This window comes from Clarias gariepinus, chromosome 8 (genome assembly GCF_024256425.1).
Source record: "Clarias gariepinus isolate MV-2021 ecotype Netherlands chromosome 8, CGAR_prim_01v2, whole genome shotgun sequence".
Taxonomy (NCBI): Eukaryota; Metazoa; Chordata; class Actinopteri; order Siluriformes; family Clariidae; genus Clarias; species Clarias gariepinus.
In genome coordinates, this window is record NC_071107.1 from 11,793,329 (window position 1) to 11,916,710 (window position 123,382).

A 123,382-nucleotide genomic window follows, 5' to 3' on the forward strand; every position below is an offset into this window, starting at 1 on the left:
TTATTTTCATGACAGCAAATAAATCTGAGCAGAAGAGTTCTTACATGGATTAAACTAATGCCCCCTGCCTCATTTTTTATTTTTTAATTTTGGCAGTAAATGGACTCGGTTCTTTGCCTGGGTTAAATACTACTTCAGTAACAGTCACGCTGGATAAAAGCATGTACCAAATAAATCAAATGATCAAAATCAAATGAAATCATTACACTTTAGATATATATAAAAAAATACATGAATATATATTTCATTACTGTCTATCCATTATGCATGTACTATGTATTGTACAAATACAGTACACACATCATAAATAGCTCTGTTATTATGTAGGGGCTTTATATTGTTGACAATTTTTGTATACTGGTCTACATACAGGTCACTGCAAATACAATAAAAATTTAATGTAGTCGCTTTACGAATGACATGAGATATATGCACATCACACAAGTAAGTAAGATTAAATGAAAAGAAGGAAAATGATATAAAATTATATATATTAACACTCAAAAGATCTTAGATTCCTACAGTACAAGTCATAAATGGAAGCTCTTTTTAACTAAATAGTGTTATTAAAGCAGGTTTGTGCTGCTGCCTCACAATATTACCACCAGGGATCCTGTTTCAATCCTAAACTTGGTGCCATGTTCTTCATTGATTGGCTACTAGAAATTACCTCCAGGTGTGATTCAGGGTGTGAGTGCATGGGGTCCACATGCTCTCACACCCTGATTCACACCTGGAATTAATTTCTAGTAGAATTTCTAGTGAATCAGAGTGCGAGTGCATGTGAAGCCCTACAATAGACTGGCAACCCATGCAGACTGTTGGGATATTCAAATGTTCTTAGTATATAGCCTGGATCTAATGACCAGAATAAAACGGTTTACTAAAGATGAATGAATGAATGAATGAATGAATAGCCAGAATAGGAGATTACTGGATAACTGGCCATATGAAATCTCACCATGTCTGAGCTACAGACATGCAGTCACTTGGTAATGATTTAAGATCGTATGTCTCTGTAAACACCACTAGAGCACAAGCTGACCCAACCCTACCTTTCAGGACTAACAGAGCGCTCAACACACACCATCTGTAAGGCTGAGTACTTTATACTCTATATGCTACACAACTTTAGAGCGTACTTCCCATTGGAGTGCAGCCAGCCGGACATCCTGAAACATCGCTTTCCTCTCCAGTGCCCAAGCAGCTTTTACAAGCTCAGTGCAGTGCAGTTTTTACATTGCCAGCGGTTTATCACCAGTACAATTCCAAGAACTAGATAAGAAGGAGGAGGAGGATGAGTTAGGGGTAATGGTGAGCTCATTCAGTAGGCCATCTGCCAGGTTCAAACAGCTTGTGTTGATCAAACTATAAATAGCTGAAGTTTAAAAATGACCAGTGAGGTCTGGATGTGATGAGGTGTGTTCCAAAAAAGGGTAAAGGATTGGGGTTTTTTAATGCATGTGTCATAAGAAACCAAAAATTAGCTTCATACACATAGTAAATCATATAAAATATCAAGGAAGAATGCGTTATACCGCTGATAGAGGCCGCTGCCATAAAGGACTAGTGTTCCTATTAAGAGTGTACTTGGTCTGTAACAATGTTTAAGTAGGCGGTATGTGTCAAAGTAACATCCACATAAATGGACCAAGTGGGAATAAACAGAGGATGATGAGAACTACGTGGTGGAACATTACCAAACACCTTGTGTTTTATAATTTTATGCCATTAATAAAACTAATTTACATGATCTGCCCTGGACCTGTTTTCCTCAGTGGTGAGATGGGTAGAGTCCTGGTTCCTAAAGGTGGGTAAAGGTGGTTGGGTTGAGCCCCAGACACAGTGTTTTGCATGAAACATGACTAAAATAACTTTAAAAAAAAAAGTGTGCACCCCTTATTTCCAGATGTTTCATCTGAAAATTTTTCTAAATACTGTATATGAAACCATTTTCCAAACACTTCCCACAAATAAAGATTTTTTGGCATGTGGGTTAGAGGTTCTCACGGAGCTACTATACACTTCCTCTTAATGAAAGTACGTACAAGAAAATGATTAGCACCGAAACTTTCTGTTCTGCTTAACACTTTAGCTTCTTGCATTGAGTCACTTATTAGGGTGAAGGGCCACCCAGAAGTGAAGCATTAAGTCCACCCAGTAGTGCAGTGGTCAGCATCACAGCTTCTGGGGTGTTTACAGGTCTTACCTTTGCTGGGGTTATGCACAGTACCATGAAGGTTGTTTTTTTTTTTTTTTTGCATAATGCAAATTTAATATTGCACAAAGATAAACCAAATAAAATACAGTTTTAAATTATAATTTTATTTATTAAGGGAAAAAAGCTGTCCAAACCTACCTGGCCCATGTGAAAAAGTAATTGCCCCTAAACCTAATAACTGGTTGTGCTATCCTTGGTGACACTGAAATCATTGTGAACTGCAATTGAGTGTTTCTAGTGTTTCCCACTCTTCTATGCAGAATTGTTTTAATTAAGTCACATTGGAGGGTTTAACCTGTTTAAGGTATTGCCACAGCATCTAAACTGGATTTAAGTGCAGAGTTTGACTAGGCCACTCCAAAACCTTAATTATGTTTTTTTGAGCAATTCAGAGGTGAACTTGCTGGTGTGTATCATTTAATTGGCCTGCTAATCCAAATGTGCTTAAACGTGAGGTCACAAATTGTTCAGGATATTCTGGTGGAGTTCAGAATTAATGGTTTCATCAATTATGGTAAATCATCCAGGTCCTGAAGCTGCAAAGCGGCCTCAGACCATCGCATTATCACCATCATGTTTGACTGTTGGTATGATGTTCCTTTTATGAAATACTCTGTTAGTTTGGAAGGTACACACAGAAGAATTGCTAAAAAAAAGTATTTGGGATAATCAAGATTTTTTTTTTGGCAAATGCGAGATGAGCCTATTCCTTTTGGTCATCAGTGGGGGCTAATACTTTTTCAAAGCACTGTATATGAAGGTTAAATAAGCTCTATAAGCATGAGATCCACAATGTTAGGTGAAGCAGATTGGACCAGAGGGGCTAACCTTTACTCCCCACACTGATCAGTGAGTCTTGGGCACAACTGACCCTTCCGCCAGTTCATCGGTTGTCCTTCCTTGGACCATGTTTCTGCTTCCAATATCAACTTTGGCTGTTCAACTTATGCCTAGTTTATTCCAACCCTTGACAGATGCAGTTTTAATGAATCAATTCAATCAATTAACCAGTTCACCCATTAGTGGTTTTAATATTATGACTGATCACTGTATGTCAAATATTAACCCTACCATGTTATCATGGTAGATTTTGAGACACAATTGGGCTGGAATTTTAGCTTAAACCTGGTTAATGATGTTGGCTCTGTTATGTATATGCATGTATAGCTTGGACACACCTTCTAATTCCATGATCTTACCTGATTTCATTAAAATATGCAAAAATCCTAACAGAACAGTTGATATTGAGATGTGTCTACTACTTATTCTCTGTGAAGCCTTCACAACGGCTCTAATCTGAGGTGCTGGTTGTTAATTGGTGATTTTTGAGGCTGGTAACAGAGAAGTTTTGGTCTTGCTTTCCCCTAATGGTCCTCATGAGAGCCAGTTTTATTATGTTGATGAGAGCTGTCCTTCATCTTCGTCTTAAAATAACAACTGACTGTTGTTCTGTTGTTGTTACTTAATTATAGAATTCCATGTGTTATTTTATAGTTTTGAAATCTCCAGTATTGTTCTATAATGTAGAAAACAAATTGCTAAACAAACAAAAAAAAACATTAAATTAGAATGTGTGTCCCACTAGTGATGGGAAGTTTGGATCATTTTAGTAACTCGGTTCTTTGAATCTCGTTCATCAAAATCTTTTTTAAAATCATTTAGTTCATTTCGTTCTTTTGATCAGAAATAAAATAAAATGTTAAATTTTTAATAAACAGGCCCCCAACACTACAAACACAAATTTTGGCTATAGTTCCAGTAATGAAAATATTACAATGCAGCTAAGGACATATAATAAACAGAATAAGCAGCTCACCTTTTATATCTTCTGGTCCGAATCATTCGTTCTTTTGTAACGTGACTTCCATAAAGGCTCTGCAGTGCATTACACAAGAATCAGAATTGAGCGATTCTTTTTATGAGTCTTCTAGTCCGAGTCGTCGTTCTTTTAAATCTATAGCACTGTATAGCGAACGATTCGAACGACTCGAACGACTCATTTCTGTTTCCTGTACATAACCTTTGGACTCTTTCGAAAAGATCAAATCATTCATGAACGACACATCTGTACTACCCACAGGAGACAACCTACAAAGCTTATTTTGCTTGATAGGTTGTTAAAATTACCTGATATTACATGGTCATTGAGAATACTTGAATGTCTCAAAAGTGTACAATGTTCTTCAATGCAGCCATGTGCAAAAACTTATATTCATGACTCATATTCGTGGTCCTGGAGTAAACCCCCCCTCAGTCCTTCACATTGTCACAGGGAGGGTTACGTTAGTTGATTAGTTCATCTGATGTGCAGGATGGAGTAAGTACGAAAGAGGACTGAGAATCATAGCTGTACAGTATTTGCTCACTAAAAACAATATTCAGAGATATTTCCACTCTCAAAAAGACACGCTTCTGTCCTCTAAAATCTATTATGGATTTGACCTGCTGACAGTTAAAAATGGTATTTTACACTGTTTGCAATTTCATCTCAGTTCCATGGAACTGAGTCGTGTCACATTTTTTTTTATCACTTGTCTTACCATCTGCTCAGTGTATCCGGGCTTCGAGCTGCTTTATTAACCTCTAAAATGATTTGTGGAACACCAGCAGGACTTAATGTGAAATTAATATTACTGATTTGTGCTCAGTCCCACAGAAAAATGAGCCCTTGGAATCAATGGTGTAAATTAGCAAGGCCTTCTGGTCTGATTCAGTTAGATCTACACAGGCACTAAATTAGGCTGTACAGAGAAGTTAGACTGTGTGTACCAGACTGGAGTGACGTTAAAGTAGTTTTTTTTTTCCTGGTCAGGGTCACAGTGAATCCAGAGACTCTACCTGGAACACTGGACAAGATATAAAAAAAAATACATCAAGACACCACAAGTACATCACATATACAATTGTAAGGGCTAGTGCATCCAATATAATGTTTTTTTGGAGGTATCCAGAAACTAGATAATCCAGAGGAGACCCAAGCATACACATAGAGACTATGCAATTAAAGACACAATAGAAGTAAATAATAAAATTACAACCTACATGAGTAAGAACTCCTGCAGTTCTAACCTGACTTGTCAGGAAGTATGATTTTAGGTTTTTCATAGAAAGATGAGTTTGCTATTCTATTGAACTATTCACTCCACTATTCACTAAATTTACCTATGTTAAAAGAAGATTAAGTGAAGTTTGTTTTCTTATGCACAGAAGAAGCGCAGTCAATTAAACCAAACAATCAGTCTCCTTTACGGCATGTTGGATGTATTCACATGTATTATATGCACATTCTGTACAACAACTGATTAAAAATAATTTAAACATTTCTCCATGATACCTGTTTGCAATGAGAAAATAAAACTCCTGGCCTCTCTCAAACATGTACATTTGTGGTAATATCATCTTATAATAGTAACACAAAAAAAAGGTTTGATCCCACAACATATTACAATGTACTGTAATGCAATATAGCTATGCTCACAGCAGCGAAACAGATGTGGAGTTTTTTACCCATTTGGGTGCAATGAGAAGTAGGTGGTGCAAGTGAAAAGATGAGATGAGGCTTAATTTGAGGAGGAAACCATGGGGAACACTAAAAAATAAAGACAGTTGCAAAAAGGGAGGATCCTTGTAAACCCAGCATGTTGAATGGTTGAGCATTTCCCATAGTCCAAGTGGAATAATGGAATCATGAGTCAGCCCTGTTGTAGTCAATACAGCATTTATAATGGACAGCATGTTTTCCCCAAGGTCAAATCAATGGAGAGAGCAAGTACAAGACTGTAAAGCTATGAAAACTAAAAACCTTCTGCACCACATACGCTCAAAAAGAGCTGATACCCAAAACAGCTTTTTGGATGGAATAAAAAAAGGCACAAAGCAAATATCCTTTACAGCTGCTACAAGTCTTCATAATAATAATAATAATAATAATAATAGTAATAACAATAATAATGACACGAATAAACATTCGTGATTGTGTAAAAGACTTCCTGTTTGAAGTTTCTTGTAGAAATTTTCTAAGTTCAAAGAATTACTATGACTTTTAAAATGCTTTTTTCACATGCATGAATATTCACAAGTAATATGGGACTTCACACTTTAACACTGTTATAAAATCAGTCATATTTCTTAAATAAAATAAAAAAAGAGCCATGTCCTCAACACAAGGACTTACAGAACATTGTGTTGAGAAGTAACTGTATATGTCACTGTATGTCCTGAGGCATACTGGGAATCAATAATTTTGAAAATCAAAATCAAAAACAAAAAAAAAAGTCTGCTTGTCCTTAGTGTGTGCAAACAAAGTCAGGGACAAAGCAAGGCACCTGTTCATGTATGTTCTTGCACAGATATCTCCCTCGCTGGCATTTCAGCTGTCCTCTATTTCACCCAAGTATTTCATGATGTTTAGCGACACATCGGAATGTGCCAATGTGGGTCATGAAGCTCAACTCTTGGCCCCACAGTGGAAAATGAAGTGAAGAAACCGGAAGAGAGGGAGAGAGAGAGAGAGAGAGAGAGAGAAAGAGAAAGGGTGCTGGCGCCATTCCAGTCTCTCAGGGACGATGGAACCTGCCAAATCACAGAGGGAGCGGATGCTATTTTAACACAATCACAGTGGGGAGATCGAGCAAAAAGATCAAGCCACATTTTATTGGAAAACAAGACAGATTTCCAAGAAGAAAGCCAATAAGCTGTGCTTAATGAGATTTAGTGAGGAAAGATTTCATATGAAAAAATACAGCTCAAATCATTGTGTAAATCACAGACAAACTAATGTGACATGCCTTGGAGAGTTTAGTAGGTTAAATTTAGCTTAATGTGATCATGAGACACTCCGAGGAGATCAGAAATTCATAATGCCTGTGCACAGTTTTCTGTTTTAAATAATGTGTTAACGTGTTATTTTATGTTCATAAAGCCATGAATCATCACATTGAGTTAAAAAAAAATAAAAAATTGTACCCATGCTCTGATAGATAATCTGTCCAAGCAAACTGGACTAATGTATGGATTTAGTGCAAAGTATAACATCATACAGATAAACTTTAAGAGCTTCAGTTAATGTCCATATTAGACATCTGAATTGAGACAAAAATGCGATGTGATCATAAAGGAATAGCTCGGATTTTCTCCAAGCCTGTCTTAAATAAAAAATTGAGGGTGATGTAAGTACATTACAGTAAGTCTTAATTATTATAAATTTTTTTTGCTCTACACACCAACCATAAAGTTAGTAAAAATTTCTTTCCTCTGAAACAGCCGTACAACTATTTCTTTTTATATAAAGATCTGCTTAAATTGAGCTGTAATTTGCGGTAATGCATTTCCTTAAAGTTTATCATCTCTTGGCTACATCATACCTGCATAATGGAAAAAACAAACAAAAAAAACCCACATATGCTGCTATACACTGACTCACCTGGTAAACTGTTTGCTCTCTACATGAACTTCCATCTCTTTGCTTTTAAACTCGTTAAGCTCCTTGCGTATAGCAGCCTGCAAAAAAAAGGAAGAAAAAAAAAGTCCACAACTCATCCAAAACAACATTGTAGTACGTACCATAGTATGTAGGTTTTCAACTTCATTTAGTCATTTAATAATTTGTTTAAACATCTTATTAGTAAATAGTCCATTTTTAAATTCACATATTGCGAAATGACAATTAGACCCTAAATTATGGCAGATTTTACGATAAATTAATATAAGTATAATATAGTTTATACTAATATAAATACTATTATACTTAAGTGCCCCTATTATGCCATTTTAAAGGTTGCTAATATTGCTTAATGAGTCTCTTAAAACAGGTTTACATGTATGCCAGATCAAAAAACACTTTAGTTCTCTCCAAAAATAGATTTATTTATAAATTATTCGTAAATGACTTGTGTGAAGCAGTTCGAAGATTCAGTCTGTCTAAACCCCTCCTTTTCGTGAGCCCTCACTGCTGTGATTGGTCAGATGGTGCGGTGATTTATGACTGGTCTACCGCTACAGCATGTGTCGGAAAACGAAACGCCCATTACCATAACTGAACGACGGCTCTGGAGACCCGTCAATACATTAAAAAGATGGCGTCGGTTTTACCGTGTAATGACCAGCTAATTTTATATTAACTGTGGCTACAAAAATCGAGAGGTCTTTTATCTTTAATAATTAGTCATTACTACTCATGCATTTTTCCCCTCCGGGCTTGCCATAGAAGGGCATGAAGCATGCGCACTTGCGCAATGGTGGAGAATAAACAGTTAAAAAGGATTTTGTGTGCTCTCGTTTTTATTGTTTTTTTTTTTTATATTACAAAGTGTTTAAGCAAACCCGGCATGAATGCTCGGTCACATTAACAAGAGTGTGGTAACGTTAATTGTAAGATGGCGGGCAAGTTGTTTGTGACGTAGAACGTGGGTGGACATTTTGCAAATATGTTACGGAGTGACGTGGATCCGTAACAGAGTAAAAATAGATTTGCCAACGACTCGTTTATTAGAGCGGATTCTTTTTTTAATAGACAAAAACTTCATTTATCGTGCACTGTCGGCGTCACAGATAGTGTAGATAATTTATGTTCACATACAGCTACATGACACACTGCATGAAAGATAATATTTAAAGAAAGCATAATAGGACCCCTTTAATCAAAAGAATCTGTGAATAAATAATACATTTTAAAAAACAAGAGATATCCTGTTTTGATCAGGAACACCAATTATACTTTTTGACCCATTTCACTTTAACATTTAAGTGCAATGGCCAGTAGGTGGCAGCAAAGACAGAAAATACATGACAATTTGAAAACAACTTGTGGAATAACACAGAAGAAATCATCCTTCAGTATATACAGTAGAATATAAAAATGTCTCACTTTGTCTGCAGGTGTCAGCCTGGTCCAGGGCTTGTCAGCACGCCGATCGTAGTCTTTCGCCTCTGTCACCTCTACATATTCGTTAAACCGCAGGATCCTCCGTGCTACTAATTCAGCCACTGTGGGCCTAACACTCAGCTACATTAAAAAGAACAAATATGTTCTAACACAATCCACAGGGAATATAAACTAGTGACTCAGTAAATAAAATATAGCTAATTTAAGTCTAACTCCTATAGACAGTACGACTTTTAAAAAAGTTCAGCAGCAGCAGGACAAACAACATGCTTAAAATTATAAAACATCTTTACGTCAGAGATTGAAGGCATCTTTTTTTCTAGCAAAAAGCTAAGTCACTTCAGCTCTACACCGTTATGTCATGGGATCTACATCATTTAATATGGATTTTATTTCACAGTAGTGAAACCTCACACTTTGCGTCCACCAGATGGCGCAGTGGACCACAAAATTTCTCTGCACTAGCAGAATAATTCTTTGCTGATAACTTTATAAAGTTTTTAAAACACTTAATTATGGAAGTTAAATCTTAAAGGATTAAAAACTAGTTTTGTGAAATGTATGCTGGAAAGTGTTATGCTGTTCGGTGAGATACCTTCCGAGAAAGCCGTCTCTTAATTTCTTGCTTGGCTTCATGCTCCTCTTCCTCATTCTTCTCTGCAGTGATGAAACATAAAATAATAATAAATGCTATTAAGTCTTGTTCTTATGTTATACTCATGAATGTTATCCCTGTGGATTACAGGATTAAACAGAAATGAAAATTCATAACACAAACACCACATACGCTCAGACAAGATTTCTTCACATAAGACACCGACATAACCAGTATACCGAATGTAAACTGTGACTGTGATGAGCCTTAAATATATTATTACAAACAGATGAAGCTGTGATGTGTCACCTGCACAAGTCTGAGTGCTTCATGATGTATCATTGTAATAAAGTGGCAGTTTGTAACCTCTCAAACCCTGATCGCTGTTTGAAAGACGACACGTCTGAGAGTGCAGCTTTGCCGATAGTAACAAATGAAAATCTGAGTGTCTGAGACAGACTTGATGGCTTGGACAACAGTCCCTGGTCTAAACATACAGCCTGAGTGCACTTCAGTGGTCGGGAGCAAACAGACGCGTGGCTTCTTTCCCATCAATCATGCTGCATTAACTGTCCACCAGCTTGTTCAGTTCCTTTCTGTCTTAACACCAGTGCTTAAAATAAAATGACACTTTGACAATGCTTGCTTCATTATTCTTTCTTCTCGGAGTATAAAATGTGTGAAATTGGGTTGACTCAGACTGCCATGGATGCTCTTTGATGCTGGCTATTGTAGACGCTTGGGCTTTCATGTAGCAGAGGCGTGTAATTACTGTTCTCCTCTAAGAGAAATAGGCACCTGACGGGATTATTCAGTTCTGTGAAATACCTCAGCAGGTTTCATATGTAGTTTCAAGAGCCCTTCATGAAAATAGCCAAAAGCTCTATAACAGACCTGACCAAGTTTAGGGAGAAGGCTCTTACTCGTTTTATACATCTGTAAGCCAATTTTAGTCTTTTGGTACGTTTAAAGTCATGTACTGCATCATATAAAAACATTCACTGTTTAATGCAAGGAAAAAAGGGGGAATTTATTTTTAGTGTCTCGGGTTTACATGTTTTTTTTTTTACCACAACATCTTCATACACAGGGGAGAATTTAAAATGTGTAAAATGTTTTGTTTATTTTGTTTTATGTACAAAATGTCCTCTATATGATGAATAATGGACTTTTATTAACACATCTGGTGTTATGCATGTACTGTAATTTCACTTGCACAAATGCTTTCCTTTAAATGATCTATGTGCTGTATCTCCTCCTGGGACATCATATATTTTACATGTTCTCTCAATCAAGTGGGTCAGATCTAAATCAAGTGGGTTTAGATCTACGGATCTTGAAGGCCACTTTACTGGGTGACCACTCTAAAAAAAACATTATGTTTGGGTTACTGTCTGTACGGTCGTGTTACGGCCTGTTTGTTTTCTTCAGACATCTACATTGTCCCAGGGTGATAATGTGTGTTAAGTGTGTGACCTGAAATGGACAGATGTGCATCTTCATTCCATTATATTTATGACGTCGAACAGACGGCCTTATCCCGAGAGACGTTGGAAAACATGTCTTTAGTCTCCATCAAAACACATCTATATGCTTGTTCACTAAGTCAGGGAGTAATACCAATGTAACAACCCTGTTGGGGAGATTGGTATGGATAAATTACAAACTGGAATGTTTAATTCCTTGGTGTCTTTGATTTTCACCTAAAGACAAAGTGACTAAGTTATTCCCGTCTTACATCTTTCAGTGCTCCTTCAGGTCCACCATGACACTGATCACTTACAGAAGAATGAAGGAATGAACTAGGACCTACAGCAAGTCAATATCTAAAGCCCTATACTGTATGTACATCCCGTCATAAGAGGTAATATTATCTGACATGTCTATCGTTTGTCTTTAGGTCTCCTCCATAACAATTTAATGACCTTTGGAGGAACTAGCCACTACAAATGAGCTAAATGTGGCTATACAGTACATCAATTCTTTCCTCAAAAACTTTTATTTTTCCCACAGTTCTATGTCTGCAAATGAGCATCTTAAAATTTCAGATTCCTAGATTTCCAAGCCCTGTTCTAAAAATGAACAAAACAATACAATCTGGCACTGTTGTCCATGCGGCAGTTCAAAAATCGTATTAAAACTCTTTCTTTAACCCAACTTGGTGTCAGTGTGCTTGTTAAACATCTGGTAAAACCCTTCAGTGACTTTGCATGTCAAATGTGATCATGATCATGTTCTCATTGACATGACCTGGAAAACAAGGGGTAACTCACGTTTGAGGATGTTCCTCTGCTCCAGCTCTTCAGTGGTGGGTCTCTGGCTGAGTCGCCTGCGTTGGGAGGAGTCATGTCAGTCATTGCACTAATAACAGATTACATAGCGAGAGCCAAAACCAGAGCCAAAATTTTTCCAGGCTCAACAGACTCCAAGATTCCAATTTTGGACTAACCAAACTTTTCAGCCCTGAATTACAGGAATTATCTTAGATAATTCAGCAATTCCTGTTAGAGGCATTCAAACCATTCTGTGCTTTCCATCTTTAACTGGAGTGTGTGGATGTTTGACAGTTTGGTACTTAAATACACTAAAACCAAAGTGTTCTGCAGGTGTAGGGTCAACGTCACCTCACTAGTTTACAGCCTATCTGCTGCCGCAGTTCCTGTCTCTCCGTCTCTGACGTCCTTGGAAGGATATTCTTCTCTTCCAGCTCTTTCTTGCTGGGCCGGTTGCCGAGTTTGATGGCAAGCGTGTCTCTGCGGCGGATTTTACTGGCAAGGGAGCCTATGGAAACAAATATTCGTGCTAATCTCTCTCAGGCACTTGGGCTCTGCCACCATTAAATATGCCATAAAATGAGGGTGGAGGTAAAATTAGAAAGGGAAAAAGAACAGAAAAAGAAATGGAAAAAGACAGAGGTAGGAAGGACAGGGGTGTTTAGTAAGAGCTAGATTGCTAGAGGCCTACATGGTATTCCTAACATCTTTATACACAGGGGACAATTAACAATTTAAAATGTGCAAAATATCTTCTACATGATAAATAATGGACTTTTATTAACACGTCTGGTGTTATGCATGTAATTTCGCTTGCACAATTTTTTTTTTTTTAAATGATCACAGCAAACACAATAACTCCAAAAAAAAAAAAAAAAGCACACACACTACATTATTTCCCTCACTAACAAAGACCTGGTGGATTCATGTGCAAAACTCAAGTCTTGGCAATGGAACCAAATGTAATTCTTTGTTTGACTAAGTAACAGGACATGCCAAAGGGCTTAAGCCAAGAAAATAAACCTTCTGAACATGCTTCCAGGGGCTGACAGTGACATTTCCTGAGTCTCGTAATGTTAGCAAGAAAAGGATTAGGTATAGAAAAATAAATAGTAACATAACAACATGAACAAAAAACATTTTGTTGAATTTCTCCACCACACTAAATGACTAATTAGGTTACACAACCAGATAATTGTTCTATTATTCAAAAAAAAGTCTCATGACCAGACGATATTATATAAATATTACGCTAGTTACAATGAACTTTTCTGTGCACGATGATAAACTCACTGTAGGAGTTAATATTTTCTTTAAATGATATACAAATGTTTAGTTATCATTATTTAAACATGACCCTTAAATAATATTAAATGAAGATAAGCAGAACATTAAAAAATTTGACTAGATTAAAATTTTAAAGGGATTTTCCATCATTTTGTATTATTTTTACTATTATTGCTACTACCACTACTCCTCACTCACTGACTCATTGTCTATCCTGGTTAGCCAGTACAGGGTCCCAGGAGTTCTCCCGGGCTCTCTCAGGGAACTCAGGGCATGGAGCAGAGTATACCCTGAACGGTTGCAGACACGTGCAGACTATGGACAATTTTAGGAAACACCAATCATTCTACTCTATCAGGATGATCAGGACTGTGAAAGGGAACTGGAGTATGCGGTGGAAACACACCAAGCATTGGGCGAACATACTAACCCCATGCACTAAAAGGAGGAACTTGAACCCTTGACCCTGGAGGTGTAAAGTCACAGTGCTAACCACTACACCACTGCGCTGCCATTGTTATTGTTATTATTATTTTATTTTTTTATTTGTTATTATTATTATTATTTAGTTACTTAAATGCTCACCTCATTCTACGTAACTTACTCATGTTTACACAGGTGGTAGATTTTTTAAATTTTTTTTATGGAAAGCATGTATTTTGTCCACACAAACTGCATGAGTATGAACAAAAAGGCCACACATTTCCTCTGCAAATGTAAGTTATGTTCAACTCTGCTGAATCTTACTGATATCAGAATTGGTCAAATGAAAAAAGTATTTACCTTGATAATTAAAACATGTCACAATCATGTTTTTAATTACGCTTTAATTAAAGTCAGAAAATATCCATAAAAAACAAAAAGCGAACCAAAAACACCCAGGGAAACACTATTTCATTCTTGCCTATATGGTTCGATTCCTGCCTCTGTGTGTAATTATGTTAATCTGATTTTCCTGAGCACACTGATATGGACTTTTAGAAAAATGAATTCTGAAATACTACACCATAAGAGAAAACGTACTGGAGGTGTATTCATCCTCTTCGTCATCCTCTTCATCATCTTTATAGAGTATGGGCCCGTCTGAGTCTGAGTCGCTAGCTGCTGTCTCTCTAGCGGCGTTAGGGATAACAGTTACTTCTGGACTTTCCACATTGACACTCTGCGGTTTCCTGCTTCCTTCAGTTCTGTAAATGACCAAACACAAAAGAGTCACTCGAATTCAACTCAGCCTCTAGACCACAATTACAATAACAGCCACACCAAGAGTTAACACCTTACAAACCTTCTAAAATTGTTTTACAATTCATAACATAATGCTGCTTTTATGTTTAAAAACTGCTTCTGGCAATTGTTTCAGGGAGTATTTGACAAAAAAAAAAAAGACCCATGCTCATTATGTTCCACAGGTGCGTAAGAGATTTTATTTCAAATACGAGTTTTTCCCCGAGTTACATCATAGGAAATAAAGTCATAGATCTTAGTCAGATGGCAACGTGGGCAATACGACATGAACAGACCCACATTGCCAAGCTGATATGTAAGGAATTACATACTTGTGGGTATTGTAAATAACAAAGCACAAGGTGGTGTCATGTGGCCCACAAAAGAAATAAGAGTTACCGACAGAAGTGTTTTTTTTTTATTTTTATTATAACTGCATTTTATTCCTCTTATACCACAGGTATTTTATAATACTGAATATTTTAAATGAATTCATTTGAATCATTTTATAGTTACACTAAATGATAAGGAACAACTGTGAGAGAAGTTACTTCCTGTTTTCGCTTACATCATAAAAGATATAAACAGTTGTTTCCTAACCCACCTTGTTTTCTCACTCTCGCTCTCTCTATTGTCATGTTGCCAACTTGTCATATTATAGTGAAACTGGAAAGTAAAGCCCTCTGTCCTAAAGACTCTCACCAGCAAAAAACAGACTGACATTGAGACTCTCCTTAAATAAGGGTCACCATATGAACTATTATACTACACTTTACTTTGTTAAGGAGGACCTCATTTGGAAAATTTTGGAAAAAGTTTATTAACTTTTAAACATTCAGATGAGTTTTTTTTTGTATTGGGCAACTCTTAAACCTGCCAAATTAGACACCTCCACCTCCCCAATGTGACCTCATATACTGTAGGATGATACCCTCACTTGGCTTGTTGCTCAGATGGCATATTTCAGATATAACAAAAATACACATACTTTGTGGGAGCTCTAAGATCTATGTTTATGTGTTAAAGAAATAGCAAAATATGTGCCCCTGAAAAATGGCTATTATTAGATTACTGTATGTGAAGCGTTCATTATGTGCAGCCCTTTGAATAAGCTGAAGAGAAATGAGAACATATGCAAATATGTGTATTAACAAAAACCTCGGATCTGAATTATAGCAGGAACTGCTGTCACACCTGCTGTTATCAAAATTGAAATCAACACTGTCTGGCCAATTAGATTTGAGAATTAAACAATGCTGTAGAATAAGCAATAATAAAATTACCAACATTATCATTCCTCAACAGTACATAATAAACATGAAAAAAAAGAACAGCTGTAAAAGTATACAGTGTTTATACTGTATGTACCATAATATCTACTGCAGTAGGAGGAACCACTGACTAGTGGGTTATATCGTACTCACTGTTGTTCTCCATCTGCTCCAGTCCTCGTGTCCTCGGTTCCTGTGCTCTGAATCTCTCCTGGCATGTCTGAGGAAAGCGCACTTTCTGAAAACGCCGTCTCTTCTGTAGCTTTGTTTACATGCGGCTGACTTCTTTCTGGCGCCGAAGATTCCGACTGTTTCTTAGCACCTTCACCAACCTGAGACGTCTCCTTAACAGACTTCCCATCGGCACCGGTGGTCTGACGGCTATTTTTTTGGTCTTTAGCGGAAGAGTTGCCCTCAGCTGTGGTTTCAGACCCGGTCGAAGCTTTGAGACAGGGCTGAGGTGATCTGGCTTTCTTTCCAGTTTTAATTTCTGCTGAAGTCCGTTCAGTGATGCCATCTTTGCCATTCTTGGTTGTCGAAGAGGCCTGAGAGGGAGTCTTAGACGGGCCAGAAGTTTTCTTAGGAGTGGCAGATTTAGCTGTGAGGAAATGGCACAGGGTGAGAACAAAGCTTTGGACGAGTAAAAACACTGACAATAGTAGTGATGACAGAAATAAGAAAAAAGTAACATCTCACAATAAGAGCTATTTCTAGGCTATTTAAAATTTGCATGAGAAAATAACCAAGAATTTACAGCTGACATGGGACATAAGCCCATGTCTAATTCAAGCAAGTTAGTTTTAACGCCCTACAAGTGTGCACAAGGCAATAAGGTAAACTGTGCTCTGCAGATTATGATTCATAAATTTAATATGCTTACATAAAAAAAAATATTCTGCTAAAATGACTTAATTTACATTATTTATACTTCACTCATGTGATGGTAAAACAAACATGAACACAATGAATTGGGCTGTGTTTTGAGGGACAGAAGTTATTTTTCAAGGACTGAAAAGTGAATTGAAAAGACTCATCTCATAGTCTAGGTCTCGTTGCTATATTTAGTGGAGTTACATTGATTTTTTTCCACCTGTCTGGCTATGATGCCAGAAATAATACTTCTTGGAAAAAAATAATGCATTAATAATTAGATTACATCAAATAGATTGTTTCTAAGATTTCAGAAATCGCCACGAAACGAACGCTTATCGGAAACTCTAAACAGAGCAGAATTTGACCTGTACAAATGAAAATTTACAGGAACAAACACAAAGATGAACATTTAACACCTGAAGGCCAAATGTCATGTTCAGAATGATAAAAATAAAACAAAATAAAATAAAATAAATAAATAAATAAAAGTAAATTAAAGAACAGAAAGATGCTGGTGATATCACACACCACAAGCTCCACAGAGCAGCACAGACTACACGGACACTCTTCTGTTACACAGAATGTACGCAAGCAACATGCGTTAAACAAACAACATGCAAAACAAAGCAACTCCGTCATTCTCTGACTTCACACTTCCTGTCAAGTAGAGACGGAACAGAAACACAGGCTGTGACACTATGCAGCTTTTTGTGCACTCACACGAGTATTGCAAGAAGCACTCGCTAGAGTTACCATTTGTGCTCTTGAATAAACCCAAACACAAACACAATACACATACACATATAAAAGCACACAAATGTGACTGGCATGTAGCGTGACTCAAAAGTGAAAATGGAAAAGTTGTGTCAAGTGATGCAGCACACACAATTCAAAAATTCTTTCACAATGTTTTTGCAAGAAAACTAATTCATACATCTAGATTCTTTTGTAACAAGCTGAGATCCACAGTTCAAACCTAGTCAGTCATAATGATTATCGCTACATTAGAGTATCATCTGCTAGCTAAAAACAACAGAGTCTGCACTCTACAGTAAGTTAGCTCACTAGTTAACTTCTCCAATGCTAATTACAGAATAGGCTACTATTTAATAAACCACTGTGAACACAAAATTAAAGATCAGTTGTATTTTTAAATCTTACTTGTTTTTTCACAATGAATAAATACAAGCTAGTTTGCTGAAAAGTAGCTAGCTAACTTGGCTAATGTTGTTGAATAACAAAATCTTGGATGTTAGCCAGCAAAGGATGTTTTCATATATTACTCTTGGCCTACTGGATAATGTTACAAGTAAAATATGAAAAGAATATTTTGTTAACTTGAAATGTTATTATGAATATACCATTTAAAGAACATTAACAGTAGTCTACAGTAATCTACTAATCTACAGTAATAGCAATAGGAATATTCTGTAGACATACAGTAATAACATCCTCTGTAGAGCTAACTGTATCCTACAAATTACGCTAAATTTTGAGGATGCTTTGAAGAGGCCAATGTGCTAATTAGTACAGTATTTGACCATTTTTGCCATGGTTAAGAATATGACAATCAAGAATTAAGCATTCAAATATAAAATGTAAAAAGAATAAAGAAAAAAAAGCCTGACATGCAAGCTACAAGGGGCGTTCAAGTCAAACTTATGAAATTACTGGTAAATGAAGGCATAAAACAATTCAATTTAGATTTTCAGAAGACTTAAAGCACAGTACAGTGATAAGATTCTTAGCCTGAGTGAAACATCGGAATAGTAAAAAACGTCTATGAATCGCGATCCCAGCCAAAATGGCTTGGAGCCCACTACTGTTCTTCCCTTCAATATTTCCGTGAACATTTATTGCACATTCCCTGTATAGTCCAGACCTCGCTCCAAGCCATTTCCAGATGTTTGGGCCATTTAAGGAGTTCCTGGGAGGCAAAATTTCAGACATTTTTACCTTAATGGTCTCCAAGTGGTAGTGAACCACTAGGATAAGTTCATTAGTGTAGCAGGAGTTTATATAGAGAAATAAAGGAAGTTTTTACTTTCTATAACTGTGTTCTGATCAATCAAGTCTTGAACACCCCTCGTAGTTAACTAGCTTTACTGGCATTTCGGGAGAATGAGTTTCCCCATCATTCCTCATATAAATCATTCAACATCATTTATTGTCATAAAGCTTGGCATGCACTTCCTATGCTAAGCTAATGTATTACTTTGCTTAATTCATTGTTTTTATTATTACTATATATATACACACACAAACACACACACGCACTATCTTGACATTTTAAATTTCCATGTTCAGAGGTTCTTTTTTTGTTTATGTTCTATTGTTCTTAAATGTATATTAAAGACTTAATATTTTAAATGCCCTGCGATGGATTGGCACCCTGCCCAGGGTGTACCCCGCCTTGTGCCCTAAGTCTCCAGGGATAGGCTCCAGGCTCCCCACAACCTACTTTACAGGATAAAGCGGTACTGACAATAAATGAGTGAGTGAGTGAGTAAGTGAGTAATATTTTCAAACAAGTGAACTGTAAGGAATAAAATGCTTAATGGTTTTGCTGTCATAGGAAAATAATCAACAGGGTGGTATTAACTAAACTGCGAATAATAAAATGAGTTACATTAATTAAATTGTGGCATGTTGCACTGTACATTTTATCAGTTTATAGTGACATCTCTTTTAAATTTATTAGGATAAAAAGATGCATCTTGTCATGTCACCAAGACACTGCTAAGTCATGAAATGTCTACTTTCCCAAATATTGAATAAACATATACCTACAGAAGGTTTTTTTTAAGTTAAGTTATGTAACATTTTTTTATTTCTTTATTCTTGGTCTTACTTGATAAAAACTATAACTTCATAGAATGAACCTGTGATTTGAATTAAAGCTGCCACTACTAAGTTACTGTTGCAGAAAATTAAGTGAGATCCTCTGTCCAACAAGACTGGAGAATTCAGCAGTGCTATAGTATAAAAGGGAATGACAAACAGGGCTCCTCCATGCACTGCACATGCAAACAAGATGTTCCGTCACTACTTCAAGCCCGGATACTCACCGTTCCCACGAGTTGTGGTTCGTGTATTTTGTTTGGTTGGAGGAGTGGGAGCCTGTTTACTCGTGCCCTTCTGTACCTTTTTAACCCCTGTCTTGGCATCCTTCCTCACCCCTGCACCTGTCGCCCCGCCTGAGGCCTTGCTGGATGCGGCCTGTTGCTTTTTGGCAGCGGGTCTCTGAGCTCCAGAAGCGCTGGCCTGTGGGCTGCACGTGCTTTCTTTCTTTTTTACAGGAGCAGAGATGGGACCAGAGCACTCTGGCATGTCAGAAATAAAAAATGAAATAAAAACTGGCAAAGCCCGAGACAGACAGACCGACAGACTGGCAGGCAGATGGAGAGATGGACAGATGATTACAGAGCTTTGGGAAAACCAATAGTTTCATCCGATTACAAATTCTGAGTCAGTACAGTTAGAAATAAAACATGTAAGCATATAACACAATTAGACAAAGTGGATAAAACCCAATGACATTTTAAACCTCAAAAGGGAAGGAAGTCATTTCTCATTAGCATGGCACTTTCCTGTAAATTCATTCCGAGAACTATTAGAAGTTGATCAGAAGTAATATGTCTTGCCAAATGCTTAAGACAAGCCGAGCCTGGAGAAATACAACTGAAATTAACAAAATGCTGAGCAGTTGTCTTTCTCTGCATTAAAAAAAAAAGTTTCAATTTTACTCATTATGAAAGCACAGTATTGCTAAAAAATGGTTCAGATGGCAAATTTAAAATTTTCTAAACCCAGATGATCTTACTGAAAAAAGAGAAAGAGTAAAGGCTCAAATCTGGACATGCTAAATAGAAAATGGCCTTGATGTATCTTTCAGCTGGTACTATAGCAGTGCCAGGCAACAAACTCTGCTCAGGGAATAGTGCTCGATCAGAACATGGCTAAATGTGACATTTTTAAACTTTGAAGTTTCCCCCTGGGATCAATAAACTGACTGACTGACTGACTGACTGCTACAAAAACTAATGCACAAATATCATGCTCAAGAAGTCATGCTGCTCTCTGAACAAATGTCAATTATTTAACTAGTGCATGAGACGCCTACATTTTCACCCACAAATGCAGTTCTTTGATCAGATACAGTTGAGTGCAAAAGTTTTTTTTATTTCTCTGTGAAAGATGTTTCACTCCAAGTTTTTTTTTTTCTAGAACTAAAAAAAGAAACAAATGAATGACTGGTGAAAAAAGCAGGTGAATCTGGAAACAAGACAAGGATGAGGATAGTAGTATGATGAAACCCAAACCTCTTTTGGTCTGTCCATGTATAACCAATTAGAAATAAATATATGAGGGAAAAATGGAAACCTATTACAAGTGAGAGGATCCTAAAGCTGTTCGAAGGATAAAAAAAAAGGAAATGAAGACAGCTATTAATGCAAATTATTATTATTTTATCATTATTATTATTAGTTTCAGTTGTAGGTGTAGTAGTAATAATTTCAGTAGTAGTTGTAGAAGTACTGTAGGAGGAGGAGTAGGAGTATCTCAATATTCACTATTCTGTTACATGATGTCGACAAACCCTGTATAATAAACTAACACACCAAATGTCTGCACACACAGTTAAAGTTTTCTTGTCTTTTTTACATTTTATCTGAAGGGTATGTAGATTTTGCACTCAGCTGTATATTATGCAGCAATCTATTCTGCTCTAAGATGCAAAAACACCACCTGCCTCAACATGCTGTCCACTGTTAGAAGGCACAAAATGTATTGCCAGCATTTTACATTTCAGAGTAATGCTTTTAATAATTTGTGTCTGTGAGAAAAATAAACTTCAGCTGCACGATGTCATTGAGCTGAACACTGGTCTACAATCATCAAGTATTACCAGTTCTCTTGATTTATTCCCAGACCTAAAGATTTCATTAAGGTTCTAAATCGATTTTGTAGCTAGAAGCCTCTTTAACATTACAAATGTATTTTATCAACATACTGTATATATACGTATACATGTACAGCAACAACTTTTTTTCAATTTTTCCCGAATTTTACACTGACAGATCAAATTTGACATTCACTGAAGTTCGGATTAAACCTGAAATAGATAAACAACTCTAGTCTGCTGGCGGTTCCTGGTTGCCAGTTTAAGGACCTTTGTTGTACATGGCTAGGTAAGACAGCAAACAAACACACAGGCAAAAAAACAAGGACAAAGTTACACACACAAATGTGCAGACAGTCTAAAAATATGTCACCTTCTGTGTCATCGGCCTCTGGCGTAATCACAGACTTCTCCTCAGCAGGAGTTTCTGGGGACTCAATGTCCACTTTGACCTCTTCTGTACCTCCACTGGAAACTGCATGTCCATTTAGAGTCTCTGTGCTCACTGCATCTTCTGAGAAAAAAACGAACGACATGGTCATTTACCTACTGTATATTATAAATCATTATACTAATCATAGAACAAATATATGTGTACAAAAAGCTGCAGGATTTAATAATAAAAAAAATCACATTTCCATTCTTTTGATGTTGCATGACAATTACGTTTTAGCTGCGATATGAAACTATTAAGTGTACCATTTTATATTCAAACTTATTTATCTAGACGAACAGTGAATAATGGCACAAATGATCTCATTACGAGGATGTTTTCCAATATTTATTCATCAATATATATATTTAAATAAATAAACAAGTATTAGAATTATTGACAAACGCTACATAATTAACAGCTATGTGTACATTCGCTGTAATAAATTGCAAATTTATGCGATTAAATAATTCCACAGGTTAATTTTTATGCAAAAAATGCAGAAATAGTCTTTATCCTTGATCAGTTAAATAAAGAGCATGCTCCCTAAATAAACAAGAAATATTTTGCTTTTATTAAACACAATCAAAATCTATTCTGTTTCAAGTAGCAGCTTTCATTATTAGCATATGACAATTACTGCTTGTTTAGTCAAATTAGGATCTTTGATGGTTTCATGCATAGTTTCTGCCACACACGTTGAATATGTTCCCTATTTGCTGCCCTAGGCAGAAATGAGAAATGATTGCTGGATGACCTCCAATACAACAAACACATGCAATCCAATTACACAACCTTAAAGCATCAATTACAAATAGCACATGCAAGAATGTTATACTGAGTGAAAATACAACCTTGGTCTGGAATAAGGACCCCTTTCCTGATGAGTTCCTCACGGGTTTGTCTGGTGGAAATTTTCCTTTCTAAAACTAGAAGAGCAGATGGAAGAGAAATGTTAATGAAAGCAGAAAAGCTTTACTTATAAAGTCATTTTATTTCAAGTCAATAGACTATGATTTCTGGGAATTTTAAATATATAATAATGTAACACATTTTGATTTACTTATTGTTTTAATCTTTTCTCATTTCAAATCAAATCTTTGTTTTACATTTAATAATATTGAATAATATTTATAATTAATGTTGTATAAACATTGTATAAATGATGGCAAAACCTTAGCAAATCCGAATGGTCTGTGAACTAGCATGGTATATTTTTCCACTTGCAGAAATTGGTGTTTTTATTCATAAATGTTGGCAGTCTTGACATTTAAAAAAAAAACAAATGCTTTAACCTATGTGAATGACAGTATTTCTACACAAACCAATCCTTTCCCGTCTGGTGAAAAAAACAAGTCACAAGTTCAGAAGGACCTTCATCAAAAAGTACTAAAAAGATTGCTGAAGATCTGTTCAACGCATTATAAAAATAATATCTAGATATCTACTGCTGAACTATCAACTTCAGAGAAAAAAAAAAAAGAAAACACTGAATGACACTTACTGCAGATTTTTTAAGCAATTGATAAAGTTGCATCATTAGAAATTGACAGTGAAAATAAGCTTTGTTTCATAGTGGCACTAAGAGCATTTCTGCCCACACGTTGTGACGAGAACTTACAGGATTTAGGACTGAAAAGTTGTGTGTCCACTGGTTAGTGAAACTAATTTAAAAAAACTTTGGACTTTGGAACAGCGGAACAAAGTCATGTGGTCTGATGAGTCCAGATTGACCCTTTATGATGAGGTACGAAGTTATGGGAAGAAGGCAAGTGCATGAAGCGATGCACCCATCATGCATAATACCCACTGTTATGTGGCAATAAAATTAAGTCAGTTGATGACCTAAATGACCAGGTAATCACATGCATGGATTTCTTCTTCCTTAACGCAACAGGCATATTTCAGGACTCAAAGTGTGAATGTGAGTGTTTCTGGAAGCTTGAGTAATCATTTTCATACATGAACTGTTTACCACCATTGCACACCATAATCAAAGCTAAAGAGAGTCGAACAATGTTCACATTTTTTTTTCCAGGCAGTGTATAAATAGAGTAACAGTAATGTTATTTATTTTATTTTTTTAAAGAAAGAAAGAAAGAAACCAAAAGGAAGCAAGAACAAAAAAACCCACACAAAACACTGTCTTATTGCATAGAGAATGAGAACAACCAGGCATAACCTACCTTTGGAGAGATCCTGGAACTTGTCACTGGTTCTTTTCTTCCTCCACTTCCAGGGTTTAAAGATTTTGCCTAGAGAGGACAGTTTCCCCTTCCCTTTCAGCTGGGACGACTGGGAACCTCCAACTACCACATCACAGTTGGCCAGAGAAGCTTTTTCCAGTCCCTCCACTGTAAAAAAAACCACATCCACATCTAATGAATAGATGAAATGAATTGGGGGAAATAGCTGACATTCAGGACAGTGACGTTTATATGGCTGTAAATGGAAATGAATGAAAATCACAGGAGAACAAATGTACAGAAATAATAATAATAATAATAATAATAATCTATTCAGACAACTAAATGTAACCACCATAAAGATCATCACTTCATATACTACAGTAAAAGGTCCTGTGTGAGCAGAGCCACTGACAACAACAAACAGACGGTGACGCAGTCAGTTTTTTTCTGATCTAACCCCCCAATTTACATGCCACATGATATATTAACATTTATTTTCCTGCCTAATCTAAAGCATCTAGTTATACCCAGGCAAGCAGGAGAGAAAATAATTTGGGTTTTCCTTATGACGCAAGGAAATATATGACCCACCATGTAGTGCACAACTCCCACAAAAACAATAGCCCACACAATCAACTGAAAAATGATTGCACTAACAGACATTTCTCTTTAAACAGTAAAAGTAATACCAAAGGTCATCCTAATTCTCTAGTGACAGACTAGAATAAACCCCTCTAATGTGATCCCGGAGACTCAAAACCAATCTGTCTAAAATAGGATCAAAACTGATACCTAATATGACTTTCTGATGGGATTTCTTCATTCTCCATTTCTTAAATTCCTCTCACCTCCATGAACTAAGCTAAATGGTTCCTAGATGTGAATATGTGTGACAGACGCAGCCAGGGTGCATCTCTGCCTCGTTCCTGATGTTCCATTAATAAGTCCTGGCTTCATCATGTCACTAACCAAAATAGATTAGTTAAAAAGATAAATGAATGACTAGTCAGGAGATCCACTTTTAGGTGCTGATGCGGTCCATTCTGGGTTCTCATATCCTAAATGATCCCTTAACTGTGTTATTATTTGAAGCATTCAAATAATATAATGCAACTAAAAGGTTAAACTAGCCTTATCAGCTGGAAACTATTATGTTGTATAAAACATTTGTCTCACTAAAAGTATTGAAGTCCTAAAGTTGATGAATTTAGTCAGTAAACCTGTAAAATATTACTTATCCAGACTAAACTTGAACACACTTTTTAAAGCAAAGTAATGTCTAGACTTAGCAAAGCTTGTTTGGGGAAAAACTCCTCTCTGGGACAAGCCACATTTTTTTAAGTTGTAAAAAAAAATTAAGAATGCCTCTGCCTTGAGAGAATGAAACAGAAACTTGGTAAGAAAATCTGGTCTTGAGTACTGAGGCTGACTACACCGAGATTCTACATCAACCCCTACCTCCTTTCCACAATCAGGTCTGCACTATTTATCAGCACAATTCTGAGAATCCCGTTCCTTTAAATTGCGCTGACAGAGTTCATTAGTGAGCATGTGTTACAGGAACAAGCACGTCGCTACCACCGCTCCAACCTTCTCATCACGGATTTCAAAGTATCAGGCCGATCATGGACTCACTGGCCCATGAGTTCACTAGTGTCAAGTGTCTTGTAGCAGTAAGTCAAACCAAATGGACTTTAAAACAAATCCTACGTGCTTGATTTAGTACTGTACAAGCAACTGTAATCCATCACAGACTTCTTGTACACTAGTAGTTTCTGTCTGAAAGGATGATTGTTAATCTGGTAAAAGTCTCTAAAGGCATGTCTCAAAAGATCAGGCTGGAGAACAGCGGAATTTCTACTGACGATAAGCCAGAACATAATAAAATAAAAATAGTATGAAAATCTTACAGATGCAGAAGTAGGTAACCACTTCACAACTTTACTTAACATCCTTTCCTTTGCCAAACATAAATCTATAGACAATACATCATCACAAATCACTGCATGAGAAATAATGATGGGAGCTGAAAATCCTAATAAAAAGCCAAGATATGAGAATGAAGACCATGGGATCTGAGCCGAAGTACTTTACAGTGTCGTTCATATCAGCGCTCTCATGGCAACCTGTTTCTTATTAGATTAGTCATACTATTGGCTTGCATCACCGACTAAATATAGAAGGAGTAAGTAAGAGAGGCTGTTGGAAGAGGTGAGATGTGGGCGTGATATATTTTGCTTAAGTGTCATTTGAATACAAATCTAACAATACATAAATGATACTGATACATCATTTCTATGTTCATTATTTGCAGAAAAAGGTAGACAGATATTAATATGTTTTTGACGCATAATAGGTTCTCGGCCCTTTCCCTAATCTCGTATCTTACTCCACAATTATAGTAATATATCCTTCTGCTAAATATATGAACTATGCTGTTTGGGGATCTTATGACACCAAGGAAGGCAAGGTCTTTTTTTTTTTTTTACTCCTCCGTCTTCTATTCTCAAGGTTTCAGTTCCTAATAAATTAACACACAGTGGAAACATGAGATCCAGTTCAGTGAATAATTTGTTCCATTAAGGACCGGAAAGAGGTTGTAATGTTCATAATCATTCTTGCTCCAATAAATTGATAAGGAAACCATGACAACAGCCTCTTACAGTACTTTGATATAAGGACAAAACATGTCTGGAGGCATTCACTATCATTAAAGAGAGTATAACTTGTGACTTTGTCCACTAGCTTGCTATAATAAATTAAATACAACAGACACACTTCAGGCTAGTGACCTTCTCATTTGTTGCAATATGATATGACTTATGAGGACTTACTAAACAATTATAAGGGTTAAGATTTACAAGAGGACGCACAAACAATGAGAGGTTACGCACATCAATAAGGTTAATGGTTCTACTGATTTTTATTAAATATACAGTATATGCATAATCCACTAGCAGAGATGTACATCTACTGTACGCTTGCAGAAAAATGTTTGGAACTGGTTTAGCGTGTTGTAAAAAAACACAACAAGTCATGCTGTTGTAGGAAAATCAACAATGCAGTGGGGTGTGATGCCTTTACTAACAGAAAATTGAGTCTTTTCCAATAACAGCACCTCAAATTTTGGCAATTTACAGTTGATTATAATTTTACTGTATAAAGAACCTACCAATGAATGACATGTCATGCTTTTACACCATTAAGTAGTTTTTTCGATGCCTGCAAGTGTAGTTACTTTCGATGTCTGCAACACAAGTTAGTTCCTTTTATTTCTCACGTTATAGCAGCTGTAAATAGTTGTCTTATGAAGAAATCAGAAGTCATCTATCCTGCAGACCTGCCCATGGACTGTGTGTAAATAAATCTTTCTGAAGAAAAGATCTTCGATTGCGTGGAGTGACTGTTATACATGCCCTTATAAAGTAGCTGTTTCTTTAGAAATGATAACATTAATTTTGAGTGTTAATATTTACCTGTGTTTATCCCTTGCAGCCAGAATTTAGAAGTCAAAATGAAATGACCAATCATCTTTCATAGTTTAAAAGTGGTTTGTATATTAAAGCCTTTAATGGCCAACACACAATCATATGTTATACCCAAAATGGTAGAAACCAATTATAAATACATTGCCTAAAATCCTTGATCATTTTTAAAATATGTTTTGGAATGTATTTTTCTAAACTGTGTTTCTCACTGTGGCGCACTTGCACAAACGATTCTTTCACACCATCACCTAGAACCAGTTCACATGTCTAGAAAAGCAGTAGCCACCTCTTTCATTTACAGTTTATATTTATTTGCATCATTTGTTTTCTTAGTTACCAGAACGTGAGGATGTTGTGAGGAACGTAAAACTATTTTAAACTATCCTATGGCGCTATACTGCAAAAAATTACAAAAACGTGTTGAAAGGCAAAAGAGATGAAGACACAGGGGGAAAAAAAAGCACAACTGTTGGAGAAGGAGGGAAATCAGCGGTGGAAAAGCAACAAACCTCCAACCCTATTTGAATGTCTGGGCTGCCCCAATTGGAAATTCACTTGGATTCAGGTGTGTCTAGGGATGAGCAGAGACAGTAGTGTGTTTCACTCATAATGAAGATGTTCAGGGTCAAGAAACCTGCAGCTTTTTATTTTATTTTTTTAATTAACAGGAGGAGATGACTACGAAAAAAGACAAAGTGACTCCCAGATTAGGTGAACACAGAGAGAGTTAGTTGGATAACCGGACTAAGGTTTCCCATTTTTAATTTAATGCTCTACTTGCCTGTTTTGATTATACTATTCCCCATTATTTTAATAGTTACCAAAGAAAACAGTCTTACAGCTAGTTTAAAAAACTGCCTGCACTGTAGACATCTTTAGCTATAGCTCCTATCAGGAACACTGAAAAGAAATCCCTGGGAGACTCACTGCATTAATAAATTAGTCAATAAAAGGACATTATAACTGGACTATTTTAGCTTGGACCTGTTACACCTTCTTTTGCTTTGTATTATGTATGTATGATGTCTTTATTTTTTAACAAAACGTTAGTTTTTGACAAAATGTTTTTGACGTCTTGTACTGGTTGCCCTGGATGTTCTCTCTAGCTCACATCATAGACACCCCAAGATGAAATTGCCATTTACTGATCACCACTGGTCCCCACAACAAATCTCTGATCACTATTGGTAATGCTAAAGGTAAAATCAATCCCTAATTACCTTTGTAGCAATAACCAATCACTAAACACAATTTTGTGCTGATGATCAATTACTGATCACAAGTATTCCCAACAACCAATCACTAACCACCAATGTTCCCAACAACCAATCCCTGATTACCAGTGTTCCCAACAACCAATCCCTGATTACCAGTGTTCCCAACCACCAATCACTGATTACCAGTGTTCCCAACCACCAATCACTGAACACCAGTGTTCAACCACTGAACCATGTTTGTCCCACTTGTGGCACATTTTTCTTTTCTACGCATTTATTTGTATTAAACTTATCTAGTTATATCAGGGAACAATCTAATATACAACACTTTTCCATGTTGCCTAAATCCTAACTACTCATTTTCAGTGCTTTTTTTATTGCATTCCTAATAGAAAGTGTAGTATTAGGTCAACATATACATAGTAATAGTCATAATGTATGATACCAGGATCAGTGACAACTTCCTTTTATAGGAAATCAGTTACGAAGTATTATTCTTCGATTCTAAAATGAAATAGATCGTATTCCTGCCTTCTTCGTGTATCAGTTTTTAAGATGGAAATAATCATAACGGTTTAATCTCAATAAATAGACACCACAACACATGCATTGGAAAAACAAATGTCCAAATTTTCCATCAGTGTCAGGGAAGACATAACTTTACCATGCTTATAGCATAGGGATCCAACTAAGGTCATTTTTAACTGTATTATTATTATTTTACCTCTGAGTGCATTTACTCAGTAAAAGGCAAACAGAAGCCTACAGTACTGCTGAAACTCTCCCAGAGTGTAGTGTAGGTTAAATGAAGACATTTAGGGAAACAGGGAGCTGTTTTATGTCGAATTAGTCACAGATTCTTAAATACAACTTCTGCACAACTTTAAAGAAAGGCTTAAGAGATTAAAAACGCTTTCCCGTTAACTTGCTTGCTTGTCTTGTGAACAACAACACCAAAAAAAAAAAAAAAAAAAAAAAGTTTCACTCAAGTCGTGAATCGAAAACCAAATCTACGCAGTAATAACGTGTCACACGCCTTCATGTCAGATCAGACGCTTCGGCTTGACGTAGTGCTACTTTATTACTATTTAGTGCGCGAGGACGCGGTTTGGGACGTGGCCAAACTTTCCTTCCACGTAGTGACTGTCAGTAAGTTTGAAAACACAAAAACACACTTACACAACACACACACACACACATACATAAACTCACCACCGGGTCCGTGAGACAGGCTGGACACTGATGTCTGGCCCATGACGGACGGTGTGCGCGCGCCGTTAACGGGCCGCTAAGCAAAAACACCGCGCGCGCTCCCTAAACAACTTCCGCTCCGCCGCCTCAGCACGCGACTCATCACCATCATCACCAGCGGCGGGCAGCCCAGCCCCGTGTCCCGGTTCGCGCGAGCTCTTCGTCTGAACAAATGAGCCACTTCAGTGCTCCGAAATAGCGAGCATTCCTTCACTCGGACTGCAGACAAACCCGCAGCAGCTCAGTGAGAGGAAGTGGCCTGACTCCTCCTTTCTCAGGCCCCTCAGCACTCAGCAGGGACGGGCGATACCACCGAGTTCCTCTTCCATCCCACAGCAGGGCAGAACGCACTAAAACCAGCACGATGTCAGGACTTGCTCATTATATGAAGCTGAGATTATACAAAATAACCATAAAAACACTAACAAAGCAAGTCATTTAGTTGAGTGGTCCCTGTCTTTACATCACAGTCTCTTTGTGTGTATACACAGTACAAGTCATAAGTTTGGACACACTTTCCAACTCAATGGTTCCTCTTCTTTAGTGTTTTTACAGTATGTTCTAGATTATTCTTGTCTGCCATGCAGAAGCCCCGGGTTCAGTTCCCACCCAATGCCCAAACCAACTGAATGGGATGGGAAAGGGTGTGTCAAGCGTTAAAACCATTTACATTTGAGCAGCATTTGCGTTTACATTTAAATTTGGGCATTTGGCAGACGTGGCATATCCGCACACCAATCTGTTGCCAAGTTGGTGTGTGGATCGTATGGTCCGCTGTGGTGACCCCCTCAATGGAAGCAGCCGCAAGACTAACATAAAACAATACTGGGGATTTCAGAATTATGAAATAATACATATGGAATTATGTAATCAATTTAGAAATAACACAGACAACAATTAATCAGTTGTTACGCGAAGGTCAGCTGTTTTGGAAAAGTTCGTGCAAGAACAGTATTGTCAAGTGCGTTTGAAAAAAAAAATCAAGTATCATGATGAAACTGACTCTCATGAAGAGCATCCCAGGAAAGCAAGACTAAAACTTACTGGAAAAATTCATTTAGAGTTACCAGCCTCAGAAATCACTAATTTATAGGACCTCAAATTAGAGCAGTTGTGAAGGCTTTACAGAGCATAAATTGCAAACGCATCTTAAAACCAACTGTTCAAATGAGATTATTGCATATTTTTGATGCCTTTCGCATCGGAAATTCAGGAAAGATATTAACCAGAAACAGTGAGAAAAAATTACGAGGCATTAGTGTTCAGGTCTGAGCAGATTAAATTAAAAAATCCACCCCTGGAACACACTGAAATGTCAGGTGAGCTTTTATTGTTGCTCTTTTGTTTAGCTGTTACACACTGAAAAGTCAGTTTTTTTCCAGGACCATGGTGCAACACAACAGTACAAAACAGAATACTACATGAAAAGCAGAATAGTGTGAGATGAGAGTGAGACCCTAAGTACGCAGAGCAAAACATAAATAAACAATATACAATAGATAAACAGTGCAGTGACAACAGGAAAGGTTTGTATGGGAAAGCTGTTGCAACAATGGGCTGTAAACCACTGACAAGTGCGACAGCAGTATTATATCAGCAATATTGACAGTAAATATTGATATTTATTGTTCAAATAAATGTGTATTCTCACTTCCGTTTTATATTTTTGACGATTCATTCCCATACAAGTCTGATGAATGACCAACAGGTTACTTCCACTTAGTTCTATGATGTATTTCTGTTATGAGCTCAAAGCTCACATGTCCATCAGCACTGTTTACATTCAGAAGTGCAGCAAGATCAGCGGGTTCATGTATGACAAACAACACAGTGTGACATATTTCTCCAGATTAATAACAAAAACTTTGCAATTGTTTTTACACACATGATAAACAACCTTGATGTTTATTATTGGAAGATCGTGGGTGTGTAATAATGCCACTACTATTAAAGTGAACAGGCCGGAAGCAGAAGTGCCATTTCAGTTGTAATGTGGAAGTAGTTCATCTGTTAATGCTCTTGTTGTACGGTAGCAGCACATGATCAGGAAACACACTTGTTTTTGAGTCAGCCTAGCTAGAGAATTAATGATAGGAGTTAATTTATTTTGAAGAGGGTGAAATTAAGGCAGGTGATGCCATTATGTGACAGGTACTTTTTATAAACTTGGATCTGTCAAATGCTGAAATGCCTTGCTAATTTGTCACTGTTTTTAAAGCAATGCATATACTATTTTTTTTTTATTTTATTATTGTAATTAGTCAGTTAATTTTTTTACTATCACATTCAAACAAAGAACTCCATGTAGGAAGCACAGGTATATTCTTAATGCAAAAGAATTTATTTTTGATTGATTAATTTTGATTAATCAAAACTTTGAACTTGCTTAAGAATGTAAGATTAATAAATCAAGATCGCACCAGTTGAAGTTTTGAAATGCTAAACTACTAAAGCTCTGCTGCAATGGTCTTTTTAAGTAGTAATGAAGCACGGACTAATTCCCACTGGTGCAACTGTAAAGGGATTAAATAAGAGATAAAAATACTTTTTTGTCATCGTAATGATACAACGAAATTTGTTTGGTAGGTCTCAGAGACCAGCAGCAGTAAAAAATGATTGTCTGAAATAAGAAAATATAAGTTATACTAATAACCAGTAATGATTAACTGTATTAGCAGATTGCAGATTGATACAAATAAATAAACCAAAAAGAAGACAGACCGTCATATGTGGTGATACAAAATTAGTCTTGAAACCTTTTGATAACATGGATCACCAGGCTGTACGTACAGTAACAGGGCGCACAGACCTTCATAAGTCAGTGTGCCAAAAGACATTGTCCTGTGTACATTGGGAGCTGTGCAACTGGTGCTATTATGCCCACATGCATTACCATCTTTGCTGTTTAATCATTGACAAAATGTCAGAATAAAAAAGCGACCATGAAATTCTGGGCAAAAACTGGGCAAATCTGCCACAGAGATGTTTGACATGATTAAGCAAGTTTGCAGTGATGCTGCAATGAGTCATTTGAGGTGTTCTGAGATAAAACTATCATTTAGCTTTATAACTGCTCCCAAACCAGTAAACAGATTTTCTACACTACCTTCATGTTACATTTTTAAACCAAGAAGTGCAAAGCTTGTGCTGTTATTGCAGGATGTTTACGAACTTTTGCACTTATTTGTACAAAGGATAAAACCTTTATTATTCTCTCAATAAAATAATTTGTTGCTAATAAAGCAGACCAGTGCTCAACCTCTGACTAAGTAGCCTATTCAGTTAGTTTTGACCAAAATTTTCTGCTTCACCTTTATGATTTTGTGCATGATTCACCAGTATAAAATGACTGACTGACTTTTGTGTAGACATAAATAAATAAATAAAATACACAACCTTTTTTTAAATCTAATGTCTTATGCTTTTTGATAGTGAGGAATGACCAGTAAAAGTAGTACTAATTATAGTGATCAATTTTGGTCTGACTCCATGTTTGTTTTGTCACACCCACTTTGCACAATCCAATCAAAAGGTCAATAATTTCTGCCTGAATATCCTGTTTCACTCAATAATGCATTACGTTACGAGCATAAAATGCATTATGATCCATTTCACAGTGTCTTTAAAGCAAATGTTTGGTATCAGTGCTTCTTTTAAGAGGATTAATTCTCAAAAGAAAATGCCCAGATTGATAGATAGTGATATATTGCTGTTATTATTCTCCACAAGTTAGCTTTTTTGACTGTCCACTAAGCAACAACAGATTGAATGAATATTTCGCCTTTAATATTTTGAAAGTAAAGTCTTTAGCAAATAACAAGAGACGAATCTAACAGAAGCAAATTGCATTTACGGAAGTGCTAAAACATTACACTGTGTACACTAAAGCATTGGATAAGTATGTATCCAATTATGTAAACATTAAAGCACTTTTTGTACTGTAAGTCGCTCTGGATAAGAGCGTCTGCCAAATGCCTAAATGTAAATGGATAAAATAAGACGTTGGTATGTATAATCAGCTTTTTTTATTTGTGCATTGTACTACTTCACATGCCCCTTTGCGATCAACAAGATTAATATCTGTAATTCTGCATATTTTACTGTAACCTCAAAGGTTTCAATGCAATCAGCTGTTCACTGCTGAAGTTGCTTTAACAGCTAGATTATGCTTGGCTTCCTGAAAAACAGGCCAAGAGCTCCGCAAACCGCTCTCCCCCCTCCCCTTTCCCTCCCTTTCCAGTTCGTTTCTGGCTTAGCGGCAAAGTAGTGTGTGTGTGTGTGTGTGTGTGGGAGGGATCCGGACAGGAAGTCTTACGGAAACGAGCCTGTTCTGGAGATGGAAAGCATTGTTCTCTATGCTGAAGTTCTCATCCAGCTGTGCCTCCCCACCCATTCCCGTCTTCCTGAGCGCTCTGCTCGTTGTCAGAATGCTGATCCTACAAACGAAGGGTGAAATCCGTGACTCAGTGCACGACACCATTTGGTAGTTGTAGCCATATTTATAGGGTAAAGGCTGCATTTGTATCACCTTACATCAAAGGCGTTTGAAACAAATGCTGGTCAGGGTTTAGAGGAAAAAAATGACTTACTGGTGAGCAGTGACTTCATGAAGTTTGAACCTTTGATTTCAAAATTTGGGTCTACTTTTTGTACAACATCCAAGTCTGCCACTGTTCTACTTTAACCGTGCTGACTGCTATCAATTATATTAATCTTGATCAGCGTTCACTTGTTGGTGCACTCAAAGCACGACAGAACTTTACGTCAGACTGATAGCACGCTCTGTCTGCTTCTGATCAACGCACACTCTGACAGGACTTGACAGGGCACCTTTTGTCTCTCAGAGACAAAAACACACATACTGTACACACATAAACCACAAAGTGGTACACAAGAGAAACTGATACACTGTCTGGGGTACCTGATACAGTATGTCGTTAAATATCTGCACATATAATTACATTAGACAGAGATTTCTTGGAACAGATCAACATTTCCCTTGACAAGTAATTATATAAGAATGGTTATACACCTACAAGCTGGAATACTTGGAGACAAGTTGCATGTACTGTATAAGTTGTATGTTTGAACCCTGGACAATGAAACGACGAAGATCAAGTGTTTAATCCCCTGCATCTCCATTGTTTTTTCATCTCCATTTTATCCTTAATTGGAATCAACAACATAAACTGGTCATCCATAACTTTCAAATTATGAAATTAAACCCACAAAGGTTTTGACTTCCCCTTGTGCCAATGTGGCAGCTCTGGCCCCTCAGTATTGACTCCACAGTACTTCAAGCGGTATGCTGTGGTGTTTGGCACCAGGACATTAGCATTGGATGCTTTGGGTGCTGTGGGTTACGGGGTTGGGCATTTGTGGATCGGAATTGTTTGTCCAGTGCATTTAATGGGTGATCAATCAGATTGGGATCTGGGGAACTTGGCAGCCATGGGCTCTTTGCCTGTTGGGCCCCATGCATGGCAGTCTATGCTGTACTGGGTGTTCTGGTTCCTTTCTATCATGGTCGGCACTGACCTTTTTTAACTATTTGTGCTACATTGGCTTTTCTGTGGCATCAGCCTGAACAGGCTGTGCTTTGGTCCCTGGGGGCATCAGTGTGCCTTGGGTGGCAATGATCCTGTCACGAGTTTACTGGTATATAATTGATAATCAGTGTTAATGTGCTAATGTTACAGTATGCAGTGTTAATGCTACAGTACAGCTGATCGGTGTATATCAAAAATATTTTAACATTTTAAAGAAGACTTTTTCATTATTTTATTTTCAGGAATTACTACATCCTGGTCAGGGTGGAGGTAGATCAGAAACAATAGCCGTAAATCAATGGCCAGAATCCATTGCACACTATGAATTTACACACGTTCGCACACCAATCCCATGCCTAGAGGCGATCTGATATAACCAATCCACCTACCAGCATCCGTTTGGTAGGTGAGGGAAAAGTGAAAACAAAGAGGACACCCACATAAATATTAAGCCAAACTTAGGATCCAGGAACCCATGAGCCACTGTGCCACCCACACCAAAGACTTATATAAATAAGTAAATTAAAAAATATATAATAATAGGAACTTTTTATCGTTAACTGTGTACAGAACTATAGACAGAATTTCATGTAGGACCTTTTCATCAAGCCTTACGACTTCTTATGAAATGCATATTAATAAGGGTGCATAACCATAGAAACATTATATATATATATTTTTTTTTTTGACATTTTAGGATATATTACTGTTTAATCTAAGTCTATCAGGTTTTTTTGTTTAATCGGTTTCTAGGAAGATGTCTATAGAATCAATAATCAGGTTGTTGATGTAGGCTTTGAAAAGTCGGATAATCTCTGCTTGCATGCTGACTCATAATGTCGTATAATGTTCTCTCGTTAGAGATCAGTTATAGTGGGTGTTGTAGTGAGTCACCAAATTGCAAAGCATCTTCTAAATCTTTTTTGGAAGTTTCTAGAAAACACTGCCATCTTTTGGTCATCTATTTACTGTTTCATACCTTTATACTAAGTCAGGGTCAGTCCCGAGCTAGAGAAGAGATTTCACTGCCTAAACACGCATGATTCAACTTAGTTGTTGGGGATTTTATGATGCCATGCCAGACTGGATATACAGAGGTTTAATCTAAGGGGAGATGTATAGGGATGCCATTTTCTGGATTAAAAAAGAAAAAAAAAAACAGTGTTATGAATCCGACACTTTTCCATCTCCACTGAATAAATACTGATAGGTAATCTCATTAAGCTGTTTTTATTATTATTATTTTTATTAGTTACGTTTGGACACTGCAACTGAAATACTATGACAAGTTTTATTCCCTAGGCTATAACAATTAACGGTTATCTACAGTATCAATCTCTTATCAATCATTTTGCCAAGAAAGGATTCAATTATCAAATTTCTAGAACATGAATATTTTATTTTTCCTAAACAAGACATTAGATTATACATGTTTTATTTAATTATATAATGTGTATTATATATTTTTAATATTTATATTTTTAGATTATTTAATTTAGATATTTATAGCATTATATATTATTACAATTATTTAATTGTCCATTATTATTATTATAATAGACTATTTAAGAGCAAGGTAATCATTGGTATGGGGAAAAAAGGGGTGTCTCAGATAATTGTTAAAAATAAAAAAATAAAAAATTCTCTGTGTTCTACAACATAAACAATCGTTATAACAGACTGCTGTCATGCTAGCAAATGCCAGCCCTAAATATTGATATAATTTTTTTCCCTTTAGCTATATTGACTTTAATTAATGCTTAGGTTTCCTTTATGTTTCTTTTCAGTACATGAGCAAGCAAATTGACCACAACAACATTTTTTCCTATATTTTTTAAACCAATTGTGCCAATAATTTTGGCCCTGAATATACAGTATACCTGTCTGTTTTTAACCTCCAAATCCACTTACAGCTTAAAACAAGACATGTATTCTTCATTTAAATCAGTCATCAGACTTTCTCCAGACAAAAATATACATAATTAGTTTGTACTAACCTTACATGAAATTAAATACACTATATGCCTAGATTATTCACATACCATGTTCTTCCTCCATCTGAGTTCAGATTATTGAAGACTTTAGTCCAAATTCCTGTGGAGTCAAATATCCAGAGAGAATAAAATCTTGAATGAGTGAGGAGGAAAACATCTATCCATCTGCTTTAGAGCAGAGCCTAAGTGCATATAAGAAGCCAATGATGGTACACACACCAAAGTATACCTTTCCACTCCACTTTAGCCTCCCATCAACACAAATGCAGCCCCCTAAATGTTAACGCTTGCAAATAAGCTACTTCCCATAATGAGGGCCAGCCCTCGCTCCGGTGCTCTCACTGCCGATGGAGAGTGGTTGATAGTAGCATTAGTGAGCTGGAAACACTGTTCACAGCAGCCACCAACGCATTCAGGAGACAGATCCAATCGAAATGATGACCACTGACGTCGGTGAAGTGCACCAGCAATCTACTAAAAGTGCTTGTTGGGAGGCAGCCCGTTGCATATAAATACAGCCGCTGCATCGACGCAGGCCAGGGTAGTAGAGTTCATCAATTATTAACTGGCAATCTCAGCACAAAATATCTGGTAATTATTGTTTAAGTGGTGCTCTTTAGTTCTTTCCTCTCCCCAAATGATTTATTTATTAACCGCAAGGCCTGAGATAAAGTTCTCAAGTGTTGGAAAAGATTTTTTTCTCCCCAGTTGGTGCACACAAATGTCTAACCAATGATGACTGGGAGAGGCCTAAGAGCATCACAGGACAAAGATCAGTGCAGTGTGTCGAACAAGTATAACCACAAACATTTTTTCTAATAAGTATAATTTGGATACAATGATAAATATGAATCTTGCTACAGCTCCATTATTGTAGTTACTGTATGTGTTTGACCTTTGACAAGTAATTTTGATTAAGGATATTATTTCTTTACGGATAGGTATCCAAGGGTACCAGTATACAGTATAGTATAAAGTTATTACTTCACTTTTAAATCCATGTTTTGTTATGTAAAAACATGATAAAAATTATTCGATCATTGAAGGTCTGAAGTGATTGTTTCCTGTATGACTTATCAATCTCTCACACCGTTATGGTCTGTTATTCTTGTTCCTGTTATTTTTTTATTGCACAGCTCTTTTAAGGTCCCACCATAGCATTTCAACTGTGTTGAGATCTGACCTTTTACTAGGCCATTCCAAAACATTTTCTTGTATCTTTCAATTATTTTATTTTTCAGCCATTCTGAGATACTCACCCCGGAAGACATTTACAAGAGACGCTGTTTGCAATTCAGGCATTATCAAAGATTCCTCTCCCCTAAATGGACTCATGGACTGTTCACTCTGCCACCATCGGGCAGGCACTACAGATGCATCAGAGCTTTTTAAAATAGCTTTTTTTCATCTGGCTGTTACTGCAACGAACAGCTGTTTATGGACTGTTAGCTAACACATCACTGCACTGTCACTCTCTGTATATATTTTACTGCTTTGTTTTTTACCGCTATGCATCTTTGCACTTTCAATGATTATGCTCATCATTGCACTACTGTATATTCCACATGTATTTATTCTGGATATACTTTACAAATAAAGAACTCACACGTGTACATATGTATATCCTGCTACTTTTGGGCATGTGATCTCCCAGACATGCTAATCACTGCAATGTTTGCACAGTTACTGCATTTCACTGTATTATACTGTGCACTATTATAGACAGACATATGCACATATATTCCACATCTTTATGTAATGCACCTTCTGTTTATTATAGCATATTCACTGCACAATGTTGCACAGTCATACTTTACATTACTATACCACTATATATATTTGTATTACCAAATGCATCTTATGTTTTTTTTTTTTTGTAAATAGGCCACTTATGCACTTCTGGTTAGGTGCTAACTGCATATCATTGGCTCTGTACATGTAGTCTGCACAATGACAATGAAGTTGAATCTAATCTAATATACAGTAGATCTACTGGTTTGCTTTGGATCATTGTTTTAATTCTGGTATACAGAGTAGTTCAGGGTTGACTCAATGACTGGACGGTGGCCAGATACTGTGGTTTCAAAGCAAGCCCAAATAATTATCCCTCCACTACTGTGCTTGACAAAACTTCTGCTTTTATAGAGGTCTGCGCACCTGCTGATGATAAATTAATCAAGGGCTGATGATTAGCAGCACCTGGCTAAACTTATCCACTTAAATTCTGTGCAGCAAAGCAGTAAGGGAGTACTTAGTATTGCCTACATTCTGTTTTTATGTTTGGCTTAATTTGAGACCCACTACGATCAGATGAACTTTGATCCAAAAAACATAACATTATAAGAGTTTTAATCATGACTGTGTGTTCACAGTGGTCGAATTGTAAAAAAAAAAATTTAAGGGGATGGTGTAGTCAAGTGATTTAACATCGACATCTGACCATTTAAAAAATGATTGCGAAATATATCACATTTTTAAGAAAGGTTTTATTAACAAAACATGCAATTGTCAAAACTATAATTTTATCCTTTCCAAGGCTTTCATCTGGGGAGGATTATAAGAGTAGAATAATAATCTACATAAACATTAGTAATGAAATAATTTAATTTAATAGTACTGTAGTTTTGTATGACTATGCACAGTCTCTCTCTCTCTCTCTCTCACACACACACACACACACACAGACACACAAACCATTAAATTACTATTATGGCATTTAAAAATCTATTTTTGACTCTTTTGTACTCAAGCATGTAGGTGAAGCCACAAAGTCTAATGAAAAAAAAAAAACCTCTTCTTTAAATTCAGAATGAAATGACACAAATTGGATAAGGAATGTCTTTTATAATCATTAAAGCTGTCAGTCATTTCAAAACCTCCCATATTAAACAAAATCCTTTTTTTATCACGTCTCCACTGAGAGGATTTGTGCTTATGTATCATACCTTCGGTTCTCTTCTGTTTAAGAGTTGCCAAAATGCGAACAGCACGAGCTTTTGAGCAACGCATTATAACATCAAATTCTGATTGGCTAATTGCTGTTATTTATAGTTTGTATAATATGTAATGAGTTTTGATATTTCATTTTCGTGACAAATATTATATAATACACAGCATTATTAATCTAAAGGGGATGGTAAGAGGGATGGTGGTTTTACCCCCCCTCAAATCGAGCCCCACATATAAATAAAAATGCAAAAGGGTTGTTTTTCTTTTCTTTTTTTTACCTCAAAATTAATAGTTAAAGAAACATAATTGTATGACAGGAAAAAAGAAATTTTGTATGACAATATATACTGTAAGGTACCACTTTTCAGACAAAAAAAGGAAGAAGCTGCAGGATTTTGCATGCAAAAATGAAACGGTTACAACATTCCTCAGAAGGACTGGGGCTAGTTCTGCAGGATGCTAATTCAGTTTAGTAGCTAATTCCCTTATAAAACTGCTCAAATTGTACCTGAGGCTACAGTGTTGTCACACCAAATACTGACTGTGTTCCAGTAATTACTGTTTACTAGGCTTTATAGGTTTTTTCAGAAGACATCCTTACTGCTCTACTTGCATATATGCAGCATATACTGTATACTGCAACACTAGCTAACCCAAGGGGACTGATGTAGTTACATTAGCTAATGCATGTCATTAGCTAGCTAACATCATAATGCATGAGCATAGTAGTGGCTACTAGGTAAAATAGGAAAACTTAACCTGACTAAACCAAACTCCATAACATCTCTGCTTCATTACTACACACTAAGTTACTAATTTCTGTATCAGTAGCAGCAAGTATAGAACATACTCATGCTAAATGTCGAAAAAAGTCTAGTGATCCATTCCTATGAAACAGTAGCATTTATTACTGCACAGTTTGTTGCACAAAATCATTGTAATATATGCAGTGTGATTTGTGAGTAATCTGAGTGTTTTGGTTCACACTCTCAGCTATAGTCTAAGGCACCTTTTGTTGATTTTGGATAAACTGATTAGGAATCACAGTTTTATCCATACTGTACAGTAGATAGTCCTCTATTGAACACTATATTGCTCAGTGGCTTCGTGACCATCTGTGTGTTATTGATTAGTTGTAGCACTAGAGCACTGACAAAAGATAAAGAGTTGATTCGAGATTCAGGATCAGAAAGTTCACATTTTGGTTTGTTAAAAGGTTCTTATAGCACAGTGCTGTTAATATGTGTTCTATAATGGTACTGCTCTGACAGACGATATTAATACCCTAATATGATTTAAATACATTATTGTTTCTATGCCATTAAGTCTAGCACAGTGGTCTTGTAAGGTGCATCATTGACATGTTCTACACCTGATAATGAACATAAGGAAAATGTATAATCATTGATATATAAAGAAATGTTATAAACTCTTTAGGAAACTTTAAAAAGACTTCAAGATTCTTAAACTTCTCCACGTAGGATAGGTTCTTCCTTGTCCCCTAAAAGGAGCATGCCATCCTGTTCCAGGAGATTGACCATAGGTTGGGTCCAGCTTCTGCAGTGATGCGTTGATGTACTGAATCTTAGTGGTGAAGAAGGAGCTGACTGAAAGAACAAGACCACGAATACAAGTGGTTGAAATTAGTTCCCTAATTAGGGTGGTCGTGCTTACCCCCCAAAATCAGGTGAGACGCTCGGAAATCAAGAAGGAGCTTGAAGTAGACCCACTGCTCTAGTCAGTTGACGTGATTCAAACACCTGATAAGCATGCCATTGCAGGCGTACCAGGCACAGCCAGCTGGACAGAGGCCCCAGGGCTAACCCAGGACATGCTGTAGGGATTATATATCTCAACTGGACTGGTTAGGAGGAGTTAGAGGAAGTAGCTGAAGAGAGGGAAGTTTGATCATCTCTGCTTCTCCTGCTACTACCACAACCCTGCATTGGACTAACTAGAGAATGGATGGGTGAATGAATATTGATGCACCAGCTCCAAATTGAAATGTTCTGCAATTTGCAACAGAAATCCAGATTTATGAGTCAAAGCAATATTTTTAGTAAATCTGTGCCCACTCCAGCCAGGAACCTATTTTTGTAGCCCTGACAACCCAGGGTTCAATTTGTTTTGTGTTTTAACAAGCTTATCTCCCATATACTTTGTAATATACCGCAATCCCTATGGTTGTTGTTGCTGCTGTTCTTTTTCTTCTTCCTTTGTCTTCTCCTGTTTAGCTGTTGCCATAGCAGGCCATTTGATGTTGCACGTTTAACTTTGCATCAGATGCTCTTCTAGACAAAAATCCCACCTTTCCATCCATTGGGAACAGCACTATGGATGCCTTGCATCCAGTGACGGGTTTTTGCTGGTTCCCCTTGGCTGGTTCCCTTTGATGAGAAGCTACTGTAGATGAGAATGTGATGGTGCTGAATTTTAAATAGCATTGTGCTTGTTCATTTAATTAAATTTATTACAGATGGTATAGGCTTCACATCTCACCCCAAAAATTACCTTTAAGTAACTCTATGCTTTGGATTATACACAGAGTGGAAAAACCGGACAGTTAGTAAACCTTTTAATGCTTTTGTCATGGCTCTTTTTTGCTGCAGGGCTTCCTGCTCATCGCTGAGGCACAACAAGGTATGGCAGATTTTGTCAATCAATATTTGACATCCGGCTATCCTGCCTCTAAGTGATTTCTTTCCCTAACCAAAATGGCTTTTGTTTGAAAATCTGGGACATTTAATAATAGCACATCACAGGAAGAGTGGAGAGCTTTAGGTTTCACAGTGGAGGGGAAACAGAGGCTAATGATGGCAATAACTTGCAGAGGATTTTCAACAACAGACCTAGACAATGACGATCATACCTTTTGCATAAAGCAGTACTGTATATCAAGCATTCTATTTTAGAGTCCATGAGTCAAATGATTTAAAATATGTTGTGATCTAAGGCTGCAAAATGTCACAAGCCAAAAAAATAATCTTTATTCTGATCTGCATTATAAGCTATGTTTACATTTTTGTTTGCACAGTAGTGGTGCCACATCACAGAGGTTTGCATGTTCTCCCATGTCAGTGTGGGTTTTTCTTGGTTTGTTTTCTGTATACCTCCTCCACCTTAGTAAGTGAATTGGCAGAGACACATTGCCCGTATGTGTGCATGTGTTTGCATTGTAGTGGACAGACATCCCTTTCCAGATCAGATTCCCTAACCATGATAAACAAGCTACTGATAATGACTGGTGGTGAATTAGACTCCGTCCTGAGCTCTGTGTGAAATATCTCATGTAACTCCAATCCTGCAAAAAGTTTCCTCGCGTTTCTCTGGTGTACTTACAATACTGAGGATTATTAGCGCCTGGGTGTGATTGTGTCTATAGGGTGTGATGGTGCCCAATGGTTTACTGGCTTCCCCATTTATTTTTCAGAGTGTTTCTTTCAACATGACAATTGACACAGGATAAAATCCAAGCATACAGCTGAGTACTCCAGATGTACTGTATGGTACTCGTAGGGTTAAAACCCCCATTGTTTCATTTATTTAGTCATGAGCTTAACCACCATTATGCCACCATTATGTTGCCCATAATACATTGCAGAAGTGCACTTTCCAATAATGTAGTGTTCTCTATCTGCTGAGAACATGCATCACGTATTTTTTTCGTTCAAAGATTTTAATACATCTCAGCTGTCACAGCACACAACCACGTCCTTTACTCCGTCACTGTTTGTGGACCTAGCACCTGAAATTGCACTGTATGTGTTGTGGGTGTGGAGCGTAGAGCTGTAGGATACAAATCTGGCTTTCTTAGATGAGTGTGATTGCTATTGCACAGGAAGCGAAGAAATTACTTCCAGAAGCCACAAGTCCAACTGCATCATAGTATTAAGTAGTTTTAGATTATTGTTGTTTTTTTTTTTTACCATGCAATGCACCATCATACAGAATGCACTAATTACATCCAAGATGCACACCTAATGAGGTTTAAATGTCAAAACCACACATTATACAGTACATAACAAGCAGACCACTTCCTAATAAATACAAAGTCACGTAGTCCAAGAATAAATCACCATGCACATCTGATTACCATTGTAAAAGCATCTGGGTAAAAACTCCTTGTCCACTTTTTTAGGAACACAATCATATGATTAGGCAATCAAGTGACAGCAGTGCAATTTACAAAGTCATGCAGATAGATAAAGCTCACTAGTTTGAGTTCACGTCAAACAAAAAATAAAGGAAAACATGATTTAAACGACTTTGACATTTCAAGGTTGTTGTTGCAAGATGGGTTTAATAATATATTTTTAAAAACTGCTGATCTCCTGGAATCTTCATGGAAATAAAACGGGAGCAGGAGTTCCATAACCGGACATTTCACCAGCAGAAATGCCTTTTTTATGCAAAGGTATGAGAATAATGTCCATGCATGTTTAAACTCACAGGAAGGCTATGACAACTCAAATAACCACTCTTTACAACCTCGCTGAACAGAAAAACATAATCATCACATATCACACAACATGTTGAACTTTGAAGTTGATGGACTAAACTCATCTAAACATGACAATTGCTTCAGCTAGACCAGGTGACGATTTGAGGAACATTAACTGAAATTTTGACTTTTATGGTTATATGCATTCTACTAGTACCACATGATTAGGTGATTGGATACTTGCATGAGTCTATTATGAGCTGTTTAGAATAAAGTAAATGTATGCAGCGTTCATTTTAATATTCAGAAATTATTAAAAATATGTTAAAATGATACATAATGCAAAACAGCATGCGCTATTGAGTCCCACAAGTCCATATTTTCTTCAATTCTTCCTCTATATCTTCTTGTGCCACTTTTAGGTATGTAATAATCATCTTTTCTCTACTTATCTCATACTCACATGTTTCAGGAAAGATCTCTGCAGGTCTTGTAGCCATCTTATTATAAATGGCAGTTCATTACTTAAAGTTAATTCCAGCAATACTAGGCTGCCGTATATCCCTACATCAAGATCTTGTCATCTCCCTGGAACACATTGAAAATGCATGAAGGCAAATCATTCTCTGCTTATGTTGAGGCGACTCTGTGATGCAGGTTTCTCCTTCAAAATGTCAGCAGGATCCGTTTATACCCTCGCTAGGAAGCCACTCTGGTGCTTCTTTGTCATTCACTGTCATTCCATGTCATTCACTGATCTGTAATGCAGGTCTACACCTCGGTTTCAATCCCCCAAGCTCAACCACACCATCACAATGCTGGCTTCATGTCAATGCTGGCACCAGCTTTAAAACACTGCTGCTTGTCTGTGAAGACAAAAATGGCAAATGAAACCCACACTATACCACATTCCCTTCAAGCTCCAAGCATGATTTGACCCATCGCCCCTAAAGACTATTCTCAGTACTGGCAACAGGGTGCTAGAATGAACTTCACCTGTCTGCCCAAAGAGCTGAGTCACTGTCTGTCTTCAAACGATGACTCAGAACCCACCTCCTTACTCGTCACTGATGTGAGCTCGAAATATATTCAAATAAAGAAAAACATTTTCATTTCTTGTATGCCAGTCTTACAGCTGTACCAACTTTCAAATTACAGCAACTCCTCTCTAACAGTGGTATACCATGATGGTATTCTTGGACCTTGGCCTATTTGTACTAGTGTAAGGATTGATTTTTTAGTAATCAACTTCTGAATTAGGACAAATAACAAATGCTGCATGTCTTAACTTATGACTTACAAAACTAATTAACTTATAAAATACTGTAAATATTAACATACAATAAAAGCTAAATATAAGATCCAGATAATACCACAGCCATTTGCTGCTAGGAGTCTGAGAGAGGAAAAATCATGCTCGCTATAAAAAAAGTAATTGAGTATTTTTAATGAGAGGGATGGTATGCTGTCGCTCTCCTATTAATCAACTGAACTTTTACAGTGAAAATGTGATGGCTAGTTTATATGTGAACGTGATTCCAACCCCTCCTTGAACCACTCTTTCACACTTTGAGTCCTGGAATATGCCCGTGCCATCAAGGAAGAAACAAAAACCACTGATGTGATAACCTGGTCATTCAGGTCATCAGATTGCCGTCATTTTGTTGCCGATTCTCGACCTGACCAACTGAAGCAACCCCAGATCACAAGCCTCCAGAGACGTGTACAGCAGCCACTAGGCATGATGGCTGCATCGCTTCATGCGCTTCCCTTCTTACCCTGATGCACTCAACACTCTGGAACAGGCTCAATCTGAACTCATCAGACCACATGACCTCATTCCATTGCTCCGAAATCAAATCTTTAGCTCCCTAGTATTTGTCTGATTAGCTTCAGTAACAACTGTTTTTTTTCCTGTGGCCACACTGCAGTTTAGTCCTGATACTGTGAGTTCTCTTCACATTGTGTGTGTGTGTGTGTGTGTGTGTGATTTCTACTGTTAATTTTTAGGATGCAATTTCATTTAAGTAATCTCAAAATATATATATATTTCTTAACCACATTTCTCCCAAATTGATGGTTCAGCACTATCCTTCCACATGCATTGATGCATTGGACAGTTTTACCCCAATTCCAATTACACTAAATCTCCTTATTTGTTTTCTTTGATGGTCATTGGCCAATAAATTGACTCTTGTGAAACTTTTTTTGTCGATTTATGTGGTGTCTTGCTTGACGTGTAGGTGCTACTGAGTGGAAATTGACCAGAAATGGAAAAAAATTGGCTAATGAACAAACAACCAAATTAAACACATCATTCATCATTTTGAAGCAGTAGTGGTATTTCGGGTTATGTGAAATGTTACGATGGATGATATTTCATTGATCACACTAGTGGTATGTGCTAAATCTGCAAATCATCATTTGTGGCCTCTTTTTCACCCACATATGGGTGAGAGGTTAACACAGCGACAAGATTGTAGTAGCTTTGCCTGCTGTTAATTGAACAACGCGATCTCGTACCACAAAATTCATAGCGATCACTCAACACATTTCGTGCAAAGGTTAATGTTTAGGAGCAGGGTTACTCTCCATACTTTATATTAAAGGAAGCCATACAGTATACCCCATGGCTTCCTTTGTATAAAATCGAATACACCTTTTTTTAAAGGATTTGCTTGCTTGTAAAGGGCATAATTATAAGAAATCCAATATCCCCCTAATAAATGTGAATCATTGCTGTTCTCACATCAATCCCTGATGACTTCCAAGTATCACAGAAGGTGTTAAAACTTTTATTAAGATTTGGTACGGCAGAGAATTTCTAGCTGCAGGAGACCTCTGTTGTATGTGTATGCTACAGTATATAATAGACTTCAATCTCCTGAGTGCTGATTTGCATGATGTCACCATGTCATTTCACTCCGTCTTAACCATTATATTTTGCATTTCAAATATACATTTTGAATACATGTATCAGAAACGCAGCCCACCCAGATGGCAACAAACCGCAATATGAACTTTAATTACAGGATGTTAAATTGATGTCATTCATATACTGTACCATCATGTAAAGCACAGGACTATACTTTTTTTTTTTTTTTTTTACATCAGCAGAACATGCGCAGGGGTAGTTCAGTCATTAAGGCATTGGAATACGGATTGCAAGGTGCCAGATACGAACCCCACCACTACCAGCACCATGTTGCCACTGTTGGGCCCTTCAGCAAGGCCCTTAATGATGAACTGCTCAGATGTATGATGAGATACAATGTACTGTAACTGGCTCTTCATAAGGGTGTCGGCCAAATGCCATAAATATAATCAGATTTAATAAAAGTAGAGTCTGTAGAACAATTGGTGTTTTAAAATCTGCAAAAATGTGTGAGCTAGGTGCAAGAGCGGACCTGTAAACCTCTAGAATAACATCCATAATAAACTCATTTATCCATAATAAACTTTATTCCAACAGCAATTTTCAATCATATTTTGCAAAGCATTCGAAAACGCTCCTCCTCACTATGCATTACGTTTACAATCAAAGCTATGAGATTGTTCTCGGATACATTAAGGAATTACTCTGCATCACACTTTTCAGACTTGAGCACAGGTCATTTAATGGATTATGTTTAACTGTTGGTCTCCAAAAAAGCAAACCGAGAATTGCCGTCTTGACCAGGATGCTCTTTAGAGACACTCTTCGGTCCATTAATAGATGTGCAGATACTGAAAATCTTTTTAGGATTTAACAAATCACTGGATTTGACTTGTAAATATACTGTATCAGATGTAGACTCATATCATGCTTACTCAGTCCATGCAGGTCCATCATGGAGTAAAGGACAAATAATCATGTTTATGTCCAGCAAAGAAGCCGATCGGTGCAGCCATACACAAACACTCCAACATCCATTTGCATGCATGTGTGCACTGATTATGCTCAGTAAATACAAAAGGAAACGTATGCTATATTTTAGATCACATTTCTCTATTAATTTTACTTAATGCTTCCACTAACTAATCTACAGGCACAAACATGTAAAGGCATAAACAGATAGGCTTGTGACAAGAAAAGAAGTACAGCGACCCCGTCTGATCACATCATATGACCAAATATAGCCGGACTCAAATATTTAATATTGTTGCTCTCCTTCACTGTGTTTATTCAATAAGGAAACATCACATAAGCTTGATTCTCATGATGTCAGTTTAAAAAAATCAGACAATCCCAAACCTGTAATGGATTCAGCACAGAACACGATCAGATAAGATCCTGGTACTGATCTTGACCTTTATTTTGCCTCATTAGAGTGGCAAACTTTATGAACTACACCTTCCAGGATGTTCACACATGCACACACACATACACACACATGCACACACATATACACACATATACACATGCACAGCTGGAGAATGAAATCAGGCACTCACAGGCATGATCCATGTCTAGAAGGAGAGAAACCGATTGCTTCACTGAGTGGCTGCTCTGTTTCTTCACTCACTTCTCCCTCGCTCTCTCTCTCTCTATCCCCTCACTACTGTCAGCCCCTCCCGTGCAGCTCTCACAGCATTCCTCACTGCAGCAGAGCGCAGCAGGAAGAACACTAAGGACGACAAACAGCCATTACGTCCATTAGAGCAAACGGATTGAGCCAGGGCAAGCCCATCAAGTGGGACATATCTATTCACAAGGGCTTTCAGATTCGGCCCAGGGCCTGAGATAGAATGAGGTAGGTTGGGTGGTGGGCAAGGGGCTTTGGGAAAACATCAGCATCCAGCTAAACTACGGGACTTCCTTGTCCATTCATTTTGAACTTGTCTTTTCCACAAGTAAAAAAAAAAAAAAAAGTTACACATCACATAACCACAGATTCATTTTTTTAAACTAGGTGCTGCTATAATAAGGTTTAGCACTTCTTGGCTAAAAGCATCGCGCCTGTATCCGTCATGGGCACTTGTGAGTCTTACTATTTTCGATCTATTTTCAGCACTGGGACATGACGCCAGACTCTGGCCAAAAAAAGCATAAATCTTTAGTGGTGATATTCGTCTCTGCTTGGATGAGAGCAAAAGGGAGCTTTCACAGCTTACCCCTAGGGGCTTGGCAGTCATATGAGCCAAGTATTTTAGTATTTGGTTTTGTGATTAAACGAAGACTGAGGCAAGATCTGTATCGGGTTTGTGGGGGCAATCTTCTGTTAATGGAGTTATGTTTGCAAAAGTTCAAATGTGTATACAGGACCGTAAGTGTTTGGATACACGGTATAATTCATGTTTTTTGTTTAGTAATTTATTTTTAGCATTCAAAGAGATTTCAAAATTATAAAATAACACATATGGCATTTGATAATTAATTAACAATACAAAGAATCAGTTGATATTTTAATACATGAAGATGAAGATCCACCTGCTCTGCAATAGTTCTTACAAGAGTACAAGATGTATTTCCAACCCCTTTAATCACCATGATGAAATTGGCTCTCATGAAGACCATCCCAGAAAAGCAAGACCAAAACGTACGACTGCTCCAATGGAGAAGTTTATTTAGAGTTGCCATCCTCAAGAATCATAAATTGACAAACAGCACCTCAGATTGGAGTCGCTATGAAGGATTTACAGAGCATAACCAAGTAACGCATCTTAATATCAATTGTTTAAATGAGATTATTGCATATTTTGGATACATTCAAAATTGTTTTCCAATATAGAAAAAAATCAGGAAAGACACCTGAATTAGAAGGCGAGTCCAAACCTTTGACTGGTACAGTACTTGTTCTTATACAGAATCTTTTTTTTTTATTTTGTAACCACTTTGTTCTGATCCAGAGTCGTGCTGGATGCAAAATCTTTCAGAATGCAGAGAACTCATGTAGACATGTGGGAGAACTTGTGAAACCCTTATTCAGGATCCGTGACACAAAAACAGGGTGGCTCCTCGCACTGTTCTTCCAGTTTAGACCAAAAGTCTGCTTCCATCCTAAGGCCTGTCCCAAAGTGGACCATTCCCAGCCTTGGTTCTCCTGCAGAGGTGTTTCAAAAGCCGTGCATTAGAGGAGGAGCTCCTCCATGTATGTCTCCTAGATGTTGGTACGGTTCCTCCTTTGCTGTGACTGTTTTTTTTTTGTTTTTTTCAGTCAGTTCTTCATTTTAACTTCATTTTAATTTCCCAGCAGGCATAAGGTGCCCGAGGTCAAGCACAAATCACAGGGTCCTGTTTTGCTCACTTCCTGTTTTCTTATCTTGTATCCTGTTTTTAATTCTTGTATCAGATTTAGATACAATAGTTATTTAAGTTCTAGTCCTTGTCTTGCATTCGTTGTTGTGGTTAATGTCATTGTTGTCATTGCCATTGTTTTTGCGTCTCCCGCTGTCATGTTAGCATAAAAGTACATAGCCACCGTGTATAGCTAGCTTGCTAGTTCATAGCTTTATTCCTGCTCGAGTTCGTGTCTATTCCCTGTTTTAGAGAGGATTAATAAAGACACGCCTCACATGTATCTCCAGCTCTTCATCACTCTACTGTAACAAGTTGATTAGATGCTAAACATACACTGACTCATACACTAGTCAAAATTTGTGGAACACAAAAGCAGAGCAATTGGGACAGATGAGCAGTGTAAAATTCACTGATCCTGTGCTTGAGGATTTTAATGCATAGCCGGGGTCTAATAATACTTTACATAAACTTCCTCTGAACCAAGAGTTTCAAAACCTTCTGGTCAAAGTACAAGGTTCGCTTCCGAGAGTAATTCATTGTCCCCATGTTGTTGAAACAGCATTAAGATCCCATTCAAAGATTATTGGCATCCTGATGATCTTCTGTGTTAATATGCCGGATATTAGAGGTCCAAACTTTTTAACTGAGCGAGATTACGTTTGACTTCAGGAACAAGGAGAGATGCAGGGAGAAGATTTTTTTTTTTTTAATGGCAGAGAAAGATTAAGAAAGTAAAAAAGCCAGACAGAATTTTTTATTCATTTGAAGATCGTGCCTCTGCTAAAAATCTTTGAAAGCAAATTAATTTTCATTTATATGTCTACTTCTAACCGTTATGCACAAATTGATAAGTTGTATAAAATACAAACTGGTGGATAAAACCCAGTACTGTCATTATTTTATTGTTACCTATTATTTAGGTATTTGATACAAGGGGGTGGTTAGCACTGTCGCCTTGCACCTCCAGGGTTCGGGTTCGATTCCCCGCCAGACTTGATTCCCGTCTCTGTGTGCATGGAGTTTGCATGTTCTCCCCGTGCTTGGTGAGTTTCCTCCGGGTACTCCGGTTTCCTTCCACAGTCCAAAGACATGTAGGTTAGGTTGACGATGTATGTTATGTTCATTCACGAACACCACTTGCACATTACAGGAGCTCGGCCGGAAGATGTTACCACATCTCCAGTACAGTCCTGACATCGCTCCAAACCATTTCCACAGATTTGGGCCAGTCAGATCATATCTGATAAAACTTTTTACCTTGATGGTATCCAAGCACTAGTGAAACACTGGGATGAGTGCATTAGTGGAGCAGAGGAATAACCGTGTTCTGCTATTCTGCACAATCAAAAGTCCTGGTTTGACACGAACGGCCCTCGTCTATTAGATATTTCTTTTCCCTCTGGCTATTTGTCTCAAGAAGAGATTACATATTAATCCGGGTAATTCCCTCGTAAAGATTATACTGGGGAACCCTGAAAATGGAGTGCTTTCTTTTTAGAGAGGTTTACAAATAGGACTCTTTTAGCAAGCTAAGTATGAAATAAACCACGACGGGAATGTTGGTATAGAAAAATAAGCAACACCAATGAGATATAACTCAACCCACTGTAAGTAGGCTTTGTCCCAAAGTTAAAAACAAAACATCCCATAATACTTTAGACCTCTTATACCAATTAGACAAGATTTACCACAATTACCGTTTTTAATGATGAAAGCCTAACACTTCACACTTTCCCTCTGTTTATAGTTACATTTAATGTTGTGGAACATCCAAACTAACTATTTCCTATTATCGCTTATGCTAGGGTGTCAATGCGACAAATGTAACATTTCATGAGAACCCCATACGCCTCCATCTGTGAAGATGTTCATGTGTTGGAAAAATGTTTGTTACAAAACGTTGACACTGGAGACTCGTTTAAAAAATGCTAAATATACACTGTAGTAATCTAAAAAAAAAAGACTTTTCATTTTAATGCATTTATGTGAAGCATCCACCAAACAGGTCGTGCACTTAGTCTCTCATTTAGTGTCTATACCACTTTATTCTGTGTACAGGGTCGCAAGGAGCCAGTAAAGTATCCCAGGAGACTTAGGGCATGAGGCGATGGTGCCAATCCATCGCAGGGGACACACGAGCAATTTGTCTTTGGATTGAGGGAGAAAACACACCAAGCACAGGGAGAACATGCAAGCTCCATGCACACAGACCCGAGGCGAGAATCGAACCCGGATCCTTGGAGGTTGGAGAAAGCGATCCCATTTAAAAAATTAAATAGCGCTTTACCTGAAATACCCAAAGACTCTTGAAGAGCCTCTTTTTTTAATGAATACACCTTAAATAAGAGCTAAAGGAAGGAACGATATTTAAAGGGGATTTATAATCGCTACACATCTGAAACGTCTTAGGAAATAACGATGATAAAGACGAAGCTCTTATGTATCTTGAAATCATCCAATCTTAAACACTATGACCTGCAGGCATTCCACAGACTTGCTAAGAGGCGTACCACATAAAAGTATATTCTTTGATTCCACTTGAGATTGCTAACCTTGTTTGCCAAGACTACTGTGGTAATGAGACCAAAAATAGAGATAAATAATAAAGATGGCGAGATGTGTGAATAAATAAAAACTCTATGCGGCACCATAGAGTGGCGCATGTGGTGCTGCAGGACTTTAAGACCCCCTGTGAACCCTGATATAATTATAGCACTGTATGTTTCATGACATTGCAGACAATGGATTCTGATTTGCCATGAGATGCTTGAGCGTCCAAGAATTCCTCCATGTCAAAATGCCTTAAAGACCAGACAATATTGTTTCTGAAACCTAATGAAAAGCTGTCTGAGAGGCTCAAAGTAACGCAAGAAATGCGGAGGTATTCTTAAAATATGTTATGCTGTTATAATAATGAAGTAATTAGAGTAGGACATGGCTCATTTGGCTCATTAGGCATTATAAGACAAGACTAATTCTGAACTAGTGTAGTATTAAAATTTTACACTATGATGGGTCGTGTTGATACTAAATGGGACGGCTGATCTAATTTCTATCACCAGCCTGATAACGAAACTTCCTCCGAGACATGTGATACCAGCCGAGAGCATAAACTGCTGCTTTTTTAAACTGCTGCTAAAGAAAGCGCTATCTGCCCTCCTCTGCCTGGGTGCACTAACAGATGCCCATGACCCAGCAACATCAGGATACTAATTTACTGCATCACCTCTGGATGATGGGATGCACCACTAGGGAGTCTGCCTGAAGATCCGGAATTTAAATACAGTATGTATGCACATAGTATATAGTTTCACGCAAATAAATTGAGTCGTATCGACCCATTTGTTTTTGTACAGCCAACATGATACGTTTAAACCTGGAATAAAATCAAACCCTATAAACTCACAAACCCAGGAACTTGAAGCCATGAAGCCAGATCATCTAAAACCGCTTCACGCTAAACATGACTTGATTATGGTAATTTAACACTATTGTTGTTTTATGACCTTGTGAGCTTGATCATCTTAATAATTGCTATATCGGTCACACACTTTAAATTTTCATTTCTTGAGCCACCACTCATTTCTTTATGTTTTGCTTCCAAAGAGCCAGACTTTCTTGTATTTTCATGTAGTCTTGAGGAATAATTCTCCAGTCTTTCTGATGTACTTTTGCCTCTCATTTTCAGTCCAGCCCCTGTACTTAACCAGTATCAGAGAAATGTTTTTCTTTGTTAAGTCACACAGTAGCCTAAGAATTATTTAAGCATCTAACTTAAGGCATGAACCAGTGAGAAACAGGTGCAGATGATGGCAGATGATCAGGCCGGGGATTAGTATACTAGTGATACTGAATGCTGAGTGGTTGGAACAGACGAGAGGGGAAATTAGGTTGTTGCTGATGTTGTTGCATAAACAACCAATTTTTTAATTTTATCTTCAGGTTCCTTGCAGCATGTTGTAGTTAAACACTTGTTCCCATTCAGGTCACAGTGCTGTCGCTGTGACATAACACTAGCAATCATTGCTAAGGAAAAGATACAGTATAGTGCTGAGGATCCCAACCATTTGCAAGCAACATGCACACACAGTGCAATCATACAATACAGGAAAGTTGTAAACATGCATGTGTGCACGTCTTTGAACTCTGGGAGGAAACCCACCAAGCATGGGGAGAACATGCAAACTCAACGCATACAGGCCTGATGCGGGAATCGAACCCAGACCCTCGAGGTGCTATTCAACACCGCTAACCACTAAGTCACCGTGCCACCTTCCATTTCTTTAATCATCATCCTTTTATTTTATGTTATTCAATATAATGGAATGAGTGGTGCCCAAGTCTAACCTTTGCATCACCCTGTGTATTTCACTTCTAAACATTAAAGCTCTAGCTGTATACAGTAGTTGTTAAATAGCTGTTAATACAGTGCACTAGGCAATGTCGACTCACCGAACCAATCTTAATTTCCCTGCATGACAAAATATGATATAAAGAAAGACTCTTTTAATACATTAAGATTCCTTCCACCTACTTCATAATCTATTTTATATTATAAACACAGCATCAAATGCCATTCTCTCTGTTTTGAAGGTGAAGTAATCATAGCTAAAAGGCCGGATCGCGCCGCTAATACATGTGGCCTTTAAGCCTATGCGGAGAACACCCACGGCTGATGTCTCACACATTCAGCAGACACACTTTAAGAAGTACTCTGGTTCAGCGAGAGATAAAGAGCTTCGACTATTCAGGGGATGTGTCTGGCCACCCCTGCAGGTCACCACAACGCGTCTTGTTTAGTCTGTTTTGAAAAGTTACAGCACTGCGAGTTCTCTTAAATCTTTATGTAAGTACTATGTTTTGTCTTAGTGTAGACGTCAACATATTGTGGCACGTCTAGGATAAAGGATTAAATAAAATACAGAAATATAGATATAACTACATGAATTATAAATGCCATAAATGTATTGCAGATTTGCGTTACGTTTGCGCGGCAGGTTTTACACACCTCGTCCATTATCTCTAGAACATCTTGTACAATCGGAAGCATTAAGAGTTCATCATGTACAGTATATGGGCTAAAGAAACAAAATACTCAGTACTGCGCGCGAAACCTCTAACCAAAGCACTGAATGTAATAAGCATCTATTTAAGGCTTTAAATTCTTCCCAACAGATGCAGCATGCAGAAAAAGAGAACTTCTTTAATTCAGATTGTCTCCTCCACACTGTGAGAAGAGTGTGAAGTGTGTGATGTGTGCAGCCCCCCTCAGTAGGGCGCGCTAACTTCAACTTCAGCTCTATCATTAAGGGACTAATTGTGTGCACCCTCACAGCAGCACCAAAGGAAGCCGAACCTACAAATTAATCCAAACAATGTGGCCTGCTGAGCCGTTTTACACAATGCTGCTGAAATCACGCCGAAGACAAAGACGCTTTTGTTCTCCAAGCACCGGCGATTACAATCAGAAACACAGAGAAACATATTTACAAGTCGAACACTCTCACAATCTTTATTGATGGATGAATTTTTACAGGCGTGGTAATGAATGAACTCTGCTGCTGAGGCAGTTAGCAGAAAAAATACTTCCAAAAAACCCAACTGAACTCAACAACGGCTGATTAAACACCGGAGCACTACCTTGGCCACCTGTGCTTTATAATGCATATGTTTGTCTTTACCTTATATCCATTCAGATGCTGCTAGTGTAAATAGTCTGTTTGGAAAAGTTATACAGAACAATGTTCCTGAAGCCATGCATAGAAATAATCTGCCGTGTAGTGCATGCTCTTATTGTATTAGTGCCCTAAATATTATTGTATAGTGCTGCACAGTCTTGCTTATTATCCGTACACTACACGTTTGTTATTGCACTAAAATAAATGAATAAAAAAGGATATGTAAGTTGAACAAAAGTGAATAAGGGTTAATGATGGTACAATTATGACAAAATCATTAAATACAAGTACATACCTTTACAAACTTTACTTATTAGTACACTATAAATAATATCAATATGTAATTGTTACATGATGCAAAAATCATTGTAGATCATGTATATGACTGATGTGACATTTTGTCGCAATAATGTTACATTTACAAATATCTATCTATCTATCTATTTATCTATCTATCTATTGTTCTATTAAAGCTTATAGCATTTTACTCATTATTTGGTTTGCTGTTTTATTTTTTGAATTAACATCTATAGGGCTCAGGATTGTGCAGTATAGGGTATGTTACATATAATCCTTTTTTCAGCACAAAATAGACAATATAATAAATTGAATTTTAGCTCACAAACATGACTAAGAAAAAAAAAGGGTCACATTGGCAAAGAAATAGCACAGATACGTGTTCTTACAGTATTGTTGTTATCAAGTTCGTTCTTCGATGAAAAAAAAAGTTCATTTTGAGTTCTACATTTTTGCAACAGCATTCCCATATTCTGTAAATTATAAATTATAAAGGTAACGTTAACTTTTGTTCTACCTGACATATCCATTTGTCCATACGGTAGTTCCCAGAATATCAAAATCTACAAAAGGGGGTAAGGCATTTTCATACTTTAGCTCCAAAGCTTTCCAGACGGTGTTTAGGGCTCAGACACAGTCTCCCAGTTTAAAAGTAGACTCAAGACGCATCTCTTTAATCTGGCATACACGTACTGTAACTCCATAACCTCATACTCCAGTACATCTATCCTGAATGGCAACTACACTAATTCTTTCCATCTGTTCTGTATTTTTCTACCCATCCCGAGACATCTGGAGATTGTGCCAGCTTCAGTAGACAAAAGCCAACCCTGCGAGGTTCCTGAGGCATCCAGAGAAGGACCAGCTCCAGCTGGATTCTGCTTTATGATGGTTGGAGCTACACATGCTGCTCCTGTGCTTCCAGTGATCCAGACCCCATCTGCCCCTCTGCACCTACTGACTCATCCCTATGCTGAACTGGACTTCATGTTAATTTAAAGAACTTCTGTTATATTGAACTTTCACCTGCACAACACACATGATGTTATTTCTATCTGGTATCACCCAAATGAGGATGGGTTCCCTGTTGAGTCTGATCCCTCTCAAGGTTTCTTCCTATTGCCATCTCAGGGAGTTTTTCCTTGCCACGGTCGCCGTCACCCTTGGCTTGCTCATTAGAGACATTTCATTCATCATTCATTTATTCATCTCATTATTATCTACACACATTTTTCTCACACATACACTTCCATAAAATTCCTTCTTTATTATTTTTTTTGTGAAGCTGCTTTGAGACAATGACTATTGTTAAAAATGCTATATAAATAAAATTGAATTGAATCCAAAAACGCACAAATGCACAGTTTGATATCTGAAGCTTCCCCGTTAACACACACCGGCAAGGCTTGCATATAAATGTATTATTAACCCATTGCAACCAACGTGCACATGCACATGCATGCACGCAGCATAGATCGCACACACAGCATAGATGCAATCATACAATACAGGAAATTTGTAAACATCAATCAGCCTCCAACGCATTTTTCTGGACTGTGAGGGAAGCCGGAGGAAACCAACAAAGCATGAGGGGGGCATGCGAGGTCCACTCACACGGCCGGAAAAGGCCAATCCTGGAGGTGTAAGGCAAGTGTGCTAACCTCAGGGCTACAGTACGTACATACCCCTGAAAGTCTTCACCTGAATTTTTAGTTTAACATTCTTACACCATTAGCATGCATGCATGCAATGCAGGTCTTTGAATTCCTGTAAGATTTGCCTAAGACAGATTAAAAAAATATTTTAATGTTGAAATAAAATCAAGAAAAATGCAGTTGTTAAAAGTTACAAAGGCTGAACGGCACCATTATGATGGAATCACCCACTGCACTTAACTACAGTTTAATAAGCACTTACTAGGCTATTTTAAAGATCTGCTTCTGGTGGCACAAAGGAGTGAATTTAGCTGCAAACCAGAGAGATATTACAGCAACTCAGCTTCTCAGTCCTGCTGCTGGACGTTATAAATGTTTAATATGTTCTCTGATTTACATAGCATAAAAATGCCAAAGAGCAATAACGGTTTATATCTGTACTTTTTAACCTATCGCAACATGTCTGCCCTGAGATAACACATTACATGCAATGTAGAGGAAAGCAAAAAAAAACTGGCCAAAAGTAAACATTTCATTCTGTGCTGTATTTTTTAAACAGCTGCAGTAATGTCTTTCATTAGGAAAAAAATTAAGACCATCAGTTGAATGGAAAAAAAGGAAAGTCCTTGTGCGCCCCCTGGTGGTTGTGACAACCTTAACATATTTACTGTACACACTACACATACAATCTTATTACACTTCAGCCATGTATGTGAAATCTCACCAGGGATAAGTCCTAGATGTGGTGCTAGTCTATTGAAGAGCACAAACATTCACACGCTCAATCATTATACAATGCAATCTGAGAGCACCAATTATCCTACTCAGCATGTCTTTGCGCTGTAGGACGAAACTGAAGTACCCACCAATCACGGGGAGAACATGCAAACTTTATGCGCACAGGCCCGAAGACAGGACTCGAACCCTCAACCCTGGAGGTGTGAGGCCACAGTGTTAACCACTACCCCGCTGTGAAATTACCACTATATGTGAAATCTTAATTTTTTTTTTTTATTCTATTTTAATTATTTTAACAACACTAAATTGACAGAACCAGATCAATATTCAGCTGACACCCAGACCAAAAGTTTAAACACAAACAATATTCTGTAAAAGTGATCATGGAAATCCAGAGGGGGAAACAGTCCATTGGGAAAGAAGGGGGAAAAAATGGAAAAGAATTACCCTAGGCAGGACTACTGTAGGTTATTGATGGTTTAAGTAAATCCCACAAAGGGGTCCGTATCCACCAGAATAGCTTAGATTTGTTCTGTAAATCATTTAACTTCCCAGAAGGAGAAGATTAACCACTGGAGCCAATCACATTTTTAGAGTGAAATCCTAAATGTAAAATTTAAATATTTGCATGAAATGACCCCATTTATGGAAGGAATGTAAGCCATGTGCTCAACAGAAGAGGCTACCTGGATGATCATAAGTTTAAACCATCAAAGGAATCCTCATGGAATTAGTATTATACTTTTGACTATAAAGTCATATAGTCTAAACAAAACTAGATAAAATATGCAAAATGAATGGATTATTTATGATTTAGGAGGAGACTTGTTAATGTCTGCTAACAATAATGTGTTGCTAGTTTCAAAGGTTTGTTGTCAGGAAGTGGTTTTAAACCGTCAAGGCTGCAGAAATGGAGCACTGATAACACAATCCTGATCAGCACACTAGCAAAAAATAAGGCCACCATAATTAGCGTGCGAGTTGAGCAATTAAATATAAAATTTTTCGATGCTGGTAGATTGTGAGTGGATTTCCACAGAGAGCAGCTCTTGTTCTAGGGCTGCACTGAGAAAGTAGAAGGTCTTCATGTCTGGTGGTTTTAAACAGGAAGTTGTATCATATACATGCATCATATTTAACTGTCGATCAGTCGATTCTTATAAAGGTGAAACTGGTGGCTAAATTATAAACCAACCTTGTGCACACGAAACCTAGAAATAAAAGCCTTATCGTGGGTTTTGGTACAGTTTGGGTTACTAAAAGAAAATATGTATTGTACTGAACAAAGAACATGAAAGCAAATGAAAACGAGCATCTCTAGCAGTTGTCGACTTTTTTCCGCCACCATCCTCACCTCAAATTAAAAATAGTGCTATATTAATAGACTATGTAAAGCAAAATGTTGTTTGTTCATCAATTCAGTAACTAAATAAAGGTTTCTGTCTGGATGCAGTCTCAGGTAGTTGACTTAAACTTTCAGCCTAAAACCACATTAAACACTTAAAGTAGGTTAACAACTTGTCGACACCTTTTGCGCTTGGCCTTGACTTACCTTCAATGTGAACGGATTGTTTTTTCTGAAACACTGCACACCTACCACTGCTGCACAACAGATCCCACGGTCACTAAAGCTTACGACACACTAAGTGGTAAATCTAGGTTGTAAAGCAATGTGAGATAAAAGATGATTGAATATGTAATGTGTGTATTTCATTACAGATGGTGATGAACGTGAGGTATTATAATAAATGGACATCTTTAGGATAAATGTGTTTAAATGTGCCCAGCACGAATAGCAGGATATTGTTGTACCGTTGCTGAAGGAAGTGATTATGGCATCTTACAGATCATGGGACCATGATAGGTTACACAACAAGAGTACATCCTGGAGGGCCGAGGCCACACTGTTCACCACTATTATAAATTATATATCTGTAAAATTTTGACAGGATCATGAGCAGCCGAGGCTCATCTACAGTACTTCTGTAGGACTCGATTTCACAGAAAAACCAATGCAGCGCAAATAATACTGGACATGATAGAAAGGTATCAGAACACCCAGTGCATCACAGCCTGTCATGCATGGGGCTTAGCAGGCAATGAGTTCAAGGTTGTTGACCAGGCCTCCAACATTTAGCAATGAATAGCAAATACATACACAAGTATGTGGTTTAATATTGTACATGCTGATAGACTGATTGTATTTAGGATGTTCAAATGAGAAAATAAAGAACATTTAATAATGATTAAATGATTATTATTTAAAATGTATCTACATTTGACCTATAATTTGGGTAACATTGTTCTTTTCCAAAATAGTCAAATGAGTCAGTATTACTGTACAGTATTTAAAATAAAAAAAATAACATTAGGGCAACTTTTTTATGTGATCATCTGGAAATTTGATGATGATATCAAATGATTTTAATGATATTTTAATTGGTGGTTATAGTGGGTAAGCAGCACAGTGTGGTTGCCCTGTCACCTTACATCTCCAGGGTCCAGGTTTAATTCCTGCCTCGGGCCTGAGTGCATACACATTACGCATATTGGTTTTTCCACATTGCCTGTAGTGTGAGAATGCGTGTGTGATTGTTAACTGGAGGTCCTACCGTGGTTTCCCAAAATGAGTATTTCATTTATTTATTTATTTATTTTTGCATGGCTTTTTTTTAATGATACACCAGCTGCTGTCATGCCACCTGCCACAGATTACTCAACCACCCAACACACACACATAATCTCTACCAAATGGTATATTACTACTTACATTTCTATCTTTATTATGATCAAATATTATTTTACCATTTAATGAGCCCTGGTCACGTGACAGCCATCGTCATTAATGACCAATTACCCTGTAATTATTTATTTATCATTTTTATTATTATTTTGGGCACATTTTATTTTTGCAGGGGTTTATCATGCAATACAAAAAAATTAAATTGTATAAATATTTTAAATAAATATATGAATCATCGTTTTAACATTTTGATTTATGAACTATGGCAAGATTTAAAAAGAAAATACATAAAACAAATTTTATTATAAAATAAACTATAATAAAATATCAATGTATATGAAAACAATCGAATAAACACACACTGTTAAAAAAAATCCTACACAGTATTTAGTTATGATTTTAGTTCAAAGAGATCAGATCAAAGCTTCAACAAAGCATTGTTTATACATCAGTATTTTATTTTGATGTTGACGAAGGCTGTCACGTGACTAAGGCTCACTGTAACAGGAATAATTATATTCGATCATAATAAAGATGTACAATTATGTTTTAATATGTTTTTAACGCGATAATATTTTTAATGCCATTTTAGAGCTTTAAATGTCCTTTACTGCACATCAGTGTTTCATAAAGAGGAAATGGCACTTGAGCTGCTGAATGACACACACACACACACACACTTTTCAAACCACATCGACTCCTCTCCAACTAACTTTCCTCTCTCACACTCTTTCATTCACCAGTAAATGTACTGAGTCGAACACGAGTCCTGTCCGTGTGTTAGGAGACACGCCGCATGCTGGATCTACAGGTGCGAGCGGAACAGTTACCTGAACAGGCGGACCGTAACCGGGTCAGGATCCTGGTGCTGAAGGCAGAAGCTTCGCTCCGAGACCTCCATCTGTAGCCAGGACACGCCGGCGGCGGGAAGCTCCTCAGACCGGGGACAGAGTCCTCATTACTCGTCATGATGCCGCGAAACTCCACTGAACAAAGGGCAGCGACGGAAAAGTCGGACTGAGAGACAGAGAGAGAGAGAGAGAGAGACAGAGAGAGAGAGAGAGAGAGAGCTTTCACTTTCCTGTAGATTACTGACTGGGTAGTTAAATGTCACTTCTCACTCCTCCACTTCATCAGCTACCGGTTTCTATAAAAACAACAACACTGTCTGTATACAGAACTCCTCTTACCATAAGAGTCAGATTACTAAAATTAAACCTACAACTAAAACATGGGCACCTACAGCCTATATGTCAGGTAATTCACACACACACACACACACACACACACAGTGTGTAGTTTCACACACACACACAAACTCCCTCCTTTACACACACACAGTGTGTAGTTTCACACACACACACACACACTTTCCCCTCTCTCTCTCTCTCTCTCTCTCACACACACACACACACACACATATATATATATATACACTGTATATACCCTCACCTAAAGGATTATTAGGAACACCATACTAATACGGTGTTTGACCCCCTTTCGCCTTCAGAACTGCCTTAATTCTACTTGCCATTGATTCAACAAGGTGCTGAAAGCATTCTTTAGAAATGTTGGCCCATATTAATAGGATAGCATCTTGCAGTTGATGGAGATTTGTGAGATGCACATCCAGGGCATGAAGCTCCCGTTCCACCACATCCCAAAGATGCTCTATTGTGTTGAGATCTGGTTGAGGTACGATGAACTCATTGTCATGTTCAAGAAACCAATTTAAAATGATCCGAGCTTTGTGACATGGTGCATTATCCTGCTGAAAGTAGCCATCAGAGGATGGGTACATGGTGGTCATAAAGGGATGGACATGGTCAGAAACAAGAGAAACACGGGGTAGCCCGTGGCATTTAAACGATGCCCAATTGGCCTAAAGTGTGCCAAGAAAACATCCCCCACACCATTACACCACCACCACCAACCTGCACAGTGGTAACAAGGCATGATGGATCCATGTTCTCATTCTCATTACGCCAAATTCTGACTCTTATCGTTTGAACGTCTCAACAGAAAGCGAGACTCATCAGACCAGGCAACATTTTTCCAGTCTTCAACTGTCCAATTTTGGTGAGCTCGTGCAAATTGTAGCTTCTTTTTCCTATCTGTAGTGGAGATGAGTGGTACCCGGTGGGGTACCACTCACCTTTCTTCCCATTCTGACATTTAATTGGAGTTCAGGAGATTGTCTTGACCAGGACCACACCCCTAAATGCATTGAAGCAACTGCCATGTGATTGGTTGATTAGATTACTGCATTAATGAGAAATTGAACAGGTGTTCCTAATAATCCTTTAGGTAAGTGTATATATACACACACATACATACACTCACAGGCCACTTAATTAGTTACACACACACACACACACACACACACACACACACACAATCCCCCCTCTCTCTTTCTCACACACACACACACACACACACACAATTTCCCTCTCTCTCTCTCTCTCTCTCTCTCTCTCTCTCTCTCTCACACACACACACAGCACATACATCCATGTAAACATAAACCTATTGACCATTTCATTAGTTCCACACATACAAACTCTCTCTCTCTCTCTCTCTCTCTTTCAAACATACACACATAAATGTATGCATACACTCAAAGGCCACTTCATTAGTTACACACACACATACACATACACACACAAATACACAAACACAATTTCCCTTTCTCTCACTCTCTCTCTCTCTCGCAATTTGTCAAACATACACACCACACACACACATATACATACATGCATGCATGCAAACACTCGCTGGCCACTTCATTAGTTACACACACACACACACACAACACTCCCTCTCTCTCTCGCTCTCTATCTCTTGCAATCTCTTAAACATACATGCATATATACAGACACACATTCATGCATGCATTCAGTACGGTACAGAACTTCATTAGTTCCACCTTGCTTGCATCAGGTTTGTGGTCATAAAGAGAAGGACATACTCAGAAACAATACTAAGGTAGACTGTGGCATTAAAACCGTGCTTATCTCAGGAGCCCAAAGTGTGCCAGGAAATTACCCACCACACTATTACACCACCAACAAAACAACCTGAACTATTGATACACGGCAGGATGGGTTTATGCTTTCATGTGGTTTATGCCAAATTCTGACCCTACCATCTAAATGTTGCAGGAGAAATCAAGAGACTTATTAGTCTGGGCAACGTTTTACAATCTTCTATTGTCCAGTTTTGGTGAGCCCATTTGTTTCAAATTGTAGCTTCTGTTTTTTTCTTCTGTTATTAGCTATCAGAAATGACACCTGGTGCAGCAGCAAAAGACTACACCAAATGCTATTTATGTCAGGTAAGAACAGGAAACTGAGGCTACAATTGAAAACAAATGAGTGCTCATCTGTTTCAAGGTTTGACGTGTTGTGTGTTCTGACCAGAATGACCAGTCTGGCCATTCTTCTCTGACCTCTGTATACCCGTGAAATGGTTGTGCATGAATGTCCGAGTAGATCATCAGTTTCAGAAATATTTAGACGTGCCTGTCTGGCACCAACAAACGTCAATGCCACTTAAATAACCTTTCTTTCCCATTCTGATGCTCGGATTGAACTTCAGTATCTCGTCTTGACCATGTTTACATGCCTAAATGCATTGAGGCATACCTAATAAATTGAATGGTGAGTGTTATACAGCAGATTCATTACATGTAAATTGGAAGTATTTCAAGCCTTTTTGTTTTTAATTCCAATGGTTATGGCTTACAATGCATGCAAATCCACTATCTCAAAATATTAGAATATTTTATTTTAAGTAAATTAGTATTCATACATCATAAATACTAGTTATCTCTTGATCTAGTTCAGTAAACGCCTGCGGAAACAGCTGACTCCATCATTTAGTACTGAAGATACGCTACCCCATATACAACAAACACTGTGATACACTGTGTTTTGTTACATCTTTCTAATTGAAGCGGCATTAACCTTTTCAGCAATTTGAGCCACAGTAGCTCTTCTACAGCCAGCCTTCGCTCCCCACATGCATCAATGATTATGTTATGGGTTCACTGGTTTTCTTTTCTTGGACTGCAAGAGCTGCAGTTTTGGAGCTGCTCTGACCAGGTCATCTAGCCATCACAACTTGGTTCTTGCTCAAATCCTTACACTTGCCCACTTATTCTGCTTCCAACACATTAACTTCAGGGACAAAATGTTCACCTGCTGCCTAATGCTGTATATCCTACTCACTACCAGGTGCAACTGTAATGAGATAATCAACGTAACGTATAATAGTACAATAATACAAAATACACAAGTATCTTTTCTATCATGGCTAGGATTTACTTTTTTTTCGAGGGTGCTGCGTTGGCCTTTCTATGGGATCGGAACAGCACCACACCATATTTCCTCTGCTACATTAACAATTTAGCATTCTTCCAGGTTTTAATAATGTGATGAACACTTAATTTCAATAGCTTTATCCGTCTCCTTAGATGATTTCTTGATGCCGGACAGTAATATGACTCATCTAAAATATTAAAGTATACAACACATCATGGAGCTCGGAATCAAACATGAGACCCTGAAACTGTAAGGCTACGCACTGTGCTCCTGTGCTGACGCTCATGAGACCAAATTGTCACAGAATTGTTAACAGTCACATGTGAAATTCCAGTGTGGAAATCCCTGACCAGTCCATCCAACGTCATTATTTTGGTTACTACGCTGCGTCAGATGTGCTCTTCTACTGATCTGTTTGTTCTTCAGCTCTGTTTCAAAAAACCTTTTGAAACGTAAAGTCCAGTATATCTGTGCCCTAATCCCTAGGTTAATGTGTAACTTTGGGGACAAGCCGTGATTTCAGAGGTTTTTAAAACCTGATAGCAGGACTCAACTCAACACATTTCAGCTGGAGGTTCAACAAAGCACAAATCAAGGTAAGAGAAGCTCTTATCTAATACTTAGCTGAGTATCTTATTCCATAAATGAGTAATTAAATGTAGGTTTATTTGCAAAGACAAAAAAATGCCATTCTTTAAGAAAGTGAATTTTTATAGTCACATGTTTAACATGTCACATTCAAAGGCCTATATTATTTTATATCAGTTATTTTTTGCTTAATCAACACAACCCTACACCAATTTGAATGATATTTCCTGGGTTTATAATGAAAACTGCAGTATATTTAATTTTTGATTATGGTAATTGACGTAACCCCAGAAACCAAGTCATTTAAAATATATTATGTGCATAGTAGTAGTAGTAGTAATAATAATAATAATAATAATAATAATAAAAATAATTATTATTATTATAATTATAATAATTATAATGATAACGATTATAATAAGTTGAAGACTATGTAAATATAAACCAGTCTCCTGCTAAAATTAATAAATTTCTATACCTGCATAGTGGGGACTCGCTTAGTCTCAATAGCGGTGTCTGAGTAGGTGGCGACAGATATGTTTTTATTTAGAACTGTGATAACGATCTGCAAATAATGCCAGCAAATACCCATAGAGATCTGCATTACACAGCCATTCCTCCTTTAGTCACCTTCATGAACTAGACTAGCTAACTAGATCTCCTAAAAGATATTACTTAGATATACTGTATATATATATATATATATATATATATATATATATATATATATATATATATATATATTGAAATGAGCTCAGTTGTAGAAATTGAAGTGAAGTATTCTACTGAAGTGAATAAATGATAACAGTAGCAGTATTTTCACTTGTCAGTGTATTTAACACTCTTTCCATGGCTTATTATATCTACAAACCAAACAAAAGTTGAGTCATATTTGTTCCTCTCACTGTTTACTCTGAGTGATGTCAGGTGTGATGCCCTGCTGCCAGCTTGGTCACTGACCTCAAACATGGCTCAATAACACACAGAATTATATTTTATTTTTTAAACTTAAATGAAACTGTAAGTACACTTCAAAATAAGTGGCTCCTGTAAAAATAGGAACTACACCTTGAACTTCATGTTATGTTAATATTCTTGATGGTCACATTGTCAAATGCTATTTAGGGTAAAATTTTACGATCATAATTAATATTTTTACTCACTGCAAGCATGCTTACTTTTAGACATGAAGCAATTATGTAATTGTACTTCATTGAAAGATAATGCTACTATAATGCATGATTCATTTATTCGATTTTAATGAGTGTGTTCAAAAGCACACTCATTGCTTCCATGTACTTGTTCAGTCAGGTTCATACCAGTTTGAAGTGATATTTGCACAAGAATTGTCTGGTCTAACTTGCTCTTTAAAAGTAAAGTAAATGTTCTCAAGAGAAGTTGCTTGAATTAAACCAAATGAATTTTGTCATACAGATTGTGCTGGACAAATAGTTATAATAGGAAAAAGTCAATTAATCTTCAATGAACTAGTTCACCCATTTAATTTAAAATTTTAAGTACCCTTAGTTGTTTACACTCAGATATAATTTTAAGCAACTACTTCCACTTTAAATTATATGAATTAGCCATAATTATGGTTGGCCATAAAATAAAACCGCATGTCCTATATGGGCTACAAAAACTGTATTGACCCATTAAGACCTTCGAAGGTGTCCTGGTAAATCTGGCACCACAAAATTAGAAGGAAACTTTTACAGTCCTGTGAGTTGCAAATTACAATGGGCCACCTACATTAATGCTTCATGTTTCAGTTTAGATATTTGCATGCCAATCGTAAGCTCTCTCCGTGGTAGACAAGAGTCATCATGGAATGGACTTTACTCCCCACATGCATCACTTCTCACCAGGTCAACAGTTGTCCACTTTTGGTACAGTAGGTACTACCTACTGTATACCAGGAACAAACCACAAAATCTGCCGTTTTTTGGACATGCTTTAAACCAGTCACAACATGGCTTTGTCAAAGTGATGCCAATCTTTACGATTGCCCCTTTCTCCTGCTTTTATTACATCAACTTTAAACAGTTTACTTGCTGCTTATTATAACCCCACCCACTTGACTTGTTACACCTGTTATGGCTGTCCAGTGTATATTTAAAGAAAAACTCACACAGAAATACTCACTTTTTTCCTTTGTTGACTGTGTTGTAGGTTCATTTTGGCCGAACTCCCAAGGGAAAATGAAACTGTTTCTTATCCTCACCTACTTTACCTTGGGAATGGCCAACCGTGTGTATATCCATCCCTTCTCCCTCATTGACGCGGGTGATGTAGTCTGTGAAGTCACCAGCAGTAAAGACAAGGTGCCTTTAGAGACCATCGATTCTCTGACCGCCATACAAGAAAGCACGGAGCCTGATCCCCGGCCTGAAATAGAAGAACTAAAGAACCTCACCCAGTGGACTGCTGTGGTGGCTGAACTTCAGAACTCCCAGGGACTCAGAATGTTTCATGCACTGAGCAGAAGGCAAGGAAAAACCAATGTTCTTTTCTCTCCCTACGCTGCCTTTGGTACCTTGGTAACTTTGTATCTTGGAACGTCCACGAGTACAGCCAATGACTACCAGCAGTTTTTGGGACTCCTATGGAATACTGAGAAGCCTGGCTGTACAAAAATGATAAATGGACACAAAGTACTCCGCGCACTTAAAGCCATTGGTTTATTAATTGACGGCCCTCAAGATGAGCTCAGAACTCTTGTTTGGTCTTTTGTAAGCAGTGATGCTGACTTGTCCAAGGACTTTGTGCATGGCATTCAAGAGTTTTCAGATAAATCTTTTATTCGAGCAGTGAACTTTTCCCAGCCCAAAGAAGCAGAGGCACAAGTCAACTCATTCATTCAGAAGACATCGCACAGCAAGGTTGAGAATCTTTTTAAAGATATCAGCCAGTCAACAAACATGCTGTTTGCAAGCTCTACACATTTTAAAGGTGGGTGTTTTGGACCATTTATGTTTAGGTCTATGTTTATTTTATTCCCTTCACACCTGTATAGAACAAACGCCCACTTGGTCATGGGGTCTAGATTTCTAAAACATAACACTCAGCCTACATAACACTCAGGTAGTGCATATTGGCTACAGTAAATTGGCCATAGGTGTATTTTTTTTGACCAAAGGGTGTATTTTTTTTTGAAGGCTTCAAGCTTTTTTAGTAAGTCTCTCTGGATAAAGGCAACTGCTAAATGCTGTAAATATATATAAATTATCCGCCAAAACATGGCATTGATGCTAAAAAGTGTCTTATCCAGGTGAAAATTTCAATTTTCAGATATGATCATAACACCATTCTTAATATTACCTTGCTTCTTATCTTCTGATCCATGCATCATTTTTGTAAATATGCCTACACATTGATATTTTTATCAGATAAAAAGAAACAGTTGCTAAATCAAATTTTACTCTTTTATGTAGTGTTCATAACTTTTTCGAACTCAAATCTTTAAATAATCTTCATTGTTATTCAAATGAAACATAACCAATTTAAATTTCACATGAAAAGGCATAAACCTGAAAAAGTGTATTATTCTAAAATGCTAAATTCGTAATATATTGCAATATGAATTTGACGTGGTTACAGACACTACAGATTTTTAGCTACAGTTCTTACAGCTTATGTGCTCCTAGAGGCTTACACCAATTTTAGTATAAAAATATGAATGATTTGCATTTTTTATTATTATTGTTTGAAGCAAGATCGTATAACTGAGATAGCTGAAAATGGCCATTTTGGGGGCACATATAAAATCAGCTCTCCAAAACAGCTGAAGTTAGCAACTTGAAACTTTTTGGGCAGCAAGACTGGTCACTTCCATGTTGTATAAACTTCAGATGTAGCTTCTTTGGCACACAAAATTTTCAGCACCAATCAGCACCAGTACTGCTTTGGCCATATAGTTAGATCAATAGATTTATGTATATACACTATATTACTGACAGCCATGAACTGTGTAATACTTTGAAATGTTATCATTTATAGGGAACTGGAGAAAAGCTTTCCAGCCCGAAAAGACAAGTGTGCAAGACTTCCAGGTCGATGAGAAGTCCACTGTAAAAGTACCTCTAATGACACACACTGGTGACTACATGTACCTCAGTGATCCTGACATGAAGTGCACTGTAGTCAAACTCAGCCTAAGCAAGCGGACCTACATGCTATTGGTGCTCCCCAGTGAGGGATCCCAACTGCAAGATACTGAAAATCTTCTACACAAAGACACCATATCTGCATGGCACAAACATCTAAAGGAGCGGTGAGTAGCTTCTTTGAACAGCAAGGTAAAATGTAAGTCAAGGTTAAACATATTTAACAGGCAAAAGTAATCAAACTGAAGTGAGCTGAACACTAGTCCAAGGTTCAGCCTCACAGCACAAGAGTTGGCCTTGAGAGATCAATAATTCAGTTGAAGTGCTGCACATACCTACAAACACATATATGTATTTACGTGTAAATCTACACATTTGTCATGTTTGTCTCTTTTTGTAGATACCTGAAATTATCCCTGCCTAAATTTTCAATGACAGCTGTGACGGACCTGAGATCACTGTTATCCGATATAAATCTTGAGAAGTTACTGCTGGGCTCTGATGCCAACTTTCAGAAACTTAGCACCAAGGACAACTTCACTGTCAACAAGGTAAATCTTTTATAACATAAAGTGAGTTTGCTTTTGCGACCGAATAATTCAAAACCAGTCAAGGTAGTTCAGTTTATATTATATAAGTTTCAAAGTTCTACATTTTAGTTTTAAATGCAGTTGCAATAGTTTTAAAGAACTCACACTACATTTGAATATAATTTGAAACAAATGTTAAATATTTAATTCAAGCATCTCTACCTGATGTCTGGCAGGTGATCAACAAAGTGCTTTTTGAGATGTCTGAGGAAGGAAAGGAGGTCTCAAACAAGTCTCAGGATGAGCGAGTTCCTCTAACAGTCACTGTAAACAGACCATTCTTGTTTACCATTGTAGAGGGCAACACTAATTCTATACTTATGTTGGGAAGGATAAATAACCCTAATCAGTAAAACTAAATATACCAGTAGTTACAGTAAATGTGTGCCAAATTAATAACTGTCCTAACAACTTGACAACAGCAGAACTATCTGACTTAAAAATAGCACTGGCTGGTTAAAAGCAAAGCTTACAGATAACTTTCTTACCTTTCACTTGTACATAGAAAGCTATTTTCAATTATTGTCCCTGATAGTTTTACAGTAATTTATATCTTGATAAAGTGGCAACAATTTATTAGTTGATGTGCCTTTTAAAGTAATAAACCAAATAAGTGAAACTTGGACCATTAAATATTCATCTCACCTTGAGTCAAAATGACCAGTGTACCCTCACCAGCCACTATTTATTAGGGATATCTGTACATCTGTTTATTGAAGGAGTTATCTAAAATCAGCCAATCAAGTGATACAGGACTGGGAAATTCACTGTGGCATGGCTGTTTAAACCAGAGAATCTGGTTTGAGTATTTTATAAACTACTGATCTCCTGGGTGTTTCATGCACAGCAGTTGTCACAGTAGTAGAGATATTAATGAGGAAATGTTAATTGATTCATTGTTGTTAGGAAAGAGTGAGCAAATTAAACATGTATTAAGCAATAAGGTGTTTTGCATGTAGTGTTGTTTTGCATGTAGTGCTGTAATCTAATATCAACTTTGCTGTTCTTACTTGCTCTCTAATAAATATTTTGAACAGTCTGGTCTTGGCGATTCCTTTTGTGAACATTGAATTGAGTTGACCTGTTTACAAGCCACTTCTTCTTCTGCCAACTTTATTTAAAATGAGAGCTCTGGCACAAACGCTAAGTGAATTAATTATTAATAGTGAATTGATTATTGGTGGAGGAAAATAAACAAAACTTTCAACTCTTAACTAGAATTTACACAACAGTGAGAGGGAAAAAAATTAAAAGCCAGTGAGTGGCAGACTGTTCCGAGTTTACAGGAAATCTTGTGTAACAACACTTTAAGCCAAGGTTTAAGAAAAGCATCTCAATATGCACAATGTGTCATACTTTGTTGTTTGATGGGTTACAGTAGTACAAATCCACATCCTGTCAGCCAAGATCACATCATCACAACAAAAAGGAAAACAGTAAAAAAGAAAAAGGCCCTTTTTCTTGTCCAGTTTTTAACCGGTCCACTGGTGTTCTGCATTCTGAGATGCTATTTTGCTCACCACGGTTGTGAGGGGTTGCTATTTAAGTTACTATTGCCTTCCTGTCAGTATAAACCAATTTGGCCATTCTCCCCTGACCTCATTTATCAACAAGATGTATGAATCACCCATTAAGAAGAAGCCTTTATTTGTCACATATACATTACAGTTCAGTGAAATTCTTTTGTTCACATATCCCAAGTAGGAAGCAGGGGTCAGATCACAGAGTCAGCCATGATGAGGTCCCCCTGGAGCAGAGGGGGCCTTGATCAAGGACCCAACAATGCTGAATCTAGAGCTTGGACCGCCAACATCCTGAGCAGTATCAAAGTTACAGAAGTTTCAGCCTTGATCAAAAGAATATAAAAAAAACACACTAACAGAACCCAGGCAAAAATAAAAGTCACAGCTTCAGAAGGGTCAAAATTTTGGCCCGTCCCACGTACTGAAAACAACTAAGGAGATGAGAAATTATTGGAATTAGGCAGATAATATTTCAACACATTATTAAAACATGTAAAGACTGTGCTTTCTGAAAGAAACGAGGTCAGTAGAAATAAATGAATGGAGATTACTTAAACGCTTAGTAAAAAGCTATGCTTAATAAAAAGCTATGCTTAATAATGCAAGTAAGACTATTTCCACATGCACAATGTGATAGGAATTCAGAGAACTGGCTCTAAACAGCTGTCTTTCCATAAGAAAACCACCTGTTAGTGAGACTAATCAAGGAAAAACAAACGAACAAAAAAAAAAAAACCTTAAATTTATTAGGCATCATCAAGATTGGACTGGAGTAATGACCCTAATCCAGAGTGATGGGTACCCTCAGGGTATGAAGGGAATGTATGAATCGATGCACCCAGCATGCATAGTGGTCACAGTACAACCCTCCGGAGGCAGTGTTATGATCTGGGGTTGCTTTAGTTAGTCAGGTCTAGACTTAGCATTGTTATGTAGCAAGAAAATGAAGTCAGCTGCTGTACTTAATGTATTGAATGACCAGGATACCGCATGAATGGATTTTCATTTATTCAGAATGAATGAATGAAATGTATTATATTCAGAATTTACATTGTATGTCATTATCAATCCCTTTGACCACTGTTAGATACATTTAATCATTATTACCAAATCATCCAGTAGGATTTAACAATAAATAATAACATCTGACCACATGGACACATTCTTGTAGTGTGCTTCTTCTTCACAGTCACAGCTGAGAGCTCTGTGATTTTATCTCGGAACGGCTCTGAAAGCAACATAGCTGTGAATCTCTCAGGAAGCCTTTTTGTTTTGCCCCGTAACCTCTGTAAGCATCTACCTGCCTAATTGCTGCAGATTAGGAAATTCCCATCAACCCAAAGTGTGAGTCCTAAGAGCCAGCCTGCTCTGCTGTTGCAAGATCCCGTGCTTCCCGTACCAGGTCCAGCAAAGTAGAGAACATTGTGATGTTGCCTGGCTGGAGCCCCATCTTTTGAATCTGTTAAAGAAACACCAATTGCACAATATGAGTGTGTTGCAAAGGTGTAGGTGCACCTACAGTACAGTATCAGCAGTATGAATGACAAAGAATGAGTTTGCGCTGCATTAGAATACATGTCGACATCAAGTGATTGGTTCATTTGTGTGCTACCAAAACTGTCTTGATAGATATAAGTTGTGAGAATTATAAATAGGATGTGCTTATCTGATCATAACTTATCTTCATATCTGATCATTAATGCAAACAATTAACTTTTTTTTATTACTAAAACAGTAATTTTATTACTGACATGAAAAGAACGTATTAAACAAATCAAACTTGTCTGCATTAACAGGAACACAACATGCTCGTTATACAAGCAGCATAAAAAGGAAATAATATATACTGTAACGGTGACTCAAAACACATCTTTTATTGCTCAATAGCCTGTTTCCTTCATACAAAAATGCAACATCGGGATGATAAGTGGGGGGATTTTGGGGAGGAAGTACCAGGAGAGATAAAAAAAAAAAAAAAAAAAGAAAAAAAGAAAGAAAATGCAAATTACGCACAAATTGCTTGGCTAGAATATTGACAAACCATTCATTTATTATCTATGACGCTTGTGAGTCGTAGACAGCCTGAAGTTTGTCCTTCAAACTTAGGGCACAAGGAAGGATATACCCTGGCAACCCATTGCAGGGCACAAACAAACACACACATCCAATCACACTTTATGGGCAATTTACAGACTCCAATCAGCATACGCGACAAGTCTTTGGGCTGTGGGGGAACCTGGAGAACCTGGAGCAAACTCACCAAGCACAGAAAGAACATGCAAACTTCACACACAGACCCGGAGATGCGAGGTGACGGTGCTAGTATTTAGTCTAACCGTGCAGCATTTTCAAATCAGTTTTTCATTATGTTAAAGGTACCTGCTCTCCGAGGTACTCCACATCCAGTGCCAACTGCAGACGGATCTTGCTGTCGTCTGAGGGTCCAGCGTTGGCTCCTGTTGTGCTTGTTGTGGCAGTTTTTCTTGCCTGTTTCAGCCTTTTCAGACTCTCCTCCATCTTCCGCACAGAGCTCAGCACGTCAGATATGGTCTCGTAGTATCTGAGATAATATTGACGTATTATGATACCATGATAGTATACCACATTATATTATAAACCAACGTAACCCTTGCACAAGCATACATTTATGCACTACCTGTGAGTGCAGTCTGAAAGTGCAACACGGAGCCACTCCTGGATGATGGAGGCCTTTACCACTCCTGTGGAGTCAGTAAGCAGCTGATGTAGTGGTTGTAGAGCATTATCCATATAAGCTGAGGCTCTGGTGGGCACCTCCTATTAAAGTTGACAAAAGTACATACATAAATACATCAATAGCATTTACTTGAAAACTAAAAATAGTAAGTGAAAATATATTATATGCTAACAATTGGCAAATTATAACAATTTTAAAAACTATGGCAGCCTCAGCATCTCAGTGTCATTCGATAATGTAATGTATGGTGGGCTTCCCCAACTTTAATCCTAGAGTACAGAATTCCAGTGGTGAGCTTCCTGCTTTATCATAACTTAACTGAATCAGGTGTATTCAAGCATAGTCACTAACTGTGCTGATAACTTGATCTAGAGTATTTGCGACTATGGTTTGAAATCCCTGCTCTACAGCCATTATCGTGGTCTGTTTAGACGAGCAGACCTTATTTGTCCTTCTGTAAAGGCGAGGAACTTCTGATGCGTTTTTCAAGAAGCGAAAGCTCCTCTCTGTCAGATTCTGAGTCATCCTGCTGTTCAGTGTTGGGATGCACCCGGACAAAGCTGCTTTAGAGTCATCCAAAACATCTATAGGTTTAAAAGCAGAGAGGGGATAATGTAAAACCTCCTCATAAGCACCATTGTCATTTTATACTGCATCAATTCTACATGTAACACTGACAGATACCTGAAACAAGTGCAAGGTTTTGGAACCCAATTTCCTGCAATCTTTTCTTCACCATATTAGAGATTTCAGGAATCTAAAAGCACAGATAAAATAAAATATCATCAACATTCCATGAAGGGTTTACAGGTTTTTGAAGATCTGGTGGCATTAAAACAAGTTACCCAATTTAATTTTAAATAATAAGTGGTAAAACGAGAAGATGTGATATTCTCAACAAATGGGGTTCTAAAACTTTTTGCTGCCAGGAACAGAAATTCTCAGTGACTGCCCGAGCGTAAATTTATTTTGTGATGTTATTAAAACATTTATAATAATATTTTGTCAATTCATTAAAAATACCATCAAAACACATTATAGGCTTACTTATTGAGTGACTGAGGTGTGGATGAAACGCATTCAATTTACACAAGTCAAACATGACTATAAGTATAAAACTCGATCATAAATTTAACAGCCTACACCCCAATAACCAAGTTATAAAAAAACTCAAATTTGCTTTATAGGTCCCCTGAGTTTTCAGCACATAATATAGAGATCTTCTGCTATTGTTCTATTGTTACCTGTTCCTGTAACTTATCCACATCAGCAGCAATATAAACAAGTTGTTTGGTGGACAGGACTGTAGGACCACCGCTCTCGCTGTCTGCGTCCTGAGAGGTACGGCTCGACGTGGAGGAGGCAGAGCTTGGGAGAGGCCTTGCGGATTCCTTGGGGGTTTCCGCAGAGAGAGTTTTTGTTAAGACCTGCGAGATCAAAAAGAGCATATAAGCATGCAAAACTGTCACCATGTGAAGTCAGCTGACATATTATAACAGCCATATAACTGACTGTTATGAAGAGAATAGAATTTAAGAGGAAATGCCTTTATCTGCTTTACCTCCGTAAGAAAGGTGGCATAACGGGAGAGAAGCTGCAGCGTGAGCTTCCAGAACCGATGAGCGAGAGGGGGCAGGTAAACGTGTTCTGCCCAACACCTGCATACACAGCTCCATAAAACATCAGACACCTGTAGTCGGTAGTGGCTTCCCACTGCAAACACACACATAACCAGTTGGTTTTATTATACAAAGGACCTTTCATTGACGGAATTATTATTGCAGCTACAGTAATTCATGTCATGTGTACACATAATCTAACCCTAGGAGTCTACTTTGTACAATATTATAAACTAAGCAGATTTGCTCAGGGACATTCTTTTTTATTTTTTTTTTGCATTTTAATTTTCTGCATGACTGCTCGGAGACTAACCTGAAGCTGCCTTTAATCCATCTGCAGTGGCATTTTCCAGATATCCAGCAATCTCCTTATATCTGAAAAACATACTCAAGAGTTTATTGAAGACTATAGCTGCACATTTCTTAGATAATGCTTTATAATAGAACTTGTTTTATAGGTAAGTTGTAACATTCAATATTTTTAAATATTTTCCCTATTCTCCAGCCAGCTCTTCCCTGTCATACAATAGCTACTGAGGAGGATGAGGGCTAATAAGATCTTACAACAAGTCCAGCTAACCGTACCTTATCAAACTGCTGCTCAGAGAATAAGCGCTTTCTCCTTGATGACAAACACTTTTGGCTTCCCATGTTCAAACTGTTTATGTAATGGTTGGTCATGATGCACTCCCAGAGCAGTCACTGGAATTGTAGTTTTGTTTTCCTTTACGTAGCTACAGTATAGCCCCAGGATAACTAATAATAAGCATAAAGAGCAGAAAACTTGCCTGATTTCCACACTGTACCTATATTCTGACAAAATAAAACATTGTCCAGAAGTCCAGCATCCGCGACACTATGTTTATTATGCCGTAAATGACTGGAAACGAGAATGCAAGAATCGTTCCCTACACCATTCTTTACAGAGAGCATAAACGTTCAGTGTGGAGGGAAATTAGAGCAGCACTCTTCATATCTACACACCCGCTCTTGTTTACCATAACCAAAAAGGGGTGCCACCTTGTGGCGTTTTGTGGCATTACCGCGTATCAACATTACATCATATCAAGAGAATTAACATTTCATTTATACTGCACAAAGTAGGTAAGCACCTTTTTTCTTGTAGGCAAGTTGTATGATGGGCTACAAAGGCGTTTATATATTTTCACAAGAAAAATTGTACAATAATAAAGGTTGTTTTATACGTCTGAATGATTACATTTGTTTTCATTTAAACACTGATTAAAGAAGAGATTAAAAATAAAGTGGTTATTTTTTTATAATGAAGATTTTTGCATATCCCCTTTTTTATTTCCCTAGCACAGAAGGGAAATAATTAGTAACAACCACCATTACAAAATATAGGTATCAGCCAAATTCTAAGGATTGGTATCGGCCCAGGATTTCACAATCCGCGCATCCTTAGTAAACAGCAAACAAGAGAACAAGTGAGTGAGGAAGAAAATTTCTGACATTGTTCTACGTCTGGCAACTTTAGAAACATTCATTCCAAATTCAAAGCACAAGCTATTGTTTATGTTTAGCAACACATGAGCATTCAAATAAAGCAGAACATATACTGGATATAAGTTTGTGCAAGTTTACATACACAGTGCATTTTCTTTTTACCAAGACTACTCCCTGACAATTGCACAATTGTATCCTGCATTGTATCCTTTCTGGCAAACAGCAGGGTTGAGTAGGATGGACTTAATAATAAGCTGAGGCTCAAAATAAACAACCCAAACCACAGACTGTCCAACTCCTACACAACGATTGATTCAGCATAACACAATTTCACAAAATCTATTCCTGTGGAAAATAATTGTTTTTTATTTACCTAGTAACAGTAATAAATATTTTAAATGTTTCTCGAAATACTGGATTGGAAACTAAAAATTTAATCACTTTTAGTTTAAGTAAAACAGGCTGGATACACCAGTTTATGTTTGCAAAAAAAAATATATATATATATAATTTCTTTAAATGTAAAATACAATCATTACAGCTTGTGATATTCACCAGGTTTCACCCAAATACTGGATCAAATACTTGGCAAACAATATTCAGTTACTTAAATTAGTAATATAGATGTTCAAGGATGTTTCTATTATTAATAGCATTACACGTAGCAGTAATGAAATGTAGCAAATGTAGCAAAAGTCTACTAGAAGTAGTGGCATAACTCACCGCAGCTGAAAGTAAACAGGGAGGTTCCACTTGTTCTGGAAGGTTTGATAGGACGGGTGTGCATGGAGTCTCTTTACACTCGCCTGAGATCCACACTGCCTTTCAAACTTCCGTACAAAGTCCATACTAATGCAGTACCTCTGCAAGACGCACAAGTACGTGTGAGGATTAACATGCTGAATGTCACCCAGTAATATGTCCTTGTCACAGGATTTATATTTCATATAATAAATACATTTAAACTTATTAACATATAAAGATAAGTAGTATTATATATACTTTCACCAGTAGAGCTGTCAATCACAGGTCAATATAATTCGTTTAGATTTTTGGCTTTAAAATTTTAAATTCGAATTGGCTTCTATTTTCTGCAAAAGCTGCGGAAGTTTTTTTTTCCCCCGCAGGGAATCCATACATTTTAGACCTTTGTAAATGTACCTAATTAATTGAAAAAGTGCAAACTGATTATATGAACAGAAAAAACTGTGATTGACCAACAGAAGGTTGACTGAATTGCATATTTGATAATCATTTATAGTCTGATGCTCAATAGAGAGACTAAAAATTAATAGAACTAAATCATAATTGTTTTTATCATTATTATTACCTCATAAAAAGCATCTGGATTGCCAGGATTAAAGAGAGAAGGGATTCTGCCTTCAATGCCTTTAATGGTCTCCGGCCAGACAGAGTTAACAAGGAAGTCATACCCAGGAACGATGTCAGCTTTGTCACTAAGTATAAAAGTGAAACAAAGTTAGAAGTACAATAAAAACAGAATTTACGTCTGCACTAACATATGTGTGGTGGCCTGGGAAAATATTTATATAGTCACAAGTTTTACAAGCCATAGTGAGGAAAAAAAAGTAAAAAAAAAAAAAAAAAGTAGGACTCATTAATGAAAGTATGAATACTATTGAATCCTGTCTGACTAATATTAATTAGTGACATGGGATTAAACCCAAGACACAACCAAGAATTTCTTTATTATTGATATTATTATTATCAATATTATTAACAATAACTTCATTAGAAAAAACACTCTTAGCTAGCTAGTAGTTGAAATAACTAAGAAGCGCTATTGTTTTATAGCCATGATGGTTAAACTGGCTCCATTTTTCCTTAACACTTTCTCTACAGGTAAAAGGTTGTTGTTTCCCTGCTGTGTCACACATCACTTCAGTCCGAAGTCTTTATAAATTAACTGATCGTTTAAATCAAGTGTGCTGGAAGCTGCAGGATAAAAATAAAGTAGTACTCCAGGACCTTGAGAGCCATATTGTTCAAAATAGAAAAGAAAAAAAATAACTGGTGGTTGACAATTGGCAGCCAAGTAAAACGGTAATTTAATTACACTGACGATGGCAAAAAAACGTAACAGTCTGACAGCTGCATTATGACAGGATTTTGCTGCATCATTCCACATTTCTCAAGCACTCATACACTCTCTTCTAAAGTAACTCAGGGACTTAATAGGATGCCAAAAATAGACCATATCCAACACTATGTGAGGAGCCACACTGTACCTAGAAACGGTCCCTCCTGTGACCTCCCGGAGCAGCCGGCAGTGATGAGGCACAAACTCCAGAACCTTCGCGTACATCATTTGAAGGCCGTTAGGGCTGGATTTTACAAACTGTTCATTTATGACCTGTGAAATAAACAAAATACTTAACCTGACAGTGTACACACAAAGAACCACAAGCGGGGCATGCGTTTAAATGTATAATAATACGTTCCATTTAAACTGCTGTAATACATTAATATTTGAGTGTAGAGCAAGCTAAATAAATAAAAGATACCTCTTCCATGTATGGCTTTACTAAGACTTGTCCCACCAGTGCCTCTGCATCTTTGGTCTTGTCGATAGTGGCGTAAGTGCGCAGGCAGTGACGCACCATGGCCACGTTTGACGTTTGCAAACCCTGAATCAGCAGACCCTCGAGAGACTGCTGCAGCATGGCGGTAATACCAGCGATTCTCTGAAACGCACAACACAATCGCACGGCTCAATCAGTTTCATTCAACTCTTTAGACTTTAGCGAATTAGTCTCAAACCCACTCATTACACGCTTACACAAGTCTCAAAGCACCCTGAGAGCAAACTGGTCGAAAATCGCAAGCATGTTAGAAGCGACACGGGCCCAAGTGCTCACATCCACTTAAAGACTTTGGAGGCATTTGAGGCAGTAAAATACCATCATTTCTTTATAATCTTACAGGTAGTGCCCTGTAAGCTACTTACATTTTCATGCTATGCAGTAAAAGTTATTTTATTATTTATTAAGTTATTTATTAGTTATTTATAAAGTTTGTTTAGAAATAATACATACAGCATATGACAGAGATATGTGGTGCTAAGTAAAAAAAAAAAGGTTTTTAGTAAAATTTTAAACTCTTGTGTTTGAAGTTATTTTGTATTGTTTAAATGCTGCACTTGGTTTTGAGTGAGAAAAATAATATTATAGAGAATATATAATTTTATGTTAAAAAAGGTTTAAAACTGTAACAAAATCTGGAAAAAATGTACCATCGATTTATAAAATCATTATATTTATAATATATATCGAATTGGAACCTAGAGATAATATCGTATCGAGTGGTGACTGGTGATTTCCATCCCATAGATTACATTTTACTCCTGATTTATCTATTGCTTTATATTGCATTTGTTTCTACACACATTAATATATACTGTGTTGTTACTGTAAATGCCATCATTAATGTAAAAAAAAAGCATCCTCTGAAACATACATTGTCGAGTTATCTGGGAATTTGCACATCAGCCTCTGCTTCAAACTCGAAAAAAGCCATAGCCAACTACAGGGGACACGGGAATCAACTCTGGAATCACTTTTAATTCTTGTGTCTGACAGCTTTGCAGGTTACACAACAATTGTTCAAAATAGATTTGACTAAGTGAGGGAGAGAGAGCAAGGTCGATAACCTTAAATGAAAACCAGAAAAAAGGGTACATCACTATTCCTGGTAAATAACAGTTAAATCACTACTTCTAAAACACACCAGTTAAATAAAATTTAAACAAATACACCAACAAAATTATTTAACTAAGCTTCTAACACAATTAACACATACTATTCTATTAATCCTTGGACATGTAATAAACAACATCATATTAAATTTTTTGTGAATACAGACTTAAACAACAATCACAGCATACCATAAGTTACTCTTTTTCTTGTAATGAGCACTATAGTGAATTAATTAAATATCAAGTAACTTAATCAGAATTCAAATAATCAGTCCTTCGTATAAGAGCGGTATTATCATACCCTCAGTGTCCCTGAGATGACCAGCAGCCGATACGCTTCCCTTTCTCGCATGTTACTGACTGCAGTCTCTTACACGCAAGTTTTTATACACAGACCCTATACTGTTACATCATAGTTACATAATAGTAGATACTGTGAGGTGGCGATTCTCTGTCACAGGTGGTGCTTGTATGTTGAGTCTTTTACTTATTTAACTTTACATACATGAGCTCACACATGCCCATGATTGGCTAGCGTGACTGTAAATAGGAGGAAAGAGTATACCAGCCCTTTCACCCTGAGAGGGGGCATCAAGATTGACATTTTTATAATATTTTTGTAAGTTGTTTAATAGTAATTGTTGGCAAATTAAATGAAAAAATTAAAGTACTGTCACTTAAAACTCATTCCATTACTGTTAAACATAAGTCTTGTCATGTAAGAGCTGAGCTCACCGGGCGCACTTTGTCCAGCAGAGGCATGCCTTTGCTCTGAACAGCATGAAACTGCAGCTGGTTGAACTCTGTTGCGATCCGCTCGAGAATCTGACCCGCTACCAGAGGACTTCATGTAAAACCAAAGAAAAGCATGTTATGGATCAAAAAAGCATGGTTTTATGTGAAACAAAACACTTACTAAGAGATAATTATATTGTTTAGACCTACAGTACCAGGCAAAAGTTTGAACACAGCATGTACAGGCATGTTATTCACAAGTTCTGACGCGTATCTTTCTTGTTACACTTGGTTACTCACGACTCAAAGTCAGTTGAATTCTTTGTCTCTTGTTTTATTTTTAACATCAAAGTTCAACAGCTCTTGTAGTTTTCTTGCATAAATCCATTGTGGTTGCGACAACTCGTTTGCTGTAGCTGTAGCTTACGATCTTAAATTATCGTTACAACAACCTATTTGCTGTATCCTATTGATTATGGTATTACAGTAGATTACGGTTACAACAACCTATTTGCGATTATCATACTAAATGCTTAACTAATAAACTTAATGCGTAACTAATAAAATAGAAATAAGCACAACAACAAATTTATAATTTATAAAAATGAAATATGGCTCTTACACAGCATATAATTCCATCGTCTTTCCTGATTTTAAATATTTCTGTAAAACAATGCTGACGACATCGAAAATATGCAATAATCTTCTTTGAACAGTTGACATTGAGGTGCGTCTGCTACTTATGCTCTATAAAGCCTTGCTAATGGCTTAACTCTGAGGTGACGTGAAGCTGGTAACTCTAAATGCACTTTAAAAATAGTTAAAGTTACCTGCTTGTTTCGAGAGAAGTGGAATCTTGGGCACTTTGAGAATTTAAGATTTTCTCAATCTTCTCTACTGATCGAACGACTTGCATAAGTCTTAACACACAGACCTAATGTGAAGTCCAAGAAATAATATACATTAAACAAACAAACACCTTCAAGCTACATTTGTCAATTTATAAATGTTTATTTTTTCAGTCAATAGGTCAATAAATCAGATAAAATATATCAAGACCACACCTTCTTCTTCTGAATGTCCTCTTGCTTAGTCAAATGTGCGTCTATCCCTTGGATAACATCATTCACATATGACCTTAGACTCTGTGCAAATATGACAAACAGACAAAGCATTTAAAAAATATAGGATAAAGAAATACAAGGTTGGTAATCTAAAAATATTGAGGAGAGAATAAAAAAAGCAGTTTACCAAAATCTCTTCACGTAGCTGGCCAAGGGGGACAGAGAGTTGGTTGAGAGCTTTATCCATTCCAACCTAAACAGATGACATAGAAAGCAGACAAAACAAACCATAACTCAATGCATAACACATGATAGAAGACACAATGACATAGACTTACAGAAAACTAATGATAGTATCTTTTCATAAATGTGAGTAAAAAAGGGCTATCTGCCTTTATCCAAACATCTAGCAAGATACAATAAGTGTCGAACTTACAATATTCTAATAATAAAGCAAACACATTTGTTTCGCTACAATGTGTGTTAAATTACTTTGTTGTCATTAAAGTTCGGATAGAAAAACCAGAGGACTGAACTTACAAGGTTAGTGGACAAGTTGACAAAATCAGCATAGTCCTTATTGATGAGCTCGACCATGGCTGTTTTGAGAAGCCTGTAATAGTGCTCCAGGTCCTGGCGCATCTCCTCCAGCTGCACACGCTTTCTGCAGTCGGCCACGAATTTATCCACGTCAAAGTCATCCTGAAAATTCACACAAACACATGCAGACATGCTGAAACTCATATTCTACACTTAGGTTGCTGTTATAGAAGTGAAATTGCTCTCTGCATTGTGGAATCTGAATGTCGCTTAGTTAATAGTAGTGCATATTTACAACACAAACTTTGTCCAAACTATAAGATCAAAAAGCAAACAAATAAGACAAAAACTAGATAATCATTCATTAATCATTATTTAGGTAAAATATTCATTAATGTAAGGTTATTTTTGCCCGGCATAAGTTGTGGGGCACCTGGAGCCTATGCCTGGGAGTTCTAGGAAAAAGATAGCTAGATAGATAGAATGCCATCACATTAGACAATCATACACTGCAAGAGATTTGGAAATGCAAATCAGCCTACAATGCATGTCTCAGGATTGTAGAAGAGAACTGGAGAACATGGAGGAAACCCACAAAGCACATGCAAACTCCACACAGTCTGCAGATTTGAGATTTAAACCACTGACCCTGGAGGTGCAAGATAACAGTACTAAACCCCAGGATAGATTTTTTTTAGAATATGAAAGATCACATAAACCTCATATGCAATCAGCAGGTCACTGACAAAGATTGATCCAGATTTATGATCTGTGACGTTTGTAGTACAAATAGAACAATATGTGATTAACATCACTCTGTTGACTATTTAAGACAGTTGATCTGTTTGGCATCAATAAAGGAAAATAGGCATTTTTTGTATGTCACACTTTAATCAGCTCAATGAAAGGCAAAATGTGCAAATCACTGACAGGTTTATATGCTTGCTAAGTAGTCTTAGATATCAGCTTCAAACATTCAGCCTCTATTTAGACTCAATGTATTCTTTATCTATTATTACGTTCGTTCTTGGTCTGTGAAACGCATTAAACACATTCCCCACTCGCTCTCTCTCTCTTCTTGTCACGTAACGTAGATAGTTAGAGTAAGTTAGCCTGTCTATGCTAGTCACCATCCGTCATACCTTCATAAATTCGTCTTTGTTAAAACACAAAGAGTCGGGTCCCTTCGGTAAATTCATCATTTTGTTTAGAGGCGACGACAGAACCACGGCGCGAATACTGCACGTCTTATCCCTTACACACGGAAGCTCCTACGGTATGTCCATCTCTAAGCTAACGTCTGAGAGCGTTTATCACTTCCGCAAACATGGCACGGACACGGATATGGTCACGTGACACGAGCGACCCTTGCGTAGCGTGTCGTAGCGCGCGCCCTCTACTGAGATCCCGAGTGTAAGGCAGCATGTCTCCAGACTGCAGAATCAAACGATCGTCCACATCCGGAGCACCTGATTGCTCCTTGTCTTATTCTAGGAGTGCAAAATAGTGCTTTCTGCAATATATATACGGTGCACTTGTGAAAAACTTACATACATAGTTCTGAGTACATGTGACTTGTATGCAAGTTAGTCATTCAGGCTAATGGTCTAATGCAACCTGATTTATGAAAGAGATAGAGGAGAGGTAAAATTCATCAAGATGGTTGGTTAACTAAGATCAGGCATGTATTATCGTTTAAACATGGGATCATGGGATCATCAATCCTTCATGCTATGGCTCTAATAAGATTAACATATAGCCAACAAAAATGTCTACATGATGATGTATTTTTAAGTTTTATTGTTGGTATTATTATTATTATTATTATTATTATTATTATTATAAAGAAGAAGATTATTATTATACAGGTTACTAAAGTGGAAGCTATGTTTAGGGATAGTGGATGCATGACAAAGCAAACCACAAATATTGTAAATAAACTGCATGCTCATACTAGTCTCCTGCCTACATACATATAGGCTACATATTCATCTTCATGAATTGTAAATGCATCCATAAACATCCCTGTGGGCAAGACAGTATTTGACGTTGGCTTCAGAGAATAACGCTATTGGCCAGCAGAGTGAGGGAGAGTCAGGTGATTTCTGAAGAAGCGGAGAGAGAGAAAGAGAGAGAGAGAAAGGGAAAGAGAGAGAGAGAGAGACGCGCCCTACCCGGATGCTCCGCTACACGCTGGTTTTGGGGTTATCCGTTCTCTCGCGCGTCTCGCAGCCGGTTTCAGCACTACACTCAATGGGAACAGCTCTCGCCTGCTTTGACTCAGTTTTGCGACAGTCTCGAGAGACGCGTTGCGACCCGCGCGTGCGTTACCACTGAACGGCAGTCGGCGCAAGTCGGACCGCATGCTGGAGCACCGGCTCGTCACGGACACACTTGCCGTGGACGCCAAAGCTCGGCTCTGACGCGTGATGGCGGAGTGCGGGCGGAGGGCGCTGTCGCTGCTCGAGGCGGCCCGCTCGCGCTACGAGAGCTTGCAGATTTCGGACGACGTGTTCGGCGAGTCGGGAGACGACAGCAGTGAGAACCCGTTCTACAGCACCACCGGAGACTCCAACTCGGACAGCTGTCCAGAGCCGAGCGGTGCAGGGGCCGGCGGCGGCGGAGCGCGCGCTCATCCCGGCTCGGCCTGTGCCGGACAGTCGGAGCTGAAAGAGGGAGAAGAGGAGGAAGGATGGAACGATGCGCTGCAGGACACCGACACCCCCCACTATAATGACACGCACGGTAAGACAACGGGCACGACGTGGACTTCACGAGCCCTAGGAACAATACAATCTGACTGGCAAATGTCATAAATAAGGGAAGACATGATAAAAGACATGATTATGTCCAAATTCTGCATCTCAGCCGCTAAAATATTAAGACAAGATCATGGTCACAAAATAGCATCAAGCCTCAAATAGAATGTAATAGCATTACTGTGAAAATCTAATCTCGAAGGATTCAGGGTAAGGTACCAACATCTTTCTTAATATACTGTACAACAGTGACCATGAAGGTCAATTATGTCCGAAATTAGTTTAAGGATTTCTGTTTTAAGGGAATAAACCGTATTAAAGAAGCAAAAGTCGCACTTTAAAGAATGTCACCTGATTTCAGCACCTGTGGTTATTTATTCATCTTCTATACCGCTTATCCTGTGCAGGGTCACAGGGGGCCTAGAGCCCATTCCAGGAGAATTTGGGCACAATGCAGGGTACAGGATGCCAATCCGTCGCAGGGAGCACGCACATACTCATTACGGGCAATTTTGGCTATGCAAATAAACCTAATCTGTCTGCCTTTGGGCTGTGGGAGGAAACCAGAGCACCCATAAAAAACCCCACCAAGAGCAAATGCAAATTCCACGCACACAGACCTGAGGCAGGAATCAAACCCTTGACCAAGGAGGTGCAAGGCCAAGGTGCCAACCACTACGCCACTGTTATGAGTTTTGAATATCCAAATCCAGCTTATAAGAGTTTATTTATTCTGTAAGAGCTTTTCCTGGTCAGGGTCATGGTGGATCTCAGGAATATTGGAAGTGCGGGAGTAATAAACCAGTCTTTTGCAGGGCACCATGTACGCCCACATTGACAAGCAAAGAAAATTTATTGTAGCCCTTCCACCTACTTAATTTTTTTTTCATGTAGGAGAAAATAGAATGTGGAGGAAACTCACACAGATGCAGAGAGAACATTAAACTCCACACATTAAATCCATACCTGAACTCAGCATCAAGCCAGGCATAAGATCAGGTAGTGATTAATTGATTAATAGGGTAACACTTACTGTACACAACATAAAAGCAGACAAATTGAGACAGCAAGTGGACACGGTCTAGCAGTAAATGCACTAATTATCGTCTCTCCCCATGCTGATTACAGGATGACACGTGAATGTTGGTGAACACAAAGGATGGCATAGAAGAAAAAACAAATTTAAGTCTACATAATCTCTCTAATATAAGCAATATGATCTGTGACCTGTAGTGTGTTTGTTGGGCTGCACACATTTTGCATGGCAGGAAGTCATGCCATCAGGTTTAATGCGTGTGGTTTCAGAGCCTGTGCAAAATGCAAATGCATGATCTAGTTTCTGCTTTATATTGTTTGGCTAAGAGTGAATGAACTCTGCACATGACATTGTGACAAAAGGCGTGATCATGTGTAATAATAGTCTGAGAGGCATGCTTATTTCCTAATATCACATAGGGATGACAAGGACATATGACCATGAGAAAGATAAATGCAGTCATTCTTAAAGGAAGTAAAACAACAGATTAAGGTGTGTATTCAGATCATCTGTGTTAAAATGCAACAGAGTAGGCAGGCAGCTCTGACTCATCCAAAGATTAAAACAACTATTGTCTTTGTAATAAAGCAGGCCGCAACATTACTCAAGCCACATAACAAAGTGAGTAATGCGATGAGGTGTTGGGAGTGTACACGTTTTTTGTAAGAGAAAGAGCCAATACTTTTATAGTTTTATATGCAGGCAAAATTAGAGCGTGACCAGCACTATTTAAACAAAAAGAAAAAGTTTATTGAAACACTAGTACTACACTCACCGACCACTTTATTAGGAACACATGTGCACTTGCAAATTAATACAGTTATCTAATCAGCTTATCATATGGCAGAAGAACAAAGCATAAAAACATCCAAAGCTTGAGTTGTTCAGTTGTTTTATTTTTCACACCTAACATCAGAAAAAATAAAAAAGTGTGTGTCTCTGTTTCATAAACTGTTTATCTTCTGGGAATTTCACACACATCAGTTTCTAGAGTTTAGACAGCATGGTCTGAATAACAAAAAAATCTGCGAGCAGAGAGTCTGTGGGTTAAATTTTTTTTCTGCATTTGAAGATCAAAAGAAGGACGAACAAACAGCTTTAGCTGATAGGAAGACGACGGTGAGTCAGTCGAGCACTCTTTACAAACATGCTGAGCAGAAAAGCATTTCAGACCGCAGAACTTTGAGGTGAATAAGGTACAACAGCAGAGGACTACATACTGTAAGGTTTCAGTCCTGTCAGCCAAGAACTAGAATCTGAGGCTATCACAGGCGCAGGCGCAATTTATTTTGTTCTAATTTACAGCAGTCCGGAGAGTCTGTGCATATGATTTTTATTTCCGTAGCTGAAAGGACTGCTGTTTCTTTAAAGGACAAAACCACACGATCAGATAAATTACATGAATTTGCAGGTGTTTCTAAAAAATAGACACTAATTGGATGTTAGTATTGGGTGTTAGTACTGGTTTAGTTTGTATTTAATGCGTTTCCATTGTCTGAAATGATATGTATATTTGCTTACTGGCTGTCACATTTGTATTGCATTTGGCAGAACATTCGGTCTAGTGTGACTCATGTCTGGGCCGCACTACAGGTTTTATACAATCCTAACCGGTATTGGAATTTGTTTTGTCCTGGGTTATCCCTCCTACAAGATTTCACCAGGCAAGATAAAACAAGATTTCAGTTCAGATTGGATATCACTGGTTATCAGTCCATTCATCTTTAGTAACAGCTCAATTCTGGATGGAATGGCAGTTTCACAAATCACCATGCACACACTTTCACATGTTCGTTTATATTGATGAGCCTAGTCAGTATACCTTCTGGCATGTTTTGGGAGCTCCATGATAAACCAGGTAGGTCCAGAGGGCTAAGTCATTCAGAATCAGACAGCACAGCAAGAGTAATGTGTTGTAAGGAAAAAAGAGCAAGAAAGAGAGAAATAACACAATATGAGATATTTTCTTGTCCTATAGTGGTATAAAAAGTGGTGCACATTGTGATCAAGTGACTCCGATAATATTAAGATTAGGTTGTTTTTCACATGTACCTTACAGCACATTGAAAAGATTTTTTGTACATCCCAGGTAGAAAGCATAGGGTCAGCCAGGATACAGTGCCGCTGGAGCAGATAGGGTTAAGCGCCACAACATTGATCAACAGTGGCGGTGGTGGGGCTTGAACACCTGACCTTCTGATCAGTAACCCAGAGCCTTAAATGTACTGTATGTTTCACCACCGACCCATTTACTACCCCTGTTTAATATTTTACAGCATGGCCACTAGGACTGCACAATTTGAACAAAAAATAAATAAATCACAATGTCATGGAGGCACTCGGTCTGCGCCCTCGTGGCTACGACCGCATCATGTGATAGAACAGAATAGAAGAGAATCATTATCAACCTACTGTAATATTAGCCATAACAATAGTGTGTTTTGTCATGTGGATAACTTAGCTAATTTTGCAAAGTGTTGCAAATTATGTTTTTCAGTCAGTTGTGTATAATTAAGGACAAACATTATCAGCTGATAAAGTCCAGTTCTCAATGGATGGGTTTCTCACAGTCAGACTTTTTAATTTAATTGAAATTTTCATCTAAACATACTATATCTTATACTTGTGCATCTTGTAGTAGCATTACTAAAATATTGGACAGTAGAAATACTCATCAATATTTTTATTTTATTTAACTGTGGAAAAGAAAAGAATAGGGAAGAATTTACCTTTAATGATTTCTTTACATTTTATTACCTCATATTGCGTTAAATTTGGAACATATTGCAATCATGATTTAAATAGTGTATTAATAAAATTTAAATAAATGTATTATTTATCCAGGCTAACAGCAAATGGTCTCATTAAGAGATGTCTGCCAATATTTATATTAGATTAAATGCATATTTTTCTTAACCTTTTCACATATTAGTTGTAATAAATTGCAGTCGATTTTTGTGTCTACTTCTGCAGCACTAGGGGCCACAGCTGAACTATAAGTCGACAGAATGGGATAAGTCGACTATGGCTTTTCATAGAAAATAATCATAAAGACAAACCAAAAATCTGGACACCTTGTGATCTGCTTAAAAATCTTCCTACATTCTCTCAAGTATGGCCAAGGGATTACAGAAGTACTTGGTTGCCTACTTGGAAAAACAAATGCTTCAGCTAGTGCAAATTGGCAGGAGACTAAAAATGGCAACAAGCAACAGAACCACTAGGAGTTCTTGACAATTCTGTTTATTCCACCAGCATCAATAAAAAATTCAAGTTCAACTTTGTTATTATCAAAGCTTGTGCAAAACTCGTCCCTTTAATCCGTTTATATTAAAGGTACTCTTCTGTGTTCAGCAAAGGTCTCTAAGTGCCTATGCGGCTGTCAGTGTGAAAGGCAAATGAGGATAGGAGAGATAGAGAAAGAGAGCAGAGCTAATGAATGGAAACCCTTAAACACCATCCTATCACACAGCAGATGAAAGAGCAACCACTTAGCTTTGGCCCAGTGCTATTATAGGGACTGGCATCATGATCATGTGAATATCAGTCAAGCCAGCATGAGAAAAACAGCCTGGTTAATATGGACATGTTTCCGTAATAACTACTGAACCTGTAACTCAGATTCTGTAACAGCGCACATAAATCAATGTCAGTAAGCTCTTTACACATTAATGTCTTTGTGTTATCAGTTTCAGCTACCATATCTTAATACCTAATCGTAAAGGACTATGTTTTTACTCCAAACTTTTTATTACATGCAATTTAGTGTAGAATGACGCTGTAGGGGAGGATAGTGTCACGAGTGGTGATGATATTGCCTCTGAACTGTCCCTGCTTTTTTTATTTACGGTTACAAAGCTAACTACCTTCTAACACAAGGCTGAATCCCAAATCACTCCCCAAACCCTGATCAAGGGCACTATTTTGAGTGTGGGAGAAGGGATTGTACACCCATGCGCAGTAGCTTTCCCTTTAACGCTATTTGGGATTCAACCTGGAACTTAACAAAGCTGATATTCTAAAGCAGAATAAGTGGAAATATAAAGAAGAACTTACAGGATGATCAACGACTTCCATGGTTTTTTCTCCTCACCTTTTGACTATGTATTATCGGTAAGAATTGCCCTTATAGGGCAGGGAAAGATATGTGTCGGCGGATCGCAATAATTAACCAATAAATGTACAAATTGAAATCTGTTGATCGTTCCACAAACACCATTCACTGTTGTATAAAAGCAATATCAGACTCAAAGTTGTCGTAAATGTCAGTAAGGCACTCGGTCTGCAGCCTCATGGCTCCGACCGCATCACAGCCATGCTGATGTTCAGCGTAACAGCACTCCCTCTCATGTGTCAGAACAGAATAGAAGAGAATCATTATCACCCTAATATTAGACATAATAAAAGTAGGTTTTGTCAGGTGGATAGCTTAGCTAATTTTGCAGTGTTGCAAATGATGTTTTTCAGTCAGTGTGTAATTAAGGACAGACATTACTGTTTCATCTGATAAAGCACAATTCCCACTGGCCGGATTTCTGTAGCATTCCCCAAATTAAATGAAGTCACACAGCCACACTTTCTAATTTTATTTAAATCATCATCTAAAAATATTTCACACTTGTGCATCTTGTAATAGCATTACTAAAAGACTGGATAGTAGAAATACTCATAGATGACAAATCATTGAAATAGGCCGTATATCCACAACCCACTGTCCCGAATCTAATTTTTATTAAACTGTGGGAAAAAAAAGAGTAGGGCAGAATTTTCTTTTAATTATTTCTTTACATTTTACTACCTCGTCCGCAAGCGAAATGGTCTCATCCTCTCTGCAGTTCAGCTTTTTTCCAAAGTCATTTTGATCAGATTATGACAGTCCTACACAGCTCTATTATAGGAGCTTGAACAGTTGTGATTGGAGCAGTCTGATTAGGATAACTACATGCAGTCACGCATGTAGATGTTTTGTGGATAAAACCTTCACTCAACTGGCTCTGATTTCACCATTTTGCTTTTCCACCGTTTAAAACTGTCAAAACATCCACTATAATGTGAAGCCTACTTTGCAAATCTCACTGTCAAAAGTGTGATCACATGCTTTCTTAAAAGCATCCCTACTCCTTGCTGAAACTTAGAGCAGGAAGCTTCATAAATAACTTTTATTTCCTACTTTTTATTTCTAAATTAACTTTGAGCGTGATTCCTAAGACTGATTCTGAGATGCTTAGTAAATACGGGCCCAGATGTGGTCTCCTCTTTATTGTTTCCTTCCACTCCCTATCTTTCTGGCTATAGGGATTTGCTCATTCATTTATAAGTATTAGTGACATCAGGCACTGAGTAGGCCCAGGGTGCAGTCAGCATCTCAGAGGGCTTTAGTGAGGGTGGGGTCAGGAACCTGTGCAGGCCACTGGAGTTCCTCCACAACAACCTTGCACAATCATGTCTTCATGGACCTGGAAATTGTAATGTATTAAAGACATAAAAAGACATTCTCTGGAGTCCTAAGCTTTTAATAGGCCCACGTATGAGTTTGATGGTCAGGTATTACTAACATACAGTATGACATTTTTAGGAATATTTATATCTTTGACGCAGACTAAAGTAGAAGCTAAGAAAAGATCTAAAATGGGATGAGAGCAATTTTTACTATACACACACACTGTACATTCTGGAATACTGTATGTCTCTTTTTATCTACATAGTGTGTCCTTTTGTCTTACTTGTTTGTTCAGTGGAGATAAAATGAGGAAATTCAAGATTTTGCCTTAAGCCCTTTAGGCCCAGTTTTGCCCATTTTTGGAGGATGAGGCACATAAACCTGATTATGATTTAACCCACATGAGTCGATCCATTCCACTGCCAATCATATGGTTGAGAATACACTCACCCTGCAGCTGTGTGTGAATGGTATACACTTCTGCCAGTAACAGTGAGGGGAAAATGCACCATCTGCTTATTGTTTTTTTTTTCCACAGGCTTTGCTTCATTCTGACAAGTGGCACTGTGCCTTTACCGTACAGTACCATGCTGTTAATGTCCTTGGTGCTATTATGTGATGGTTGTTTCAGTGATAGCCTTGTATCAGATAAGATGTTATTTTTACTTTGAATATACAGTAGTGTGTATTTAAAGTCCATTTGCCTCCACTTTTGTGTATCAGGTTCTTTTGAGGTTTTTATGCATACGCAGATGTGTGGGTTGAAAAACCGACTACATTGAAGCACTTTAATGTGCAGAAGGTCGTCATGCTGACTGAACCAGACCTTTCTCTGCATTTCGGAGAGAAACCATAATGCAGTGCTGTTCTGCGTGGCTCTAGGAACACTGCCAACTACAGCAGGGCTTCATCACGGGGTCAGAGAGTGACACAGAGTTGATTTATCCTGAGCATACGTTATATATTACACAAGTGCACATACTTTAATGAAAGCAAATAAGAGCTGCAGTCAGTAGTCCAGGTAAACAAAAACATCTGACAGATTTACATGGTGTATTTTGGGGTCCACTCGTGTTAAGCTTTTTAAATTGTAATAATAATAATTAGTTATCATGCAAATTGCATGTTATATAAACAACGGCAGTGCCTTCAGCTCAGATGTGTGATAGTGTAAGGTAAATAATGTTAAACAGTCAGTGTGTGAACATTATTATGATAGATACCAATGGCTCATTTGTGGAACCAGATCGACCATTAAACCCAGCAATTCTATTCAAGTGGTACCAGTACATATGGCTTGTTATACCTTTATATATAACACGTATATAAAACGTATTTAGCACAATTCTTACTTGATTTAAGCAACAGTGTCTTACTTTATAAAAAAACCCTTTAAAATGATTGCTCTGTGTTAAACTGTGAATACAAATTAATAATTTTGTTATAATATGTCATCAAACTATTAATTATAATTAATAATTTTATGTTATACCATTTTTTTTCTGCACCCAATTCTAAATTAATTATTAGGTTTTTTTTTTATTTTGCTTCACTTTAAAAGTAAAATGTAATTTTTTTATTTTATCTACAGTACATAATTTACTGACAAACATGAAAAAGCAAACCTTTTTTTTTTTTTTAGCTTTTTACTGTAAACAGCTGTGAAAAACAATGACCATAGGGCAGAATTATTCGATTATTATGAAATAAACTGTCGGCTCTACTCTGAGCGTTTCTGGCAGAGCAAATTTCCAGACAGTCGCTATGCTTTTAAAAGTTCATCTTAACATGCTGTTTAGTGTTAATAGAAGATCTCATCAATTAGATAAGCTCTGTAAACTGCTCTTCATGGGGCTGTGTGTGTGTGTGTGTGTGTGTGTGTGTGTGTGTGTGCATGCTGTGTCTGTTTCACATCTACAGTATATAGACACAAGTCCTGGTAAAATAGTAGCTGTTATAAGGTTAAGGCTATTATACAGGGTGTGTTATGTGCACAGGGCTGAAGGGCAAACACAGAACAGCAGGTGAGTAGCTCATTATGGTCATGTGAGATCATTTTATTGGTTGACGCTTTGATAAAGGGAACAGATGCAGAAATGGGTATTATTTTAGTAGTAGACAATGGCAATTCGCACCTGAACTCCCAGGTTTCATGTTTCTCACACATGTAAATTCTGAAAGCTTCTTTAGGCTTAGAGTTAGATGTTAATTGATTTATTTATTGGGCAGTGGAGATGGATTACATGTAGATTATACTGTATAAGACTATTAGGCAAACTACAGCAGATTTATAATGGCCATGAAATCCTCCAGTGATTTGCTTTCTCATGACTGTTTGTTCATTTGTGTAATTGGAATTATATTTCTGATTTAAACAATTTGCTCCGTTAATGCCACTCTTATTGATTCTCATTGTGATTCAAAGATCTACACGTTTAAAGAAGAGTATACAATGGGCAATGTAAAGACATGGCAACTTGAAATAAAATTCAAAAATGTTTCAGTTATTAAAATTATTCGGTAACTGTAGTAAATAAACCCAATATTGTATGGACATAAATTCATAGCATCAATAACACAATGCACAGAAAACCTAATTAATAAAGTCAATGAGGTGTGAGACATTAAGACAGGATCATTACATTTAATTAGGCAGGAATTTTCACAAATATGATTCCCGATGTATAACTGAATAATGAATCTCAGTAATTAAAAAATAAAATGGTGAATGAACTCAGACGTTATATAACATGATTATTTTTCACATGTGCTTCAGGTAGATAAGGGCTTTCATACAGTGCTCCAGTCAAATAATACTGCTGTTAAACTACCCATGGAGGTTTGGGCTCCTGGTGACACACACTCACACTGTGCACATTTATGAAGGTGCACACACTTTATATTGACGCAGACCACTGGCCTTGCATGTTAATGTTAGCTAATAAATGAACAGTTTTTTGGTAGGATTTTATACCATGAATATTAAGCATAAACCTTTATCTAATATTCATTATTCAATTTAAGTATAAATATTGTGGTAAAGCGTGAGCAGTACTTCGAAAAGAACTGTTTGACCTGACTTGTCAGAGGAAGCAGGTGAATTTTTTCCCTCCCCTGTTGGTAGCTGTCATATAATATGGAGACCTAAATGCTACGTAGGTGGCAATTATGGGAAAAAATTGGTGGAAAATCATTGAACTCTAATCAATCCTTAATATCTGAGATACAGATAGTTAGTAATGAGGTAGGTTTCTTTGTTTAGATTTTCTAAAACTGTTGCTTCGCACCTCCAGGGCTAGGGGTATGAACCTGGCCTGTGTGTGGACTTTGCCTGTTCTTCCCTCCCCAAAGACATGCAGTGTAGGCTGACTGCCCTCAATGTAAGAAATTGCAGGTATTGTACGATTGTGTACAATTGGTTGGCATTCTGTCTAGGGTGTACCCTGCCTTGTGCCCTGAGTTCCCTTGGATAGGCTCCAGGTCCCTTGTGACCCTACACAGGATTAATAGACAATCATGTTGGTGTGTTTTACATTACAAGTAAAAAAAGAAAGTAGAATTGGAAGCACAAAGCTCTTTGGGTCATTTGGCATAACGGAAATCAAAGCGCTACATGAAGGGAGAAAGAAGCTAAATGGTTATACCCATACAGAAGCAGCAGCAACACATCTAGCATTATTCACACTCTCACCTGTGCATCTTATGTACATCTGTGAAGAAGAATTCTGGCCTCTGCTGAATGGTGTGTTAGAGCTGTAACATTTTGTCTATCAGGATTTGAAGTCAAGCAGTGAAATGTTTGGCAATTTCATGCATAGTTGAACACACAAGCTCTGTTCATCGATAGAATTTTATCTCACCATTGTGATTGTTGTCCTGGCCTGCATCTTAATTGTAACCCAGAAGGGAAGAGATTGTTCATAAACAGTTCCAGTTATATTGGGGCTGTATGGTAACTCCTGATCAGAGATTATTGCCTAGAGGGAGTGGCAGGTAAACCAGAGGATAGTACATGGAACTAAGCATGGTTTTAGGGAATAATAAAGAATGGGAACTTACCAAGCATGACTTGGAAAATGACAGGGTAGCTGGCCAATTGGAGCCTTTCTGCACTGCAGTAGTAGCTCATTTAGATATGACTTTGTTGACCCATGTAAGCTGACTCTTGTGCTGCCAAGGACAGGTTGCTAACTCTCTATGGAATAAACCATACAGAGCTGTTTGATTCCAGTCTCTAAAGCTGAACAGTACTGACCCCAAGGGCACCATCAGCTGTAATATGCTGGTACTGCAAAGTGCAGCAGGTGCTCACCATACTATACAATGAAATAACCATAGAAATATCGAAGGAGGCAGAAATAAGCACAGAGTATATTAGTGAGGTAAATAAGGACAGTAATTAAAGGCTTGGCTCAGTTGGTTAGGCTCTGTGTTGCTGGTTGGAGGGTTGGAGAACTGAGCCTTGCCATTTCTTTGGTGCCACTGTTTGGGCACTGGTGCAAAGCTCATACAGTACATAACACCCAGCCACTTTGAAGTAGGGCATTCTCAGGTCTAGTCCCAAGCCCCCTGAAATGAGTGGGTAAAATCTGTTCCAATAACTTGTGGATCTAATTACTCGACATGGCACCTCAAGAAAGAGATTTTTTATTAAATTTTTTTTTTTGCCCCAAAGTTAATGAAATAGTGGGTAAATAAAGGGACCAATACAGTAAAAAACTCCTTGCACTTGGAGGAAATGGCTTTTTTTCCCCTTTAGCAGAGCAAAGCCTCTAAGGAAGGAAAATGTGGGAAAGGAACAGCATCAATACTTCTGAGGATTCACTGAGGCATTTGATTTGCCAGAGGGGTTTAAAGTGAGTCATGGCAAAGCACAGATGACGCTATTCATAGCGACATCCAGATCCTAGAGCTAATGATGATGATCCCAGAATGCTGTTCAGTTACTGTGTAAGATTTCAGTGTTTTTAAATTGTGGCAAAGCAAAATTAAATGGAGCACTTATACGAATTGTAGTCTTATGTTCGTTCATTCTTTCAAATTGATGATCAGCCATGTTAAACACACAAACTCTAAAAACACAAATGTAATACTGTATGTCAAATCTGTAACAACAGAGATAAGATAGTCAGGGACTAGGATTCAGCAACAAGGCTGTTGCTGAATATTTATTAAAATACTCAGCCATATTCCCAAAAGCATTTATCTGCCCAGATTTACACTCATCAGTCTTGTAACTTTATTAAGTTTTATAAAGACATGCTTTAAGAAGAATTGTTTAAGCCAACAGGCTAAAGATCACATTATCATACTGCTTTTTCAACAAATTGCATAACTCTTAAAGGACCCTGGTTGAAAAAAAAAAAAAGAGTACTCAACTCAGATCTTGCGTCCTGCTATGCTTCATTTTCTTTCTGTTTCGCTCCTTTTCGAAACATGTTACAGTGTATGTAGTTTTAAATGAACTGCCCCTTTGAGGAAGTGTACTTTCTTAGCTAATTAGAAGTCGAGATTGAAAACCAGAAGCATCTGTGTTTGGGACCTTTTCAATCATTTTTCGCCAGTTTTCACGACTTTTCTTACCCGCAATATTGACAAACAAATGATGGCGACATAATGATATAATGATGGCGAGTTCAAGGTGGAGATGTGTCTGCATCAAGGATCGGCTCTAAGCCCCTTTTTGTTTGCCCTGGTGATGGACAGGATGACAGATGAGATTAGACAGGAGTCTCCATGGACTATGATGTTTGCAGATGACATTGTGCTTTGTAGCGAGAGCAGGGAACAGGTGGAGGAAAATCTAGAGAGGTGGAGGTATGCTCTGGAAAGCAGAGGAATGAAGGTTAGCCGCAGCAAGACAGAATACATGTGTGTGAATGAGAGGAACCCAAGAGAAACAATGAGGATACAGGGAGCAGAGGTAAAGAAGGTGCAGGACTTTAAGTACTTAGGGTCAACGGACCAGAGCAACGGAGAATGTGGGTTGGCAGGCAGGTTGGAATGGGTGGAGAAAAGTTTGAGGTGTGTTGTGCGATAAAAGAGTATCAGCGAGAATGTAAGGAAAGATGTACAGGACAGTGGTAAGACCAGCGATGCTCTACAGCTTAGAGACAGTGGCACTAAAGAAAAGACAGGAGGCAGAGTTGGAGGTAGCAGAGCTGAAGATGTTCTCTTTGGGAGTGACAAGGATGGATAGGATCGAGAATGAGTTCATCAGAGGGACAACCCATGTTAGATGTTTTGGAGATAAAGTCAGAGAGGCCAGATTGAGGTGGTTTGAACATGTTCACAGGAGAGATGGTGAATATATCGGTAGAAGGATGCTGAGGTTTGAACTGCCAGGCAGGAGGTCTGGAGGAAGACCAAAGAGGAGATTTATGGATGCAGTGAGAGAGGACATGAAGTTAGTTGGTGTGAGAGAAGAGGATGCAGAGGATAGGGTTAGATAGAGGCAGATGATTCGCTGTGGCGACCCTGAAAGGAAACAGCCGAAAGACAAAGAAGAAGAAATGATGGCGATATAAAAGTTAAAATACAACTAAGAGCTAAAGCAGGCAAAGTTAGCCTAGTCTTACTGTATGTACTTTAGCTCCTAAATATGACCTCTGCAGAGATGAGCACTGAGCCAGGGTTTCTTAGTACTGTACTGTATATATCAGGTCACAGTGGGGAAAATTTGATTTGCTGAGATCAGATCAGAGTCAGTGCACGGCTTACACGGCCATAACATGGTATTGGTGCTCAAAAATGTCTTTTCTGTAAAAGTGAATTTTCAGATAGGATCGTATGACACCATTTTTCATAATACATAATTCTTCTTACCTCCCAATCCATGTTTCTTCTAAATATGTACACACATTTATATTTTTAATCAGATAAAAAGAAACACGTTCGCTTAATACAATTTTATGCCCTTTTATGTAGTGTCCAATGATCTTAATTATCATTCAGACACAACTTAGATTTCCAATTCAGATTTCACATGAAAAGACATAAACCTAAAAAAGTGTAATATTCTAAAATGCCAAATTGTTAAGATATTGCCAACATGAATTTGACATGGTTACGGACACTACAGATTTTTTACCAAAAATGTTTTGTAACGTAATGTTTTAATTTAGTCAACAATTTTTACAGGTCATATGTTTCTAGAATATTACACCAATTTTAGTATGAATACTTCATAGGGAAATGTGAATAATTTGCATTTATAATTATTATTTTCATTTAGATGAGGTTTAAGGTTACTCATAAAGGCTTGTGCTTAGTGCCTTAAACCTTGTGCTACAGTATATTATATAATGTACCGTATGTGGCATAACACACTGACTTTTGTGTGTTTTATTCCAAAATCAGGTCCCACGCAGAAAATGCCGGCCACTGCCACAGCCATGGACTTCTTCCAGCTCTTCGTACCCGACAATGTTATTCAGAACATGGTGACTCAGACCAACATGTATGCTAAGAAGTACCAGGAGCGCTTTGGCAGTGATGAAGGATGGAGCAATGTGACACCGGCTGAGATGAAAGCCTTCCTGGGCTTTGTGATCTCCACCAGCGTGCACCGCTGTGAATCCGTCCTGAGCATCTGGAGCAGCGGCTTCTTCAGCAACCGCAGCATAGCACTCAAAATGAGCCAGGCACGCTTCGAGAAGATCCTTAAGTACTTCCATATCGTGGCCTTCCGTTCAAGCCAAGGTGGAAACCAGGGCCTTTACAAGATCCAGCCCTTCCTGGACTCACTGCAGCAGAGCTTCAGCTGTGCCTTCCGACCCTCACAAACACAGGTAGAGATGCACATTAATATAACACGTTTTTTTCTTACTGTACAGTCTCAAGGTGCTTCATCTAAAAGGGTAGAACTATACAAGAAATAATAATGCTTCTAAGGTTCTCCTTATTAACATGACTTACTTTTGTTGATCGAATTGTTTTAAAGTGTTTTATTTCTCTTATACCACAGAAATCCAAGAATGATTGCAGTTGCATCCATTCCTAAACATTCCCCAAGAAAAAACCATGACAGCAATGTAACCAAACACATTGGTTACATACTGTATACAAAACCAGTCCAAAGTTTGGACACACCATCTATTCCATGGTTGTCCTGATTTTTATTTATTTCTCCATTGTAAAACAATGTTGAAGGCGTCCAAAATATGCAATAATCCCCTTTGAACAGTTGATATTGAGGTGTGTCTGCTCATGATGCTCTGTAAAGCCTTCATAACCGCTCTAATCTGAGGTGCTGGTTGTTAATTGGCGATTTCTGAGGCTGGGAACTCTAAATTAAATGATCTTCTCCTCTGCAGCAGAGGTAAGTTTTGGTCTTGCCTTACTGTGAAGGTCTTCATGAGAACCAGTTTCATTATGGTGCTTGATAGGTTTTGCAAATGCACTTGACAATACTGGTTGCAAGAACTAATCCAGTTAAAACTTATTAGAATAAACATTAGTTCACATAAAATTTTAACAACAACAAAAAAGAGGTTAGGCTTTTGCAGTTCTGAGAAGAGCAAAAATGCAAACTGATAGAAAATATTTTGTGCATATTTACTTTGTGTCACAAAGGTGTTAAAAAGCACAAATGGTGTTCTTTTTATTGTTTTGGTTTATGTAAGTGTTGAAGTTTGTGTGATTTTTCGGAAATCTATAACTCTACCTCCCACAGTTTTGCCACAATAATAAGCCTGCAGATAAATAAGCCTGCAGTTGTGTTTGCAGTAATTGAAGTATGCAATTTAATATCTATAATATATTGGTTGGTTTTAATTATAATAATTTATTGCTTCGATTGTGATAATTTTTAGTAAGCAGAAGTAGAAAGTAGAGACAGCAAAGCAAAGGAACAAGGTAAAAATCATTTTACAGTAGCTACAAATACTTTAGAAGATCGTAAAAAACATTTGTTTCAAGTTAAAGCTGCTAAAATAAAGTAATATTGTGGTTTACAAATTAGTTTTGTTGTAGTCAACCTTGGTCAAAGTCACTGATTTATTAGTGCAGTGGTGCTTATCTTTTCAGTTGATTTTGGTGCCCATGATGCACTAACTGTATGAGAGTAATTATATATAATGTATTATATCCCACCACACAGTTCATAGAGGGTTATAACATTTTTGGTAGGAGTGACAATAGACAAAGGATTGTTTTTGTGTCAATCTGCACATTGGTGAATAATTTTTATGTTCTTTGTTTTAGCAACAGTTTTAGATGCATACTGTATAAACCCTGTTTGAGTTTTTATATTCTTGTAAAAAAAAATCTGGTTTAGCAAAACAATGACCTTGATGTTTTAATGTGAGTTAATTCTGCTGTAGAGGTGGCTGACGAAATGTAGTTTGATGGCTCGGTGGTTCAGGCTTTGTATAAAGAGTTCAGATGCTTAAATCCCAGTGCTGCTATGGTTGTGTCCTGGACCCTGACTCCTCAGCATAGCTGTATCATGTTGTATCCCATAAATCATAATCATAAAACATTAGTTAAATGAGCAAATGTACTGTATTATGTAGCATTTTATTATATAAAAGATATTTAAGCACTTTACTGTAAATGTTTTAGTTATTTACTGTGAATTTAAAGCGGACCCATTATTTAAAATCTTTTTTTTTGTCATTTTTAGTCTTTCAGATGAGTCTGTAGTGTGGGTGTTTAAACAAATGAGCACACAAAAAAGTAAGAAATGTTTTTTGTTTTTTTTTTGTCCTTAAGAAGATACCCTCTCACTGCTTGTTGAACACGGTTTATGGTGGAGGAGTAAAACAGAGGGAGTTTAGGGGATTAAAAATTGCATTGTAGAATAAGATAAAATAAATCTTTATTAATTCCAAAGAAAATAGCAGTTCTACAGCAGCATAGACAAAATCATATACAAAAAAACTTAAGGAACTTAATGGAAGGAGGAAATAAAAAGAAATACAAAAGTACTATATATATATATATAGGGACCATGGTGGCCAATGTAGACTATTGTATATATTTCCATTTGTATGACAGTGGTAGGACCTCCGGTCCACATTATCACACTCATTCAAACACTAGGGGCAGTTTGAAAACATCAATAAGCCTAATCTGTATATCTTTGGCCTGTGGGAGGAAACCAGAGAACCCGGAGGAAAACCACCAAGCATAAGGGAGAAGATTCAACCTCCATGCACACAGACACACAGCGGGAATTGCACTTTGGACCTGGATCTTTTGTTTTGTTAAGAAAGCCCATACTGGCCTCCGAGTGGCGCAGTGGTAAAGCGCTCGCCCTACCATCCGGAGATCGCTGGTTCGAACCCCGGGTGATGCTGTTTTCCTCTCACAGCCGGAGGCACAAAGAGAGCTCTCTCAGGGGGAGGGATGAGCGGTACTTGTGCTCCCACATTAATCGCGGCCAATCAGGGGCGTCTGTGAGCTTGCGCACGCGGAAGGAGCGGCTAGCGCTTTCCACCGAGTGTGTTGCTCCGCCCCTAACGGTGCGTGAGCAAGCAGTTCGAAAAGATGCGGTCGGCTGACGTCACGCGGTTCGGAGGAAACACGTTCTAGTCTTCGGCCCTCCCGGCTGAGTGGTAGTAGTAGCCTGAATGTGGGAGCCCCCTAGTGACGGGGAGGAATTGGCCACGACAAAATTAGGGGAGAAAATTGGAAAAAAATATATATATATTTTTAAAAAAGAAAGCCCATACTGGGTTTGAGTGGGTTTGTATTTTTTTTGATGTGTCCTTTTTTTGACCACTATCTCTAGTGAGTCCAGTCTTTTATGGACCTATGACAGAGCCTGCTTTGCTAAGCAGCTTATTAAGCCTGTTGGAATCTCCTACACTATTACAACACAGTTTGCCCCAATACAACACAGAATAAAAAAATCACACTGGCCAAACACCTCTTCTCAGGAAGTAGAGGTGACTATGTCCCTAGCCTCAGTGTTTGCACCCTAGTCCAGTTTGTCATCCAAACCTGCTATAGATGTGGGATATTTAAGCTGGATTGTTAACAGACACACTTTTTAGCTCTAAGACCTCTGTTAACTTGTTAAAGAAGTAGTAAAATATGGGACATTAAAAGCATTTAACATTTTAACTTTTTGTAATGTTAACTGGTACAGTTAATAATTCATTAGGTAAGGAAATTGTAATGGAAAGCCATACCCAACAGGCAGTAATGAATATTTATATAAATAAGATAAACAAAGATAATAAAAGGTTCTATATTAATTAAACATTTATTTGTTCAAATCTCGTAGAGGCCACATTTCTAAGGCGAGTAAGGAAAAACCTACTTCAGCTGCATTGACATTCACAGTACATTATATACGTTATAGCTACTGTTTACCTATAATGTGTTTGCGTGGTAAGCTGTAGAAAGCCATAGGAATCTTAATATCATTGCAGTGCTGCCACAAGCTGGTAAATGGGTTATTTTATCGCAACCACATTGCTCCTTTTCCATTAGAGTACTCTAATACAGTGCTCGGTTTATTTCCGTAGAATGTTTGTTCAGCAATACACATTAAGTACTGAGACTGGTTTTCCCAGTGCAATATAAAAAAAATAATCCAATAAATACTCAAATAGATTTTATCTGCAAGAGTCAGTAAATTGGTAAGTTAGCTTTTTGACAATCTGCAAATGTTTTTGTTCTGGAAAAGCAATAAAGAGATCCATTCAGTTACTTTTTGCATATAACGAGCCACAGAAGCCAATTTCAGACATTACCGGGGGACGTAACAATCTCCCACCAAATCTTAACTCGTTAGAAACTAGGACAGGCAAGGCGGCTGAGCATTTGTGTGCCAGCAGGAAGTGGGTTGGGGATTTAAGGCGTAACTTTGGCCCTCCAGCTGTAATTAGAAGCACTGTAGACGTGCCACCTGTCAAGTCCTCTCCTTCTTCACTCATCTGTCTATCCCTGTGGTTTAGAGGCCACAAACAGAATCACATTTTGCAGTTTTATTGACCTTCAAGGAGTGATCATGATGATAATGATGATGATTTATTCTGCTGATTTAACTCCCTTTAATGGATTCTTTAAATGCTGCCTGTGTAGACCGCCATCCTATTTAAATGTGCCACGGGTCATTGAAATACCCACTTCCACCAATTAACGCTTAGAGCCTTTATTCTCTGAAGAACACACTTTTACACGTCTACGTTTGTCTTTGGTGTTTTTTTTTTTTCAACCCGCAAACACAGCAACCAATTCAGGAGGTGTAAGCGGGATATGGTGAGCCTTTCAGGTATTTTTTTGTTAGAAATGCAATGACAGCATGGCATTTTATGGGTGACACAATGTGAGCTTCTCACAGCAAGTTATAAGAGTGTTTGACAGAGAAAGAAGCCATGTGTCATGCAAATTACAGGGAGATGACCCAGTTGCCAGAGCTGATGTTTGGATGTGTGTACTTTTTCAGAGTTTCATTTTTGAGCTCTAAAAACATTTTATATGATTTGTTTACTCCCTGAGCCCACTTGGCATCCATGCCCAGGTTTTAAAAGTAGTTATGGGCCAGTTCAGTAGTTAATGAGCTAATTGACCGTTATCGATGTTCTGCCTGGCCGGTTATAACAAGTTAAGCTGTAAACACAACTTGCAGCAGATGATGCTATTAAATTAAATGAAAGTTGAGTTCGGACGTTTTCTAGATAATTTACAGGTTAGATCCGATTGATCTGCATTGCATTTTAATTCTGCGATCGTTAGAACAAAGTTGGCTATAAATATGCAAAATCCTGTTCACGTTACTGAGCCAGATAGATGAGATTAGCTGTCAATACTAGCCTGGCTTATTACAGTACATGCCTGCGGTGATTCCTTCATGAACACCGGATTGAGTCAGCCCGCTAACAATCCACTTCCCTCTCCACCATCTTTATATTCCCAGAGATCTCGGTCATAAGACTCATCTTTAGTTCTAAAACACTTCCGCTACAGCACAAACCGTACAGTATGTATATCATAAGTTTGCCTCAAATTTTGGGGGAAAAAAGGTGCTTCCAGATTTACTTAATTTTTTTGCAACAGATGTGTGTTTTTTCGTAACAGTAGTATTGGTATGAGTTGTTTGTTTAAACACTGAATTCCAGCCACTGATTGCATTTCTGGTCAATAAGAATGAGGGCAAGGAAAAGGATTTCTGAAGCACAACACATCGCAAATATTTTCAATGTACAGACACTTAAATAAGACAACACTTTTATTTCCAGGAACTTTATTATTATTATTATTATTATTATTATACACACACAATTCAGGCATCTGTTTTCATACAACATTTTTTTTACTGGAGGGACAAAATTTACACATTGCACCCCTTATATTGTAGGCTGTGTCACACCATTTCGCTGCACCCAATAAGAAGAATTGTTCAAATTAGGTGGAACAATAATTCATTTTCTCTGATTAACACATAGCCTGAGCTGCCACAGTGAATTTGTCTTCGTAGATTAGGCCAATTCAATTTGCATTTCTCATGAATCCAAATGTCCTGTGCTCCATACACAAATATTTAATAATCCAAAAAGTAAATGGATAAAGATTGATAAAGGATGCTTTGAAATCATTTCTGTCACTCGATACTGTATGTTGTGGGTTACAAGAAAACACATTTCTCTTTCCCGAATTCCGGCCACCGATTACATTTCTGATCAGTAAGAATGAGGGCAGAATAAAGGAGGCCAGTTCAAGACAAAACTTTCTTGGGGGGACTTTTTTCCCAGCACACTAGGAATTGTTTTTGTAAAGATCTAGTACATTCCATCCACTTACCAGCCATCTATGCTGCACCCAATAAAAAAAATTGTTCCAATAAGGCGAAGCAATAATTCATTTCTCTGATTAACAAATAGCCTGAGCTGCCACAGCGAAATTTTCATCGTAGCTTAGACCAATTCAATTAGCATTTCCCATAAATCCAAATCTCCTGCACTTACATATCTAATAATTCAGAAAGAAAATGGATGCAGATGGATACATTTCTGATATTCAATATTTCACTTTCCCCAAATATTAATGTATTGTTATCTGTATAAGCAGTATGATGATTTGTTAACTGAACCACATCAGATTCACTGAAACTAAATGGTTGAAAAGTTTTTAACACATATCCATCACAAACCTATATGAAATAATTTCCACAATTTTAGAAAGGACACAATTTTTCAGAATGTCTTTGTATGTTGTGGATTTTCCTTCACTATTTTTCCTGGAACCAAAGGGTCTATGCCAGATCCAGCATGACAATGCAGATTTGTACAGCACAAGCTCCATAAAGACATGGTCCATCAAGGTTGGTGTAGAAGAACTCAAGTGGCCTACAGAGAACCCTGACCTCAACCCCACTGAACACATTTGGGATGAAATGAAATGCTAAACACTTTCTAAACCTTCTTTCCCAACACCAATGGGTTGTTGGAAATTACCACAGCTACTTTACACTTCAAACTACTTTGGTAAAAATCATTCATTCAACTTCTTTACCGCTTATCCTGTGTACAGGGTCCTGGGTGGATTGGAGCTTATCCCAGGAGGGCACAGGGCAGGGTACATCTTGGACAGATGCCAATTTATCACAAGGCTCAAACACACACACACACACACACACACACACACAAGGAAACCCACCAAGCCTGGGGAAAACATGCAAACTCCATGCAGACAGACCTGAGACAGAAATCAAACCCTTGCCTCTTTAGGTGCAAGGCGACAGTTTTAATTATTACTATCATAACCACGATGGTAAAAAATCATGCAGAGCCAAAATAATAACTCTTAATGTGCTGGTGATTATACACCAAACACCAGCTCCTTTGCTTTGTTTAACCCCTAAATGGAAAAGGTTGGTCAAACCTTTGGGGAACAATCAAGGGTTGTTTGGAACAAAAGAAAAATGATTTTCACATTCACTCTGCACAGTTTTGGCAGGTTACCTTCTTAGCATGTGAGTCAAACAGTCAGGTGCAGGTGTTGCTAAGACAACCAGGCTAAACCATGCCCCCTCCCCTCACACACGAACACCCAGGAGAATAGAATGGCTAGATGTCAGGGTCCCTATGGCCTACCAGAAAAGGCCGTATTTCATCATTTTGACCAGAAAAACCAAATGTGTCTGTGCACCCCTACCCAATTTCTGTTTTTCTTTTAATTAAGTGGAATAAACGGATTTTATGATATTAACCACTTTTTAATAATTTTTTTATACATTTTTTAATAATCACTACAATCCTTCTTTCACCCTGGAATCTCCTGCCTGAGCTGATGAGTCTGATATTGCCTCTATGAAACTGAGTAATTATATCTAAAGAGCAGATGTGTGGATAATTTACTCTCCTCTGAATCATGGGTTTGTCATTTTTCAAGCTTAATTACTCCATCTCGGTCTTTCCTTACAAACTCCACTTAAACAGATGTGAAATGAATGAATCATGTTAAGTGCTTGTCTTGGCTTTGCATTATCCTTTACTGTTGTTCTGGAAGTCTCTAGTGTCTCGCGGGCGAGAGACACGACCCCGAACACTCATCTGTCATGAGTAAATGAAACACCATCTGCTCACTGGCTTTTTTTACTTCCATGGCAACATTGCCTTGGCAGCGCAGGCTGTGCCAGCTTGTCCTTGATGACTTTCCAAGCAGGGCAGAGAACCAGCTCATCATTTCATCCACAAGATAAGAACAGCTGTTCAGACACACAAAGCAATCAGTGACTCAGCACACATGCACTTCAGACTGGTACTGATTCACTATGTTGTTCAATCCAGGACTAATCCAGGTTCAGTTGTGGACAGTAAAATTGCAAACCTGGATGTTGATTGTGATGCAACGTGTTTCCCCCATGAAAATGAATGAAGTTTACCTTTTAGCTCTCAGTGTGATGGTGTGCTGTGTCTCAGGTTCTACACGAGCCCCTGATCGATGAGGACCCTGTGTTCATCACAACATGCACGGAGAGGGAGCTGCGCAAGAGGAAGAAGAGGAAGTTCAGCCTATGGGTCCGACAGTGCAGCTCCACTGGCTTCATCTGTCAGGTTAGTGAGAAACACACTGCTACAGGCATAAGGTATAGTAATATTAATAAATGCATGAAATTATAATGACCAATATAATAGTATTCATGTAATAGTAATACAGTATTGTATATACTGTTTATATATTTTAGATAGTTTTCTGTTCATTTAAAAATGTCAATCTGTTATGTCTCAGCTAGTTAGCTAATTAGGTTTCTTAGTTAGCTAGTTAGTTTTGTAAATTTATGTTGTTAATTTATGTACTGTACAGTAGGAACTTATGCACTTAAAGAGAAAAACGTGATGGCGAGAAAAAAAATCCAACTGCTTGACCTCAATATTCAAAATTCTAGCACTCCTATTTAAGATAAATGACATTTTCTGTCATAGTTAGTGACATATTACTGTACCTAAGATCTTAAAAAGTTTTTAGTGCTGATTTTTTTTTTCAATGCTGAATAACTTTGAGTACAAAAACATCATCGGAAACTGCTAAGTGATCAAACGGTAAAGCTGGTTCTGACAGTGCTTGTATATAATGCCTTCTCTTTGCAGATTTATGTACATCTGAAGGAGGGCTCTGGTCCAGATGGACTCGACACACTGAAAAACAAGCCGCAGCTCCACAGTCTGGTGGCCAGGCAGCTCTGCCAAAACCTGTCTGGACGTAACGCCATCATTTTCACCGGGCCAAGTATCACCAGTCTCAGCCTGTTCCAGGAGTTTGAGAATCAGGGTGAGCACTGCAACTCTCATCCACATACAGCCACTCGCACTTCATTACATTATTCCTTCTGCTTCTCACAGTTTGAACAGTTAGTATAATTGGCTGTAGAATGGGAATTTGTTCGCATTTGTTAGACGTGAAATATAATCCTGGTTTAGGCAGTACTTTCTGTTTCAGTCTCTTTATCCCTCAGCTGTTTTTTTAACTCCTACAGTTTTGCTGACATTCTGGAAATGTATAAATAGAGAGATAAAAATGTGTTTGATCTTGAATTTTTAGTGGAATAATGTTTAATCATATCTACTTTAAATGGCTGATAGTCAAAATCTACTTAAAGTCAAGAGGAATTTTTACTAAAAGCCTAAAGGGGGCAGGGATTGACCTAGATAACTCAGACGGTACCACATTTATAAATGTATTTTGGCAGGGACCGGTGGATCTTATAGAGACCTGCATGATAAATAAATAAAATGCTAAAATATCTATCTGCAGTGCTTCTGTGCTATTACTGTATTACTGTATTTACAAGTACTGTTTTGGTCCCTTCTTTAAGACTCGGGCAATAAAATTAACTAGCTTTAATCTAAAACAAGTTAGTATTATAAATAAAATCTTAGCGGTGAGATTAGTGTCATTGATTGAGGATTATGATGTTTTTGCTGAAAATCTGAAAATGAAGTTTATCTACTGTGTCATCTACTGTACTCATGCATCACCACATGACAAGTACCTGTTTTCCTGTTCTGTAGTTTAAATCATTGCCATTGTGGCCCTGCTTTTTGTTTTTTCTTTTTTTACTTTAAGCGTTACAGTGTTGTCATTGAAATAATATTCTTCTGTTGCAATTCAGCAGGTCAACATGATGATATGATCATTAATATTAACAAAAAATAGAACATTATCAGTACTTCACAACACTGACCAACTTATCAACAGAAATAAGCCAGTCATATGATGAAACCATCATATGGTTTCTTAGCAACCATTTAATTTTCTATTTCTCTTCTATTTACTTAGGTACTTCATTTAAGTTTATGTGTATGTGGTTAACAGCTCCATATTTGCTCCCTAAGCCAATATCTCACAGTCTACACTATGTACTGTAGTGCCATTTAAGATTACATTTACATTTACATTTAGGCATTTGGCAGACGCTCTTATCCAGAGCGACTTACATTTTTTTTTTTTTACCTTATTACACATCTGAGCAGTTGAGGGTTAAGGGCCTTGCTCAAGGGCCCAACAGTGGCAACTTGGTGGTTGTGGGGTTTGAACCTGGGATCTTCTGAACCGTAGGCCAATGCCTACGTAAGACCCATTTTTTTTATTGATCTTTTCATCTTTTCTTAGTACTGTACTAGAATACAAAATCCAAATATTGTGCATGCATAACATTTGTGTGATTTATGTTGGTCAGTTACATGAAGTGTTTTTAGTTGGTTGAGCTAATCACCATTTCCTATTCCTCGTATTTGTTAAATTCCAGGAAACTGATGCTAGAGGTCTTACTCTCATTTCGCTGTGTGTAGATATCTACTGCTGTGGGCTGCTAAGCACCAGGAAGAGTGACTGCACCGGTCTGCCCGGGTCCATGCTGCGTAACCCTGAGGGCCCCCAGCAGCGTGGCCAGTCCCACATCAAGATGAACGGCAACATGTCACTAATCAGCTGGTACAACAAGGGCAACTTTCGGTTTCTCTCCAATGCCTACTCGCCCATCAAGCAAGGTATATAAAGAAGCACTGATACAAGCAGCTCTTGTGGGGAACTCATAGAACTCAACGTTTTTATGCTAGTAACTGGATGTTTGGGAGTTCAAATCGTAGAACTGCCAGAGAGCCACAACTTTCTTAAATTTCCTGGGCTGGCTTCTGTCTTGCCTAATATTGTCAGCCATTTTCAAAATTTCACAATGTTCATATCAGCCATAACATTATGAACAGTTACTGGTGAAGTGAATAACATTGCATATCTTGTTACAATGGCACCTGATGTTTTGATTTTGACAAGGACCAAATTGTGAACTCAGCTCCAGAATAGCAGGTCTTATGGGAGGTTTCTAGAAAGGAAAACCGGTGAACTGGCAACAGAGTCATGGGTAGCCAAGACTTACTGATGCATGTGGAGAGCAAAGGCTGGCCTGTGTAATCTGATCCAATAGCAGAGCTACTGTAGCTTAAATTGCTGACAAAAGTTAATGCTGGTTTTGATAGAAATGTTCTTAAACACATGTTGCATACAGTTTGATGTGTATAGGGTCAGGATGTCCATGCTGACCCACGTGGGCATGCTCTCTTACCTGGGGAAGAGATGGCACCAGAATGCACTATGATAAGAAGGCAAGCTGGAGGTGGCAGTGTGATGCTTTTGCCAATGCTCACTTGAAGAAACCTCCATTCAAAATGTTCCATTGACAAATACCACATATCTAAACATTGTTGTTGATCAAGTACATCCCTTCATGGAAGGGATATTCTCTAATGGCAGTGGCAACTTTCAGCAGGATAATGCCATAAATCCCAAAGACACTAAAAAAATACTTTAAGCATGGTTTGAGAAACACAGGTTCAGGATATTGACTTGGTCTCTCCAGATCTCAGTCAAATCGAGCATCTGTGGAATGTGCTAGAAAAACAGATCAGATCTACGAGACCCCACAGGACTTGAAGGATCTGCTACTGATGCCTATGCCTCAATGGGTCAGGTCTGTTTTGGCAGCAGAATTGGGGCTTACTCAATTTTAGGCAGGGGGTCATAATGTGTGTGTACATAAAATGGCAGTTGTTCGATGATATCAGCAGTAGGATTCTCCAAAATTGTTGTACTCTGCCAGTGCAGTACAAAAAAATGTCTCATTAAATGGCATGTAAGAAAACTGCCTTAAGGTATCTCTGTTCAGAACAGCAGCCAAACACAGCACATTCCTAGTAAACATGCTACAATTTTGCAAATCATGTCACTCTATGCAATTATAACCATTCAAGTCGTGGCCTCCACAAATCACAGTACTCTAATATCTTTAGTACACTTTCCTGGCCTTAAGCTTCAGGATTCACGTGCCAGTTCCAATCAGAACAAAAACAACGCTGTGAGCTCATTACAGGCCAATACAGTATAGCAACTGGATAAAAAAAAGTTCAATCAACAGGATTTACTGATGGCCTGCAAGAAAATATCTGTGGCTGGTCATCTGCTAGTGAGTGTGTTAGTCAGATTTCCTGATTCACTCCGGAAAAGTAAGTGTTTTTCCAGTCCACAATTATTGACAAAACACATCAAATTACTGTAGTTCACAAATTCTAAAAACCAGGCTCACAAGACTACAAGAGGGCTGACATAAGACCTGGCAATTCTTCAGCAGGAATTAATGATGCTTTTAGTCATTACTTATAATGAGATTAAAGTAGTGGATTAGAGTAGTAAATTAAATACACAGCGTCCTCATTATAGTTTTGTGTGCTTTTCTGCTGAGAAGTTAAATGAAGAGTAAACATTATTAGAATGTCTTTGAGCTTTGTTTGATTTATGGGTGGAATGGTGATGAGTCAGCTTAACAGCTTCAGGGTTCCTGGCTTGATCGTGAGATCATACACATTGTTCTCCCTGTGTGTGCGGAGGTTTCATTTTTATTCTCCACTTCTCTTCCACGGCCCCAAAAACATGCTAGCAGGAGTACTTGCTATGCTAACTGCTATGCTAATTTCTTTAAACCAGTTAAATTATAATATATCAGCTGATAATACCAGTTTTCCAGGCCCCTAAAATGAACAGTGGTATAATAAGTTAATAGTATGAAGTATACTGTATATTATGTGCGTAAGTATAAAAAAAAGTTTAATGCTTCTTCAAATGCATCTAAGCAGGAGCAGTACTGTATACACCAAACCACAGAAACTGCAAACGTTTGCTAGTTTCCTTTCAGGAAGCATATTTTTTTTGTGCTGGTGCACTGAATAAACGCTTCAGATACTAATAGATTATGACACACAAACATCCAGCACATTATGCTTTCTGCCAGGCTTTCATTTGATGCCTTGACGATTTCTGACAGCAGTTTGATGTCAGATACTTCTGTCAATTTGCTGGTGATAGATTTGTTTTAAAAAACAGAGAGCTTTTTTCTTTTTTTATTCGACCAATTCTGCATACTGCGTTCTATGCACCTACATTTCTGCCTAATTGGCAGAAAGAAGTAATACATTTCTTGTATCCCATTAATGTGTGCCAAGTGTTGGCAGAATTTCAGTTATTCTGATGCTAACCCAGTTCTAGGATTTTAAGCTTGGCGTATAACTAGTTGTAATGATTGGAACACACCAACACATGGGGAAAGTACTTAGGTTATAGCAACCCTGGGAAGTCTACATATTGCTCCAGGCAAAGACAGTGTTTTGGTTGTTGCTGGACTAAGTGATGATGCAGCTGTGGAGAGATGTATACCATGGAAAGAATGGCAGCTAAAAAAAATAATAAGTAAAATCTTGTCTATATATAACTCTTATCCTTGATGCGAAGAAAAGGTAAAAAAAAAAAGACTGAGTGGATTCTTAATGCTTTTCAATGAAAGTGTTAGCATATTTCTGTTCAGCATATTATCTGTTTGTCTACAGCACAAACTAATCCACGAATCTGCAGTACAATCTAAAGTACGTTCTAATCGGGCTGTGGTGGCTCAGTTGGTTAAGGCTGTGGGCTACTGATCAGAAGGTCGGGGGTTCAAGTCCCAGCTGCGCACTGTTGAGCCCTTGAACCAAGCCCTTAACCCTATCTGCTCCAGGTGCGCTGTATACTGGCTGGTCTGGTGCTTTGACTGGAATAAAAATAACTTCACTGTGCAATAAGGTACATATGACAAATAGTTATTATTGTCATGTGGACTAGTGACTTCATGGCTGTTCATGGTGCAGAGCACCAGAGCAAAGTTCATGGGTTAAGGAAGTCTCTCCAATGCGTCCAACAACTAATGATAACCAGTTTCAAAGTCATTTAAACTTATTATTTGTTCCTTATTAACAAGAAAACTCAAATATGTAGGTTTATAAGAATGGCCGCATGAGCATAATCTTTCAATGCTAAAATGATCATCTATTAAGTTCTATTTTATGTTTATAAGCACCGTCACAAAAGATCCTTACAGAAATTCAAATTAATCTTTACAGTAGATCACAAATAATAGAGCCTAAATTTAGACTTTAAAATGAAACCATCTGCCTTTTGGTGACACCAGATAGCATGATTATACAAGGGGCATTCATGTCAAACTGAGACTTGAGATGAATTTTCATTAATTCATTTAATTGAGATGAATGGAGATATTATGCATAGTACAGTGATGAGACTCTTAGCCGCAGTAAATCCTTTAAATGGTGCAAACATTTTAAAGGAGGCTGTGCATCCATGAATGACGATCCCAGCCAAGGTGGCTCGGAGCCTTTTGCAGTCCTTCTCTTGCCAACTTCCGGAAGAGACGCACCTGTCTGTGAAAACTGTTTGCCTCATTAAAGGAGTTCCTGGGAGGCCAGTGTTTCAGACATGAAGCAGGACGTCCGAACTAAAATCTCAGTTTGACTTAAATGCCCTGCATAAATATTTACAATATATCATTTTACAAGAGTAATTAGTACTAAAGTGTATGAGCATTATATTATTCATTGAAGAAAGAGTGAGTATTTGATAGTACATATCTAACTGTAGACTCTTTATGCTCTAAAAAAAAACAGCATTCTGTCAGTAGGAAAGCCAAACTGTAACACATTTTTAGGATTCATATGTAACAATATAATCACAATCTGTTATTTTTGAAAGATATCATGCAACACTAGTTGGACATTCTTTATGGCACAGAGTACTTAAGTAGAATAGCTCAATTTACTTGAGTACTTGAAGAAGAAAAGGCAAGTCACACAATTACGCGTAACAGTCAGCAGGTTGCGAAACTCCCCCTTAAAATTCTGCACAGCACTGTGGTTAGATACTGCAACGCAATGTAGATGTGGAGTTAAGTATTAGTACAGATAACTGCTGTACTTTTGAGTAGAGTAAAAATAAAAAGTATCCTTCGATAAAAAAGTAAAGTACAGATACATGAACTATGTAAAAGTACTCAGTTATATTCCACCTCTGAAAGTCAGGAATACAACTCATTTAATTACTGTATACTGTATATTAACTCATAGACATAATGCTGTAGGTCCTGATGCAAATAAGGACACACATCTCTTTATTAATACTGAAGACACAGCAGGACAATAAAGAGAATAAATCTGCATTCAGATCTCATTATGGTTGCAGTCGGCTTCCGCATTGTATTTGATCTAGCCATAATTTACCGTGATTATAAAGGAAGCTCCTTAATGTGACAGAAGTGAGCTCATGCTGCATGCAGTGCATCTAATGATAAGTTGTTTACATCCAGTGGCAATGAGTTGGAGTCCTGCACGCATGTCGGATTGTTTAATAAACACAGATGAAAATCTGCTCTATTGCAACCAATTGTAGCCTATAACATATCAAGTCCTTTCTCTGCACGAGTGGATTTGCAAATCTGTTATATCTAAATAACATATATCTGAAATGATGTTACTGTATGTAAAATGTTAACATATTTACTGGAGAATCGGGAGCACTATTATAGCGATGTATTCAGAGATGAGTTTCAGTAAACGCCCATGTATTGAGACTTTAATGCTGAACATGCAAATATTTGTATTCGTACCTCTAAGTGACTATGGGCTTGAGTATGGGTATATACCTAGGGTTCTCCTAGCATTTAGGGGTTCCCTCGTGCTGCTGGGACATCTCTGGCCCCTCAAGGTGTTGCTCCATGGCGCATCTGGTGCTGGGCTGTGTTTTCTGGAACTGATCCTTTAGGTGCTGTGGATGGTGGGGTGGGGCCTCCATTGGATTGGACTTGTTTGTCTGCTGCATCCCCGATGGTGATTGGATAGGGATCTGTGGAATTTGGAGATCAGGTCAACAACTTTGAACTCTTTGCCTGCTGAGCCCCGTATGCTTTTGTGCACTGGGTGCTCTGATACCTGTCTATCGTGCTACATTGGCTTTTCAGTGGGATTGGACCAGATGCAGGCACAAGTAACAGATCCTGTCACTGGTATATAATTGGTAATCAATGTTATTCAATTAACCTGATTAGACTGTAAATACAGTCTAGAAGATTCAGTTCTTTGTTACATGTACCATATAGCACAGTAAAATTGCTTTTTAGCGCCCGTGGAGCAGATGGGGTTGTGGTCCTTGCTCAAGGCCTCAACAGTGGCACCTTGGAGGTGCTAGGGCTCAAACCTGCCTAAACTGTGTGAGCCACCACTGCCCCTGTGGTGAGGTTATGGCTGATCAGTTTAAGTCATGTGCACAATTTAAGTGTATGCTGAATAGATTGCAATTACACAACATTACAGTACATCATGTCTTACATTTGTGCAAGGTGACCATTGTTTTGGCGTCATTTATTAGACCAGTGGCTTTTAAACCAGTCCGGAGTTTGTTTATTGGTTCATTGTGGGTTTTCATTAACACATGTTTCTGCTCTGGTTTTAGGTGTGATCATCAAGAGGAAGAGTGGAGAAATCCCTTGTCCTCTGGCTGTGGAAGCTTTCGCTGCACATCTCAGTTACATCTGCAAATACGATGACAAGTACAGCAAGTGAGTTTACTGTGTTAGTTACTGCTCTATAGATGGTGATCTACTTAAAACATGTCCTAGACACCCTATCAACAGTAATATTCTTTCTTTAAAGTCTGTTTACTGTACTGTATGTTGCAGCACACGGCACGACTCATTTTGCAAGTGGATGCTGTGGAAACCAATAGACATTTGTAATTGTTAAATTGGAATTTACATTACATACATATATACAGTAGTTTCCTGCCACGGTTCAAAGACGTTTGCTGTAGGCTGATTGATATTTCCAAACTGTCCATAGTGTATGACTGAGCATGTGAGTGTGTGTGTGCTTGTTTCCTGTGATAAGTTGGCACCCTATCCAGGGTGTTGCTCACTTTATACCCTGGGATAGTCTCCAGGCCTCCATGAACCTACACAGGATCAGTGATATAGATAATGCATGTATTTATAGCTCTTTCAGATATACAGTATGCACTGTAGCAGGCATGGAAGCTCCAGAATCTTGTTACCAGTGTTGTGAATGATGTATGCAGGTACTTCATTTTCCATAAACCCAACAAGACGTGGCAGCAGGTCTTCTGGCTCACCATCAGCATCGCCATCAACAATGCCTACATCCTCTACAAGATGTCCGACGCGTATCAAGTTAAACGTTACAGCCGTGCCCAGTTCGGCGAGAGGCTCGTCAAGGAGTTACTGGACTTGGATGACTGCTCACCTACAGAGTGAAGTGACCGCATGCTGTCCAACACGCACATCTACACATCCACCCACACACACACAGCCAATCAGGCATAGACAGTGACAGCCACAGACCTGAGGCTGTTAGACTTTTTCACACCTTGTGTCCGTGACAAATCAAAGCCGTGCCAAGTGTATTTAAAATCATCAGTCCTCACAGTCTCTCCATGATAAACCTACCTTCTACTGTACACCACAGGACCCTGTATATACAGTAAGCCACCCGACTGTCTCTGTGTCCTCCTGCTGCATGATGAATGTGAGCGTACAACCCTGTAAGTGTGTAATGATTTTTATGACATAGTGTTTGTGCAGTCTGAACCCTGTGGTAAACCGTTTTGTGGATTTGCTCCTGTACGTCGAACGAACAACACTGATTTACAAAAACAAAAAACAATAAAATCAAAATACACACAGCGATGAAGATTCAAGAAGAAAATGAAAAAAAAAAAATTATTTCAAAAAGTCATGTCCATTCATTAAAACGGAAGCTTGAAAGTCTTCCAAATTTTCTTGTCATTTTTTTTTTCGTAATGTAGCTTTATTTTAGTATAGCTGTTACAGTTGAATGCAAAAGTTTGTATACCTTTAGGACAAAATGATTTACAGCAGCAGGATATTTTGTGTGTCACAGTGTGTGTGTGGTTCCTTAGCCTGAAAAAACTCTAATAATACATGCTTACATATTAGTACTGTTATTAGTACTGTATGAAAATTATCTTAAAAAAAATACCCTACTAAGTAACTTGTAATGTCGTTCCATGTCGTTTTTAACTTTATAAACTAAACTTTTTTTCGGCTGCTCCCATCAAGGGGTCGCCACAGTGGACCATCTGACTTTTTTCTTATTTAATAATTTTTTGGGGATTTTTCTCAGATTTTCTCCCTAATTTTGTCGTGGCCAATTCCTCCCCGTCACTAGGGGGCTCCCACATTAAGGCTGCTACTACCACTCAGTCGGGAGGGCCAAAGATTATTACATGTTTCCTCCGAACCACGTGATGCCAGCCGACTGCATCTTTTCGAACTGCTCGCTCAAAAAACTTTACCGTTGGGGGCGGCGTAACACACTCGGAGGACAGTGCTATCTGTTCTTTCTTCACAGACGCTGTGGAGCCGTGACTAATGTGGGAGCACTAAGTACCCCTTATCCCTCCCCTCTGAGAGAGCTCGGCCAATCAGCCCCCTCTAGACCTCCGGATGCGAGAGGTTACAGTATCCGCAATACCAGGATGATAGAACGAGAACTTTACCACTGCATCACTCGGAGGCCTTCCCTTTCATTTCTCTAACCAGGCATAGGAATGCATGCAGTAGTTAGCCGCCTGAACCACTTTTTTTACCTTTATTTTATTACCTTATTTTATACCTTATTATCTTTTTTTGCATGCACTGAAAAGCTTTAAATTAGCCCTAAATTTTAATATTTGAACCACACATTCCACCTCTGCTTTGGCTCTGTTGGAATAATTGGCCAGGCTGTACCCAACCTTTCAACATCTCTCTTAAAATTCTGTCAGGCACCAGGTGCAGGTTTTATTAAAATCAAGTCAAATCAATCAAAACTCCTTTTTAAATGGAATCATATTTTCTGTTTATGTGTAAAGGTGCCAGCAGTTATGCCCTTGCATTTACCTTTTTAATTTTGGGGGTGGAGGTGTCTGTCTCGTCCACTGATATACATACATACTGCCATTTCTTGATCATGCTCGCATCCTTTATAATATTTTTACTATACCTTCTACCCAGAAACCTGTAGGGTCTAAAAAACCTTTGCATTTAACTGTAAACATTTTTTATTTCAGTGAAAGTGATTTATCTGATTTAAAATACGGCCACATGTGAGTGAATTATTAAACCAACATGCACTTTCCCTTTTGATTTTTTGCACATTGTATTCCAAGGGAAATGAATAAAACAAACCAATGTAACATGATGGCTCCAAATAAATGTCTAACCAGATTTACCGCATCCCGCCGAGAGGAACAAGAGTTTATCTGGAGATTCCAGGGCCGGAAGATGTGATCGTGTGCTCTATGTTTAGACTATTATTATCCATTATTATCCATGTTGCGAGAAATTTTAACGCAGGAGCAAACGAGGGTAAATGAGACAAACACAGGTTGTAAATAGTTTTTTTTATCGTGTTAGGGTTGGTGTAAACATGTTGGTAGGCTCAGTAAAGTTATAACGAGACTGAATTCTGCCTGATATAAGATTGTCTTGTGAGAACAAGCGAAGGCGACGGGACTGGTTACAAAATGGCAACGAGATGCTTATTTGAAATGAATCACTTTAGATTGTGCTGCTCTGTCGGTCATTTCAACCACCAGTATAATGCTTTGACAGGTATGTTGCTGCATCTTTCTCTGAAAACTGTATCAGGACATTCATTAAGAAACATGATGAATGTTTTTATAGTAATAAGGCAATGTGGAACAAAATCTGAAAATTTTCAGTAACACTTTACTGTAAGGCTATTTACATAACAGAATCAAACAAATCAGGAACCCAGGACAAGCAGATTTGACCAGGACAAGAATTTGTTTCAGAATCAAAAACATGCAGGTATTGAAACTGATGCTAGCCAGATTATCGAATAATATTTCCTATAAGATTAATGGACAGAACATGTCAGCTAATAGCCAAAGAGTTTACTTTCACGTATTTATTCGTTTTATAGTCTGTGTTAATCAGAGGTGGCCAGGAATGGAGTACTGAAGTATTTTTTGTATGATACTTTTTACTTCTACTCGCTGCATAAGTACAGTACTTTTACTCTCTACAGTTTAAATAGTGACTTGTTACTTTTCAGATGACGATCACACAATAGTGCGTCAATGTTCTAATTGAAAACATAAGTGTATACGCTTTCACTCGCACATTTAAGGACTGTGCACGGTGGCGTAGTGGTTAGCACTGACACCTTGCACCTCCATGGTCCGGGTTTGATTCCCACTCCAGGTCTGTGTGCATAAAGGTTGTGGGTTCCCCCTGTGCTTGGTTGGTTTCCTCTGGGTACTGAGGTTTTCTTCCACAGTCTAAAGACATGCACAATAGGCTAATTAATGTTCCCAAATTGCCGGTATTGTGTGAGTGTGTATGTCCTGTACTGGATTGGCACTGTGTACCCACCTCCCAAAGTCCCCTGGGATAGGCTCCAGCTCTCCCATGAACCTATATACAGAATAAAGCACCGAAGTGATTAAGGACAACGGATCCCATCCACTTGGTTTCTGGGATGCAAATTCTCTCTTTTTTTCCCCCCCAAGCTTTGTTAAATCTTTTTTCAATGTTTTGGTGCACCCTTTACCCTTATTGTACTCAGTATGCATGCAGTATGTCCATGTTTAATTGCATAGACTACTTACATTATACAGGGTAGCAATGGGAGCAACTAGTTAAGCTACCATATTAATGAAAAGAGGCTAACAATGCTACCCGCTATTCATTTAATTAACGTCAAATTCATTTAATTAACGTCAAAGCGATTCATTTCTACTTCGACTTGCACATTGATTTTATTAAAAGCTTCAACTTTGAGTTTAAAATACTTTAAAATATTGTTTACCATATGAATAGATATCCTGAGAAAAAGCTTCTTTGTGGAGTACTTGTACTTTTGTACTTATACTTAAGTGAACATTTGAAGTGATTTAAAATAGTTTTTTGCTGAATACTTTTACTT

General features: G+C 37.8%; 4 protein-coding genes across 6 annotated transcripts; 2 read left to right on the forward strand and 2 right to left on the reverse strand.

Moving 5' to 3' along the window:
• Nucleotides 1-5,465: 5,465 nt before the first annotated feature.
• Nucleotides 5,466-63,593, reverse strand: phactr2 (phosphatase and actin regulator 2). 3 transcript variants are annotated; one of them, XM_053502055.1, is made up of 14 exons: nt 63,563-63,593; nt 63,203-63,389; nt 24,150-24,317; nt 22,818-22,892; nt 21,904-22,044; nt 19,696-19,950; nt 15,908-16,352; nt 14,283-14,446; nt 12,324-12,480; nt 11,973-12,028; nt 9,700-9,761; nt 9,087-9,224; nt 7,644-7,720; nt 5,466-6,793 (listed from the first exon to the last, which is right to left on the reverse strand). In XM_053502055.1, the coding sequence occupies exons 1-14, from the start codon at nt 63,563-63,565 to the stop codon at nt 6,778-6,780; spliced, it is 1,944 nt and encodes a 647-aa protein (XP_053358030.1). In that variant the 5' UTR covers nt 63,566-63,593; the 3' UTR covers nt 5,466-6,777. The 3 variants fall into 3 exon arrangements, with proteins under 3 accessions (XP_053358030.1, XP_053358032.1, XP_053358031.1); XM_053502057.1 differs by lacking the exon at nt 19,696-19,950; XM_053502056.1 differs by lacking the exons at nt 63,203-63,389; nt 63,563-63,593 and adding an exon at nt 30,070-30,378.
• Nucleotides 63,594-67,213: 3,620 nt separating this feature from the next.
• On the forward strand, nt 67,214-72,923 carry agt (angiotensinogen). Its single transcript, XM_053502423.1, has 5 exons — nt 67,214-67,290; nt 69,455-70,234; nt 71,282-71,555; nt 71,789-71,939; nt 72,155-72,923. The coding sequence occupies exons 2-5, from the start codon at nt 69,484-69,486 to the stop codon at nt 72,329-72,331; spliced, it is 1,353 nt and encodes a 450-aa protein (XP_053358398.1). The 5' UTR covers nt 67,214-67,290; nt 69,455-69,483; the 3' UTR covers nt 72,332-72,923.
• A 1,569-nt stretch (nt 72,924-74,492) lies between these two features.
• On the reverse strand, nt 74,493-86,674 carry cog2 (component of oligomeric golgi complex 2). The gene is made up of 18 exons (XM_053502654.1): nt 86,500-86,674; nt 85,358-85,519; nt 85,005-85,070; nt 84,818-84,898; nt 84,584-84,687; nt 83,754-83,862; nt 81,829-82,008; nt 81,553-81,677; nt 80,634-80,760; nt 80,027-80,166; nt 78,150-78,211; nt 77,779-77,930; nt 77,462-77,644; nt 76,902-76,974; nt 76,659-76,801; nt 76,158-76,297; nt 75,881-76,061; nt 74,493-74,960 (listed from the first exon to the last, which is right to left on the reverse strand). The coding sequence occupies exons 1-18, from the start codon at nt 86,557-86,559 to the stop codon at nt 74,853-74,855; spliced, it is 2,196 nt and encodes a 731-aa protein (XP_053358629.1). The 5' UTR covers nt 86,560-86,674; the 3' UTR covers nt 74,493-74,852.
• An 847-nt stretch (nt 86,675-87,521) lies between these two features.
• Nucleotides 87,522-120,372, forward strand: pgbd5 (piggyBac transposable element derived 5). Its single transcript, XM_053502435.1, has 7 exons — nt 87,522-88,102; nt 101,952-102,382; nt 110,468-110,602; nt 111,137-111,317; nt 112,838-113,035; nt 118,866-118,971; nt 119,487-120,372. Exons 1-7 carry the CDS (start codon nt 87,787-87,789, stop codon nt 119,680-119,682), a joined length of 1,563 nt encoding a protein of 520 aa, XP_053358410.1. The 5' UTR covers nt 87,522-87,786; the 3' UTR covers nt 119,683-120,372.
• Nucleotides 120,373-123,382: the final 3,010 nt, after the last annotated feature.

What these genes read in the sequence shown, in the direction of transcription:
- cog2 (XM_053502654.1), bottom strand. Translation starts at nt 86,559, where the DNA reads ATGATGAATTTACCGAAGGGACCCGACTCTTTGTGTTTTAACAAAGAC. An exon ending in TTTACAGAAGGACAAATAAG is followed by an intron (nt 76,298 to 76,658) that starts GTCTGCTCGTCT and finishes CAACTTTAATAG; the next exon opens with GAGGTGCCCACCAGAGCCTC. An exon ending in CTTTCAGACTGCACTCACAG is followed by an intron (nt 76,062 to 76,157) that starts GTAGTGCATAAA and finishes ATATTATCTCAG; the next exon opens with ATACTACGAGACCATATCTG.
- pgbd5 (XM_053502435.1), top strand. Translation starts at nt 87,787, where the DNA reads ATGGCGGAGTGCGGGCGGAGGGCGCTGTCGCTGCTCGAGGCGGCCCGC. An exon ending in CCACTATAATGACACGCACG is followed by an intron (nt 88,103 to 101,951) that starts GTAAGACAACGG and finishes TTCCAAAATCAG; the next exon opens with GTCCCACGCAGAAAATGCCG. An exon ending in CCACTGGCTTCATCTGTCAG is followed by an intron (nt 110,603 to 111,136) that starts GTTAGTGAGAAA and finishes TTCTCTTTGCAG; the next exon opens with ATTTATGTACATCTGAAGGA.
- phactr2 (XM_053502055.1), bottom strand. An exon ending in ATAGGCTGTAAACTAGTGAG is followed by an intron (nt 12,029 to 12,323) that starts GTGACGTTGACC and finishes CTCCCAACGCAG; the next exon opens with GCGACTCAGCCAGAGACCCA. An exon ending in GCAGAGGAACATCCTCAAAC is followed by an intron (nt 9,762 to 11,972) that starts GTGAGTTACCCC and finishes TCATCACTGCAG; the next exon opens with AGAAGAATGAGGAAGAGGAG.
- agt (XM_053502423.1), top strand. Translation starts at nt 69,484, where the DNA reads ATGAAACTGTTTCTTATCCTCACCTACTTTACCTTGGGAATGGCCAAC. An exon ending in AAGCTCTACACATTTTAAAG is followed by an intron (nt 70,235 to 71,281) that starts GTGGGTGTTTTG and finishes TATCATTTATAG; the next exon opens with GGAACTGGAGAAAAGCTTTC. An exon ending in ACAACTTCACTGTCAACAAG is followed by an intron (nt 71,940 to 72,154) that starts GTAAATCTTTTA and finishes GATGTCTGGCAG; the next exon opens with GTGATCAACAAAGTGCTTTT.